This window comes from Magallana gigas, chromosome 1 (assembly GCF_963853765.1).
Source record: "Magallana gigas chromosome 1, xbMagGiga1.1, whole genome shotgun sequence".
NCBI classification, from domain to species: domain Eukaryota; kingdom Metazoa; phylum Mollusca; class Bivalvia; order Ostreida; family Ostreidae; genus Magallana; species Magallana gigas.
The window spans coordinates 10,438,408-10,582,586 of record NC_088853.1 but is presented as its reverse complement, the minus strand read 5'-3'; the positions used below and the strand labels follow the sequence as shown (position 1 = coordinate 10,582,586).

The window sequence follows — 144,179 nt, the reverse complement described above, 5'->3', positions numbered from 1 at the left end:
CAGATAATATAAAACATCAATGACCACATTATGTAAAATTAACCATATGACTAACATGTGCAAACCTCAATAAAAATACACAAAAGTATAAAAACCACATAAAGTACAAATGCTTATAATCCAATGGGGAGATTAACTTAAGTGGAGAAAATTAACTTTAATTGTAGAGAACTTTACTTGGCCATGATAAGGTACACAAATTATGAAGGAGCAGACATAAACATAGGGTCTTATTTGCATAATTTGAAACTACATGTACTCAATTTAAATTCATGGTTTGAATCGAAAGATATGTTTGAATAAAGATGAAATAGATTTTGATTCTGGACTTTCACTTATGAAGTTAAAACAAATAAAAGAATTGAAATCATTAATGCTTAATGAAAACACACACAGCATCACTGTACATGTCTATTGTCACAAAAAACCTCAATCAGAATCATAAAGTATGCAATTACAATAAATCCCTAAATGAACTCATGTAAACAAAGCCGAGACTAAATTTAGAACTGGTCATGTGACACATAAATTTCCGGGAAAGTGTTGCATAAAAATAATAAAAAGAGTAATTCGAATATTCAGATAAATCTACCCAAAGTAATTTTAGATTTTCAAATAAGGTAATTTTTAATCGTTACTAAATTTTGTACATTTATGCATTTCAACGGCATACAATGGGATCTATGTAAATGACTAATCTACATGCAACAAGAACAAAGAAAAATCACATAAAATAAAGTACAAACTTATATTGATGTGTTATAGAAATTAAGTAAAATTGAACACATAAACCTGAGATCATAAAAACGTACAATACAAAAACAATTAAAAAGTAAGTAAAATATTGACTACCTGTAAAATATGACCAAGAGTTCAAATGTGAAGAAAACGTCTTTTATTTAGGAAGCGTCCAGCAAAAGTGACGCGCTGGGCTTTGATACAAAAATTCCTCTTGGTCAAGGTAGGGTACACGATAGGTTTACAATATTAAAGTTAAAAAGAAAACCCAATAATTTCCCTGTCGGGGGCCTCATACCCGAAAGGAGGGATGTAGCGTGGACTAAACAAAAGCAGCGCTAATCCGTAATCCTGACAGTAATTGAGTAAAGGGGACATCAAAAGGCTTTCTTAATTGATTGTCATGTGATTATGTAAAAGTTGTTTGTTAGCAAATTATCCCAAATTCGTCGTGGCATCGAATGGTGTTAATATGTACCTAACTTCTTATCGTGTCTTATTTATTGAACAAAAGATATTTGTTAACGCTTGACACAAGTTAATTATAAACAAAGACTTAGTCGAGCATTGTAATAAAAGGCATTTAACCAAAAAGAACTATTTTTGAATAAGTTTAAAAAATGATATATTACATTAAAATTATATATAATAAAAGTAATATCAGAGGGTCAATGAGACCTGATGATAGTACTATAAAAAAAACTATAGCCAGCAACTATAACAAGTATCCGTTGATATACATGTAAGAGAAGTCGTTAAAAATAAAGTATAATTTTGACAAATGTTATATAAATAAAATATTTGGTGAATTTGCTATAAACTATTAATATGCAAGTGCCATATTTACGCTCTTAAATTACACACACAAATTCTTACAAAATACTCTGTTACTTAACAATGTATAAAGTTTCCAAGAATCTGAGAATTCTTTCTAGTTATACAATAAAGTAGATATTTTATAACCTGCACGTGACGATGAACAAGGATGCAGAAATTAAAAACGGTACACAAATAATCATATAAACGATAGTCAATACAAATGACTAAACCTGAATAATTCAGCCAAAGTAACAATTTACTTCTTATTGTAACTTGCAATTCCTTTTATCATACTTGTCTTGTGTCTTTCCTCAATGATAAGATTGTTTTTTCACTTTTTGGCATTCAAACTTGCAGACAATAAAGGCTGGATCTAATTTAACTCTATTTCGTGGGTTAAGTATGAAACTGGTATCCTTTGATTTGGTCCAAATGATTGGAATGTCCAATTTTCCAAGTGGTGACCTTGCAAATGTAAAATCGTTCCCGGATGACAATTCTCCGAGGTAAACCTTTTATTATTGTACTCCACCAGCGCCATGATAATCTAGGAAAAGTTGAATATGTGTTAATTAATATGTAAGTGCTATTGTTTTTACTTACTGTCTCTGAGTTTTGAGAGAAATATGACAGTAATTTCAGATGCCATCTCTACTATTCCCTATTCAGAGTCACTATGACAGTTTCAAAAATAGAATGTTTTTTTAAAATTCAAAATATTATTTTTTTTAACAATTTGTAATCTGTCTGCTATTAGTCCTTTAGTTGCATCTATGATTTCACTGATGGATATCTGGGTCAAATTGTGCTGTGATTTTAGTTTTAAAAGATACTGAGCTTCTGAGAGTTTTCTTTCAAAATTATTATGAGAAGTTGTAGTTTAATCATTAAGAAAGTCTTCTGTTTCGGGATTGTCAGTTTCATCATCTTCATTGTCAACTGAATTACTCCCAATTTGGCTATGTTTTCTATGACAATGGACATAATATGTGCCTATTTTTTAAAGGAAGCTCCACAGCCAACTGCACTGCAATGCACTATGAAATTTGGTGCATTCTTATGTCTTTTGATTAGGTGTTTAAATAGCTTTTGCCTGTTATTGCTGTAAAATGGGCACATACTACAGTTATATGTTTCATTTTCCATGCCTGCAACACTACTTTTTTCTAATCTAGGCATGCTCAGCAAGCTGAAAAATAGAATTCAATTTTATGAGTATTAATAATATTAGTAGTAAGGGGGACAGTACACAGTCAGTATACAGTCACGATGACGTCATGGGGTTTTCCAGACCCCACCCACATAGGTCATAATTGAGGTCACAGTCAAGGGGTGAGTACACAGTCAATGTGGGTGGGTAACAGTTACACCCACAATGTAATTGAGGTCATAGTCAAGGGGTGAGTACACAGTCAAGGGTGAGTACACAGTCACCGACGTCACAGAAAATATCAATAAATACCGCATACATTTTACTCGTGTTGTTATAAAAAATGGAAACTCAGGAAAAGCAATACAAATGGAAAATTTTAGCCTGGAACGCTTTAAGAAGAAACGAGAGAAAATGGACATTACTAGAAAGTCAATGGTTTGACAAAAAGGAGGATTGCATAGCTGATTTTAAAGAAAAAATGAAAAAGGGGTATTCCATAGCAGACAGTTGGGGATCTGAAGAATACATATTGAAACGCCGTGTTATGCCTAAAAAATACTCTCCACAGTTCAAAACATAATAGAGATGCAAAAAGGGAGCGGCTGCCTTAAATTTAATGACCATGTACAAATAATTGTGATACCTTACGAAGAAAGGAGAGGGATTTGGATGCAACATGCCATAGATAGAGCTCATTTTAAGAGAAGAATTCAACAAACAGAGGATGTCTTATTACCCATGCTTCTTCAAAAATTGAAAACATGTGCACTTAACAGTGAAACCCAGAACCCCACCTACACCAATGCCTCACAATCGAGAGGGCAGTACACAGTCATTGGGGCAGTACACAGTCAAGTGGGAGTATACAGTCATAGACCCACGTGATTAAATCGTATATAAACTTTATCGATTTGAAAGATATTCACCAGTCCTGAGCAAGTCTCAGAGAGGATACAAGTTTATTTTCTTTCTTGCGAGATTCTTGCTGCTGCGAACAGATATGGAGAATAAACATCAAAACCTTATTAAAGCAAACTACTCCACATTGGTGAAGAAGATGATGGCGATTCGAGTAGCAGAACATCTGTACGCATCAAACATAATAACAGATGAAATGAGACAACAGATAGAAGCCGAGAAAACCAGTTATGACCAAAACAGAAAACTGATTTGTATCATTTTACGCCGAGGATCGAGGGCTTTTATGGGTCTCAGAGTGGCATTAATGAAAGCCAATCAAGCTGATTTATCGAGACTCCTAATGAACAATGACGATGAAACGAAGTCTGAATACGAAAAAAAATTAGCCATGGCAAGATCGTTGGTCATCCCTACCAAAGAAATACGGGATTCCAGAAACGAATCAAAGAAAGCTACACACCAACAGTCTCAGGAGCCAAGATGTAGGATAGGTCTGGACGACTTGAATGACCTGTTTCTCACCGTCATGTCTTTCAAGGGAACGCTTTATGTTCACATCCGTCATCTCGCAGAATCTCACGGTCGTCTCATTGCCACCAAGAAAGGAGTTACCTTTACATTGGCTCGTTGGTTAAAATTTGAATCCCTTTTACCAGATATCCAAGACTTCATAGACAACGTTGGAAGAGAGGATGGAGAAGTACAGTGGCATATTGGCGGTGGCGTGTTTGTTTCGTTGTCATCAGGTTACCCTACAGTGGATATAAGGCACTTTTGGAAGCCCGACGATGCCCCAGAACCCATACCGACAAAGAAAGGAGTCACATTGAACAGAAACAAATTAGCCAGACTTAGAGATGCTCTCAACGAGATACATGAATGTGTTCCAGAACTACAAGATACCGAACTCTGCATGTTTAGCGATTCTCATCAGAATCAGATTGGGATGTTAAAACTGTACTGAATGTACCCCGTTCGGTTACGATGACCAAGACAATAGGTCCATGGAATGCAATGTGGGTGATTTACAGGACACCGAATCAATTGAGAGTGATCTTGATTGACATTATGGTCATGCATACTGAATCCAAAATAATTAATGAAAGAATAATTGTATATATCAATTCATGTATTTTTTCATTCTTACAGAAAATTAAAAAAATGAACAAGTTGTCTGTTTTATTGTTTGTTACTTGAATATAAAAGATGTGAATAGAGAACTTAGATTATTAGTGTATCTCAGTATGTCAAACTACACGGATTACTTAAAGGAACTCTACTACACTCCCGGTAAACCGGGAGCATTTGCAGGTCCCGAAAAGTTGTATCAAGCCGTTAAACAAGAAGGTAAATACAAGATTGGCAGGCGGAGAATTAGACAATTTTTAAACAACGAAGACCCTTATAGTCTTTATAAGCCAATTCGTAAGACATTCCCGCGCTCTAAAGTGATAGTGAACACAATCGACTCAATGTGGGATGGTGACTTAGCTGACGTCAGTAATATCTCGTCCCACAATGACGGCTACAAATTCTTATTGGTGTTAATTGATATATTTAGTCGATATTTATATATAATCCCCTTAAGAAATAAACATCATCAAAACATTATCGATGGTCTAAAATCAGTTTTTCAAACTGAACGAAAACCACACACTCTTAGAACAGACAAAGGTAGCGAATTCAAAAATCGTTGGGTAAAGACATATCTGAAAAAAGAAGGAATTAACGTCATATACACGCAAAATGAGACCAAAGCAAACTATGCCGAGAGAGTGATCCGTACTATGAAGAACCTTATGTATCGCTATTTCATGAAAAACAGAACTTACCGATTTGTGAATGTGTTACAAGACTTGGTGGAAAGCTACAACAACAGACCTCACAGATCGTTGGGTGGTAATGCCCCAGCCACTGTCAATCAAAACAAAATCAGACCCGCTAAAAATGAATCTGCTTAAGTCAAAGAAAACAACGAAAAAAAGGGTAAAACCATTTTTCAAGTTAAAAGTTGGAGATACTGTCAGAATATCACAGCTTAAGCACCCTTTTCAAAGAGATTACCAACAGAAATGGACCGAAGAATTTTTCAAAGTGAGTAAAAGATACAAAAGGGGTAAAATACCTGTATACAAAGTAAAAGATTGGGCAGACGATCCTATAGAAGGTACCTTCTACGAATCTGAGCTTCAAAAAGTTGTCAAGTCTGAGGATGTTACCTATAGAGTGGAAAAAATACTGAAAAGGAGGGGTCGTGGAAAAACCAAAGAAGTGTTTGTAAAATGGGAAGGATGGCCGAGGAAATTCAATTCATGGATTCTAGAAAACTCTCTGGAAAAACAAACATAGGTAATCATAGATTACTAAGCTCACCGAGACGGAGCATCACCCTTATGAGACATCACCTTCATAAGACCACCTTTATCATTTTATATGAAAATCATACTCTATGATCTTGGATATTCATGGATTCTGTTTTGACAAAATATCGTATATCATCTGATAAATTTTTTTATGATAATCATATGTTCACATGTTAATCAATACAATGATATAAAATTAAATATTGCATTATGTCATATTTATAATATAAATCATATAATACATTATTATGCCTTCTGTCAGTTTGTCACTATATATTCAATACTCATCTATTTTCGCATAGTATCAAAGGATTTATATAGCGTAAGCATACTATGTCGAAATAGAGCACAGCGAATATTTTCAACGAAAATCTGTCAAGCGCCGACAGCGGGATTCGAACTCACGACGCTAAAATCATTGATTCTGGCATTAAGTCCAACGCGTTACCGCTACGCTAAATTATCTGTTATTATGAACATCGGTAATTAGGTATATAAAACGTAGATATATACGATGAAATCAAGCAATTAAAATTATTCATTTTTCCAAAAAAAAACTTCATTATTGACGGTAATTTTAAAGTCAAAGTTTCCTATAAACTTTTGAACAAATTGATTGAACATTTTTCAAAGAAATTCTACATGAGAATCACAAAAACGCTTTTTTAAATGACGCTTGATAAAGAATGTTCAAGAAAAAAAATTCACTGAGATTTCGTCTGCTAAACATTTCGAGTTTTCTCGGTAAGGCCAAACGTCTCTCTATTTCTTGAAAAGAACATAAACCTTTGTTGACTTTTTATTGTACAACAACTTGTTGATTAAATAAACAATCAAATCAATTGATTACACGTAATTTGAAAAACAACAACAAACGCTTGCTTTTCCGGTGATTATTTTAAGGGACTTGTCAACACTCGAACGTCAGAGCTACTTATAGCAAAGCACGTCAGTATATTTAACAGTCGGCATAATAATAACAATAGTGTTGTGTTGTGCATGTACTATGCCTAAATAGTAGTCAGGGTTTGATACATAGTGCACTCGCCTCCGGCTCGTGCACCATGTATCAAACCCTGACTACTATTTAGGCATAGTACATGCACAACACAACACTATTATATAAATAAAATACTGTTACAGTAATAAACAATAATGAGATATGATATTGTAACATATGATATGACATTGTATTGTGTTATACCTTATTGTATTTGATCACATAATACAATATCATAAAATATAATACAATATAGTATTATATTACAATATCATATTACATAATACATCATAACATTGAAACATGATATTATATTGTATAATATAGTATGATATTGTATTGAATGACACTGAAACATATTTGATACATTATATGATATTATATCATATAATGCAAAATAATTTGATTCTAATATTGTATCTTATCAAATGATACAATATTATGTGATAAAGTAAAATATTATAAAATACATTATTATATTATACATATTGTATCATATGACACAATAATATATATTACAATATCATATAATACAATTTCATGTGATATGATAATACATCATATAAACCAATATCATATCATACAATATCGTATGATACAATATTATATAATATTACAATATCATATAATACAATTTCAGATGATATAATTCTATATTACTGAAACCAATATCATATTATACAATATTGTATGATACAATATTATAGAATATACAATATTGTATCATAGGATACAACATAATATTTTGCAATATCTTATGTAATTGTATCATGTGATAAAATAATAAATTAAAAATACAATATAATATATACTATATTGTATCATAATATACAATACTATACATAACAATATCATGATACAATATCATAACATAAAATATCAAAAAAATTGATACAATATCATATCGTATCGTATTTTTATACTTTTTATAATATAACATATGATATCATATTGTATCATATCAAACAATATTGTTTCATATCATACAATACTATATCATAAAAATCATGTTATATCATTTATCATAAACACATCTATCTATCGAGCTGGTTTGAGTGAGGTAGGAGATTTCTTTAGCATCCTTGATAAAAGAGATCAGGCTCTGCATCTGAAGCAACCTCTGCGTTTAATTTATAATAAAGTTAAATCAACTATGCAAGCTATCATCTATAAAACATGTCACCTGTTCCAAAAAACTAAACCTCATCCAGCATCCGAAACCTATGGCTCAGATTCAGAATTCAAGCCCATCAGGTGCATTGGTATCATAAGACGCATTATCCATGCAAGTTTGGTGAAGTTTGGACCAGTAATAACTAAGATATCATCATCAGAGGGCACTAGCAATTAAAACCTTAACTTCCTCCAGCATCCGCAACCTATGGCTCAGATTCAGCATCCATGCCTGTCAGGTGCATCTGTATCATAAGACACACCATCCATTCAAGTTTGGTGAAGTTAGGACCTGTAATAACTAAGATATATTTTTTAGCATCCTTGATAATGGAGATCAAGCTCTGCATCTGAAGCTACCTCTGCGATTCATTCATATTACAGTTAAATCAACTATACAAGTTTAAAATAGTGCTATCATCTATTAAACATGTGACCTGTTCCAAAAAATTTAACTTTATCCAGCATCCAAAACCTATGGCTCAGACTCAGCATTCAAGCCTGTCAGGTGCATCAGTATCATAAGACGCACCATCCATGAAAGTCTGGTGAAGTAAGGACAAGTAATAACTAAGATATCATCAGAGTGCACCTGTTTCAAAAACTTTATTTAACCAGCTCTTAAAACCTTAACCTCCTCCAGCATCCGAAACCTATGGCTCAGATTCAGCATTCCAGCTTGTCAGGTGCATCAGTATCATAAGACGCACCATCCATACAAGTTTGGTGAAGTTAGGACCAGTAGTAACTAAGATATAATCATCAGAGGGCACCTGCAACAAAAACTTTAACCAGCTCTAAAAACCTTAACCTCTTCCAGCATCCGAAACCTATTGCTAAGATTCAGCATTCAAGCTTGTCAGGTGCATCAGTATCATAAGACGCATCAGCCATACAAGTTTGGTGAAGTTAGGACCAGTAGTAACTTAGATATTGCTATCAATCGGCACCTGCAACAAAAACTTTAACCTGCTCCAAAAACCTTAACCTCCTCCAGCATCCGAAACCTATAGCTCAGATTCAGCACTCAAGCCTGTCTGGTGCATCAGTATCATAAGACACACCATCCATGCAAGTTTGGTGAAGTACGGACCAGCAGTAACTAAGATATTGCTATCAAAGGGCACCTGCAACAAAAACTTTAACCTGGTCCAACAACCTTAACCTCCTCCAGCATCTGAAATTTAGGACCCAGATTCAGCATCCAAGTCTTTCAAGTCCATAAGTAGGTCCAGATGCATCATCCATGCAAGTTTGGTGAAGATAGGACAAGTAATAGCTTAGATACAGGACCTGCAACAAAAACTTTAACCAGGTCCGGACGCCGACGCCGACGCCACCGCCGACGCCGAGGGTATAGCATAAGCTCTCCTTGACTTCGTCTCGGTGAGCTAATAAAATGCCCCTTTTTCTGCAAAAATGTGTTCATTCAAAATGAGCGTTCGGATGGTGTTGACGTCTACAGACAGCTCTGATTATTTTGACAATAAACCAAATAGCTATCGAGTTCAATTGAATAAACAGATTCAATTCGACGGATATTGGACTGTTGCTTTGACAGAATTTTCCTCAGAGAGTTGGATTACGTCCGAGAAGAAGAAATCCGAGTTGTTTGTGTGCTGTGATATTTGTGAAGAAACTCTTATTGGTGCAAAAGAAGCACCCCTCCTAAGACGCATATACCTGGGGCAGAAACCAGGTAATATTACTTACACACTACCGTATTACATTCCAGTAAAAATCGGGCAATTGCAGCAGATTGGCATATATATTACAGACAGAGACGGGAACTTAGTGTCATTCTTAGACGGACCGGTGACCGTAACACTTCATTTTAAGAAGTTTCCTTACGTTCTGTGACCATGAATAGTCAGACTTACGTCAGTGATCCCAGAATATGGGAAGCTTTTTACAAGAACATGGCAGAGAAAAAGTTTAACCCTTATAGATACAAACCTAAACAAATTGGGAGAGGCGTGAAAAGTTACAAGTCTTACGTCATTCCGTTGAGACCTCACTCACAATTTAAATCAGTACAACAAACCAGCACTCAAATGACCCCCGTAGCTGCCGTGGAGGAAAGAGCCAAAGTCGAACATGCCAAGGATGTTAAAGAGGGCGCCCCATTCGTCAAGGAAGTATAAAACGGCCACATTCACAATCTTCTGCCATTCCTTCAAAGAAATCGAAGCTAACAACACCTCAAAATCCAAGGAAGAGAAAAAAGTCATCTAAACCTGTAAAACGACGAAAAGCGTCAGGAGAGACAAAGCAGAAGTCAGTTAAGAAACATCGAGGTGTACCAGGCAAGAAAGCACAATCAAGAACCAAAAAAGAGTTTAAAATTGACAGTTACAGAAGTATCTTTAAACAATAGAAATGGCATTTTTAAGCAGTGATAATAAAGACATAGCTCAACCCATGGAACTGTCTCTTTTTACGTCTCCAACTAATCAGGTAGCGGTCGAAAAAGTGTATTTTACAGAAGCAAGACCGATTTCTAGCATAGGAGTGTCAGATACACCCATTGAAATCGTAGTATCTGGTTCGGGGGCAGAATACGTCGATTTAAAGAGAAGTAAATTGTACGTAAAAGCCCGAATTTTGAAAGCAGATGGAACGGCTCTGACCAGTGATGAAAAAACAGGCATTGTAAATTTGCCCCTTCAGAGTATGTTCTCCCAGATGGATGTCTATTTGAACAACAAACTAGTTTCTTTCAATACGAACAACTATCCGTGGAAGGCTTATTTCAAGACAATTTTGTTCAGTGGGAAAGATGAACTCAATTCACAGAAACAATCAGAATTGTTCTATAAAGAAGAGGGAAATCTCGGTGATGCCAATGCATACAATGGAGGGAATACTGGACTGGTCCTGCGATATGGATACACACAGCAAAGTGCAGTCTTTGAGCTAGAGGGAAACCTGATGGAGGACATATTTGATATAGATAAATATCTGATAAACGGGGTAGACATTTACATCAAACTTTTTAGATCCAGTGCCCCGTTTTTCATCATGTCTGCTGAATCTTCACCGGCTTACAAATTAGAGTTGCTGGACGTCGTGTACAAAGTGGCCAAGGTGCGAGTAGATCCCGGTGTTCTGTTGAACCACAGTAAACAGATAGAAGCAACCTCTGTGAAGTATACCATTATGCGAAATGAATTGAAAATGAATACTATTCCTAAAGGATCCACAGAGTTTTACTGGGACAACATTTTTCCTCAGGCGGTCCCTGATCGCATCGTGGTAGCTTTGGTGGACCAGAAAGCCGTCAATGGGGATTACACGGCCAATCCTTTTAATTTTGAGCATATGGGATTAACTGACGTTGGGGTATACATCAACGGGGAAAGCGTACCAGGTAGACCGCTGAAAACAGACTTTTCAACGGGACTGTATTCATCAGCTTACACCCGTTTGTTTGAAGCCTCTGGAAAATGGAACAATGACGCTGGACTAATAATCACTCGTGATGATTTTGGAAACGGATATTCGCTATTTGTTTTTACCATAGATCCTTGTGGATTTGGAGAAGAGTATTTAAACCTGATTCGTCGGGGAAACACCAGATTGGAGCTGAAATTCAAACAAGCAACAACTAAAGCTACTAACGCCATTGTGTTTGCTACCTTTTCATCTCTACTGGAAGTCGACAAATCACGTGACATCAACTACATTCAGCCATGAATTCAACAAAGCTGCTGAACATGGTGAAAATGGACCCCTGCTTAAGACGCTACGTAAAAGGTGTATTTGCTAGTAATACATTACCTCAAATCGTTACACATTATCCAAGTGCCTTCATCGTCAATACACAACCTTTACCTATGCCTGGAGAACATTGGGTGTCAATAATCATACGCAGCCCATCCCAAGCAGAGTTTTTTGACAGCCTTGGAAAATCACCAGCTGATTACAATCACGATATTCAAAACTTTTTGAAGAAAAACAGTGTAGAATGTAAATTCAAATCTATGCAACTTCAGCCTCGTAATTCTGACTTGTGTGGACTTTACGTTTTGGTATTTTTGATTGCAAGATTGTGTTTTAAGAACTCATTAAATCAAGTGTATGCTTTATTTTCAAAAGACATTCAATCTAATGATGTTTTTGTAAAACGTTTTATACATGAGCATTTTGTGTATCATTAAAATAATCATAAAAACATAAATACAGGAGTTATTTTTTTAAGCGACCATTGAATAAGAATGTTAGTATATATGTCCAAGAAACACTACGCTGAGCGTCAGTGTGAGGAAACTTGGCTACTGAGAAACATGGAAACAGAGAGCGTGAATGATTGGTGGAATACTCAATCCTTACTTCCGTTTTCGACACCAACTACCATTCTGATATGTGGTAGCACTCAAAGCGGTAAAACGCATTTTACGAAAAAACTTTTACAAAACGCCAATGGCATGTTTGCAATGCCTGTTGAGAGAATAATATATGCTTATTCTGAACATCAACCCATGTTCGAGGAAATGGAGAAGACAATACCAAACTTTTCATTACATCAAGGGTTGCCTACGAAAGAAGACATAGAACAGTACACAGAGGGTGTAAATCACACTATAGTGGTGTTGGATGATCTCATGTTACAAGTTGCGCAATCTCAAGATTGTGTGCATTTGTTCACGGTGACATCTCATCATAGAAACGTGACCACCGTGATGCTGTCCCAGAACCTATATCCTCCAGGAAAATACGCGAGGACTATTTCCCTGAATTGTCTTAATGTCATTTTATTTAAGAATTACCGTGATTCTCGACAGATCATTACCTTTGGATCTCAGATCTTACCAGGACAAGTTTCGTTTTTCAAAGCAGCCTATGAATCCGCGACTCGACCTAATTTCGGTTACTTACATGTTTGCCTGGAACCTACACAAAATAGAGAGTACCAGTTAAGAACTCACATTCTCCCTGGTGAAGAGATGATTATTTACCAACCGATATAAATACGCACGAATCGATGTATTCATCTCATTATTTAAAAATGAAGCCAACGGTGAAGAAACAGGTGGCTTTCTTAAATTTTCTCGTCAGTGCAGACAGTGCCCAGCAAAAAGTAATTGTTAAAGCCTTGACCAGTGAACAATTAGATGTACTTGGGGAAATAGCACTTAACATTTACACCGGAACTTATCCCCTGACGAAAAAGTATATAAATCAACTGAAACCTTACGAATCATACATTCGATCCTTAGGATCCAGAGAAGTCAGCAACAAGGCGAAACGTCGCATGCTATTGAAAAACATATCTTTAGTGCCCCTTCTTCTTAAACCTATTGTTAAACATCTAAAAGGGCAATGGCGAAGGAAATGATACTCGTACCAAAAGTGAAATATGAACATTTACTTCAAAAATTGGAACCTGTTGATACTTCATCACGAGAAAACGATCATCAAAGTTCTAGGCAAACTCCAGAAAATCAAGTACAATCAGACAGTGACTTAATAAAAAAAACTAATTTGTTACAAGCTGGAACAGGTTATGTCACCAAGAAGAAGATGAAGGTTGGGAAACCTCCTGGAATTTCCAATAGTCGCCGGAAGAAGAAACATGTTCCTTGGCTTACTTATTGACAATGTAATAACAACAAATACTAGTGTCTTGATCATTTTATTTGTGTGTGTATTCAATAAAACATTGACATATAAAACATTCTGGTTTTTCTTACATTCAGAATCCAAATGGCAACGTGTCTAAATTAGGAAGAATTCGCCGTTTGGTATAAACCATTTTATAATTTTTAGTTTCAACCCTGTTTAACAATTTTCTCTTTCTACTGTCTCGAGATATTTTACAAGGGTTGACAATTTCGATTTGTCGGTCATGTGAGGTACAGATCATCGACTTAATAGCATGAAAATTGATAAGTTTTGAGTTTGCCCAGTTCAGTGTAAAACCCCTAACTTTACATTCCTCTTTACCTGACAATGTACGGTAAGCGTAATTTTTAGGACCCCCCGAAACGAATTCGACAATGTACCCGTCTTCCGGGGAGATTTCATTGGTCAATTCTCCAAGGTAATTACCGATGGGGAGATAATTCAAGTCGTCCGACCTTTTTGTCTTGAAGATGACACTGTCTGTATCGAAATAGAGTACTTTCTCGTTTAATTTGTCGAGAACCCCATACAATTTCAGCCGAGCCCACATGGTCGTAAACGAGGCCAAGAAAATGTTGGTTTTGTTGTCAAATGACGCAAATAAGGGGTTGTTACTCCATTCTAATTGAAGTATGTTCGTCGAAACAATGTGAAAATTGTGAGGCACTTTAGTGGGATCTGAGAGCATTTGAAAAAATTTTTCGGCTTCTGATTCGTGAAAGAACACAGACTGTTGCATGCCCAACCTCTGACCAAATTTCCCCCAAAAACTATTCAAGCAAAGTTTTGCTAAACATCGCTAACCGGGATTTTTTTAAATTTTATCATACTCTAATTGGATGCCCTCTTTTTCTTTGTATTCCCCTATGAATTTTATTTTGCCCTCTTCCGTATCGCATCCTACCGGAAATCCAGAAGCCTCTTGTTTAATTTTTAAAAACATGTTCACATATTGAGCGAACAATCCCCCCTCACACGACTCGACATCGTATTTGGAAGACTCTGCAAAATGATAAACTTCATAGATTTTTAAGATTTTGTATCCTTTGGACGTTGCCATTTGAATTTCGGGAGTACACCACGTGCCCGTGATAGCTCTTTTTTCTAAAGAACATGTACATTCGCTTTGATTTTCACTGTCCGCACATGTGCGACACAGTGGAAACTTTAATTTTCCATTCGAATTGTATGGAAGCACGGGATGATAAAGTTGTCTAGGGGGCAGACTTTTTATTTTAGCAAGTCCAAAATATTGCGACAAACCCTGAAAATCGTCCGTGATGATGGTCGGATGGCCAACGGGATAGCGACAGTATTTGTTGGTCCAGGGATAAAGACTGGTAAAATCGTAATACTGTATGGTTTCGTCTTCTGAGGCTTTGTAATGTAGTTTAATGGCATTGGTTCTGCCACCAAAAAAACTGTCACGTGGGTCGAGTCTGTCTTGAAGATCTAGGGTAGATACGAATTGTTGCAATGCTGCATTCTTCTCCAATTGAAATTTAAATTGATGCTCCCATACAATGACCAATTTGTATCCAAGCTCTTTCAGTTCCTTTTCTCTGTTTATTGTCATATCGTACAATTCTTTCATGGTCTGATTGGTAGATGGGTGTTTGATGGTATTCCTATCGTTCGGGAAACAGGTGGGACAACCGTGGAACACACAACCTGTACCAAAATAAAAACAATATAAATCCTCAACTCATCCGTAATTAAGTTCAGGTGCGCCGCCGCCCCCCCCCCCCCTCCAGTTTAGGGGGAAGGGGCATGTGTTAGATAACAAGCTCTTACCGTAGAATTCATAAATGGTTCCCTTGCCGGTAGGAGTCTTGGCAAATCCGTCACATCTATAATTGGTCCCCGGCACCTGATATTCACCTCCATTGAAAGCGTGGGAAATGGCAATAGAGTTACCCCGCTGACGACTTTTTTCCATCAACCATTCCAGCCATTGGATAGAAATCTTGCTGTAATTGTCACGTTTCGTGTATCCCTGAGATGGTACGACTGCTATGGGGCTCTTGAAATGTCGTTTTCCTATCTGTACACTCTCGTCCTCACGTAAATCGACGAGAGACGTCCAAGAATCATCGAGGCGGATCCCTTCTAAATTGTTCTGAATAAAAATGTCGTACAAGTCGAATTTCCCATCTTTAGTAATTTCTATTTGTTTTTTTTCCTTTCAAAAAGAGAGTCTTGAATATCCCCATGCAGACACTGGCAATGGTGACATAATCAAAGGGGTCGACTCGAATCGAGCTCGTTGTCTTGACGGTTCCGTTCGCTAAGACTGTGCTTTCCTTGATAGTTGTCACATTGATCATCAAATTTCTAAATTCTAAACATCCCCGCCGCAATATATCCACATCTGACCGACAGTATTGTAACATTTCTTCTCGAAAGTTAAAGGTTTCGTCTCGTTTCGTTGCATGCCATTCTGCAAGCTTTTTCCGATCCCCGGCCGACATGAAGTCGTATCCGTAATACTTTAATCCTGGATACGGACCCACGTAGTTTTGGTTGGCTTTGGTATTAAACAAATGGGGAAAGTATCCCTTGCAGAGTTCCTGCAGACCGAAAGCATCGGGTATTTTGGCTAGCTTCATGGGTAGGAAATTGAGGGAATCCACAAAAGTCAAATTTAATTTCTGGGCAATGTGCATATACATGATTTTTGAACCATTGTAAATAATCTTGCTAGGTCGAATGGAGTGACGATCGATGAGCACTTCTAAAACGGGATATAAATCGAAACTTTTTGCATTATGAGCAATTAAGATTGAATCTTTACAGTGTTTGCTGGTGACAAAGTAACAAAAGCGTTCGGCAGCATCATCACCCGAAAACACAACTTCTCTTTTTCCACACGTATCGGGACAGGGAGGGTTCACGTATTCACCTTTATAGGTTCTGGAACATTTAAAACATCGTGTTCCACAGCAACTACAGGTGGCATCGTCCACTAGTTCCTCTTTTTCGCACATGTGACAGGAGGTCTGTAGCACAGCAAAGTTGACTTTATGCTGTTGTAGACCGCAGGACGGATCGCGACAATTCTTACAGAGTCTACAGTCTAGGCATTGGCGTTGTTTTTTGACACATTGCTCACATCTGATACGAGCTGTCGATATCCTTGCTCACACTGAAAGATGTCATCTTGACGCGTCTCAAAATCGTAGAAAATAAATTTCTTGTTTCTCTTTTCTAAATTAGACCCATACGCTTTTTGAAAACAATGATGTTCTCCAATTTGATACTCCAGACAGTTAGGGCACTGCCATTCTTGACAAACGTGTAAGTCTGGAGAGCGTTTGCAGCATTGTAGAACGACCCTGCATTTTTTACATTGATGAAACAAATCACAGGGAGGGGGGTAACTCTGTTTTTTGACGACTCTTTGTTTTCTATGTCTTTCAAAACATGTCTTTGAGCGACAGATCCGTCCACAAGTTCGACAACCGATTTGAAACTCCGTTTCTGGGCAGTGGTCATGCCAACAAATTTCACACGAGGTGGCACACGTGTGTTTGGATTTATCTTTGTAAGGTTTTAAACAAGTATGGCAAAAATACGAGGTCTTAAAAAATCCCTGTATACTGGCAATCCCATGCCAGTGTTTTTCAGTTTCCGTGTCCACGTGATATAAATACAGACGCGGCTTTTCCTGGTCCTCTGTCACCCTGACGAATTTGTTCCCTACTCTAGAGGACACAACGTTAATACAAACATCAAGTAAGGCTTCGAACGGTTCGATATCATTCAAACCTAAGTATCTGTCATTGGGCACGCCAGCTCTTGCACATAGCCACATTGCCAATTCGATTTGCTTTTTTTTTCTCTGTGTTTTTAAGATATTGTCATAGTAAGACTGAGTAACAGTGTGATGTTTGATGACATGGTCCAGCATAGTTCCGGAATCTTCCCTGACTAAATCTTTCCACACATCAGAATCTACTTTCTTGCATGTTTTTAAAAAACAGAGGCCAATGGAAATGGCCATACATAGATTGTTATCATTCTCAACATGAAAAAGTGATTTCTTTCTCTGCAAGCTATTTTTGGGACCGAATAGAGACGTGATAGGTAATTTTCTAGGGTTACCTCCCCCTTTCGGCAAATCGATTGACCCAATGGTGACCAACAGATTTTCGTCCACAGGCAAGCTTTCATTCGAATTGAGTACCTTGGTAATTTCGGACATGACAACATCTGCATTCAGATTTTCCCAGGACTGGAGGGGTACAACGATCGGATTGTTTAAACTTGGATGACTCAGTACCACCCTTCCAAGATCAGCATCGTGACCCCTGGCCTCCGACAACAGGTCGTCGAACATCTCGTGCAATTTAGTTGGTATATCTAACAATTTATCTCCCCTCCACTGATCATTGAACTTGACCTTGAAGGTCGTGTCACGGGCTAGATTTTTCTTGAAGGTCCTGGTATCTCTCTTCCATATAGGTAGCAAGGGACAGTTTCGAATAAAGTACCCGTCAATATTTTTGTAAAATTGAGAGTTGCTGTACTTGAAGGCTTATGAGTGTTGCTAAAATTCATGAAATGATTTTTAATGATTATCATTAGTTAGAGGGATGTCTGTTGTTGAAATTGATATGCAATATGTAGGCCCCTTATGTTAGGTACATAAGAATCAGAAGTAAAATGCGAAACCTGCGGCTATGACTGTTGTGCTGACTTTACACTGTGAAATTGCAAGTTACAGACGGGAGGTAAAATAACACGAAAAGTAGGTGGATGGGACATTGTAAACTATACACCGGTAAGTTTCTGACATGTGATAGTGCAACATGCACGCGGTACGGAAGGTCAACCCTCTGCAGGGAATTAGCTGGGGGAGGTCTAAAAAGCTGAAAAATCATGAAAAATAAGCAAAATATGAAAGGGTCAAAATCTCATAAAAACCAGTATCTAGAGAATTTTACAGGTTTTGACTAATAATTTTCTTCAGAAATTGGTGATTGGCCTTATAAAGAGTGAATTAAATGTATTTGTGCTGAATGGGAACTGAGGAAATTCTAGTTACAGAGTTCCGAAGACATGCATCCCTTGGCTACAATGAATTGTATCAAAAAAACTGTCCCCTGCCACCTTCAAGACTACATGGTATTTTCATACTTCTCCTTTAACAGTAATTTTGAGTGGATTTTGTACCATAAGTAATACATTTTGTGAAAATGGATGATTTTCTTGGCTATATATGTCATTACATGATTTATTAGCTAAAATATTCAAGGGGAGTAACTCCCTCTTAAATGTTTAGAATGACCACCACTAGAGTAAATTGGCTAAGAGAGTAGGTATTTCCTATCCTGATGACAATTAATAGGCTTAAGTTAATTACTGAGATAAGAATAAATACTTTAAAACAGTTTTTATCAATTAAATCATTAAAGTTATGAATTTGCAGCCATTTTGCTGTCTGATTTTATGAAATAACATTAAGCCACCTGACTTATATCCCCCAATTTTTTTAAAACAGCATATTTTTATTTCAAATGAACTTTACATGTAGACAAATGCAGTTATCAAAGTATACAATATGTCAAAAAACTCAAGTTTTTGCTCCTTCCTATCAAAAAATGGTATTTTAAGATGTATTTACAGATTTGAAAAAGCCACCCCCTCTTTCCAATGGACTCCATTACCATTACATGTATGATATGTAAATGTACATTTGACCTTGAAATAACATCTACTATGATAATTACTCTTGAAATGAATAAAAAACAACACATTTTTACCCTTTTATTGTATATATGCATCAAAAATGTAGAAAAAATTGTAAAATTTGAACATTTTTCATGGAATTCTCATCCGTCCCCAGGTACCCGGGTGTGTTTGAATTTCATTTTAATTAAACGCACACATCACACTTGTAGGTCTTATTAATTTAGCAAAGTTAAAAGGAGACTAGAAACCAGAATATGTAAGATATCCACTAAATATGATTATAGGCTTAGTTTTTCATGAAAACAAGAAATCACATGTAGGGCGACATGACTTTTTGTGAATAAAAATGCTACAAATCATCCATTTACCAAAAAAGATCAATTTTAAATATCAGTGATGGTTGTTTTCAAATATGTGTAAGAAATGACTCAAGGAAACTGCCAACAGTTTCATAATATTAGGTTAAAGTGTTCAAACTAATCCTTCTTGTGAAAATCAAAAGTTAGGGGAGGGTATACATGTAGAGGGATTTCTAAGTGATGTGATGCTTTTATCATGATAATATCAAGCAAATGTATGTAGTATTGAATAAGGTTTCTTATTTAAGGGGGTTGAACAACAGTTGACCTCTAAAAGATTAGGTAAAGATGCTTTTTTTTTGGAGAGCCCTATGAATCTGTGTTAAATAGAGGAAAGTGGAAATGGTGGGTTCACTTAAATGGCCATATTTTTCTTAAACCTCAATGGAATTATCAAAATGTGGTGTACTTTTTCTCAGAATAGCATAAGCCTTTTAATTTTAAGACAAGATGACTTTTCAGAGAATGTTAGTGTATGTTAAAGGTAGCAAGGGACAGTTTCGAATAAAGTACCCGTCAATATTTTTGTAAAATTAAGAGTTGCTGTACTTGAAGGCTTATGAGTGTTGCTAAAATTCATGAAATGATTTTTAATGATTATCATTAGTTAGAGGGATGTCTGTTGTTGAAATTGATATGCAATATGTAGGCCCCTTATGTTAGGTACATAAGAATCAGAAGTAAAATGCGAAACCTGCGGCTATGACTGTTGTGCTGACTTTACACTGTGAAATTGCAAGTTACAGACGGGAGGTAAAATAACACGAAAAGTAGGTGGATGGGACATTGTAAACTATACACCGGTAAGTTTCTGACATGTGATAGTGCAACATGCACGCGGTACGGAAGGTCAACCCTCTGCAGGGAATTAGCTGGGGGAGGTCTAAAAAGCTGAAAAATCATGAAAAATAAGCAAAATATGAAAGGGTCAAAATCTCATAAAAACCAGTATCTAGAGAATTTTACAGGTTTTGACTAATAATTTTCTTCAGAAATTGGTGATTGGCCTTATAAAGAGTGAATTAAAGGTATTTGTGCTGAATGGGAACTGAGGAAATTCTAGTTACAGAGTTCCGAAGACATGCATCCCTTGGCTACAATGAATTGTATCAAAAAAACTGTCCCCTGCCACCTTCAATAGTAAGGTTTTGTTAATGTGTTCTTAGAATCGGAACTTTCCCCACCACCCCCCACCTGCCTACTTGTAGAAGGTTGATTGCCATCATTGAGAGAATGACACTTTTTTTAGGAGGAGACTCAATATCAGAGAGAACCTCCTGCCATAAATTGTCAATGTGCTTATCCCATTGGAGTTCCCTTAATCGGTTCTCGACCTCGGCATCACCGACTAAACCATTAGCTGTTGCAAATAACTGCACGGTGTCCGGATCCTCCAATGTGTCAAGGATTTCTTTCAGTAAACTGTCTTGTGCCATACCTTCAAATTACATTTTTAAAAAACATCAATTTCATGTTGTAGAAACCCCATCTTTTTGTCACATCAAAATATATATATTCATAAATAACAACAACAACATTCATAAGAACACTTGTTTTTAATTATAGTATTTAACAGCATGTAAACAAATGACAATGAAAAACTCACACTCTATCTGAGACATTTTCTTTAAAAAAAAATTTTACAGTCAAAAATATATAAAAACACCTTAAAACATTTTTATTTAAAGAAAAATTAACAGCATGTAAGCAAATGACAATGAAAAACTCACAATCTAAGACATTTTCTTTAAAAAAAAAATCAACAAAAAAAATTACAGTCAAAAATGTATTAAAACACCTTAAGACATTTTTATGAAAAAAAATTAACAGCATGTAAGCAAATGACAATGAAAAACTCACAATCTAACTAAGACATTTTCTTTAAAAAAAAAATCAACAAAAAAAAATTAAAGTCAAAAATGTATTAAAACACCTTAAGACATTTTTATGAAAAAAAAATTAACGGCATGTAAGCAAATGACAATGAAAAAACTCACAATCTAACTAAGACATTTTCTTTCAACAAAAAAATTAGTCAAAACTACAAAAATACCTAAAGACATTTTTTGTAAAAAAAAAACACCAAAAACCCAAAAATCCTCAAAAATAGTATCAGACGGTTATTTAAAAACTGAATCTCAATGTTGTAAATAGATGATTACATAATCTCAATGTTGTAAAATGTCAAATATTAAAAACACAACTGAAATTTTAATGAATCAAAGGGTTATTTAAAAAACTGACTTTCAATGTTGTAAAAAGACTATTAAAAACCGAATCTCAATGTAAAAATCAAACATAAAAACCATTATCATTTACATGTAAAGTTTTGCTTTCGTTAACAAGACCTAAAATTTCAGTTGTCGCTTGGACCGTGTGTTTCTAGCTACGCATTCTTCCTCAACATCTGGGGAGGTGGTGACGGAGGACAGAGGTGTGATGAGGGGTCTTCGGCTTTCGTTAACATTCGGGGACGAAGGGGTACTTGTTCTAGGAGGCGGGTTGGTGTCATCATCATCATTAATAATGGTGGTGGGTGAAGCCTGATCATTTTTATCATCATCATGAATGGTAGTGGGGGTGGAGGGAACAACATGAATGGTGGATAGGTTAGGATCATCGGATGTGGAGGGGGAAGAGGGATCATCAACGGATTGGGGGGGTGTAGACACATTATCATCTTTCACGAGGTTCTCGCATTTTTTCTTTAGCCATTTTTTTAATAACAGCATTGCTACTGTAAAGGTAGTTGCTACTGCCCATGCTAAAAACCCTATAAAAAATCAACTGAAGTATAATTATTAATATTCTTATTAATTTTTAAGTAGTCATTACATTATATCCTCTTCTTCATTTTCCAAATCAAACTGGAAAGTTTGCCTATAATTATTTGGCTTATAAATATGATTCACTTTTTTTATTAGACTTCTTACGGTTAAAATGACATTGTTTTCTATTGAATAACAGAATACAAATTAATATCAAAATACAAACACCCAATGTAATACAATTGACCACATTATTACCAAGACTTTTATCTGAAAGGGTTTCGCCAAATACACAACTAATCAACCAGAACAGACAGAATACAGGAAGAAATTTTCAGATTTTGAACCTTTTCCCAATTTTCCTCTTGCACCTTGTTTAAGGGAATGAAAGTATATATGCGACAGGAGTTTGTCATATTAAGTAAGCAGCAGATGTAAAAGATTTGACTCTCAGGTACTCGGAGGAAATATGTGCAGGTTATCGTGGGGACATCAAGTTTTCACCTGTTACATGACAACATTCGTCTCGCAGTTTAATATCCCCAAATGATTTTGTTTGATATACCTTTTCATTTCCTGCATTTTCCTCGCTTGTGATCTTGCAATCTATGAACATAATCTCCTAGCTATTTATCGACTGTAAATATCAGCAGTAAGTATAAATCACAAAGAGTTACCAATTTTGTCGTTGAATTTTGTCAGTGACTGATACTGGCTGGAGAAATTTGTGTTTTTATTTTCCACGGGATACACTGTTTCTCGATTATCATGATCATAACTGTCATTGTAAGAGTTCACACAGCCAGGACCTATATGTATGTTGTTGGATCATAAAAGTGTGGCACTGTTCTAACTGTAAACTGTCACACAACAACTCATAATAATCAGTTGTCTCCTAATTGCACTTAAACATCATTCTTTATCTCCCTTTTTATGAAGAGATGGATAATTATCTCCCTTGGTGTACATGAGCTCATGCTAAAAGAGATAAGGCATTTTGTATTGATGGAGAACACGGAATGTTGACACAACTACAAGATTAGCACTGTGAAGTGTTCTTAGATAAGCAAAACTCTTGCCCCAATCTTTAGAGTTGAAAACTAATCAATTTGGCCGGGGGTTAACACATGTACACACGCCTTTAGCAGAAAAATCAATAAAACCACGTGACGTAGCAAAAGCCACTTGTAAAGTGTTCGGGGTACTGATTTTGAAATAATACTTACTACAATTTTAATATTTGAAATAAAAAATGGTGTACATTTTTTATACACACGCCCAAAAAAGAAGGTTTTTATAGGATGCAACTAGATCATGATCTTTATGTGGCGGATTCACTATTTACTGTTCCCCAAAAAAAAGGAGTCGAAATCTAATTTATATGCTTTTAAATTTTGTGTAGAAATGCATTATTTGTACTTACCGAAAGTGTTCGGGGTTATGATTTTGAAATAATACTTACTACAATTTTAATATTTGATATAAAAAATGGTGTACATTTTTTATACACACGCCCAAAAAAGAAGGTTTTTATAGGATGCAACTAGATCATGATCTTTATGTGGCGGATTCACTATTTACTGTTCCCAAAAAAAAAGGAGGGGGAGGTTGCAGTCGAAATCTAATTTATATGCTTTTAAATTTTGTGTAAAAATGCATAATTTGTACTTACCGCAAATATGACCATGAAGATCCCGTATCTTGATCACGGTCGGGTCACCAAAAACAACCACACGGTTCAGTCTGCATGAAGTAACGAATACTTCCCGAATCTCAGTCACGTTTACACGGACTTCGCGACAGTCGGGCCAGTAGCAAGTTAGCACCTTTCGATCTACAGGTGCATTTTGTACCATAACAAGCCATGACATAATAATTACGAGCATAATTACGAATGTTGTTCTGCCATCCATCTTGCACACTTTGGCCAGGTCATATATGCACGTGATTAAAAAGCGCGCGAGGTACCCCGGTCAACATCTCCCCAGACACATAGAATAACATAATTTATCACTTTAATGAGTTTTATTGTTTTAGTGTCTGTTTAGAAATTGACACATAAAAGATGTATGGTAAACAATTGTCAACAGAAAATGTTTTGTTTATTTGGGGGGAGGGATGAGGGATAAGGTAACGATCCAGTTTGTAACCTTATAGATAACCTTTTTTTGGTACAGGTCAGGGGATCACCTTATCTAAGTCAGGTTTTACAACTTAATTCAGAAAAGGACATTATTTTTTTTAACTAAAAATTTGCTCTGATCCAAAAAAAAAACACCATAAAGTTTTTTCAAGTAATGTGCCAAAATGATGTTGATTCTGTGTATTTATTAATAAAATTAATAGTACGGTCCGTTCTCCTTGGTCAGCTTAATACTCTTACATTTTTGCCTTATCCTTTGCACGTATACATGTATGTTTTATATGTTTATATATTTCATGTACCATTTACATGGATTTGTGTGAATAAATTGAATTGAATTAAATTGTGAGCTTTAAAATAAATTTATAACTTTTTAAAATTTCTTAGCCTTAAGATGAATAATTATAACTAATACTTTATCTGAAACTTAATCCGGTTTAAGAACTCCAGTTACATACAACATCGCTCGATCGTGATATATGGAATTGTCGAGTGATGGATTGTGATATTTGAAGTGGTTGTAGTTTTTCAGCTCTCTTTTTTACATAAATTCTAATTTTGATTGATCTGGAGTTGATTAAAATTTTAGGGACGTGTATGTTAATAATTTTAATTATTAGATTAATAAGGTTTTAGAAGATACGTCGACTCGAAGAAGGATAAATACTACGCAACAGGTGTATTTTTTTTTGGCGCAATTTTCAAGGCTAAACTTGACAAACTTTTTACTGAACTGCCCCGCAACAGACACATGTCAGTTTTGGCCGCAATTAGTTTTTAATCGGAGAAACCTAGCTATGTTGTGCACTGATTTTTACCAATAAATGATTTTTTAACAAATTGTTTATATCGTATAATATAATGTGATTTATTTCTTATTAAAACCTATATCAATATATCTTGTGTTTTGTGTTTTATTTTTTGATATTATTCAGGTGCTTACCGTGAATGGTTCATTGGTTCTGCGACTGTGAATGATGTAAATCCATTAGGACTTGTCATATTTTAAACTGTATCGCACTCAGGGTGTAACCGTTAAGGCCCATAATATAGAACGATATACTGATTGTTATCAGCTAAAATATGGGACGTGATATATATTATGGGTGTAACCGTTAACGCCCATAACTTGTTATCAGCTAAAATATTTTTCTGTGACGTCAGTGACTGTGTAGTCACCCCTTGACTGTGTACTCACCTCTTGACTATGACCTCACCCCATGGTTATCAGCTAAAATATTTTTATGTGACGTCAGTGACTGTGTAGTCACCCCTTGACTATGTACCCTTGACTGTGACCTCAATTATGACCTATGTGGGCGGGGTCTGGAAAACCCCATGACGTCATCGTGACTGTATACTGACTGTGTACTGTCCCCCTTACTACTAATATTGCAATCCAAGCTGTAAAACATATACATATTTATTTACATGCAGGGAATTGATAATAGAGTGCAGAAGGCTAGTATATAGCATTTTTAATTTTAATTAGGACATTCTATAAAATATAAAAACACAAAGAGGAAATTATGTCCGTAAAATACAATACTGCAGCTAAAAAAATATTACCTCTAAAAATGTTGCAGCTCTCTGTACTGACGCCTTTTTTCTGGAGCCACACACAGACATCCTCGACAGAGCTAGCTTTGGTAAGATCATTATGGAAGTTGATGGAACCCTATCTAATACATAAGAAAACGAATAATTGTAACTTTAGGCACATGTTGGAGTACTTTTGTTTACACCATACAATATTTTTTACATCCCGAGCTCGATGATTTTTCACTGGGGAATCTTAATTTAGCTACAGTATTATTTCATGCCTTGGATAATTTTTAAGCCGATGTCAAATATTAATGAACTATTATTTTAAAAAAAAGAAAGGTTCATGGTGTCCGTCTTAGTCATGTTAGTTTAAACACAACATGTATGAACGTTGAATGTATACAATGTAAGACGAAATCTACTGGCCAGTCCTAGTACATTGTATTCTTTTAAGATAGTTCTAATTAATACTGTTTGCTAATTAACTTATTTAAATAAAAACTATTTTTTTCATTGTAACCACCATTTCATCACCTCATGATCACTCGTGAATTCAGTCGAGTTGGGTTTTTTTTTAAATATTTCCGTATATATACTTTAAAATTGATAATTTGTTAACGAGATATTGTATAATTAAACATTAAAAACATAAACAGTAAACTGCTGAGCTCTTGATTTGCTGTGTTTCACAGTTCTTGGAGATCTCGATGATGCCGTGTTTCCTTTGTTTGTTTTCAAATGGCGGGAGGAAAAAGGCGCGCCGGAAAGCGGGGGCATATCTAACAAGTTCTAATTCTAAACATGTTTAGTTTTAATACGCGTCTCTCTAGTAATGTTTAGGTTTATTACATGTTTCTAAATGCGTTTAGTTCTAAATATGTTAATACAGTGTTTATTGCCTAAACACAATTTTTACAGTGTAGGGTGACTCATATTGAAAACCTGCACATTATCCAACTAAATGAAAATAAAATAACTGTTGTCTTGTCTTTTGGAAGGAACGACCAGGCTTCGAGAACAAGCTAAAATAAAATGTTGTGTACAAAACTTGATATTCTTAAATGCCTAAGACAAATGTTTGATAACATCCAAGTCTTCTTGATTGATGTGATATTGTGCAAACAATCTTTCGACAATTCAGAAACCCTTGTTCAGTTTATGTCAGAAAATTTGAAACTTCAACACTTGCCTACCAATGCTACAACTGATTATGGTTCAGTTTTGGACCACTTTTACACCAGTTTTGCTAAGTCTGACATTGAAGGGTGGGGTGCACTAGAATCTCATTATTCGGATCATAAACCTCTGTATATTACATTGAAATGATTTCACTCATGTTAAATATCATTCATTGAGTTTGAAAACCAAATACAAAAAGTAGATATCAAAAAATAAATTTTATGCATCAATATGTGGTAATTGTTTTTAATCAAACATTGATATTCATTATATATTTTCAGATGTTGACGGTAACAAAATTAAGGGAAACAAAGGAGCAAAACCATACTCGCTTCCACTAAAAGTTAAAGTGTGTGCCATTGGTAATACTCAAAAGTACATAACGGATGTAGAGAAATAGGAATACACAGTTGTCGTATTAGCTGACACAACTGATGCCATCAAGGGAATGGTGTATGACTCTTCGAAACTAAACAACAAGCAAGCATCAGCCACGATCATTTTAATGAATTACATATTCAAGAATGAAAATGAAGGAACAGTTGTTATCACAAAGTCCAGAAAACGGCGTAGATGGATGTGCCAGAACCTTTGATGGAGAAAGGGGCAGCCATCGCAAACCCATCCCCTGCAGCAACTCGTGCCCGCAGATATGTAGAAGAGATCCCCTGTCAAGACAGTTGTCTCTGTGAAGGGGAGAATCATTTCGGTAAGCTTGATTATATTTAAATATACTACAGTTATATATTTATGCTCAGTGTTTGCATGATTATGTATTATTCATCAATTTAAAAAAATAGTGTTAATCATTATCAAATATATTCCTTATATATCAGGTATAATTTTCTTTTAACTTCCTTTCTTCCTTGAAAATGTATAATTATATATATGTCATGGTATACAATAAGTAAGTATGTTTTTCGTGTAAATAGCTTTATAGCTTTTTCTAGTTATACCCGCACTTTCTAAAGAAAGTTCGGGTATATTGTTGTTACCCTGTTCCGTCCGTCCGTCTGTCCGTCCGTCTGTCACGTTTTACTTTCTCAAACTGCTCTTACATCCTATAAACCAGCAAACTGAACTCTTGGAGTTAGATTTGGGGTATCATGTTGTTTTGTAAAAAGGTTTCAAAAATTATCTGTTAGTCCTGGGGGTCAAATAATTAGTAAAAAATGACGTTTTTTCACAAAAATCCTTCTTCCTCGAACTCCTCCTACATTTTCAACAGTAGATAAATCATCTTTTGGAATATGTTTAGGGTATCCTATAGATGCGCTATAAGGTTTCGGAATTTTCAATTTTGTCCTGGGGGTCATTTAATGGCTAAAAAATGACGTTTTTTTTTTTTACAAAAAAACTGGTTTCAAAAACGTCATTTTTTTTTGGCAGTAGCCAAATGATCTTCTAGAATATGATTTGGGGTGTCATATTGAGGCGTGATCAGGTTCCAGAATTTTTTTTTATTAAGGGGATCCGTGGGCAACAAAAAATGACGTTTTTTGGCCAAAAAAATATGGTTCCCAGAACTCCTCTTACAACTTTTGGAGTAGCTACGTCATCTCTTGGGATATAATTGTGGCTGTCCTATAGATGTGCAATAAGGTTTTAAAAATTTAAATTTCATCACAAAATGCACCAAATCTCTTGATCACAACTCTACCCCTAAAGTCAGCGACAAAAGGCGCCAAATCTCCTGTACATAATTCTTCCCCTAAAGTCAGCGACAAAAGGCACCAAATCTCTTGTACATAACTCTTTCCCAAAAGTCAGCGACAAAAGGCGCCAAATCTCTTGACCACAACTCTACCCCTAAAGTCAGCGACAAAAGGCGCCAAATCTCCTGTATAAAACTCTTCCCTCAATGTCAGCGACAAAAGGCGCCAAATCTCCTGTACATAACTCTTCCCCTAAAGTCAGCGACAAAAGGCGCCAAATCTCCTGTACATAACTCTTCCCCTAAAGTCAGCGACATAAGGCGCCAAATCTCCTGTACATAACTCTATACCTAAAGTCAGCGACAAAAGGCGCCAAATCTCCTGTACATAACTCTACCCCTAAAGTCAGCGACAAAAGGCGCCAAATCTCGTGACCACAACTCTTCCCTTAAAGTCAGCGACAAAAGGCGCCAAATCTCCTGTACATAACTCTATACCTAAAGTCAGCGACGAAAGGCGCCAAATCTCCTGTACATAACTCTACCCCTTAAGTCAGCGACAAAAGGCGCCAAATCTCTTGACCACAACTCTTCCCCTAAAGTCAGCGACAAAAGGCGCCAAATCTCCTGTACATAACTCTTCCCCCAAAGTCAGCGACAAAAGGCGCCAAATCTCCTGTACATAACTCTTTACCCCTAAAGTCAGCGACAAATGGCGCCAAATCTCCTGTACATAACTCTTCCCCTAAAGTCAGCGACAAAAGGCGCCAAATCTCCTGTACATAACTCTTCCCCTAAAGTCAGTGACAAAAGGCGCCAAATCTCTACCCCTACAGTCAGCAACATATCAATAGCTTCAATGTCATCAAGAATCTCTTTACCTCGGTAATGAACTCCAAACTGACCAGACTTACAAAACTTTTTCAACATTGGCACAGTATGTTTCTCTTGCATTATTTAATTAATCTGCCCTGTCATTATTGTAGTTGTTAAAGAAAACTAAATTTTGACCACTATCAATAAGGTGAATGTAATAAAGATGACAACAAGGTGAGAATATAAAATATTCTTCTTAATATAAATGATTGAGGTCTTAAGTTTGTTTTTGTACTATATTTGATAATCAAACCTTGAAATCAAAAGAATTACAAATTCGCCCCTTTATAGCTAGGTATATTTACTGGAAATCAAAATAACAAAAACTAGAACACATTATTATATATATGTCATGATGCATTTATTCATTTACACCAAAGAAAGCATAAATTAAGCAAAACAATATATAACATTTGACACATTTCACATCTGATGCTATACATTTGAATATTGCAATTCCTCATTTTCACTTTAAATCCCCTTTCAACTGTCATTTGAAGGCAGATGTTTATTTCTCTTAACATGTTCTTTAATCTCCTTGGCATTTGGATGGAGTTCCAACACACGTCTTTCTATGTTAAATGCCTCAGACACAGGCAAATAGAATTGGTGCTGGTAAAATTCAAAAGAAATTCCCAGTTCTTCCAATGCAGACTTGTTCACTGAAGAGGGAATTCCTTGAAAAATATACTGAGAGGTTTTGTCTTACTGACTTTCACTTTCTTCTCAGCTCCTAAATTATTCCTAGTCAGGGTCTCCATGGCATCTGATACCACCGAACTTTTCACAGTTTCTTCCCTTAATCTAGTTCTGCTTGTCTGGCGAATGGGATAGGCACATCCAGCGTCGAGAAGAATTCTTTTTGAAATCTGTTTTCATATCGACGACTGGCTTCAAAACTTCTTGGGCCATGAACATGGAGGATTCATTTGTTGGATAGCTACTCTATGAGAAAAAGGTTTCCATTATTTTCTAATAATTATTTCATGAAATTTTTTTTTCTACAGATTAAATCAATTGGATTATCCATAAATGTTTAAAAACTTACATCTAAAATCACTTCATTCTGCCTCATTAAGTGATCAAGAAGTTGTTTGGCGCTTGTTATGGTGTCCAAAGAAATTTCCACTGGAATGGAAATCTGCCCTTCCATGCGCCCAAGGATCTGCTCCAAGACAGATGAAAATAGGTGTAAAGAGAGAGAGAGCCTACCAAGTTGATCAATGAACTTGGTTCCGATTGGAGATTTGATAGGTTCTCTTTCATCGTCGCTATCCTCATCACCACTTTCTACAATAATAGCTTCTGCAATTTCTGCTACACCCATTCTCACCCTGTCTTCAATGTCATTGAAGAAATCTTGTGCTTCTGGCGAGAATCTATCGACTATGGAGGAGTCCGTGCTATGGGCTCTGTAAATTTCCAGAAACACTGGATTGAGGGAGTGGAGTAGAAAGGAAGTCCTGAATGAATTGTGTGCCTCTCTCATCTTTCTGTGAAATAATGCATGAAATTTCAAATGAGACTACAATTGTATCACAATAAGCATAAAATAATGATTATTAGTTTCTTCAATTTAAAAAAGGTGGAGTCTTTGTTCAAAATGCAGTTAACTGTTTCATTATTAGAGTTAACAGTACATAGAGTTTGGTTGAACAATAATTTATATAATTTACTAAGCAGTGTATAGTCTGTCCCAGATTACTGTTTCCATCACTATAAAGCATGTTAACAAAAACGTACAACTGAATTAAATCTAATGAAAGGAAAAAAATTCAAGATTTCTTCATTCATTTGAGACTTTATATATCTACCGGTATTTCTACCCATAGAAATAAACATGAATGGAAACATTTATTTCAAGGATTAATAATGGGAAATGTTTGGAACATTAAACTTTGAATGGACAAACAATATATATTGAATGGACAAATGATGTAAATTAAATGTTTTGTCCATTCAAAGTTCTCAATACACCTCACACTTCTTCCAATGTATAACTATTATCCAGATACTGGGTACATACTTTCCAGTGTAGATGTAGCCACGTAGCAACCAAAACAAGAAACGGTCAAAAAGACCATCACTGCTTCCTTTCATTTCTTCTATGATCTCGATCATTCTATCAGGTTGAGTGAAACCTCCAATGCAAAGTCCTGACTTCTGAAGCTCAATATGTGCTTTGCTGGCATAGGCTATGTTGTGACCCCTTCCTCCCCACAAGGTTAACAGGAGTTGTCTCTCACCTGAAAAGAATAATTTAAAAAAACAAAATAAAAATGATTGTATCTTAATTGAAATATCCTTTGAAATTATTTGATCCTTTTATGTATTTGGATTTTGATGACCAAAAGTGCCAGTCTCCGAATCATTTCTGTAAATGGCTTTGTTTACCTGATGTGTCTGTCTGTCTCCTTCGCAACATTCCTGTTAGAAACTGGGACACTTCATCTGCACATATTATGCCCCTTCCATCCAAGTCCCTTTGAACTTTGAGGAGTGCAGCTTTACTACATTCTGCCACATGTATGGATTTCCCCTCTTCCATGCTTACAGCATTAAGTGGCATGCCCGTGGCAACATCAAATGCAGAGGACTTCCCACATCCTGGTTCTGCAACACCTATAAACCAAATACATGAAACATGTTAAATATGGAAAGAGAAATTCACATTATTGAAGCTACAGCTCTGTTCTGGCCATAACCTTCGAATACACTCTCCTAGCAATGAGAAGCCAACACACTTACCACTTGGCCATCTACATAATCTAGGCAAGACATAAATTATTGCGAACAAAACCCATAGCGCTATGCACTCTTCATTTTTGGGATTGAAGAGAAATGCAGCAGCTAATTGGCATTCTAATAGTATTGTAGTGATACATATATATCCATTATATTTTCATCAATAATTGAGTATCTCTTATCTTTAATATATTAATTGGATCAGATTTGTGTATTAATTGATAGAACCTTGAACTCCACTTAAGGTATCCGATTCATATTAGGACCTAATTTTTCTAATTTTGAATATCCATCATGTATTAAAAAGTATAATATTAAATCAAAGCATTTAAGAGTAAAAAGACTTTACAAGAGAAATGTTTCAAAATACATGCATTATGAACTAAGCAGTATTTAATTAATGAAGATTGCATTAAGGTCTAAGGAGACAAGCACATTTTTTTCAAAAAAAAAATTACTTTTTAAAGTAATTTCTAAGAATATCAATAAATGCTATGGTGGAAAGATGCATTTAATCATTAGGATCACAAAAACTATTGAAAATATATTCTACATCCTATAGATTTTTTATAATTGATTTTATAGATTAAAAGCAAAGGGGGACAACTCTTCAAGAACAGGAAAAAGGTCATGTATTAGGACACGTCCTGCTCTTACATGTATACTGATACTTAAACATGAAAATTATGTCCAGGTTTACTGAGTATAATTAATCGTACACATACATGTTTGCCACCAAATTCATTGAATCTGGGGCTATTATGGATCGGATACCTTAAAATGAGTCAAGTGGTATATTTAAGTTGTTTGTTTTCTTGATAAATTTAATTGCCAAATAAAGTTGATTAAGGATTACCTTAACTAAAAGAACTAATGAAAGACTTACCAATCATGAAGAGATTTCCGGATATAACATAGTCACTGTATGGTTTTAACTGCAGTCCTGCCTTTGTCCCCATACATGCAGCAGTGGTTGGAAGGGCAGCTGCCATTATCATCTCTGGAGAAGTGTTCCTGGACTTTGCCATTAGTTTTAAAAAGTTAGCCACGGTGGCCGAAAGAAATTCAGAAACCTGATGTATGAATTCAGATGTATGCAGGTACACATGAGAGTAGACCAAGTAGAGCAGGTACAACATGGGTATAATAGAGTTGGAGTAATAAAGACATTTACCTTAGTGTTGTATTTATAGGTTTTACAAATATATTAATTATAGAACACATACATATTAATAGCTCTACCATTTAGTTAATAGCTATCGACATAACAATGAAAAATGTATTAAGTCTAAATGACTTGTTTTAGAATGGGAAGGTTTTTGTGGTGTAATTGTTGAACACCCTTGTTTTAAAACATGTTAGGGAGTTAGTGAAGGTAGAAATGACAGTGAAATATTATGTTTACCTACACTTAATTAACTAAATATCTAGTGAAAATTATAAGCAGGATAATTACATATAAGAACATGAAACACTAGGTACACAATACACCAAATAGCAGCTAATTACTGGTAATGGCCTTGATAAGCATGTTGTGTACAACAGCACCTGGGATTATAACATGTAATACCATCCATACTGGCCAGCAGGGTGAAAAAAAAACTTGAGGAACATTTATATATATAAAGTAATGATAATGTTTGTTTTTTTTAACTATACTGTATAAACTGTTAGTTTTTATGCTTTTGTGAGTATTATTTAAATATTTGGATTTTAAAAATTATTTTTTATTAATCCGGAAAAATATGTTTTTTTTACCGGAAACAGTTTAATTATTACACACACCCTTAAAGAAGCGAGAAAAGAGAAAACAACAACATGAAGTGGTTTTGCCTAGTTTTAGGGCTGTCTGCTGTTTGGGGAGTCGCAAGACCGGCAGAGATCTGCCAAAAGATGTCAGACATACTTAGATGTGCAAGAGTGGATAGCGTTCTACGTCTGGATGATGACAAGGTGAATGAACTGAGGATATCCTATCTGTCGACGGGTGGTCGGGTGATAGCACCCTTTGTTGAACTGGTGGCGATTGACGATACTTCAGACCCTGCTGCAGCCTGTTTAAGCGTAGTGACCTCGGGACGTGTGGTTGTGAAGCGCAGAGAATGTAGTGTAAGTATTTTAAACAATTTTTAATGATTTTTTTGATAATTATAGAAATGACATAGAGCGGGGAAAATACCCGCCATTACAGCGCTACCTAGCGGCCATTTTTTACATTAAGTCTACAGAGACTTTAATTTGTACAACAAAGCGTAGCCAGTAATTATGAATAATTTAATTTGTTGATGGATTTGGTTGTATTGATATAGCCAAGGAAGGCCACCAGCACCACTGACCGGACATCTGACTTTGTTTGGAGGACTTCAACCCAGGCCACAACCCCCTCAATCACATCAAAAGTGACAGTGGAAGCTGCAGTGCTTGGTACTATTTTGGGAGGTACAACAAACTTATTTATTATTATTTATTTTAAAAACTTATAGAAGGAAAATTAGAAGTAAATATTATTAAGGTCTTCCGTTTCCAACGGAAGACCTTATTGTTATTCTTCGGTTTCTTTTTCCCTATTATTAAGGTCTTCCGTTTCCAACGGAAGACCTTATTGTTATTGCTTTGTTTCTTTTTCCCTATTCTTATTAAGGTCTTCCGTTGGAAACGGAAGACCTTATTGTTATTGCTTTGTTTCTTTTTCCCTATTCTTCTTATTAAGGTCTTCCGTTTCCAACGGAAGACCTTATTGTTATTGCTTTGTTTCTTTTTCCCTTTTATTATTTTTTTTTTTTCTTACGCTTTTTTGTACAAGCGATTTCTTGAAAACGGCTTGACCGATTTTCGTGAAAATTTCAGATCTTGTAGATATTGATAAAAACCTTATATATAATTTTTTATTTTAATGACGTCATTTCCGTTCGGGAGATATTGACGTTTAAGTGATTTTTAGAGGGTCATTTTGTCCTGATATCTCCTCCTAAACGAAAAAAGATATTGAATTTAAATTTTCAGGGATTGTAGACAAAAGATTGTAGATGTGTTTAAAGGCATTTATGGTTGTCTGGCTTCAAAGGCGTCGAAGCTCGCCTGGACCCGAAAATCGAGTTTGAAAAAACGACGTACTTTTTAATGGTTTTAGTTCTTTATCTCCTTTCCTGAAAATATTTTACTATAATATATAGAGCAAATAAAATTTATATTTACAAGAGCTTTCGTTTGATAGCAAGAAAAAGGGGCTGGTCCCTCAATTTAGGGGCCAAAAGGGCTCTAAAGTCTTTCTTCCATAGCCCTTAATGGAGAAATATTTTGTAATATGTTAAAGAAGCAAAAATGTTCATCTTTCACTAATAAAACTATACATTATAAAATTTTTATTCTGCGTTACGTAATTAGGGGTTTTAAGGGGCCAGAAGTCCAAAACTTCGATCGAATATATCTCAAAAAGGACAAATATTTTGAAAAGCAATATAGAATAAAAGATGCTTAGAATGATGTTTTAAACAATATTCAATCATAAAAGTTTCGTTATCTGGCCCCAAAAAGGAGATTAGGGGTCGGCCCCAAAAATGTCCTATCCCAGATAGCTCAAAAACGGCAAAGAATTTCTAAACACTTGTTGAACAAAATATGTTTAATATCAAAAGAACTTTCGTATGATGCCAAGAAAAAGGGGCTGGCCCTTCAATTTAGGGACCAAAAGGGCTCTAAATCTTTCTTTCATAGCACTTTACTGAGAAATATTTTGTAATATGTTAAAGAAGCAAAAATGTTCATCTTTCACTAAAAAAACTATACATTATAAAATTTTTATTATGCGTTACGTAATTAGGGGTTTCAAGGGGCCAGAAGTCCAAAACTTTGATCGAATATATCTCAAAAAGGACAAATATTTTGAAAAGCAATATAGAATAAAAGATGCTTAGAATGATGTTTTAAACAATATCCAATCATAAAATGTTTCGTTATCTGGCCCCATTAAGGAGATTAGGGGTCGGCCCCTAAAACGTCCTATCCCAGATAGCTCAAAAACGGCAAAGAATTTCTAACACTTGTTGAACAAAATATGTTTAATATCAAAAGAACTTTCGTATGATGCCAAGAAAAAGGGGCTGGCCCTTCAATTTAGGGGCCAAAAGGGCTCTAAAGTCTTATTTCCATAGAACTTTACTGAGAAATGTTTTGTAATATGTTTAAGAATCAAAAATGTTCATCTTTCACTAATAAAACTATACATTATAAAATGTGTACCATGCGTTACGTAATTAGGGGTTTTAAGGGGCCAGAAGTCCAAAACTTCGATCGAATATATCTCAAAAAGGACAAATATTTTGAAAAACAATATAGAATAAAAGATGCTTAGAATGATGTTTTAAACAATATTCAATCATAAAAGTTTCGTTATCTGGCCCCAATAAGGAGATTAGGGGTCAGTCCCTAAAACGTCCTATCCCAGATAGCTCAAAAACCGCAAAGAATTTCTAAACACTTGTTGAACAAAATATGTTTAATATCAAAAGAACTTTCGTATGATGCCAAGAAAAAGGGGCTGGCCCTTCAATTTAGGGACCAAAAGGGCTCTAAAGTCTTTCTTCCATAGCACTTTACTGAAAAATATTTTGTTATATGTTTAGGAAGCAATATATTCATCTCACATTTATTTAACAATATATTATAATTATTTTATCATGTGCTCCGTATTAAGGGGTTTTTAATGGGTTTTAAGGGGCCAGAAGTACAAAACGTTGATAACATATCTCAAACAGAACAAATATTTTAAAAAGCATCATTTTGAAAATCAATATAGAATAAAATGCTGAGAATGATGTTCCTAACAAAATTCAACCATCAATTTTTTTATTGTTGCCCCGATAAGGAGATAAAGGGTCAAATATCAAAGTCAAGGTCATATAACCTTCAAAAAATCGCACGGAAGACCTCCTCGTTGCTCGCAACGAGATCGTGTCTAGTTATTATTATTTTTTTTCTTCCTATATTTGTGCATGCGATTTCTCAGAAACGGCTCAGCCGATCTCAATGAAAGTTTCAGATACGATAGATATTGGTCTGAACCTGATTAAATTTTTTTTGTGTTGATGACGTCACATCCGTTTTTGAGATATTGAGATTTTTCTAATTTTTATATGGGTATTTTGTCTTCTGTCGTTCTCCTAAAGTATAAGAGATATTAAGCTCAAATTTCTACGGTTGGTAAAGGAAAGATTGAAGTTTTGCATGGTTGTTGTTTTGTAAGTTTAGCACTTCTGGCGCCAAAGCTCGCTAGGGCTCGAAAATTGACATTAAAAAAACGTCGTGAATTTTTGTGCTTTTCTCTCTTTATCTTTTTTCTGGAAAATATTTTAATAAAACATGCAATGTAAAAAAGGCTCATATTAACAAGACCTTTCGGCTGATATCAGGAAAAAGGGACTGGCCCCTAAAATTAGGGACCTAGAAGGCTCTAAAGTCTTTTACCCATAGCTCTTCACCAAGGGATATTTTGTAATAGATTATAGAAGCAAATATGTTTATCTCACAGTTATGTATGCAAGCAATGTAATGATTTTATGATGTGTTACGTAATTAAGGGTTTTTAGGGGCCAAAAGTCCAAAATTTCGATCACCCATATCTCACAAAGGAAAAATATTTTATAATGCAGTACATAAGAAAAGTTGTTCAAAATGATGTACTCAGCAAATTGCAACCGTCAAAATTTCGTTGAACGGCCCCTAAAAGAAGAAAAGGGACCGGCCCATAAAACCTTCTTTCTCATCTATCTCCAAAACGGTAACGAAATTTTAAACACTTGTTGAACAAAATTTGTGTAGAATTAAATGACCTTTTATTTGAAATCAAGAAAAAGGGGCTGGCCCATCAAAGTAGGGGACCAAAGGGCTCTAAAATTTTTAATCTGTAGCCCTTTACGGAGAGATATTTTGTGAAATATTATAGAAGCAAATGTGTTTATCTTATAGTTTTGTATTCAAGCAATGTAATGATTTTATCATATATTACGAAATTAAGGGTTTTTAGGGGCCAAAAGTAAAAAAAATTGATCACCCTTATCTCAGAAAGGAAAAATATTTTGTAATGCAGTATAAAAGAAAAGTTGTTCAAAATGATGTTTTCAACAAATTGCAACAGTCAAAATTTTGTTGAACGGCCCCTTAAAGGAGATAAGGGACCGGCCCCTGAAACCTTCTTTCTCATCTATCTCCAAAACGGTAACGAATTACTAAACATGTGTTGAACAAAATTTGTTTAGAATTTAATGACCTTTCATTCCATATCAAGAAAAAGGGGCTGGCCCCTAATAAAAGGGGACCAATGGGCTCTAAAGTCTTTAATCTGTAGCCCTTTACTGAGAAATATTTTGTGAAATGTTATAGAAGCAAATGTGTTTATCTTATAGTCATATATTCAAGCAATGTAATGATTTTATCATGTGTTACGTAATTAAGGGTTTTTAGCGGCCAAAAGTTTTCTAAACACTTGCTGACAAAATGTGTTCAGAATTAAATGTCCTTTCATTTGAATCCAAGAAAAAGGGACTTGCCCCTAAAATAAGGGGATCAAAGAGCTCTAAAATCTTTTATCTATAGCCCTATAATGAGAGCCATTTTGTGAAAAGGTTATTAAAGCTAGATTAGGTTAAAAAAGCAAGAGAACTTATACAAAAACAATACAATAAAGCATTAGTACTTCACTCCTTTTCCATAACATGTTTGCTGTCGAAAATCAAAGTCGATGATGTCATATTTCATTCTAAAAATCGAACGGAAGACCTCCTCGTTGCTCGCAACGAGATCGTGTCTAGTTATTATTATTTTTTTTCTTCCTATTTTTGTGCACGCGATTTCTCAGAAACGGCTCGGCCGATCTCAATGAAAGTTTCAGATATGATAGATATTGGTCTGAACCTGATTAAATTTTTTTTGTGTTGATGACGTCACATCCGTTTTTGAGATATTGAGATTTTTCTAATTTTTATATGGGTATTTTGTCTTCTGTCGTTCTCCTAAAGTATAAGAGATATTAAGCTCAAATTTCTACGGTTGGTAAAGGAAAGATTGAAGTTTTGCATGGTTGTTGTTTTGTAAGTTTAGCACTTCTGGCGCCAAAGCTCGCTAGGGCTCGAAAATTGACATTAAAAAAGCGTCGTAAATTTTTGTGCTTTTCTCCCCTTATCTTTTTTCTGAAAAATATTTTATTAAGACATGTAATGTAAAAAAGGCTTATATTTACAAGACCTTTCGGCTGATATCAGGAAAAAGGGGCTGGCCCCTAAAATTAGGGACCTAGAAGGCTCTAAAGTCTTTTACCCATAGCTCTTCACCGAGGGATATTTTGTAATAGATTATAGAAGCAAATATGTTTATCTCACAGTTATGTATTCAAGCAATATAATGATTTTATCATGTGTTACGTAATTAAGGGTTTTTAGGGGCCAAAAGTTAAAAAATTTCGATCACCAATATCTCACAAAGGAAAAATATTTTGTAATGCAGTACAGAAGAAAAGTTGTTCAAAATGATATTCTCAACAAAATGCAACCGTCAAAATTTCGTTAAACGGCCCCTAAAAGGAGAAAAGGGACCGGCCCCTAAAACCTTCTTTCTCATATATCTCCAAAACGGTAACGAATTTCTAAACACTTGTTGAACAAGATTTGTGTAGAATTAAATGACCTTTTATTTGAAATCAAGAAAAAGGGGCTGGCCCCTCAAATTAGGGGACCAAAGGACTCTAAAATCTTTAATCTGTAGCTCTTTACTGAGAGATATTTTATGAAATATTATAGAAGCAAATGTGTTTATCTTATAGTTCTGTATTCAAGCAATGTAATGATTTTATCATGTGTTACGTAATTAAGGGTTTTTAGGGGCCAAAAGTTAAAAAATTTGATCACCCATATCTCACAAAGGAAAAATATTTTGTAATGCAGTATGAAAGAAAAGTTGTTCAAAATGATGTTCTCAACAAATTGCAACCGTCAAAATTTCGTTGAACGGCCCCTAAAAGAAGATAAGGGACCGGCCCCTAAAACCTTCTTTCTCATATATCTCCAAAACGGTAACGAATTTCTAAACACTTTTTGAACAAAATTTGTGTAGAATTAAATGACCTTTTATTTGAAAGCAAGAAAAAGGGGCTGGCCCCTCAAATTAGGGGACCAAAGGACTCTAAAATCTTTAATCTGTAGCCCTTTACTGAGAGATATTTTGTGAAATATTATAGAAGCAAATGTGTTTATCTTATAATTCTGTATTCAAACAATGTTATGATTTTATCATGTGTTACATAATTAAGGGTTTTTAGGGGCCAAAAGTCAAAAAATTTGATCACCCTTATCTCAAAAAGAAAAAATATTTTGTAATGCAGTATAAAAGAAAAGATGCTCAAAATAATGTCCCTAATAACATGCAACCTTACAATTTTTTTTCAGCGGCCCCAATAAGGAGATAAGGTCCGGCCCCTAAAATATTCTTTCTGAGATATCCTAAGAACGGTGACGAATTTCTAAACACTTGTTGGACAAAACTCTTACACCTGAAACAAAATAGTATCAGGCACCTAAAATGAAGATCCTCTTTTCCTGTTTTAAATCATGTATAGCTGTTAAATAGCAAAATCAAGATCGATCATAAATCTCAATTTCTAAAATCAGACGGAAGACCTCCTCGTTGCTCGCAACGAGATCGTGTCTAGTTTTTATTCTTTTTTTTTCTTCCCATTTTTGTGCACGCGATTTCTCAGAAACGGCTCAACCAATCTCCATCAAATTTTCAGATGTGATAGATAGTGGTCTGAACCTGATAGCAAATTTTTTGCATTGATGACGTCACATCCGTTTTGGAGATATTGAGATTTTTCTAATTTTTATATGGGTATTTTGTCTGCGGCCGTTCTCCTAAACTATAAGAGATTTTGAGCTCAATTTTCTACGGTTGGTAGAGGAAAGATTGAAGTTTTGCATGATTGTTGTTTTGTATGTTTAGCACGATTGGCGCCAAAGCTCGCTATGGCTCGAAAATTGACAATAAAAAAGCGTCGTTAATTTTTGTGCTTTTCTCTCTTTATCTCTTTTCTGGAAAATATTTTGTTAAAACATGTAATGTAAAAAAAGTTTATATTTACACGATCTTTCAGCTGATATCAAGAAAAAGGGGCTGGCCCCTCAAATTAGGGACCTAAAGGGCTCTAAAATCTTTTACCCGTAACTCTTTACGAAGGGATATTTTGTAATAGATTATAGAAGCAAATATGTTTATCTCAATGTTATGTATTCAGGCAATGTAATGATTTTATTATGTGTTACGTAATTAAGGGTTTTTAGGGGCCAAAACTCCAAAGTTTTGATCACCCATATCTCAGAAAGGAAAAATATTTTGTAATGCAGTACAGAAGAAAAGTTGTTCCAAATGATGTTCTTAACAAAATGCAATCGTCAAAATTTCGTTTAACGGCCCCTAAAAGGAGATAAGGGAACGGCCCCTAAAACCTTCTTTCTCATATATCTCCAGAACGGTAACGAATTTCTAAACACTTGTTTAACAAATTTTGTGTAGAAATAAATGACCTTTTATTTGATATCAAGAAAAAGGGGCTGGCCCCTCAAATTAGGGGACCAAAGGGCTCTAAAGTCTTTAATCTGTAGCCCTTTACTGAGAGATATTTTGTGAAATGTTATAGAAGCAAATGTGTTTATCTCAATGTTATGTATTCAAGCAATGTAATGATTTTATCATGTGTTACGTAATTACGGGTTTTTAGGGGCAAGAAGTCCAAAATTTTGATCACCCATATCTCAGAAACGAAAAATATTTTGTAATGCAATACAGAAGAAAAGTTGTTCAAAATGATGTTCTCAACAAAATGCAACCGTCAAAATTTCGTTAAACGGCCCCTAAAAGGAGATAAGGGACCGGCCCCTAAAACCTACTTTTTCATATATCTCCAAAGCGGTAACGAATTTCTAAACACTTGTCGAACAAAATGTGTTCAGAATTAAATGACCTTTTATTTGATATCAAGAAAAAGGGGCTGGCCCCTCAAATTAGGGAACCAAAGGGCTCTAAAGTCTTTAATCTGTAGCCCTTTAATGAGAGATATTTTGTGAAATGTTATGAAGCAAATATGTTTATCTCACAGTTATGTATCCAAGCATTGTAATGATTTTGTTATGTGTTACGTAATTAAGGGTTTTTAGGGGCCACAAGTCCAAAATTTCGATCACCCATATCTCAGTAAGGAAAAATATTTTGAAATGCAGTACAAAAGAAAAGTTGTTCAAAATGATGTTCTTAACAAACTTCAACCGTCAAAATTTCGTTAAACGGCCCCTATGATGAGATAAGGGATCGGCCCCTAAAACCTTCTTTCTCAGATATCTCTAGAACGGTAACGAATTTCTTGTTGACAAAATGTGTCCAGAATTCAATGTCCTTTCATTTGAATTCAAGAAAAAGGGACTGACCCCTTAAATTAGGGGATCAAAGAGCTCTAAAATCGTTTATCTATAGCCCTTTAGTAAGATCCATTTTGTGAAAGGTTATTAAAGCTAGATTAGCTTAATTGAAAGAAATGCAAGTATTTAAAAAAGCAAGAGAACTTATAAAGATCGATACAATAAAACATTAGTACTTCACTCCTTTTTCCATAACATGTTTTGTTGTCGAAAATCAAAGTCGATGATGTCTTATTTCATTCTAAAAATCGAACGGAAGACCTCCTCGTTGCTCGCAACGAGATCGTGTCTAGTTTTTTTTATTATTGAATAGGTGTTACAGGTATTTTGGTAATGGGGTTTGCCATAGTCTGCCTCTGCTACAACAGACATAAGCGAACACCATCATCATCTGCTGCTGATATAGATGTGATCAGCTTGAATAGTTTGGAGTCTACTGTTATTTTTGACCGACATGATAAATTAGCATAATGTTTTTGGCTGCGATTATTGTGTTTATGATGTGGGGAATTAAAGAAATTCAACAACCAATAGTCCCTCCCCAACCAGAAATTGCAAATCCACAACCCATTAGAAATCCAGAACCAATAAGATCAACGAGAAATCGCAGACCAGTGAATCGCCTTATGCTGTAACTGTTTATGTTAAAATTGGTTTTTGAATTTGGTTTTAACTGTGTAATTATTATGGTGCTTAGATTTAAATGAGTGCAAAACATTTGGGTAGATACTGGTGTTAAAGAATACTGCATTATTTATTTTTTTTTAAATAAAGAAAACTACAAGGTGTTTCATGATGTTCATTATAAATAGATGTTAAATGTGAACTAGTCCAAAGAATTTTTTTTTTTTAATGTTTTGATTTTATATATATATATATATATATATATATATATATATATATATATATATTTATATATATATTTATATATATACTATATTGTAATGCTATTCTCATTCCAATTTGGTTTTACATTACTATATTGTAATGCTAGTCTCATTCCAATTTGGTTTTACATTCCAGCCATCTGGAAATTGTCTGAATTTGTACCGAATATGTGAAAGTGTTTAACTTGAACTAGTTTTAATTTAAATGTTATCGGTCAATGTAAACTAGGCCTAAGAAAAATTGTTTAATGTGCTTTTATTTTTTTTATTGTTTGTCAATATACTTTATTGTAATGCTAGTTTCATTACATTTCAGTCAGCTGTATTTGGAAATTGTTTGAACTGAATGGAAATATGTGAAATTGGTTTACTTATACTAGTTTTGATTTAAATGTTATCCATTTATAATGTAAAATTTTTTAATTGTATTTTTTTTTTATATTATGTGAACAATTTGTTTACTACCTCAGAAATGACAGCTTATGCTAATGGAGTGTTTACTGGAGAGTGCCAATGCTGTACATACAGTACCCGCAACGTTATTTTTTACAAGATAAACGATATGATAGCATTAACGCACGATAGAATAGCATTAACGCACGATAGAACAGTATACACGCACGATATGATAGGATTGATACACGATAGGAAAGGATAAACGATGTTCATGATAAACGTATGGTTCGGGGTTTACGGTGACAAATACATTACCCCCCAGGTGCCACTTCTTCATCTCCAGTTCAGGGTCATCTGCCCAGAGCTTCGTAGCGGCCTGGTCTATTTCATCGATGAGATGGGTGAAATGCTTCCACCTGGCAAGAGTAAAGGTGATCCCTTTCTTTGTGCGGTGAGAAGGGACCACCCAATCTCTAAGGTCCACTCTCAGGTCATTCACTGTCAAGAACCGGTTGGTTCCCGCCTTAAACGAGAGTTCGACGTTGTTTACTGCATCAAAGTCCGTCATGTTTAAATTCAAAAAAATGAATGTAGGCTATAGTTTGAATGCGGGAGTTTATATAGGTGTCTTAGTACCGCCCACCCTTAATAATCGGTTGTCAAAACATCAGGAAGACTAGCTGATTATCTCTTTTTTTTTCAGGTTGCTATACATACTGGAGTGACCCCTTACGATATCCTACCACGTGTGTTACAAACTCCGCTCATCAATATGTGTTAACTAGGGTGTAGCCTCAAACACTCGGGTTACAATTAAGCGCACACTTCGTTTGCAAGGTGTAAACTATGTATGTAATTGTAGGTTACTTGTCACACCAATCTAAATTAGGGATTTAATTATGTGCCAAATGTAATGCAATTAATGGTACTCATACACATAACCCCCACAGGCCACAATCAAACATCATCCTAATTAATTTTTGAAATCATATATATAAATCTTTAAAGAACCAATCAAATTGCTACTCTCAAGTTCCCATAGCTACCATGAATTGTAAGTGCATTTACGGGGATCTTCTAGCCCTCACTAGTGTTGATGTCATAGTTCACCAGTGCAGAGGCGGATCTAGCAATTTGGAAAAGGGGGGGGTTCCATTTGATGAAAACCAATATGTGCAAAATTCATCATTTGTCAATAAACAAGGACTTATTGAGCGTTTTCCGCGCGCATACAACTGTATTTATATACAATTGTATATACAATTGTAATTTTCTTTTTATGTCTTTGATTTTTTTAAATTCTGAACTATTTATCGATTTTGATTTCTATTGATTGTCCTCTTAAATAAAGGTCTAAATGATAGGATAAGACAAAAGAATGGAAATAATTTATCTGCTGAATAGATGGTACGTGTGCAATGGTAAAAGCAGTTAAAATTGTTGTCCCAGGGAACTTGATGTGACCTCTGTAATGGGTGCGCTACATCATCCGGCACTAGTACAGATGCGATCATATTTAGAAAAGTTTTGAAAAGTTGAGCATTTTCATAACGGTTTACATATAAACCTTTTACACGGTATTTTTGTAACAGAATTTCCGATTCTTGGAAGCAAAACAAAAAAAGGCTTTCTTTTGTGTTTCATGTAGGTATGAAGGTAGCTAGCATTCCAGAAAAATAGCATAACCCGCATAAGCGGGTCATGTACATATAATTTTCTTTGTATTTTTCGTATGAAACGAAGTAAAACTCATCTATTATAATTACTTTAGTTAATGAAAAAAACAATACATTTGAAAGCGGCTTTTAATGTAAAACGAATGCGTGTACTCGTACTTGAACATCGTTTTACTCGATGGCTTGTCAGTTCAAAACTGTATGAACTATAATCAATTTTTTTTAAAGAAATAGAGTAGAAAATACATTGTAGATGTTAGTATAAATCTGTGTTTTTAGCGATACTGTTTAATTTTATGTATTTTTTCTTTAATTTTCCACATGCTTACTCAGTGTAATAAACGGAGTACAATGTAGTTTATTTCGATAAAAAATCGATAGGGTTTTTTTCTTATAAGAACAAAATCATGGGACGCAGTACGAAATTCTTTAAATAAGCGTTTTTAAAAGCATTTATTTGAGATAATTACAGTATTTCTATTATAAATGGGGGAAAATTGCCTTAAAATAGGCATTAAACGTTTTCTAAAAAAATTCATATGTCCCAGAGAAAGGGGGGGGGGGGGTTCCAACCCCCGGAACCCCCCCCCCCCCCCCTCTCGATCCGCCAATGCAGTGTACGTGTGTGACAGTTAAACCTCGAGGTCTCAGTCTGGCCATTGGTAAAGCATTTCCATGGGGCGATATAAACGTGCAAAGAAAAGCAGTAAAGGGTAGAAATTTAGCAGTGCAAACAAGCAGAGATTTACCGGGGATTATAAAAGTGTTTAAGGCTCCAGAACAGGGGACCCCTGATGTAGCCTGTCTGTTTGCCCAGTGGGACTTTGGTACAAATGTGTGCAGAGTGGAGCCTTACAAGCATTCGGACACCAAGGAAAACAGGGAGTTGTGGTTCAAGCAATGTTTATCGGAGCTGGGAAAAACACCCTATTCTACCTTTGGTTTTCCGTTTAGGATAGGTTGTGACTCGGCAGGGGGCGATTGGAGAGTCTAATGGAAATTGATAAAGGAGTTTTCAAATACGTATAGTAAAAACAGTGTTTGTAGTTGTAGAATCGCCTGTCAAACCTGTCCTGGACCTCACAAATTCCTCTGACGATGATATACCGGCGCCCAAAAAAAGAGCTATCGACAGTTCTTCAGACAGCGATCAGAAGGAATCTCTTCTCCTTCTGACGATTCCAGTATTAGTTCGCTGTCTGATTTTTCTTATTCTGATAGCTCCTCCTCTGATTCCAGTGATTCTGAGCAAGACAATTCTTTCATTTGTATTGACTTACTGTATCTTTTCCATGTAGGTAAAAATGCTACTTATTTTATTAATATAATAAATAAATCGTTGTTTATCTACAAAAGCAGTTTTTTGGGACTATTTATTCAGAAACTTGTAAACCAGGTCTCATTAATTTTATATGTTATTTCAACTAGTAGCTAAAGGTAGCTAATACCTAAAAGGCTTTACAAACCTGCTATTTATACTATCCATGAATTAGATAGGGGGTCATACAAATAATCCACTAAAGCAATGATCTTATTTAATCAGTCTACCCTCAACTGGTCGCACACTTCAGCAATGATCTTAATTAATTGGTCTAACCTCAGGTGAACCACTCTCTACTCAGGTGTTTACCTGTCTACCCCTCAGGTGTTTACCTGTCTACCCCTCAGGTGCACCTGCATACATCGGTGTTTTACCTGTCTACCCCTCGGGTGCACCTGCACACATCAGTTTTATATAATTTTTAGGGCCAACACCCAAAACACCATAGGAACCATAGTACTACTAATGTTATTTATACAACAAGAGTTATTATTATAGATGTCCACTAGACGGCCATCTAAACGGAGAAGGCTGGCATTAACGAGCCAGGCTGAGACCATTCAGTCTCCTACATCAGTACAAGCGGAGACAGTGCAACCAGATGCAATGGACCAATGACACTGTTCAGTCAATCTGTGCAGCAGTGACCGCTCAGGTATTTGAAAACTTAAAGGGGGCAGGTTTGTTACCAAAACCAACAGATGCTAGCAACAATGCGGCCACAACATCCGCAGCAGGTGCTCCAACCTCCCAAAATGAGGGTATGCATGATCAAAATAACGACTCAAGTTCAATTCATATTCCTGCTCAGGATATTGTCTCTACGTTTGAAAATTAACACATGTACAATTACAAGCCTCTAGGAAGACCTTTGTACTCCAAAATAAATGCAAAGCTACAAGACAAAATTAGAAGTAGGGAGTTTATTGACATGTCTGATGTTTTGGTTGATCATCAGCCAGCAGAACTTGATTCGCATTTAGCAGTAAAGAATCAAAAAATTGGTCTTACCTCTAGGGAAAAAAAGTTTTAACAATTGAAACTTGGACAAATGCTTTTTTAATTTGTTCATCTGTCATTAGGAAAGCTAATCCCACCAATCCTTCAATATCTGAAGATTTAGCCATATATGTGGACCTTATTCGACAGATTCAAAAGGATGGAGGGGATTGGTTTTACTATGATGTCAATTTTCGCCAGGCCATGAGTAGTATAAGGCCTCTAGATAGGGGGGTCAACTGAGGTCAAATCCAAAATGGCGTCTAAATTATTGAGGTCAAATCCAAAATGGCGTCGAAATAAAGGTAAACAAAGGCAGTATAGAGTGAAAACGAATTTATTGAATGAAAACATGCAATTAGAACAAGACAATAATGATAAACCGTTAAAGTTAAAGTTATTAAACGTATTTACATTGAAGAAATAATCCTTTTCTTTCACGGATTTCGGTTTTAAATCGAGGTCGGGTTCCTCAATGAACATGTTTTGATTGTTGATTCTCTTCATTCGCCCCGGTATTTTTTGTTCGATTTTCATTTCCTCATCCCAGTCTTCTTTTTTAGGTTTTTTGTTTGGTTTTTTTCTCTCTTTTTTGATTTTTTTGGGCGTTTCAGTATCTTCAATATCCGAAGTTTGAATGACTTCTTCGATTTTTGTGCAGTCCTTGGTCCAATGGCCTGTTTCTCCGCAAGTATAGCAAGCACTTCTTTTTTGTGCTGCTGTTTTCTTTTTCTGTTTTTCGTGTGGGTATTTATTAGCCCAGTGTCCTTCTTCCCCGCAATAGAAGCATTCGTTGGTTTTAGTTGGTGCTGGTTTTACGTTCTCTTTTTAAGGGCAGTTGGTAGAATAATGTCCCGGTTCTCTGCAAGTGAAGCAGGTAAATTTTGGTTTGATTTCTTCGGCGCTGTTAGTTTTTTTTTTCTTTTGGTATTCTTCTTTGTGAGGGCATTTCGGTGAAAAGTGACCTTCCTCTCCGCAGGTATAGCATTTATAAACGGTAGTCATTCCTCCTTTTTTTTGCTGTATTTCTTGAATTTTTTTCAAGATGATGTCGGTATGATTAGTAATTTCACTGCTCATGACTTCGAGGGTATCCAGAATTCCTTTTTTGATTTTTTTTCAAGATGATGTCGGTATGATTAGCAATTTCATTGCTCATGACTTGCATGGTATTCAGAATTCCTTCTTGAGTGGTAGTTATAATTCCGAAGTCTTCCTTGCTCATGTATGAGGGATCCTCGTGATCGAATGCAGCCATTTCTAAGGCTACGGTGTCCTGCGACTGGGTCAAGAGAGATGGATCATAGTTCATGATTTTCAGAGAATGATTTTATTTAATAAAAAGTCCTGTCTTATATACCCTCGCTGTTTACATGACTGAAGTTGTTATTGTTAAAATCGCTGCAGCTGTTTGACCTAAAAAAACATCTGTGAGTTTGACGTAAACACCTGCAGCTGTGTAGTGGCCTTGAGAAAGTTCGTAAACATGTTTGTCTGAGGGTATATAATAGAGGGTTTTTTTATCATTTTAAAAATCAGAGAATGATACTAGAGCAATTATGATGTCTGATATTGCTTCATTTTCCTTTGAAGGGTATTTGTTGGTGACGAAATGGAACGCGATGGCGACCGGGGAGAAACGACAGAAGTTAGTACAGATCGTGGAGATGAGCAAACAAATCGACAACCCGAGATGGCTTCAGAAAGTACTGATATTGATCGCGGAAAACCCGAATCCCGGGAGATTGCCGACGATTTATTGGACAGCCGAGGGAGCCAAACCAGGATTGTTGCAGAAATTAACCGGGGTGACTTTAAAAGAATATCAGAGTTGGAATTGTATGAAGAAAATGTTTACCCAAAAAGGAAGAGAATGTACTCACATAATTCGGCAGGTCGATCAAATGAAAATTGCGGCTCTGGAGTTTGCGTACATGAAACTAAAGAGAAATCTGAATATGCCTCAATGTTTGATTGTAGAGGACGACAGCGAGAACGCTCGACCCGTGGACGAAGAAGGCGTTGTCCCGGACGTGGATGTGTTAAAACAAGAGAGCCAATAAAAAAAGTAAGATTTGATCCTGAATTGAAAATTTACGAAGTTCCTAACGAGGATCGGACGAGCGAATGGATGACCGCTGCAGCAGACCGGAGTCGATTTGAACGGCGTATTGAAGAGATGAGCCATCTCCTTGATCCGATTTTAAAAAAACGCTATCAATTGTATGAATGGTTTTGGCGTACACCGGAATATGGCTACGAACTTTCTTGTGTTATAAAAAGACGCATAAAATTGCCTGAACGTTTGATTAACAAATTGAAGTTGATTTAATATGTTTGAATTCTGAGTTAAATGTGTTTGTATTATTTTTTGAGTTATTGTGTTGGTATTAATAAAAAAATGATTTACCAAAAAAAATGTTTTTTCTATGGTGTATCTTGAGTACAAAAGAGTTAAAACCAATGATATGACGTCACAGCGCGTGCTGAAACTGTCGATTTCAAGGTACTTGAACTATTGAACTCAGATTTCCTAGACAACTGTCATTTAGCTTGATTGAAACTCCGCCCCTTTTGTTAAGCTCCACCTTCTTATTGTAAATATCGGCGTTCTCTATCCCCGCACTTCACTAGTTACCTAGTATTTGCAAGAAACCACAACCATGAGTACTTCAGTGCCAGTGAGCCATAGTTATCCTCGCTTGTTCACGAGACAAGTAATCGAACTTTGGGATTATCAGTGGAATCCTGTCCACCAGAGATATGACCGGGTCTGTTTTAGGCCATTGCACTTGTTTGAAGATGAGGCCAATCCTCAGGACCCCTCTGATGGAGAATTTTATAGGCGGAACCCCATCATGGTGAAAGAGTTAGAGGAAACTGTACAGCGATGGATGGTGCCCCCTACCAGACCGCCGCCGCCCATGCTTGGTGCCAGGAGCCCGAGACCAGGAGCTATTATCGCCATTCCAGTGAGCAGCCCAGCGGTGCTTGAGTCCCCGGCCAGTCCCGATCCTGAGGAAGCTTACTCGCCGACAGATACTCCGACGAAGAGGGTCACACCGTCACCGCCGCCATACTCGCCAAACCGGACGCATTGTGACCGCTCGTACTTTGTAGCGAGGCAGGACCATTCATTTGCCTTACCATTGGACTGCCCGGACAATCGGCGAGCTAGACCAGCGGGACCGTTTTCGCCAGCCAATCCGCCTCTCCAGCCCCCTCCTCAGCCTCGACGAACTCCAATCCGGAGGAGAGCACCATCTCCGCCCCCCGACTTGTAGGACGTGGAAGAGGAGGCCCTTATCCCGTAGGACGAGGGAGATCGAGACCCCATATCCCGTCAACCATTCCATCCCAGAGCTCCCCCTTTGTCCGACCATTCCAGCGGGCTAGGAATTTATTCGCGGATTTCGTACCTAGCAGTTCGCCCTCTCCTCCTCCCATGGTACGGACATTTCCTGGACCTCCGCCGCCGCTGCCTCAGCCTCCCAGGACTCGATCTCCTCCTCAGCCTCCCAGGACTCCGTCACCAGCTCCCAGGGCCCCGTCTCCGCCTCTTGTCCAGATGCCGCCGTCCAGGACCCCGTCTCCGGACATTTTCCTGGAGCTTTATCAACACGGCCGGCACCTCATTGACGACCGGAGCCACCTAACTATAATACCAAGTTGGGCCATAAAGCCAGAAAAAGAGATAAGTGGAGAGTGCGTCATTTGCTACGGGGAGAAGGAGCATCTCCAGAATTTGAAATCATAACATTGAAGTACTGTACTTATCAAAATAAATGACAGTTGTTCATTTATGTGTTTTATCAGTTAGTATGTTTAATTAATTGAATTTAACTTATTTGATCACGTGTTTATATATATGTGGTTTAAATGAATCTCAAGAACACTTTTAACGATCCTGACTATTTCATCATTATATCTACAGAAAGAAGAGACCTCAAAAGTACGCTGCGTTGGAGAAAAGGTGCAGGAGGTCAAATAATAAGCAAGAAAGACCCTTGCTGGGAGAAGAACTCTCCGCTCTTCAACAACTCATAGATTGTATGGTCAAAGACCTGGCCCAGTCAGCAATCTTAGTAAATTATATTACAGATTTTATTAAAAAAAAAACTGTAAAAGAAGAGTGGAATTTAAAACTCTGTGACATTACAGATTCATTGGTCATTATAAAAAGACTTAATTGTGACTGTTTAAAAAAGATAGATTTTATATACCATATAGACAGGATTATTTAAAAAGACTTCATTGTGACTGTTTTAAAAAAGATCGATTGTATACACCATGTAGACAAATTTAGCTCAATCTTAAATTTTTGTAAATTTTTTATCAGACTTCATCAATAAAAACTGTATTTGTTCTTAAACTACTGTTTTTTTTTAATCATTTAATTGATAAGTTTTTTACTTACTGGCTTGACTGCAGATAGTAACCATGGATTCTGTAGAAAATTACTCAGCCATGATCCCCTTTTATAGTTCATTATGACCTTCAAGTTGTGACCTTTTTACCTATATGTTATTAAGTTGACCCAATACGTGTTCTAATTATCAAGGAGACATCAACTTGATCAAGGTCATTTCACAAAGGTCATTTTAAACTCACTTGACCTTGGTGGGACTTTACTCATCACTTAACCTCGGTGTGACCCATAAAGTCATCCTGACTGTCAAGTGACTTCCTGATTAGGTTCCAAGGTCACCTTTGGTAACTTATTTGACCTTGGTGTGACCTTACTCATCACTTGACCTTGGTGTGACCCTATGACATCATCCTGACTGTAAGTGACTGTTCCCTGTCCTACATACTACTGACTTTCAGGTCAGTATTTGTGACTCTTTAACTCGATCCAACATCCAGGCATGTGTTTACCTCTTTTACCAAGATGGCGGGAACACCGAGGGCGAATTGTCGAGACCCCCTGCGTGTAACTTTGGTGGGTCATTCCTTTATACGTCGCCTCAGAGATTTAATGAACAATAGTCCTGAGGACAACAATCTACGTTTGAATCGGGAACAATACTATGTAACTTTTGTGGCAAGAGGAGGTTTGACAATTTCTAGACTTTGTGCACTACGTGAGTTTACCTAGTTTGTTGCGCGACCCAACATTGTGTTCATTCAATTTGGAGAAAATGACATGTGCTGCAGCTCCCCTAATATACCCATATTGGCGCAAGAAATTCTTTCGTATGCGCAATATTTGTTGCACGGTTGTAACGTGCAACATGTAGTGATTGGACAAATTCCCAGGCGTAATTCCCAACGCGTGTCAGCAACATTCAACTCGGAGGTGATTTCTCTGAACCTTCAACTCGCTTCGCCATGTGCATTACATGATAACATTTCTTTTAGGAATCACTGAGGTTTTTGGGCGTCCCTTGATTTCCCTCTCTTCCGATGGAGTGCATATCCGAGAAGACATGAATGGGAAATACTCCAGAAAGTATCTACAAAGCATTAAATCTGCTATTCTGCATGTTACCCAATACCTTTAGGTGGGGTTTTTAGTTCTCAATTATAGCAGACAGCTACATGTATCTACTTGGAATATTTCAAAGAGAATGCATGTATGTTCTTGTAATTTGTTAACTTATTTTATGTGTAATGTTTTGTCGCATTACTCCCTAAGTTAACATTAAGTCTACAATATTTATATCACTTACTTGATTCACTTGATTAAGGTCTATTTGCCCTATGACTTTGGTCAATTATTATGAATTTGTGCTTTAAATTTCAAGTGTGTGCCCGTTATTTGAAATTCAAGTCTGCTGCACTTTGGTTTTGTTTTCCCATTCTTACCGAGTTGGTGAGATAAACAACTTAGCTTTTTTAATCACCAAAAGTTACTTAAACAACTTGGCTATTTTAATCACCAAAATTTACTGAGTATGAGCTCAGTTTGTTTATTTGCACAGAGTTCGAGCTCTTTTATCAATTACCATAACCCTAAGAACTATTGTGTTCTATTATTTATCTGCACAGAGTTTGAGCTCTAATTTAAAGTGTCATTGCGTTTAGGTACATTTTTGTTGTATATATTGTCTTGAAGCAGTATCACTTGTTGCCAAATGTTTTGCAATTTAAAAAAATGATTTGGAATACTAGATTTCTCTGGGTATGAGCTCAGTTTGTGTATTGGTGCAAAGTAACAGCTCTTCTAATTAATTGTTACTCTCTGTTTCCTCAGACAGTGCCTCACAAAAAAAGTTGACGTCATGTTTTATCAACAACACAATCTTCTGAGATTGATCAACCCTCTTAACGACAGAAGAAGGGAAGTCAAAGTTTAACAATTGACTATGATCTGCTCGCCGACGCGATCCTGAAGAAACAAAAGCAATTCAATCTAAACCCATTAACCATTGTACATCACAGTGTGCCACCACCAGACACTGAACAAATCGGCACATCCTCAGTAGTGCCAAGCGGAAATGCATGCCAACAAAATCAACCATCTGCAGTATTAAGCCAAATAGACACCATCCCAGCAAGTCAAACTGTGTCACTACATGTATCACCGGATCCTAACCAACAACCCTGCCCTTAACCCTCCCTGGAGTCAGACACACTATCGGTCCCTGCAGTGCTAAATATTTGGAGGTGAGTCAGCAACCAACCATGATCCCCAGCCCTTAAATACAAGAATTTCTACTGATAGACCTGTAAATTTCCCAAGATGTCAGTTTTAATGGATTTCAGCGGTTCCGAGGAAGAACAAGAAAGTCAACAGTTTGCATTTAGAGTTAGAAGACACGGAAATTGATTCATAGGAGTGTAACGATATTGACAGTTTATCTACCCCGACGAAAAATAAGAAGAGCGCACGTTTATTACGGCCGTTGTCTTCAAATAATGACGCTGGATCGGATTCAGACTCAATCTTGGTAAGAAATCTGTAATGTCTCTACATTTATTAGACTAAATTTCACTGCCAGGCCCCCTATATAAGTATAGTGCATCTCTCTCTCTCTCTCCCTCTCTCTCATGTACAAACACAGTTTGAGTTGTAAAATTGCAAGTTAATTTCATATCTCTCTTACACGTTGGCCTTTCTCTCTCTCAAGAAAGCACCATTACATTTAATATTGTTTTTGTAAAGTAACATTTGCAATTAGTTATTAATATAGTAGCTGCAGAACTTCTCTCAGACTTAAAAAAGTGAAATATGATTGCTGGTATTTCATGTCGGGATCAAGAGTTGCCATTCTTACACCGTTTTGCTTTATGGGGCTGGTTAGGTCGTTTAAAAGATATTAAGATACTAGTAAAGTAATGACATCAGAAGTTAAATAATTATAGTTTTTTGAATCATTTGTTTTTATCATAATTTGCTTTAGGATTTGTATTCTTCTAATTGGAGTCGGATCAACCTGTGATTTTTGTTAACCTACTCAATTAGGAATGTTCTGATGTTGTATTACAGTGCTTATTGCTTCAACGGAACCAATCGGACAGCTTTAAATTCAGGGTTCATGTGGTTCCACGAAAAATTATGTACAGTTTTGTTTGGACAAAAATATTTTGGAAATTGTCATGCTAAATGCAGATTCACCAGCCCTAGATTGTTCAGGTAATCAATTAAGCACATATTCCCTCAAAGGGGGTAGAAGAGATATACTTCACTTATTATCATCATTGACAGATCCAGAAAAAAGGAGGGTACATGATCGCACTGCCTCAGATAAATTCTTCCTGTTTATCTATCTTTTCTTTCTTACTATATACATAAGAGGTACCGTCTTGTGGAGAAAACTCCGCCTCCTGTAAGTTTTAAACATTTTCAACCACTCGCTACCTTGTAAAATACTGCAGATCACAAAGGAATGTTTGTGCAACTTGTGCTCTATAATTAGGTCTTTCCACCTTTCAGGTGAAAGACCTTTTGTATTTCTTATGTTTTTTATTATTATTATTCTTATTTTTTTTCTTCTCTTTTTTTCCAGGGACAGCTTTTTTATTTCAAGAGATATTGAAACAATTTTTTCTTTATGTTATTGGCCATTAAAAGTTATGTTACCAAATGACCCTTTGCTTGATAACTCCCAGAACTTACAAAGTTATTGCCCTTGTGTACGAAAAGCCTGTTATCGCTACTCCTCTGAAACCATAAGAAATAGAGACTTGAAACTTTTACCAATGTCTTCAGTAGACTTAGAGGGTTCTTCAATCTACTAATACCGAAAGGATCCGAGACCCCCTTCTATCAGTTATTACCCCTGAAAGTATTTGAATTTCCATAAAATCACTTCCAACTTTTTTATTATTTATCATAGAGACTACGGACCACTTGGTATGGAAGCGTCTACCTTGGCCGAACAAAATGACATAAAGGTCAAAGGTCAAGGTCATCTGAAAATCTCTTAATTAATGAGTTTTTAGATCTCTTTTGTTTAGGGTGGTAGATAAAAACTTTTTCATGGATGTAGTAGGACATCTTAAGACATTTCAAAATATAACCCTTTGACCCTTACCATGTAACAATTATACAGTTATTGCCCCTATTGTACAAAATGCTTGTTATCGCTACTCCTCATTAACCGTTAGAGATAGAGACTTGAAACTTTTACTAATGTATTCAGTATACTTAGACGCTCCTTCAATCTATTCATACCGAAAAGGTCCAAAGTCCCTTTCTAGCAGTTATTGCCCTTTAAAGTTTCAAACATTCAATAAAAACACAAATAACTTTTGAATCAATAATCATAGATACATCGGACCACTTGGTATTGAAGCGTCTACCTTGTTAGATCAAAATGACATAAAGGTCAAAGGTCAAGGTCAAGAATAAAGAATTGCAAACTTAATCGTTTGACACTTTTTAATGAAGTAACGCATAAAAATACTTTATTTTATGGAAGCAATCTTATTTCAATCATAAGAAACAATGAGGTGGAAAGACCTCTAATTGTTCGAGAACAATTAGTCTACTAGTTTTATATCAAAGCTTGTTTTGTCGCTTCATAGACGAGAGGCCAGTGTGTCCACCAGTTACATTATGGTTGCAACATTATGGTCATTATTATCCCATTGTGCAACTTGTTGCGACGGGGATATAACATCGCTGTTGTGCGCGTGTGTGTATGTGTGTACGTGTTTTCAGCTTGGAAGCAAGTTTAATAGAAAACCCTTACACGGATATTTTTCAAACTTCTTACACTTATTTGGCATAGTAAAATGACAAACCATATTAATTTTTAAGTCAATAAGTTGAAAGATTTATATCGTTTACATAACACAATTTTAAACCAACTTTAAAAAGGACTTGACGATAACTACTTTCGCTTTTCTGGTTTTAAACAAAAGTGAAAGTTAGCAGTTCAAATCAACAACTAGATATTGTTTGGATTTAGATCAAATACAGGTAAAAAAAAAAGAGTAGGTTTTGAGTAACGGATGGTTCGTAGAATGTGGTTTCCTCATTCTCCTAAAAAATACATCCTCCACAAAATAATTCATGTCGCGACGGGATGCTCCGCTTAGTGGTGCCCTTTTTAAAAATTTTAATATTCATGATTTATTTCTTCATTCAATAACTTCACAACTAACAACAATGAACCCAGCGACGTCGGACGAATGTACATGTAAGTCAGTGTTTTTTTTTATTAGCTTGGTCTGTATTGACTTTTATTCTTAATTCGTTATGGAGTTTTTTTCTTGGTCTATTTCAAGTCCGTAGAGTGACTGTGGTGGTTAGTGTTTTTTACGAAATCACTTTCCAAATTGCGGCCCATCATAAACGTCTTTTGATTTTGATTCTTCAGGTAAGCTCAAATTTATTTCTAATACTTTCTATTAATATTTTTTGTAGGAGATCTTATTATAAGATTAATTTTTTTTTAAATTATTCTTTACTTGTCAAGAATTTGAAAACTATATAAGAATAATTGTTAAATTATCAAATCTATAACTCTGTTCAACTTAAATTAATTTTGTTCTTGAATCATAACGTCAGTTATTCGTTCCCTTTAATATATCAATTAGTTTCACGAAATTTTCATATTTGAAATCAATTTGTAAACTTTAAATTTTACCGTGCTAAATTAAAAGAACTCTTCTGGAGATAAACAAGTTAACGTATGCAGAGTGAAAGTATATATTTTTATCCGCTACATTCTAAAACATGTTCATGTCGTAGATAACTATTTTATCAGTTCGATAATTCATTTTTGATCCATTTTATTATATAGGAACCATTTAATAGGAAAGCCTCGGGCTTGATCTTGTTTTGATTTCTTTCCATGTGTACTGTACAGTTTTTTTCACTCGTGTTTTCATGTGTTTTTTTACGTCACCATGTGTGTTTTCGATTATAATTCTAACCGCTTAAATTTTACAACTATATATTTTTATAGTGTGATTTGTAATCACTTTTCAGCTTGCGGCTCATCATAATAAAGGTTTATTGTTCAACTTTTACGAATTTAAATTTTGATTCTTTAGTTATTGTGAACGTGATCTCACATAGCCACAAATCAGACGAGCAATTCAGCAAACATCACAACGGAGAAAACCATAGTGTGATATACATATATATATTAACCTTCAAGATTGTTTAACCTTTGAATTCTACGTAATTTGATATTCTTTTTTAAGTACACGTTCTAAGTAATCTGGTAGACCGACCGCGTTATACCTAAAAATCCTTAGAGAAAACCTCAAAGACTTGGAGTCAGCAATTCAGGTAGCTATAAGAGGGTCAAGTGTAACAACATACTGACTGTTTCGAGGTTTGACAGTGTCACGCCTTTACTAAATGAAAGATTGGTTAACTTTTCCCCGACAGACAATAGACAGGAAAAACCCATGGAGGTTGACCACACGAGGAACAAAGGGTGTTTTAAGTGTAAGAAAATGGGTCATATGGTCAGATTCTGTCCACTAGATAAACCCCAGGTTAGGCCCCGACCTCAATTAAATAAACGACTCCATAATACCCTTTCTGTACATTATGTTGACCAAAGCCCCCGCCCACCAATTGAGTGTTGGAATTGTGGTAGGTTAGGACATTTGTGTGCAGATTGCTGGAACACACGGAGGTTTCCATGAACACAGCAAAATAGAGAGATGGCAGAAGGCCCAATATCACATAGAGAACCATTCAGTGGCGAGGATATATATCCAGACCTACCCCCACCCGTTTTATACAAAATAAAGAAGTACCATCGCTTTGCAAACGCAGCCATAGAGCCGAAGCGTGCAGTGATTAGCGAGTTGAAGAGGGTTAATAGTTACGCGGATACTTTCGTTAGAAAGTTAGGTGCTTTCGAAACGCTTAGCCCGAGTTTTGTCGCGAATTTGACTACGATGGGCAAGATCGAAAATAAATACATGGAGATTTGCCGACTTCTGGCTAGAATTGGCCACGATGAGGCCGAATATTTAAGATACGTGTTAGATACCGACGTAGTTCCCCAAACCTTCAAATTGGGTAAGGAAGGGGTGGTGATGAAAGTTAGGCCGTTAAGCGGGGATGTACTTCATGATGCGAACGGTGAGTCATTTAGGTTGGGATAATTAGCGTAATAGTTTATTCTAAATATTAAAATATTTACCTTTTTTCAGATGTCTGAACCACGACCACGTTCTCTTACCTCTTTCTCGCAATCAAAGAAATTGTCAGAAAAACCTAAACCTAAAGCGAAACCAGAAAAAGAATAATCAAAACACTAAACGTTACCTTAACAAGAAATAAAAGAGTATTCTGAATCATTACACCCCAATTTAGGAATGCTACAGCACGGTCTTCGAAAGAAAACGCCGCCTTAAACTCACGAAATTTCACACATTCGAGTAGAAATTCCTCAAGCCCCAATTCCAATGACCTCTGACGATAAAGACATACCGTTGAACACAATCTGCGAAATGACTGGTACCTTACCAATGACAGACTATTATTGTGTCCTAAGCTGGAATAGGAAATTGGTCACTTCCTTCGACCTCTTAACATAGATGTTCTGACCAGTGTGTCACCAGGAAGTTCATCTGACCTAGAAGATTTCTCACACCGGGCACCTGGCGAAAGAAATCTCCCTTGGGGACATTTCTTTTGTTAGTGGGACGTATGTTACCAGATAGCCGTAAATATATGAAATATAATTTTATGATGGTATTCTGCTTTACGTTAATTAGTCATTAGCTTGTTGTGCACTCCATAGGCGTCGGAACCGGGGAACTTTTTTTGCAAATGTAGACCTAACCATTGGGCACATAGCATCATAGAGGGTTTAGCCCCCCCCCCCCCCTTTTTTTTATAGCCGGAAATATAGTTGTTCCTAAATTGACCTTGAAAGATTGAGAAAGTTAGAGTAATTGGCCTAAGTGTAAGCTTAATTCGCCCTACACTTCCTGTCGATTTAAAATACACCGTTAGAAAATCCAAGCTACGCCACTGAAGTTCAGCACATTATGTAGACATCAAAATCCCATACGTGTTTAACAAAGCATTTCTCTATATTGCAGCAAGCAATCCTATTTTAAGTAGGTACCTGGATTTTCAATTTAGTATATCGCACAATAAGAGGGTTGTTCCGAAATCTATGGTACGAATTACTAATTTAAACTGGCTAGATTTTTTTGTTAACTCATGCATAGTTTGTTCGTTTATACCATGTTCAATTAACTAAACAAAATTTTATTGCAGACTTTTTAGTCGTCCTAAAGGTACTGTGGAGATTCTTATCATTAAGAATGTCTAACCCAACAAAGAGTCAAGGCAATTCATGCAATCTGTTCTAATAATTGTTTTATATCCGTGGTAGGGACAAGAACTTGGCAGACTTTTGTCACATTACGTTACACTGGAACATTGGCTCAAGCTGTCTAAGTCGCATCAACTAAGAAACCTTTTATTTAATCCCAGGCATATAGTTTTTACAAGTTGTGTTTTTCAAGCGCAAGTTGTTGATCGGACATGCAGACACAGAATGAGTTATTTTACAGATACAAGGGCAGTCATAGTGGGCGATGCCTTTTAATATGTAAAGGTCCGTCAGCGATATAATCCAGCAAAGACAGATAATTTTCATTTGATTGTAAATCAAATCAAAGGATTAACTAGTTATAAACTGTATGCCTTTTAGCGTAATAGTGTGCATCTTCATGGTACGAGTTAACTAATGTTGTTTGACCATAGCGTTGTTAAGTAATACGATGTATATTCGAGTTATTTAGTCACAATATTAACTATTCCGCAGTTTATATAAACAAGTCATTGAACTTGAGATTAAATTGGTCAACAGTTAAGCTGAATTCTATTTCAAACCAATGTCTAAATCATTCAAGCACTATACGAAGTGAATACTGCATTATTGTCGTGCAACCTAGGTAATGAAAAACAAGTGTAGCGTTTTTATTTTCTCAACGTTTTTCCGAGCATGTCATTCCATTTTCAAATCCTCATTTCTTTGTCCTTTTTAAAGAATAAGTTTGCGTTGAGCTCACAATTTTAATAAAGGTAATAATCCAAGAAACAAATTTATAAACAGTAATTAAATACATCCAATTCCTTTAATACGTGTGCAATTCGACTTTGAGTTGCTTACCTACACTGTAAAAATCAGTGTTAATGATTTAACACAATTATTAACACTTTTCTGGAAACACTTTATTCACGCGTTAAAGTGTTAATACAATAACATGAGTGTTAATCTTTTAAAACGCGTTAAAGTGTTAATACAATAACACGGGTGTTTATCTATTAACGTGTAGAAATGTTTTAAATGCTTAACACCTAACACGTTAAAATCCGTGGAAACACTTAATGCACGCGATAACACGTTAATTCTGAAATAAGTGTTAACAATTTAACACATTGCTATCTTTCTTTCTACATGGCAGCCCTGTGAAGAAAAAATAACTAACAATTAAAATATTTTACACAATAATTTTATTTTCTGACATGGGCCCTGTACTTTTGTACTGTATGGGCACTTTTTTCGCCAGATTGTAAAGCCAACTTAAGCGATGGAGAAAGGTCAGGAACGCTGATCTTGTCGGGTGGAGGAAGTCCATTAGGAAGGACAGTTCTACAGGCCAAGTTTGCAACTGTTTCAACTGAAACAATATTATATAAAATATATAAATATGCAATGATGTACATGTATACGTTTAATCCTGAATTTTATTTATAGAATTGTTTTTACATTTGTATTCAAAACGGTTATATACCTTTTGTTGGTAGAGACATCTCATTATCATTCTCATTCTCAGCTATTAACTCTGGTTCCTGGATAGCTTGCAGACTTGGTAAGGTTGGCAAAGTTGGTATCTCTTCTATAATTATTTGGTCGGGTAGAGTTCTTTCCTCTCCATCAGCAAGGGCCATAAAAGTTTTTTCTTTTAACTCCTCGAGAACGTCATCGTCTTCCACTTCAGTGCCGTCTTCTTCTTATACAATTGTCTTTGGAATGATGTCCAGTTTACTTGTGACTAAGATACAAGAAAAACGTCAATGTGATGTATATATTAAACAGTATAATCAAATAGTACAAATCTATGTAGATTTATTGAGTTTGAAAATTCTTATTTTGAATACCTTTTTCCTTTAGTATGGCAATGGAGAACTCCGAAACTATAACTAGTTTCTTCTTGTCCCGTTTGATATTCCAAACAGCCATTATCTATCAAAATAATGTAATTACGGTAGATAAATTTTTTAGCATTTACATTACTAAATCTAAACATTTGATGAGTTACTAGCAAACAAATCATTGTATACGGCGTTTTGGGCTGAATTATAATGTTTTAATTGATATCTACCGAAATGTGCGCAAATTTGTTAAAAATTGTTGCATTTCCATTTTGTAGGACAATGTCAAGAGGAAACTTTACAAATAAATCTGAGTAAGTGATCAGTCTAAAAGACTGATCAAAATCTACATGGTAACATAAGGAATTTTCTAAAAAAAATCAATAATTTTTAAATCTTGCACAATGAAGTGTTTCTCTTGGTCTTTTATAAATAGTTTCACTATTTGCACAAAATGTGGGGGTGATTAGGAGAATATATCAAAACTGCCCCTTCATTATACCTGCATCCATGTATTTTGACTCGAGGAGTTATTTATATTTCAGTAACTGTTGGAAATTTGTTAATAACAAGATTTCTTTGAAGATCTGGTAAGTCAGTAAGGGTGACAGAAACACCTTCTGCAACTTCATCCCCTTGGTACAAAAAAGTTTCAGAAAAAGTGCCGTCTGAAGCCATCATTTGTCCACATAACCATTTCTGATGAAAATTTGCCATGCTAAGAGGCAAGTTTTTGAAACACTTCCATTTTTTGTTTTTTAAAAATGCATGTTTAGCCTCAAATCGCATGCAACGCTGATGCCTTCCAGGCCCAAAATTCTGCATTTGCTTTACCATATGTAACAAAAAATGCATTTTTGGAGGAAATGTGGCTTTAGGGGAGTCCATTCGAAATGATTGCAAATGGGTCTCTATCAGATTGCGCAAATCTATAACAGTTTCACAGTCACAAAAATATATCCCACGATATGGCATGCCTTAACAAACACTTTGTAAAAATTTCAAGCATCTGCAATAAATAGTTGTTGAGATAAATGCGACAGAAATTTTTGTTACGGACGGACAGACAGACACACAAGGGTAAAACAGTATACCCCCTCTCCTTCGGTATAATAATTTCAAAATATCTTTTTGAATTTCAAATAGCAATAGGTCACTCTAGTTACTCGGGTATCCAATAAAAAATTGTAGTTTTGAACAAAAATGTCACTATTATACCATACGAATGTCCAAATAGACCAGGGTTAAAATTGACACTGTCAAACTCTTTTCACTATGAAGGATTTAAAAGTCTCTTTCCAAGGGTTTGGCATGGAATATACATGTCCACAGCTCATGAAGCATTTGTCTTCATTTTTTACAATACAGAAACCACATATTTCTGAAGTGATATTTCTTTCATGCTGTTTATCTTAATTTTTAAGTATCAGTTTCGAATAATTTATTCTATGAATGACTGAAATTTTGAATTAATTCTAAAACTGCTTCATGACCCTGCCATTGGGCTTTGGGAAACGGAGACTTGGTAACTTCCTCAATGATATAATCTTGTATCTTGGTTGTATAACACACTATACCTAATATTTTTCCTACTGCTTCATACCTTGAAGGTGTCCACTCCTTCACAGGGTTGAAGTACATCTCCTTTATTTCCCTGAGCACAAGAGCAAAAAACTCTTTCCTTGGTCCACCGAGATCTACGGCAGACTGTTGAATAAATGAAATATGAATCAATTAAATGATAATCATTTATGCATTACCAATTATTATTATTAGGCCATTCCATGTTTTATATGATTTAATTTAATATAATTGTTTTACCCATTGGCCTTTGTGTTTGACCTAATTTTTAAAAATTGTAGCTTTGGTGATTACTTTGGCTGATTTACATTTGATAGGGTGTTCATATTTGATATCCCATCTACTAAGACACCTAAATCTGAATTTATTTGTTTAAAGCAATAATCTCAAAACCAATCCAATGCCATTGCTAAACATAAAAAAAATCTACAAATGGACTTATTGCAATTTAAATTTCTTTGTGAGACATTCTGATTTTTTCTACATTCCTAAGAAAGTCTATAAATGCTTTAAGACACCTAAACAAAGGTAGCATAAAAGCTTTACCTCTCCATAAAACTGCACTTCCAAACATGGTCTCAAATCTTCTAAAGATTGAATTTCATCTACAGCTGTTTTTAAAATGTTATGTCTATCAACCATTATTAAATTTGTCAAGCCCTCTATAGTCTCTGAATCACTCACTAAATCTAGTTTTCTCCCTGTGACAATATGTTTTTGAAAAATTTTCAAGATGTCGACAGGGTCCACAATATTTTTTTCTTCACAATAATTTTTAACCATTCCTACAACATCAGACACTGTTGTTAAGAGTTGTTGAAAGTTATTATCTTCAACCTGACTAGGTGCATCTTCTTTCTCTGACATTCTGTATTCTGCCAAACTAATAGTATCTTCTGTACTAGTCAACCTCTGCTCAGGTTCAATTAATCTTTCATGTCTGCTTTCAGGAAAATTGTTTAATGAGTTGTTGGGATACTGTGTTGTCTCCATCATTGGTAACCTATGTTCTGTAATGTCTGACTGCTGCACAGGAACAGAGGCATTTGGTTGAACTGTGTGTTCTGTAATGTCTGATGGCTGCACAGGAACAGAGGCATTTGGTGGTACATGTATCCAGTTACTTCTGTCTGATGGCTGCACAGGAACAGAGGCATTTGGTGGTACATGTACCGGTACATGTATCCAGTTACTTCTGTCTGATGGCTGCACTGGAACAGAGGCAGCTGGTGGTACATGTATCCAGTTACTTCTGTATGATGACTGCACTGGAACAAAGGCATCTGGTAGAACCATGTGTTCTGTATAAATGTCGGATGGCTGCACAGAAACAGAGGCATTTGGTGGTACATGTATCGAGTTACTTCTGTCCGATGGCTGCACAGGAACAGAGGCAGCTGGTGGTAACCAGTTACTTCTGTGTTCGGTAACCTGCGACAGCTGCATTTCAGATGCAGCATCAAGTGGAGTTTGTAGACTTTCATTCATCTGAATGTTATATAGGTTTGTAATATTTTCTTCTCCAAATGGGTCTGAAAGTTCATATTGTTCCTCATCAGACTCGGGGAATTCTTTAGATAGGAAGCAGTATTTCACATGGTTCCTCAGATCATTGATGGGATATTCTTTTTTACACCCCTTGCACTTCTCCTTCCTGGTCGTTTCTTTTTGGGGTTGTGTTTGTTTCAAAGACAAACTTCTCTGAATGGGACGAATATAAATTTTTGCTTGGCTCCCAACAGCAGCTTTTAGGTCACTGACAGTCCATGGGCAGTCAATTGCACAGAGTTCTCTGCAGTTGGATTTACATCGTAACAATTCAAATCCACCAATATTTTTGAGTTGGTAGAAGTTGTTTTCATTAGTGAGCTTTTCCATCATGTCATCTTCTTTGTCTTCTTCACATAACTGAATTTTTTTGTAACCCAAACCAGCCTTGAACAAAACTTCTCTTTCCATGGATGTTGGCACTTTCATTTAGTTTCGGTCAGCAAGACAAATGAAAGTTGCTGTCCAGGTTCTTGGTTTCTTGTTTTTTGTCTTTGAGTATACTGATGTTCTAGTTTTACCAGAAGTAAAGAGGCGTGACCTTTCAATCTGAATGCTTCTTATGTTGCTCCCAGGCTCTGGGTCTAAAAATACAATTTAATTTCTAAAATTAAATTGCATTTAAAATTCTAAAGAAAATATGTGAACCCAGATATAGACGTGACATGCCAAGAAAGCTTTCTAAAATATTCATGTATCGGTATTAAAAATACAATTTTTTTATTGAGGCCCCATCGTAGTTAGTTTGGCCAAGGCTTGAACAAGGCCAAGTGTGTAAACACAGGCGAACAGCTCCAATTTCAATACCAATAACACGTCTGTATATTCATCGCAGAAATTTTTATTTTTGACAATATCTATATATACATGTATATTATGATATACAGAGTATGAATTTTTTTGAAACAACATCTATAATAACTTTCATGTCTTAGGACTTGTGTATATTTTAACAATACATGGGTAAATAAAAATTGTAAATTGTCAATAATAAATTTTCTCATGTGCCTGAATGATCTACAATGGTAGATTTACAGTGAAGTATTACCCCAACCGAGTCATACGTAATTGACTTTATCAAATGGTCCATCATACTGAAACTCAAAAGTGAACTTGAACTCAAATATTGAATATGAGATTATGAGTTGACTAGTGCAAGTATAAAGACTTATGAAAACTTTACATACCTTGAATTTTAAATTTCTAAATATCATAAAATAAAATATTGTGTAAAAAGGGGATTACAAGGATGATAACTGGACAAGGTTATCTTCATTGACACATTTTCATTTTTCACTCTAAAGGAACAAAAACAAATTTCTTACAGAAATAGATATGGGAAATGTTTACATCTTTTCTCCATTCAGAATTACTTGGAATACCTCGCACAATTTTTTAGCTTTATCATCCGCGCTTATTAATGGCAGATGCAATGCTAAATCTCCGTAGACTTTCTATTTTAGGTTGTGTATTGAAACCTTAAACGGTAGAGGGGGTGTTTCAAAACAGATAATCTGGACATTTTTCATATAAGTGGATGAACATAGTTTGAGTACAAAGGTATATATGATGATCGAAATATCAAGTGAAAAGTGGTCGAAGTAAAACTTGGGCCAGAGTATTGTAAAATGGAAATGCTTATAGGAAGAATATTTTACAGTTAATTGATTCTTAGTTTATTCTATTGTCTCTTGGTTAAAATGAAAATTGTGCTACAGCTTCCTCTACAACAAACAAGATGTAAGCAAAAAAATGAACAATGTCAAAATAAGGACCCTGTCGAATTTAGAGGGTCACCTCATAATGTGCTAACTTGTAAAATGTGTGCAATAATTATTCAGTGGGACTGTATATAATTATAAATTGTAACATGATTTATCAAACATATATCTCTTTGAAACTGATAACACATTGACTTATACAATATAATTTTGACCATTTAATTACCATGATCGACTCGGTTTGGGTACGACTTCATTTGATTGGTACACGCTTTTCTTCGAGGAAATGCGAACTGAAACTGTTTACAGTAAAATATTTTTTTCAATGGGTGCAATCATTGTATTAATTTCAGCAATGACGTATAACAAGTGTTTTATAACTTACCTTGGTGTTTTGATGCCACAACTGCAACGTCTCTCAACGCATTTCTTAATTTATGCCTCTCTCCAATGGTCGCTACACCAAGACTAGATAGCTGACCATCGGAGAGATTCTGGGCAATTTCAAAGTCAATGTTTTCCTTCAAAAATTTTGAGTGAAGAGTTTGTAGATTCGCTTTAAACAATGCCTCCTTTAGCATATCGTCCTCGTTTCCCGCCATCGTTTTAATATTTTTAGAGAGATTCCGAAAATAAACTTCCGAAAGATCATCATCATAAAGACGAAAGCACAGCATATAATACTTTGTCTACAATACAACGAAATGCAAAATCTACCGCACGTAAGGCTAACAGGACCGGACATAATATTTAACGCTCATCACCATCATAATAACAGAAATACCACATATAAAAATGAATATACTGTATGTAATGGGAGAAGTACATCTTATAATGTTAAGTTCACCGCATGTAATGTTAGAAGCACCTCATATAATGTGAGAAGCACCTCATATAATGTTGGAAGCACCTCATATAATGAGAAATGTACATAATATAGTGATATAACTACATGATATAATGAAAGAGGTACTGTATATAATGCAAAATGCACACGATATAATGTAAAAAAGACTTTATATAATGAAAATAGTACCAAATATAATGAGGAGAACACTGCGTATAATGTTAAATCCTCATATAAGACAGTCCCGGCGTTCCATATTAAACAACAAAACGTAATAGTGCATAGTGTGTATATTTATATTACACGAGGAAAAAACACATGATAAAAATGTTCCTGTTTTCCTTTTCTGTCACTGCAAATTATGTTTGTCACCGTCACCCTGCGTGGTAGCAATTGATTTAAAGGGCTCATAAAAATGTGTTAAGTCATAGACGGTTCATTTAGCAGCCATGGTTGTGTCTGTTATTCCTAGAATCAAATATTTCTTTTTTTTATCCATCTGCAATTGCATATTCCTTTTGTCGTCAAATGGCACAGATCTTCACACTTTTCTGTGGAACGAATAGACCATCACTCTTCATGTTAAATAACGCCTGTAATGTTGGTATCTGAAATTAATTTAAAAAAAATTGTATTAGTCTGCGTGCACAAATTTGAGCGTTGAAAAAGTTTGAAATGTAAAAGGCATTTTGTAATAGTTGTGCAGGATAATCGTTTCCAACACAATAAAATCATCAACGTACAAATGATGAAAATTAGACAATAAAAGGATTTTATAATGAAGATTTATTTGCAGCCAGTGTAGGGACACACATTAGGGTTTGTGTCTTAGTAATCAGCATTGATTCAGCGCTGACAACAAAGATCAGATAAATCTAGAACATTGCAAACTGTTTACGCATGCGTTTTCTATACTCAGGGAGATTTTGTCCAAAAGTTGTTGAAAGAGATTTTCATTTTGAAAGTTGTTTGTGATCACATCTGTTACTAGTATTTTATTATCCTGGCAAGATTTCCTCTTCTTTGCATTGTTTGAAGAGTCCTCTATAAATATATTATAATACATAAATATATTATTCACCTTTCTTGACAAATCTTGCAGCGAGATATATTTGGAATGACGAGAGGTTGCTAATCTTGCGAAAATATCTTGCATGCTAAAAAAAGATGGTTTTCAGTATGCAGTGGTTGACAGATATCATGTGATAATACACCTGTTAGTTCTTAAAAATGGCAGCAATAGATTTTTATAATGATTGGATAAAGATGTTTTGAATACATATTTTTGATTAAAATTAATAATGTTTGAAAATGAATATGATTAATATACTTGGATTGATGTTTTTACAGGAATTGGGTTAATTAGTTGTAAATTACGCTTAATTGATGACACCTGGATGAGAACAACTTTGGCAGCCTCTGAACAATAGCACATTTGTTGTGTGTTATTTTGGGCATATCTAACTTATGATTTCAACACATTCACTGTGGCTTTTCTGCAGTATTGTAGTTTTATGTTCCATGTATAATTTAAGAATGAAATTGCAATTAAAACTAATATGCAATTCTGTTTATGTATACGTAAGCAAGGGGGAGTGGGATAGGGAGTGTCAACAATTGAAGCTGGTGATGACCATGCCTTGGTCTGAATTTAATATTTTAAAATCCATTTTTGAAAGGTGTAATATTAATTTTGAATATGATAATTATTATTAGAAAATATTGCAGTATTAGTATGCAAAGCTTAGAAAATATTATTGTGAAATCATTAATGGTGACATCAGGTTAATGGAGTAAATGGACATTTTAGATATTTCATTTTTGAAACTAATAATAATTATAGAATATAATGTCTTTGGAGGTTTTGCTAATTGGTGGAATTTGTGAAATTAATTTATTTTTAATAGTAAAAATTGAGAATATCATTTTTGTTTCATTATATTTTGTATTGTTTTTTTTATCTTCTTGTTTAATTTCATATTCGTAGTTTGATAAAAAAAAATTTATCTTTCAACATGAATCTGATGGTTTTTGTAATCTTTTGACATGTAGGCAGATGGGCTCAGCAAAGCAATATATATTGTTTTTTTTTTAAAAATGGAGTATAATTAATTATGTAATTTTACCTCGATTGTGGTTGATGGTGTTGAGTTTAAAGAATATCTATTGTTGTAGATATCGGCACCCAATCCTTTCAAGGTTACAGTTGCTCCTTGTTCTTTAATCAAATCGATTTTATTTCCCCAGAGCTTAATTTCAATTTCACCAGAGTTGTCTTCCAGATTCACAATCTTTCGTTTTGAAGAAGCAGTCTCAGTGACTGCAGATGTCTTTTGAAAATGGAAGATTATAGCATTAAAAAATGAAACGCAGATGAATAATAATTAACATTAAAATTAGATTTGTAGAGTAGCCACCCAAATTAATTTAGCTATTTTAAAAAGTGCATTAATTTAAAATAACTTTTTTTTCACATTATGGTACAGTTAATTTTTTTGGGGAAGTAGTATTATAATTATCTGTGAGTTTTTTTGGTTTAAATAAAGACCATTCATTGTTACTGTAATAGTTTATATCTTATAAATTTATAATGGAATTTACAGTTAAAGATAAGAGGAATAAAAGTAAAACTGGCATGACTTTATTTACAAATTTTTGACTGGAGTATCTGCTATAACCTTGTTCTACTGTAGGAGCATTTATACAAACACCCACTCCTGCCCATCTTTGAGAGTGGGTTTTGGTCTTTCAGAGGGGTTATTGCCCTTGACTCTTTTTATTTTCTGTCTTCGAGAGCGACTTGACTGAGTCTTCTCGAACTTGGAGTCCAGCTCTGCAATGATCCCGCTGAACTCCTCAGATCTCCATGGCAGAGCTTTGACAGTAAAGAAAGAGTCCTCATCACTATTTCCCATTTTCTTCCGAGGACATGTACGTAATGTCCATGGCATCACGGACACACCTCTTTTTCTTTTCATCCCAGCCAGTTTTTCTTCTCGATCATGGATGTTCTCCACTGCAATTTCTACAAAGAACAATATAAATGCAATAGGAGGAAAAAATCTACACCACATGCAAATAATATGAAGAATTCGTTCTCTTCACTATAAAAATACAACTAGATGCTGTCATTAGACAGTAATGCCCGCACCAAGCGTTTGCCCCTAAATAACACTGTTTTGTACCAGTTTAATTAAAAATGAAGGCCACATGCAAGCTCCGGTAATACATTTAAAAAATTTAATGTCCTGCACCACCTTAAAGCTGTTCTTTACCTAATAAAATAGTGAAAGTGGATTTGAAGAAGTGGTCATAAAAATGCATGCATGTTACAAATAACTGATCTTTGTCTGAAGTACAGGTCTGCAGGTCTCATTAGCGGGTACTACAGTTTTACCCAGCTCTTCGATTGGATGGGTTCACGTGTATACATACACCCATAGCAAAAGAAAATGGCATTTTTCTATTTTATTTCCATTCAGACAGCATTTTCTGTCCATTTTTCATTTTTAAAACATTTTTAAAACATTTCTCTAGATTATGATTCTCTAAAACCATTTCCTCACAACCATGTAGAAACCATTTTTCCCCAGAAATTATTTTTAAATGGTAAATTCACACCATTTATTTTCCATTCACTTGAGCAAATGGGGAGAATATGCTATTTTGATCATCCTCTTAGTTCAGGTTTGCCATTTCCCTCCCATTTCTTTTCCGAAACATTTTTAATAGAAAAAATGGTTAGCTGTATATACTGCACACCTAAACTTTTGGTTTTCAGCTATCATTTCTTTATACAACAATGATTCTATATACTCTTCAGAACAAATGATAAAATAAATACATGATTGTAAAAATTTATTCAACATTTCTGGTCATTACTGTACAATTCTTTATCTATAGTACAGTACATATGTTATATTAATCTCTGTCATCTCGGTTTAGACATTTATAATATTATTTACATTCATAATACATGATATGGGAATCATGTCCAGTTGATCTTGGCATTCTACTTGCCACACACACCCAACAGACTGTATCTTCTTAAAGTAATTCACTAAAGCTAAGTTAATAGGTTCCTTATTTCTTCTAAAGCATTGGTAGAATGATATCACTGAACAAAATTCAATTTCTCCTCCTAAAGAACAAGTTATAACATTTTGCTGCCTTTTTTGTAATCTTTCATATTTTTTGCTATAATACATAAACACCTTTTCTATACATATCAATTATATTAAAAACATTTACTTCCTTTTCTGTATTTCCAAATTTGCATGCAATGGTTTGCTCTGTTGGAGTCAGCACTTTCACATATGCACTCCCAATTGGCATTATCCCATCCTCTATATCATGCTCATACCTGTGCCGTCCTGTGACACTGTCAGTTAATTCATTGTACAATGAGACAACTTATTCATCTGCACTTTCTTTCAAAAAAATATTGTACCTAATTGGAGGTACCCTTAACATATTTATAATATTAAACAGTTGTGTATCAACCCCTTGCGTACCATGAATATGTTTGATAATAAAACCATTGAGATCTTCAAATATAAAACAATTATTTACAAACAGTGGCCCTGTGTCTCGTACACAATCAACAAGATGAACTAACTGATGCTGGTTTAAAGTTAGATATTGTTCTCCATACAAGTGTTGATACTGCTCTACAAAAAGGAGCAGTGCTTGTTCAACTGATTCTAACTCTTGATTGCTAATTCCCACTTTTGAAAGAATAAATATTGATCTAGCCAATAAACAAAAATGGACAAAGTAATGTCTAGAAAGTATTCCCTCAAGAATTGGAATGCCCCAATACAGCAAAAAGTTTCTGTATTCTGAGGATTTCCAGTGAGCTACAGTCTCGGGTCATAAGTATTCGTAAAAAAAAACAAAATGGCGGCGATGTAAACAAATCTAGGTCGCCTTAGTTTCATCAACTTTTTAACTTAATTAAATTTGCACCACCCTTAATATTTCGTAAGACAGCCTTTAGACTTGATTACTGCTTGAATTCTTCTTGGAATCGACTGGTAAAGCCTCTGAATAAATTGAAGCGGGATGTCTTCCCAGGCAGTAGTAGGGGGGTGGTGATACTAGCACACATCAACTCCACCCACTGTACTATATAATACACATCAACTCCACCCACTGTACTATATAATACTACAGTGGGTGGAGTTGATGTGTCGAAGGCTCTGCATAATAATAATTATGCAGAGCCTTCGAGCCTTTTGATTTACATTAGTACTATATACTATATAATACTACAGTGGGTGGAGTTGATGTGTCGAAGGCTCTGCAGGCTCTGCATAATAATGTAAAATTATGTCAAAAGGCTCGAAGCTCTGCATAATTGCAACTCCACCCAATGTACTATATAATATCTACTATATATGTAAAATTATGAGTCAAAAGAATTTATATGTTTGAAAGACAGCACACATCAACTCCACCCACTGTAGAGCCTTCGACACATCAACTCCTTCCACTGTAGTATTATATAGTACAGTACTTTATAATAGCAAGCAAATATGTAAATTATGTCAAAGGCTGGAAGGCTCTCAAATATGTAAATTAAATCAAAGGGCGCAGACGGAAGGCTCTACATAATTGTCAAATGATGGAAGGCTAATCCCACCCACAATACAACATAATCTCTACCAAATATGTAAATTAAGTCGATGATTGGTTCACCGAAATAATCACATACAGTCAATTGAAGCCTTAATCATCAAAGTAACTATATACATGTAAGAAGGTCAGAAGGTTCACAGACATGTGATATACAATGAACTGCGAGCTAAATCTTAAGTTACACCCATTCTATTTGTTAACGTCTATCAAATACATGTATTTAGATTAAGTCACACGTTTATTTGCTTTTAATATCAATTTTTTTATTTATAATATTTCCCCCCCCCCCAAATCATCACTATATAAATAGAGCAAAAAATCATTTTATTTGATCATTTCACCTTTAGATACCACGGGGAGTACTCTCTTCTATAAAAATTGAAACTGTCAGCGTCGTTTCTAATTTATTGGAAGCAAATTGTGATGATGAATTCAAAAAAACATTTCAGAAACAAAAACTTAAATTTGTTTTACTCTATATAATTTCAACCGTTGTTATAATACGTTTATGTGTAAACACAATACTTCTGAAAGAAAACCAAACTGAAGAGCAGTTGAATATAAGCGATTGTATTCAGTGGAAGTGTTGGAATTCTACAGCATCTCCCCCAAGATGTCCATATGTAGATAGCTATCCACTCGGTGATGAGATTTACGTAAGAATATGTCAGTTGGAGGGTAGCATTACATTAGATATTCGACTATTCAGAGATGAAAAATGGACTGGTGATGGAATTCAACTTAACAAAATGCAGTGGCAGTATTTAAAGAACTCAGTGGATCATATCGATTCTTCACTGTTGAAGAAATCCATGTGAAGAAATTCCATTTGCTTTCGATGATTATAATAAAAAGAATCACTCATCTGGAATATCAATACAATGTGAAACAAGTATATAACACATCGTATTACACATCTGACAGAATAAACTGTTTCAACGATGGAAGTAGAGCATGAATATTACGATTTGTTTTTTTCTCTTTGTGTCAACGCTATTTGGGATGATATATATAGTATATCTAAGGAAAGATGTAATGGTTGTGAAATAGATCATCCGTCTCAAACGGAACATCCATGTCTGATGGATTCGACACACATTAAACTAATTACGAGTTTTGAGCTTGCCTATATGAAACTGAACATTCAAGATATTTTTCATACTATGCTGAGAGATCATGACTGTGATCGTGCAGAGATACAAGATTTGGCTGATATCATGAAAATGTATTGCCTAACTGATATTTGGAGGGATAAACTATATTCAGAAATGGAAAGGGATGCTATATCATGCAATTATTGACACATTATGAGTGAAAAGGAAAAGACGCAGTATCTTGAAACTTATTATTATACCATCCGTAATCCTGCGGCATTTACAACGCCTGAAAAACTTTATCAAGCACTAAAATCAAACAAAGACTTTAAATTCAGTAAACATTTTATTTCAAAATGGCTGAGAAAACAGGATGCGTATACATTACAGCGACAGATCCGTCGACCTTTGAAGATTCCTAATATTCGTGTCAGTGGCATCAATGCTCAGTGGAGTATGGATCTTATGGACGTTCAAAACCTATCAAAAGAAAATGACGGTATCAGATTTCTTCTAATATTGATAGACACACTTTCTAAATATTTACGAATTGTAGTTCTTAAACAAAAATCTGCTCGAGATGTTTTAAATGCTATTAAGCAGGTCTTTGAATCTGGTGTGAAATGTCAGACATTACGAAGTGATCGTGGAGGGGAATTTAAGAATCGACAACTACTAAACTATTTAAAAAATGAAGGAGTCAGAATTTTCTTTGCCAATCAAAATTCAAAGGCATCTATTGCAGAAAGAGTTATACGTACAATTCGCGGTAGACTGTATCGATACTTTCAAAAAGAAAGAACGCATAGATATGTAGATGTCTTATCAGATGTAGTAGAAAATTATAATTCAACACCACATAGAAGTCTTCACGGTTTATCACCAAATGAAGTTACAAAGGAAAACGAGGCTGATGTGTGGGCCAGACTTTACTTAAAAAAAATTAAAAGAAGTGGAAAACAGAACACAAAGAAAAAAAAACAAAGAACCGTTCGATATCGATATAAAATTAACGATTTAGTCAGACTTTCACATTTAAAACATATCTTTCGACGGGGATATAATCAACAATTTACGGGAGAAATTTTCAAAGTATCCAAAAGATTTCATCTACAAGGAATACCAATGTACAAAGTCAGAGATTTTAACGAGGAATTAATTGAAGGAGACTTTTACGAAAACGATCTACAAAAAGTTGACAAAAGCGAAGATTCCTTATGGCTTATTGAGAAAGTAATCAAGAAGCGTGTACGGAAAGGACAGAAAGAATTGTTCATTAAATTTGAATCTTGGCCAGAGAAGTTTAACCAGTGGGTTAAGTAATCTGACATCGTCAATCTAAGTTCAAAGTAATGGAAAAGTATATATTTGTCAAGTCTGACGAATGCAGGGACTATTATCCTGAAAATAAACCATACGATTTTAAAATTCACCTTGACAACGCTCTGGATCTACAAGGCTTTTGGAAAATTGGTATAACCGAGTTTTTTACTCTGTCTTCAACGAAAAAGACAGTCATTGACGCATTAACTTCAAAACCCATAACGACATTTCAGCATAAATCATTATTTGTTTATTCAAATGTGTGTGATTTTTCAAGCGTCAATGGCCATCAACAACCTCTGCTTCGAATCATCCAAGCGGATCCATCTTACGGTTGGAATGACAAATTTTATCCTGCGTACTACATTCCCCTTAGGGTCACTCACCTTTCTGACCTACATTTGTATTTAAGGGATGACAGTCATTTACCCGCCACATTCATTAATTCAGACGTTTGGATTACACTTCATTTAATACGATATCCATTTTAAGAATGGATGTCAATAAAACTCTGTATGTACCCGACACTAAAAAATGGACAATGTTTTACATGCGGGTAGGTAATGGTGATGTAAATCCTTATACCAATCATACGATGAAAGGATATCAACGAGGTGGTGGATTACGAAACAAAACCTCACCATATATGATATCCATAGACAACGACACAAGAGGGGCTACTGATCGAGATGTAAAGCAAAAAATAAATGTTACCTCACCAGCTGAGCAGGTGGTGGAGCAGGCAAAAAGTGAAATTAAGAGGGAGAAAACTATTGAAAAGGGGAAGCGAGTCATGAAGCGTACCAGTCAGAAGTCGAGCAAGAAAGAGAGCGGACCTACAACCAAAAGAAATAAGATTGTAAAACTAAAATCAGACGTTTTTGGATTATATTGAAACATGTCGATTTTATCCAGTGAAAGTTTTAAAGAAGCTATGCCTAGTCAGCTTTCTTTATTTGATTTACCACCCACCCAGACTGCAGTAGAAAACATTTACTTCCAAGATGTTCGCCCGATATCACAAATCTCAGATAGTTCACCAATAGAATTTCAACTATCCGCACAAAATGGAATGGACTACATCGATCTTAAAAGAAGTAGACTTTATGTTAAGCTAAAAGTCATGAATGGAGACACAGTGCTTGAAGATGGTGACGTAATTGGCCCAGTGAACTTGCTTTTATCATCACTTTTCAGTCAGGTGGATGTATCGATGCAGAACAAGCCAATCAATAGCTCAGGAGCGCATTATCCATACCTTAGTATGCCGAATACTCTCATAAATTATGGGGGTGATGCAAAATCTTCTCAGCTGACTTCACAATTATGGGAGAGTGATAACTCGGGTGAATTTGATGACGTCAATGCCAAATCAGGAAAAAATGGAGGATTGTTAAAACGAGCCCTGCTTATCAAGGGAAGCAAGACCCTCGACCTGGAAGGACCAATCATGCATGAACTATTTCAGATGGATAGATATATTTTAAATCAAGTTGGTATCTCCCTCAAATTCTACCGCACGAGACCTGAATTTTGTCTTCTTTCGAATAGCGCTGACGGGAAAAATTACATTATTAAGTTAGTGGAAGTTATTTTACGAGTTTGTAAATGCAAAATTAATCCAGCTGTGATACTTAGTCATGCCAAGATGTTGGAAACCACCACAGCCAAATATCCATTCAAAAAAAGCACAGTGAAAATGTATAGTCTTGCGAAGGGGCTGCTGAACATCTCCATCGAAAATATGTTTTCAGGTACCAGACCAGACAGACTCTATGTTGCTTTTGTATCCTCACAAGCAGTGGCAGGAGATTTTACAAAAAATCCATTCAATTTTCAACACTACAACATAAACCAAATCGCTTTGTATAGCGATGGAATTCCAGTAGGTAATACACCCATAAAGCTTACATTTGACAGCGTCAATGGAGATAGCATAGTCTCAGCCTTCGTGAATTTATTTGACAATGCGGGAAAATGGCTCTTTGATGGAGGAAATGCTATAAATAGAAAACAATTTGCAGAGGGTGGTAATGTAATATTCTGTTTTGATTTAGAGCCTACGTTCGAACAAGGAGAGTATTTAACATTACTTAAACAGGGTAATGTACGTCTAGAAGCACAGTTTGGAGTAGCTCTACCAGAGACAGTAACGGCTATTGTGTGGGGGCAATACACCGCTCTTTTCGAAATTAACCAAGCCAGAGATATAATAACCTCGTGAAGTGATGTCGGCTCTCAGCAGTGTGCAACTAAAATGTATGATAGCATGTGATCCACTGATGAAAGACACGATAATTGGTGTTTATTCAGCAGATAAAATACAGAAGTTAGAAGCACAAAGAGGATTAATAGTAAATACAAAGCCATCCGGTCATGAGGGAGAACATTGGTTAGCTGTTTACAATGATGGGAATAATGTGGAAATATTTGACAGTCTAGGAAACCTGAGTGATAAAAGTCTTATTGAATTTCATAAAATACTAGTAAATGACAAAATATACGTTAATCATATCGACATTCAATGTTCCAATTCTTTAGTATGTGGACATTATTCTATTTTGTATCTTTTCCTTAGAGTTCGAGATGTTTCATTTCAAGAGTTTTTGAATTTCTTATCACCTGTTTGTGAAATCAATGATGCATTTGTACTTAAATTTATTACTCGCACATTTTCATTATGCTTAACAAATCATGTATGATATATACATATACACACTTTTTAATAAATAAATACAGAGCATTTTCCTTCTTCGTATTCATTTCATTACTGGATTTCTTTGAAGGATGGCTGATAATGAACATGAAATCGTGACTAAATTTAAAGCTAACAGCAACATAATTGTGACAGGGCAATCGCATGCAGGAAAATCCACATTTGTATTTTCTCTGCTGAAACACCTGGAACTATTTGAATCGGATATTAAGCATATACTATATGTTTTCGGAATTTGGCAGCCATTATTTGAGCAAATGGAGACAGTAGTTAATTCCATTACCTTTCACCAGGGAATTCCAGATAAAAATATTTTAGAAAGATTTTCCAATGAACATGGAAGCATATTACTGGTATTGGACGATGTCATGGGTCAAGGAACAAATAATGTAGAGTTAATGAACTTGTTTACAACTTATTAACATCACATGGGTATAACTGTGATATTCCTACTGCAAAATATTTTTCCTCCCGGAAAGTATATGAGAACCATATCTTTAAATGCGCATTATATAATACTATTTAAGAATCCACGTGATGAGCGACAAGTCAGAACTTTAGGTAGTCAGATTTTTCCTAACCAATCAAAGTATTTCATGGATGCTTATAAGAAGGCGACCGAACTTCCATATTCTTACTTATGTGTGACACTCTATCCTGGCACATCAGAGAGATACCGACTGTCTTCTAACATTTTTCCAGAACAGGTAACAATATTATACTTACCAATGTAGAATTATGTCCTCATTTCTGAAAGACCATTTGGATTTTCTAAGATTGCTAGCATCAACACATAGGAGTCAGCGACTACAATTACTTCACACCATTGACAACGGACAATTTGACATTTTGATAGAAGTCGTATACAACATTCTTCAGGGTGTTTGTTCTCTAACTAAAGACGAGGAAGAAAAACTGAAAAAACACAAACTACTGTTACGAAAATTAATAGAAAGAAAAAAAGCCAAACGTGTTAAAAAACAGATCTTGATACGTATTCAAGCTCTTATACCAACTTTAATATCAGCAGTGAATAGGTATCTATTAAACAATGGCAAAAGAGGTCGTTCTAGTTCCGAAAGAAAAATATCAGAAATTACTGGAGGATCGCATGATCATGAATAATCGGTGCAAGACAAACCCTTCTAAAATAGATGGAGATTTTGAAGAGAAGAAAAGCATCAGTGACCCGAACAACATTAACTTAGAAACAGATTTATACAACAAAGAAAAGTCACAACCTGATACGGAATGTGGAGATAAAAGTGTTGACCAAAATTTCAATAAAAGAGCGTATAATAACTTGCAAAATGCTGACACAGAGGAAGTTTTAGAGTCGGTACACCATGACACTCTTAATCGGAAAGCAGGAGTTAATCAAAGTGAAGCGTTACAAACTACTGAAGCATACAGAGATAAATCCGATGACAGCGTCATAAAATTAGCAGTACGTAGCACGCCGACAAGCATCGTCAATCGTCGGAAGGTATCTGCAAGCAGAAGAAAAACATACAGAAAAAAATGGTTAAAATATAAATGAATAGGCATGGAGCAAAGTGATAAGAGATTCCACTGCACGGATTGCAAAAAAAGTTACAAACGCAAGTCAGATTTAAACAGACATTATAGGTCAAAGCAGCAAAAAATCGTTTGTCCTATTTGCGATCATCATTTCAACAGAAAGGATAATTTTAAAACTCACTATCGTCTTTATCATGAGACTGCATCCAATGTCCAAATTGGAGGTAGCCATCATTCCTCATCATCAACGAGAACCAGTACGTCAACGAATGTATCTTCATCAGAAAAAACAAGTGAAGCTGGAACTTCTGAGGAATTACGGGAAGAAGAGTCCGAGGACCGTGAACATGAAATCACGCAATCAATCAATGATCAAGTAACTTCTATCAAGATTAAACCACGACAAATGGAAAAATTTGATCTTCTTGTGTTTTATTCTAATATTAAAGATAAAATCAAAGAATTAATTGTTTCACACTCGCCTACAAAAAAAGGATTAAAGTGGTATCTTGTAACGAGAGTGGAATTTACCAGGGAAAGGGAAGGTCAGGTGGAAAAGGCCTTACCTCATTTTCGCACTATCGTTTATAGACATTTAACCTCAGAAGAATTTAACTTTCACAATATCAATGAATCTTTCCAAAAGATGTTTACATCTAAAGAAGAATTCATCATGAAAGGCTCAGACTGGATTTTTTCCAAAGTAATTTACGTGGAATTATGCTACGTTGTTTACTCGCCATTAAAGGGTGGAACTTATATAAGAGAGCCAAACGAACTGCGAAGCAGCAAATCGTTGGTAAACATAAGAAATACAGATCAAAAATGTTTCCTGTACTCAGTTTTAGCAAAACTTTATCCTGCTAAGCGAAACCCGTCGAGAGTCAGTCATTACTATGCATATACTCATAAAGTAAACATGCGTGGAATCCAATATCCAGTTCGGGTACAGCAGATAACAAAATTTGAAAATCAAAATGATATTTCCGTAAATGTATTTGGATATGAAGATAAGGAAATATTTCCAATGCGTATTACCAAATCAAAAAAAAAATTTCATGTCGATTTGCTTTATCTAAGGAATAAAGACATTTTCCATTACTGCTTAATCAAAAATCTCAATCGATTTCTCTTCCGAACAGAAGGTGGGAATTCACGCCATTCACATCACTATTGTCCTTATTGTTTGCATGGATTTGTGAGGAGAGAAATTTTGAATAAACATGTTGACTTTTGCATGTCACTCGGTTTACAGAAAATAGAGATGCCAACGCCTGGAGAAAATGACGTATTAAAATTTACTGATATTGCGAAACAACTTCGTGTGCCATTTGTCATTTACGCTGATTTCGAAACATATGTCAAACCCATTCAATCATGTGACCTAGATCCAAACTCTTCACACACCAGTAATATTTCTGAATTCAAACCTTGTGGCTTTGCTTATCATATAGTTTCTACTGATAAGAGATATACTAAACCGCCTACTGTATATCGAGGGGAGGACATCGTAGAGACGTTCATGGTTCGATTACTCGAAGAAGAGGAAAGAATTCTCAATTTGTTACATATTATAGAACCTATGCAAATCAACGGTAATATAGAAAATTTATTTCAAAGAGCAACACATTGTCATCTGTGTGGGTTGGAATTTATTAAGAAGCATGACAAAGTAAGAAATCATGATCATATTACAGGTGATTTTTTTGGTGCTGCGCATCGGAATTGTAATTTACAATTTAAGCAGGTAGAGTTTATACCTGTTATTTTACACAATCTTAGAGGATTTGACGCTCATCTTATCATGCAACGACTTGGAAAATTCAAGAAAAAACGTATTAATGTCATCGCCAATACTAATGAACGATACGTCTCTTTTACAATTTCAAAATTAAGGTTTATAGACTCTTTTCAATTTCTTACAACATCTTTGGATGTGTTGGTGAAGAATTTGAAATCTAGCGGTGTACAACATTTTCAACAATTCAATGAACATTTACCCTCCGATTCTTGTAAAAATCTTTTATTAAGAAAGGGAATTTATCCATACTCATTCATTACAGACAGTTCAAAGTTTTTAGTCAATAAATTACCCCCCAAACATGAATTCTACAATACTATACGCAAATGTCACATATCAGATGAAGAGTATGAGCATGCGAAAGAAGTTTGGAGAGAGATGAATATCCAAACAATGAGGGAATATCATGATCTATATATACTTTGTGATGTATTACTTTTAGCGGATGTTTTTGAAAGATTCAGAGATATTTCCATGAAAAGTTTTGATTTAGATCCTGCACAGTATTACACCCTCGCTGGTATGTGCTGGAGTGCATGTTTAAAAATGACTGGTGTGGAGTTAGAATTACTTACTGACATAGAGCAATATCTGATGATTGAAAAGGGTGTGCGTGGTGGTGTGGCAATGATAACATCACGTTTCGCTGAAGCTAACAACCCCTATATTGAGCAGAATTATAATCCAAGCAAACCAAATGTTTACCTTGGATATTTTGATATGAACAACTTATATGGTGGAGCTATGATTGAGTCCCTCCCTGTTAGGGATTTTAAATGGCTGAGTGCGAATGAAATATCAGAGCTTGACATTATGAATGTAGATAAAAATGCGAAAAATGGATATATCTTAGAGGTCACACTTGAATATCCAAGTCATTTGCATGATGTACATAATGATCTACCATTAGCACCGGAATCGTTATCTATCAAAATTGAAGATCTATCTCCTTACTGCCAAGAACTGTATAAGATTTTTCATAAACAGAAAATCGAGGGTGAGATCTCGAGAAAACTTGTTCCTACACTTCGAACAAAGCACAAATACGTTGTTCACTACAGAAACTTACAATTCTATCTTCAACAAGGACTTATTCTGAAAGATATGCATAGAGTAATAAGCTTTGAACAGGAAAACTGGTTAAAACCCTACATAGAATACAACACGAAGATGAGGCAGCAAGCTCAGAATGAATTTGAAGTCTCTCTTTACAAGTCTTACAACAATATAGTTTTTGGGTAAGCATTTTCAAAATTATCTATGTACAGATTGTCATATGATCATAGTTTTCTGACACTATACAGTAAGATATGTTTATTTTCGTTTATCATTACAGAAAAACCATGGAAAATATCAGAAATAGATTGAACTTTAACTTAGTTCATACAAAAAAAGGGACTGCAGAGATTGGTTAGTAAACCAAGTTTTGAGAGTTTTACCATCTTCAATAGCGATCTTGTGGGAGTGAAAAACAAAAAGGTCAAGCTTTTACTGAACAAACCAATCTACACTGGGATGAGCATATTGGATCTTTCCAAGCTTTTCATGTATGAATTCCATTATGGCTTTGTCAAAAAACAGTATAGAGAAAATGCAAAGTTACTGATGACGGACACTGACTCTCTATTTTATAGGTAGGTATAGTTATTTCTTGTGATAAAGTCTGTTAACTAATTCAGACGATCATTGTTCTTCACCTTATTTAATTTTGTAGATTTGAAGTTGAAGACATGTACGAGGAGATAAACAAGCATATGGATTTGTTTGACACGTCAAACTATCCGAGAGATCATCCTCTGTTCAGTGAAAAACACAAGAAAGTTGTTGGAAAGATGAAAGATGAAACGGCATCTCATCCAATTCTTGGATTTGTTGGTTTACGACCAAAAATGTATTCATTCATTGTTTACGATGAGAAAAAAACGCAAGTGAAGAAAGCTAAAGGAATTTCCAAATCGGTAGTCAAAAAAGAATTAACTTATCAAAACTACGTAAACTGTCTAATGGACAGTAAATTGAATAGACATTCAATGAACTCTATTCGAAGTGAAAATCATAACCTGTATTTAAAGAACATCAACAAAATTTCTCTGTCACCGTTTGACGATAAACGATGGTGGTTGGAGCCTAACGGCATTGAGGGATATTCATATGGACACTATGCGACCAAAACTCAAATCGATGAATAAACTGTACAATATGTATTTTGATTAAATTTATTAGCATATGAATGTAAACATGTAATTAAGATAGAGACGTTTGATACAAATCAGTGTTCTGTATTTGAAATAAACATAAAACCTTCGTTCCAACAATTTATTTTACTTTGATTTACAATAAATAGTTAAGCAAAATCGCTTAATTGGAAATAAATAATTAAGGATACAACTAACAATTCCGTATCTGGGAAAGTAACAATCAAAGTCAATATTCTTAATATGCAGAAAGTTGTTTAATTGGATTAAATGAGTAATGGAATAAAGCATGATATTGTTTACAATAGCTCTCCAATTATCACGTTTTTCGTTGCAGAGTCATTAACGTTTACTAAATGAAAACAGTAGGCAATATATAAAGTATAAAATGGAAGAGTTTTTATCAAGAGAGTATACACGTATAATAATTTGCCTAAGATTTATCAATACTGTGTTAACATATCTTAATATTTTGACTTTGCTATCGTGAAAGGATTAAATATGTTGGCAATTAGTTTTCCATAATTTAAAATCAAAATAATACACAAATTAATTGATAAATCTTAATACAGTATACAATTATATGAGCACATAAAATGGGTAAAGTAATGAATACTCGATCAAGTCGGAAGTACGCTACAAAACATTAGGTCAAAAATTAAAAAAAATTGTTTGCAATTGTCAACCTGTAATTTTTAGAATGAATGGATAGTTTTTCAATTTTATAACAATATTACTTTACTGCTTCCTATTGAATCACAAATAATAGGTTAAAAGGTTTGTCGCATATATTTTAATGGGTAGGATAGTCAACTGCAAACAAACATTTTAATTTTGACCTTACCTTAAGGTGATCATTTCATGACACATAGACAGTGATAAATGTCAACCATACGATTTGTTATTATTTCTAATTGTTGTTTATCTGCATTAAGTTCTTTCTTTTTTCTATCGATTCCTTCCAGAAGAACATCTGCTGACGACGTAAGTTTAACTGTCTCATTAAGTAATTCCACCACGGAGGAAGGTCGCAATGAGTGGATGGAACAAATGTCGGCCATACGATTTTTGATTATTTCTAATTGTTGTTCGCCTACTTCAACTTCAATTATTTTTTTGTCAATTCCTTCTAGAAGAACATCTGCTGATGACTTAAGTTTGACCGCCACATTCTGTAATTCCACCACGCAGGAATGCCGCAAAGATTGGATCTTGTTAAAATAATTAAAAATAGGGTAACTTCTTCCGCTTCTTGGATCGAGTATTAATATTCTTGATTAACACATTTCCTGAATAAATGATTTCTATCTACAGCCAAGATGGTCATGAATCTTAAAAAGCTCCCCCATCTTCGTTATCGTCTGATTCAACAATTGTTACCTTCCTTTTTTTGGGAAGGGTGATTCTGAGCTATATTAAAAAAATAATAATAACACTTGTGGAATTTTACCTATCCGACATTCATGTATATCAGCTGTATGAATTATTTAAACGGTTATATACATGTATCTCATCGTCTAAACATAAAGACAAATTTCAAGAAAACTTACCATTGGTGGACTCGGGGGTTGTAGACTTTTTACAAAGTCTCGCACTGCTGTAATCTCTTCCCCCAAACCTGCCATTGCTAGCATGACCTCCTCGGGGATGGAAGTCGATGTTCCTTTTGCATTGTCTGTCAGGAAGAAACAGAAAAGAAAAATGTTAAAATTTTACATTAAAGTATCATCAGGAACGTAAAATCACTTTAATCTAATCTTAATTTAATAATGGATATATTAATGATATAACAGGTAAACGTAAAAGTTTTACATGGTAACATATCAATACTTTAAAAAATTATAACAAAAATAATAAATAAATAAATAAAAACAAAGAGTAGTATCAAAAATACCAAATAATTTAAAAATCATGAATATTTTAGTTTACGTTTTCTGGATAAATTACCATATAAAACAGAGGTTTATTTAATAAGGTTTATAACTTACTTTGAATGTGGAAGTAAACTTTCCGGTTATAATAGCTCATCTTGATAGAGTACTGTCCTTTTCTAATTCTTAGAGAATCATTTTTCTCTATGACAAACATAGGTGTTTCACCATCATCATCAATTTGCTGTGAGAAGACCGCTCTTGCATTCGAAGCCATGACTGCTTTTAGATGCGTCGTCAGTGTTTGAACTTTTTCATATATATATACACTCTCTAATAACCCTTTCAATAATAAATTTCGGTTGAAAAGTTCAAAATATAGCAAACAACTATTTCTTGTAAAGAAGTAAACAGCTTTAGTCTTGCAAATTTTGTGACTCTTGATTTTGATTACTCAGCATATGATATATAAATTATAGTTGAAAAGTTCAAAATATAGCAAACAACTATTGTCTTGTAAAGAAGTAAACAGCTTTAGTCTTGCAAATTTTATGACTCTTGATTTTGATTACTCAGCATATGATATATAAATTATAGTTGAAAAGTTCAAAATATAGCAAACAACTATTTCTTGTAAAGAAGTAAACAGCTTTAGTCTTGCAAATTTTATGACTCTTGATTTTGATTACTCAACGTATGTAAGGATGTGTATTGCCAATTACCCTGTTGTTCGTAACCTTTGCCTTTTTTTTTTCTTTTTTTTTTAAAGATTATGTAAACGTAAACCATTTTCTTATTTTGCTTGGACTTACCAAGGTGGAGTTCATAGGTTGGTGAAATATTATGGTAATGTCAGACTTCGAACTTTTTATATATACAACTGATGAAAATTTGATATGATAGATATTTTTACACAATAAAGTTTTAATGTATATAATAACTTCTCGACCATTGACTCGTCCTTGAAAACAGTACTGTCTGATAAACAATATTTCAGCATTAAATTTTTAATTAAAGCTAAATATAAGATTGAAAGATTGCAAATTAAGAACTTATTAATAAAGAAGTAAACAAAACATATCAAGTTATTAAGTTCAAAATATATATAAAATCGTAAAATTAAATGGAATTGAACACAAACAGACTGTTTTATATAAATAAATATATATATATCCCATTATATCTCATTTAAATTGAAACAATAAAATCGGGCTCGAAATTCATTAAATGCGAAGGAACACGCCGAAGTGAAAAGAAAATGGCAAACATGAACATGTGTACCGTTTCTTTCATTCTTATCATCATGCTGTTTGCTCGCATGCATGGCAAGCCTTTGGACTCTATTTGTGATAGTGCTGGAAAATGCATGTGGAATGGTGGAGGATGGTACAGGGGCTGTATTGATGACATCCCCATCCTTTACTTTGATCGCTTCGACGGCGATGGACTCTTGGATCTCCGACACTGTTCAGTACAAGTTGTGGCGATTGAAATTACACCATTAAGGTGTAAGGACCTGAATCAGCATGTTGTTACAGATAGTGGAGTGACATTTTATTTGGGAGAGGCAAAAACCGAATGTGTAAGCATTTGAGTATTTTCTTAAACGGGGGGGGGGGGGTCATGTTTCTCATGTTTTGGTAACTAATACATAAAGACATTATAGAGTTAGATAAATATCTGCATAACAATTTTGCAGCATGTTTCTCCCTCCACCGAGGTCCCTCATCAGACTACTCTTCAAAGCATCGACAACAGTGAGGTAAACAAAATGAAAATATAATCCATTTCTCTGCTTAAAAAATAAAAATGATATAGTAAAGTTAGACTAATTTCTAAATTACATTTTTACAGCATGCCTCTGACACTTTCCCTCCCACTACAACTGGAAGCGCAAGGAATAGTAAGGTAAAAATGAAAATAGAATACATGTTGATTTCTTTGAGTGACTAATAGTCATGCTAAAGTTAGACTAATTTATGAATTACTATTTTACAGCATCCCTCTACCTCCCCAGCCATTGCCAGCCATGCCATCACCTTTGAGAGCACACAGATTAGGGAGGTAAAGAAAATATTTATTGTTGTTTCTTTGGGTAGACAATAAACATGGTAAAAATAGACTAATTTATAAATAACAATTTTGTAGCATGTTTCTTCTTCCTCCTCTATAATTCTCCATCCGACCACCCTGCAGAGCATAAGCAGCAGTGAGGTAAACAAAAGGAATATAATCCATTTTTCTGTTTAACAAATAACCATGGTAAAGTTATACTAATTGATAAATTACAAAGTTAAAGTAAATAACTTATATGCCTTTTACAAAAGACAAAAGGATGTATTTCCAATCAGAATAATACAATTTAATCAAGAATGGATTATAAATATCATCATAATTATATATTTATTTACTTTGTAGAGTGAAAATGGGAACGACTTCACTAATGGAAGGACCTTCACCATCATTATAAGTAAATATTTGGGTTAAATGTTTTTTATTTACCTTTATACAATTAGGTAATCAAGTAACTACATAAGAAAGTCTTCATTATATTTCAGCAGTGTGTATTTACCAATCAGGTTTGGCATTTTTATCCTGCCTGAGTTTAGCTGTGTATGCTTTATACAGACGCTTAACTTACAATAGCATGTGGAGGGGGATAACTGGTTAAATGTTTTTTATTTAACTTTATACAATTAGGTAAACAAATAGCTACATAAGAAAGTCTTCATTATATTTCAGCTGTGTCTATTTGCCTGTCAGCTTTGGCATTTTTATCCTGCCTGAGTTTAGCCGCGTATGCTTTATACAGACGCTTTACTTACAATAGCATGTGGAGGGAGATAACTGCAAATCTTCATACTGAAGAAATACTTGATGAAAATCTGTGAACTTTATTTTAAATACACAGCTTTATATGTGCTGTTTTTTTGCTTGTAGGTGTGGCTGGCTTCCTAACATTTATTTGCAATCAAATCATTATTATTAAGAGGAAAGTAACAGAGATATATGATATTTTCAAACACATTTATATTCAACTGAAGATTTTTGTGAAAAAAGTATTTGAAGTTAAGCAGTCAAGTAAAAAGAAATTGAAAAATAAGTCTACTCAGCCAATAAATCAGAAAATATTACCCCCAAGAACTAGAAAAAGAACACAACGTTTTGGCATCGACTATAGTGTGTACTAATGGAAATCTGTCAAGTACTTAAGGAGATTCTACACATTAGATTTTATATGAATAATTTGATCATGGAAAAAGAACTGAACTTGATCTAGGAATGGATATAAATTCAAAATGCATCAAATTTATAGCCAAATATTATTTTTGTTAAGTAAGTACATTTTATCTAAATGTCATTTCATCTGAAATTCTCCCTGCATTCAATTACAATAATTGTATATTTCAATTTTCAAACATCACATTTTAACAATTTATCATATTAAACCATGATGTATAGAGTCACCTTAATGTATGGCTAAGTGTACCTCTTGTGGTTGAGGAAACATGAAATGATTGCTGATATTATTTGATAGAAAAAACCTTTACAAATCTATTCCACTGTTTTTTTCAGCAAGTTTAATAACATCCATCATTTGCATCTTCATCTTTTGTATCGTTCATCATTGTAAACGTCATATACGGCGACAGCATAATTTACAAGCAGACATTTTGGCTCACTATATTGATGATGACGATGAACTAGAAATATACAGATACGGAAATAGATTAGGGTTCGGAGAAATTGATTCAACTTCTGAATCATTGTAGTTTGTTTGTTCAAAAATGTACTTTCTTTACTTTAATTACATTCTCAACAATTTAAATTTATATATCATTCTTTATACTATTATTGTGGGTGCATAATTTTAAGACTATTTTAAATGTTTAAGCAAAATTAAATTTTCTGTTGACACATTAGTAGGTTTATATGGAAATGTGAATATATGTGAGATAAGTAAACAATGATGAAGGATGACATTGCTTGTTTACTCATACGTTTGTGTCTATATTTTCCGCTTCATGCTTAATAGTTATAGCTCATTGCTCTTGCAAGATTTGTTCTTCAATCTTTTATACTTGTATGCTTTATATCTTATAAAGCAAAAAGACCTAAACTTGGTCAGTTGTATCACAATTATTATTTTTTTTTTACATCCTTATATTCACTAACTACTATATTCAAATGCTTAATCTGCTCATTTTTCCAAAGTGTTCTTATAACTTCATATCTTTCCATATATACACAATCATCTAGTATGCTTAATTAATGTTTTGATAAATACTTCTTTTCGTAGTTTATTAATTGTATGAATTCTTATCAAAATTATATTTAAGTTCCGCTAATACATGTATTTTAGTTTTGCTTATTTTCATTTTTGTTTCAATGTTGCAAACAATCATTTTATGTAATATTGTAAAATTTTGTTGAATTTTTCATTTTCATTTCAGTATTATAAATAATCATTTGATGTACATTTGTGATTGATAGTGATTTTATGTATTTTTATTTTTTTACATACATGAGGCATGGAAACTTTTTTTTTTTTTTGTTTATGATACAGTTGATAGTGAGTTTATGTTTTTATTCCAGCATTATAAATAATCATTTGATATACATTTGTGATTAATAGTGATTAATGCTCTTATTTTATTTTTTGTTGTTATTTTATATACATGAGGCATGTTGCAATAGACATTTTTATGATGCAATTATACAATCATTTTATGTACATTTGTAATTGTTGTTAATTATATATATTTTTGGTTGTTTTTTTTTTTTTTTTTTTTTTTTAGTTTTTTTTTAGTTTTATATATACAAACGATGTACTGATATTAATGTTCTTTAGTATTGCGCTAATAAATGTTAAATGATTCCTGTTAGCTGGAGTTCTGTTTTATGGTAGATCTGTAAGAACATATAGTAAAGTCTAAGCCTTTTGCATATTATCATATGGGGTGGAGTTAGATCTTGAGCCTTTTGACCTTATTTACATTTTTCGTAGATGTTATATATTACAATAGGCGAGGTTGATTATGCAGAGCAATCAAGCCTTTGACTTAATTTACATACTTCGTAGACATTATATAGTACAGTATGCTAATCGACACTTCAAGCCTTTTGACTTAATTTACATATTTCGTAGGTATTATATAGTACAGTAGGCGGATGACATTTCAAGCCTTTTAGTTAATTTACATATTGCATAGGTATTATATAGTACAGTAGGCGGATGACATTTCAAGCCTTTTGAGTTAATTTACATATTGCATAGGTATTATTTTACATAATTATGCAGAGCCTACAGTGGGTGGAGTTGATGTGTGCTAGTATCACCACCCCCCTACTACTCCAGGCCTGTCGAACGGCAGCTGCCAGGTCATCGTTGGTCCTCAGATTATGAACATTTCTATTAATTTCGTGTTTCATTTTTTTCCAGCAATGTTCAATAATATTTAAGTCAGGACTTTGGGCTGGCCATTCAAGTGTTGTTGTTATTCCCTCTCTAGTCACGAAATCTTTCAGTACTCTCGCTCTATGCACAGGCGCATTGTCGTCTTGAAATATATACTGATTGTTAGGAAAACGCATGGCTACAACAGGCCATAAGTTGCTAGCAATAATTAGGGCCCCGCAAGGATTTGCGGGTGCCCTATAGTAATCACTCTGTCCGTCTGTCCTTCTGTCCGTCCGTCTGTCACTCTTCCGTCCACAAATTTCCTGTTTTTTTCTAATAACTTTTTTTATGGTTGCCCAATCAAGTTCAAATTTGGTATGGTAGTTCAGTAGGCAGAAATACATATTTTGATGCTAAGTTTAGTTCTCTATGTCTTCTGGTTTGGAGCTGGGGTGGTGGGGTAGATTCCTAACTATGCATAAGAATGAATGGGCAAAGAGAGATAACTGCTGAGAATGTTACCATTGTATACATGGAAGTTAAGGTCAATTTTGAATGATGTGTAGTATTGTGTACATTCTTTGAAATATGGATTTAAAATATAATATTCATATTTTTTTTTGGTTAAAATACCGTACACAATGATTAATGATAATTTTATTGAATTCAAAAATCAGGATAAGATATCCTTTTTCACTATTTTATTTTTTAATTATTTATTTTATTTTTTTTTCTGCCTTAATGCTGTTAATTTTAACAGGTAATCAGATAATAAGCCCATTCTGTCATTTCTGAAAAAAAAAAATCTTATTGTAAAGGACTATATATGGTTTGAGCCTAAAATGGCCCCCTAAAATGAACATTGTCATTTTACTCTAATTCTTCGTTTTATTTGTACAAAGATACATTTGAAGTTTTTTCATAATTTTCATTTTGATTTTAGTATCCACAATTTAAAAATATGACATCATAAAGTTTAACTTTTCCCGCCATTTTCTCATTTTTAGCATAAAACGGCTTGTTTTTAGGTAGTTTTTCTTTAAGGAAACATTGAGCGACTGCTTGAACAAACAAAATATTTTCGCCAAAGATATATCTATCCAATACTCATAAGTGACAAAAAGTTCATTCTTGTTCAAAGAGTCGCTCAATATTCCCCATTCGAAAAAACATAAGAAAAATATCAATTTTTGATTGATTTTGATTAAATTATAAAAATAGCGTCACTTATGACGTCATATACTGCCATTGAGTGCATATAAATCAAATAAATAGGTGAAAAACATATTTCATGTCAACTCTTTTATAAAATAACACAACAAATTAATGTACCTGAATCATTTTAAAAATAGGGAATTTTGGGGGCCAAATTTGACTAATATCATATATAGTTCTTTAGAAGAAAAGGATGAGAGAGCAGAACAATTAATCCCCTGGGATTAATTATCTTGCCTGCTGCAGAAAATTTAGAGGCTTATATCTATCTGTCATATGAAGATTAATGAACATCTTTGTCTGCACTGATGTTTGTTTTGAAGCAAATTAAACTCTCATTCCATGAGCTGCACCCTAATATTTTTACCCCTCAGTTTAAAGGATGGTATTTGATAAAGAATATATTTCATTCTAGTCCAAATACTTATATTCTGTAAAATAAAAAAAAAATATGAATTACAATAAATTAAAAAAAAAAAATTATTAGATATACCGGTAAGTTTTTTTCTTTCTTTTTTTTTTTTTTTTAATGGATGTTTTGGTGTTGTTGTTGTTTTTGGTTGCTATGTTTATATTAAAGGAAACTTAAGAATAGTACCTGAAAATGTTCCTTCTGTAAGCCCTGATTAAATTCAATAAATGAATGAGAGCAGGATAATTAATCCCCTGAGATTAATTATCTTGCCTGTTTCAGAAAATCTAAGGTCTGCATGTCTTTATCTGTTATATGTACCGATATTACTGTACACATGTGTCTGCAAGTGATGTTTGTTGCATCATTGGTATCATTGCATTGGTATCAATTCTTTGTTTTTTTAACAAATTTTATTTCATCCCATGTTAACCCCCTTTATCCCGTGGATATGACTCATTGGATATTTTTTTGATATCCCACAGTTGTGACTTTACAATGGGATTTGCATAGGCATAATAAAGTAAAATAATGTGGAGTTTTTTAAACAGTGTAAACATTGATTGTGGTGTATAAAACATGGGATTAATAGATTCTCATATGATTTGTAGTACAATATGATTTTTATCCAACTTGTGTGTTTTATCCCCTCACTAAGGCTCAAGAAAAAAACACTTTAATTGTTGGATGAAAATCATATCCAACTACAAATCATGAGATCCTATATATTCCAGTTCTTTACATCTTCTGCCGGGCATTTATTTTTCATCATTGTTAATATAAAGAGGATGGAATTCAAAGTTTTTTTCACTTCTCTATATTAATTGTCATAGCGGGGCCCTTCCTGACTGGTCAGTTTTCTAGTTTCAATATATTTTTCGGCATTTATGTTACCGTCGACAATACATAAAGTACCTACACCGTGAGCTGTTATACATCCCCACAACATCAAATCAAGGCGCCGTCCAGGAGGGGTGCAACACAAGGGGGTCCCACTCTTCACCATCCTGTCGCCATACATACATGCGTTGTTCTTCATCAATCATCACCTTACATTCATCACTGAATATTATATTATTCCAAAAATCATCGACAGTTTTGTGTCTGTATTGTTTACACCAATTAACTCGCTTTTTCTTGTTCACTTCACGAATCCGGAGTTTTTTCTTTACAAGCCTTCTCCGATATCCCCCTTTTCTCAAAATTCTTTTTACCGTACTTTCCGACAGTCTACTAGCTCCATTCTCATTGGAAACATTCGTGAATTCAGTCAAAGTCCTTCGACGATTATTTTTCACTAGTCGAATAAGTTGCCTTTCCCCTTGGACACTACACTTACGCGGCCTGCCACTTCGATTCTTGTTTTCTGTAATTCCACGTCTTTCCTGTCGCTTTAAAAAAACTGTATATTGTAGATATTGGTCTTCCTGTTATTTCTGATATTTCTTTTAACTTTATATTACCTCAGTAAACTCAGAACACACATAGCTGAACTAACTACATTTTTAAGCATGAGACATGATATAATTATTAATTAATTAATTATTAATTAGAAATGCTTATAAAGCAGATATTAGGATAGAAAAATGATTTTGCTACACATTTGAATTACATTCTCTGATAAACAAATCTAATACATACTTTGCCTCGTATTTCCACAAGATCTTGAGTTTTGAGAAGCATTTTCTCAAAATCTGTTAAGTGACTCCGCAGGGCCATGTTTGCTTCATCCACTGACATTGATCTGTTTTTGTAAGCTTCAATACTACAAAGGAAATATTATGAATAGTATTTTAAATTATTCAATATTTACTAAGCATTGGATTTCTAAAATCCAAGTTTAAAATAATCTTCACATAAGGCGTTAAACAATATGCATGATTCAAAATTTGTACTTAGGAAATAGATTTACCGATGACCTAAATTAAACAATTAAGTCAAGATTCATTTTTAATTATCATACTATTGCTTAAAAGGTTTTACCTAAGGCATTCTAACTCTCCTGGTCTCCTTCTGTTGTACAAAAGTAACCTTGCCTCAGCAAGTACAACTGCTTCTCGAAATACAATTTCATTGCTGTTGTTTGGTGTGAGGTCTAAGTTCTTTATTTCCCTTACAAGATAAGCTGCTATTTTCTCTATATCAGATGGATCGGGGAGCTCTTTTCTCTTGTTGAAATGCCTCACATCCAATGTAATTCTTGCCAGCTTTGTCACTTTCACGTTCCATTCCATTCTTAGCAATTGTAAAAATTCACTGGCCTCTGTTTTTGCTTTGTCATTACCCTCCTTGATTCCGATTCCTAATTTTGCATTTGCTAATCTACTTAAATTGTAGCCTAGCTTAATTGCAGTGCTGGGATTTTTCAAGTCAGCATTTTCATCTTCTTCACAAGCTTTTACTGCACAAGACACAACTCTATCAAACTGTTTTGGGGCTTTAAAATAGTGCATGGAAGCAGAGGGGATTTGCGAATCTTCTCTAAGAAGGGAAAGCAGCTTTGCCGCCAATCTCATTCTAAAACTTGTAAAGTTTTTTCTTCTAAGTTTGTTTCCAGCATTTTTCAGAAGCCATATGTTACCTAAAACTGTGATAAGATGGTCTCCTTGAGCTATTTCAGTTGTCTTGTCTCTTATCATAGATGGGAAAACTTCTGTTTTTAACTTGGTTGACGCTGAGGAAGAAATTTTACCTGCCATAATCTTGGACTGAATAATAGCCGCGCCCTTTGAATCAATATTCTCTTGGATAGGACATGCGACCATGTGTTTTGTGATGTTTTCCAGGACAATCCATTCTTGACAATTCGGACATGGTCCGTAATCTTTGACATTGAATTGATTCGACTTTCTGCGTCTGGTCAGCAATATTTCCCCTTCTTCTTCTGCAAGAACTCTTTGATTATGATTGTTGTTTCCTTTGTTTCTAATCAGAGTTTGTAAGTTCTTTAAACGCTTCTTTAAGTTTGACCTATATTCATTTTCTTTTACTTTGTCTATCTGTTCTTTTAAGTCCAAGATCTCCTTCACCTCCTTTTCATTTCTATGCTTATGTTGAAGATGAGTTTGTATATTCGTCACCAATTTATAACAAAACATGCAAGAATGCACCGTATCATAAAGTCTACCATGTTTTGAATTGCTTGAATTCTGTTCATATTTCTTCGAATAAATCTTTGTATTTGTCTCATCCAAAATACATTTGTTTGGCAATATATTGCGTTTGAATGGAACACTTGATGTTAACAAATCTGGATTTTCACAATTGTCAGGAGCATGTTTGTATGGAGCATGTTCTTCAGGAGCATGTTTGTCTGGAGCATGTTCTTCAGGAGCATGTTTGTCTGGAGCATGTTTGTCTGGAGCATGTTTGTCAGGAGCAGGAGTATCTTTTGGAAATTCCCATTCATCCGACACATCAGTAGTGGTATATATGGTGCTCTACAACACACTTTATAGTTATATAGTAAGAACCGCCCAATTTACTCTATATTCTTACCAATTATGCTAATAAGATGAAAGGCTTTCTCTATATATTAATACCAAAGGCTCACAATAGTCCCACCCACTCAGAAAGGCTTACACTATATATTTATACCTAAGGCTTATAGGAGACTCCACCCTCTCGGAAGGCTCACCCTAGGCTTACTCTTAATACCAAAGGCTCACAATAGTCCCGCCCACTCAGAAAGGCTTACACTATATATTTATACCAAAGGCTTACAGGAGACTCCGCCCTCTTGGAAGGCTCTCCCACGTCACCCACAATTTATAGTTATGCGTCTTTAGACTCCGCCCTCTCGGAAGATTCACCCTAGGTTTACTCTATATAGGTATACTAAAGGCTCACGATAGTCTCCGCCCACTCAGAAGAATATTCTATTTATTTATATAAAAGGCTTATAATAGTGTCACCCTTTAGAAAACATTCATAAATAGATACTATATGTCAATTTATCATTTAAAATCATGGAACCAGAGAGTGACGACATGCGTAAATTAGCTCCTGGGACCATTCAATATAAATGGCAAGTGATAATCTACTCTTCTGTAAACCAAGATGATAAATGTTCTGTGTTGTTGGAATCTGAATGGTTTAACAAGAAATCTGATTGTATGTTAAACTTTGAAGAAAACATGAAGAAAGGATATGATATCGTCGATTGTTTTTCTTCAAAAGAAGTAATTGTCAGGAGAAAAATTTTGACCTAAATACATATTTTTAAGCTAATGAAACTTAGTCAACCATGTCGCTTACACATACAGTATTAATGTTTAGATTTTTTTTGTGATGATTCATTATGCTGACATTTCACAAGATGGATAAAGAAAACAGGTATTTTAAATTATTTAACCAGCTTTGCATTGAACAATTATGGCAAAATATAAGCGAGCTATCTTCAGAGAGATGTAATGGATGTGAAATTGACCACCCATCTCAAACTGAACATTCATGTTTAATGGACTCTAAATATATCAAACTTATACTTTGAATTGGCTTTCACCAAGCTGGACCCAGAGAAAATTTATAGTGATTTGCTGGAAAAATATAAATGTGATCAACAAGAACTCATAATTTTTTGGAATAACATGAATGTCTACGTTAGTACGGACATATGGAAGCAGTTTTTGTTCACAAATTTGGAAAACGACGCTAAAGACTACAGTTTTTAAAAATGACTGAGAAAGAGAAGTTTTTAGAACAGTACTATTATGATATTTCTAATCCAGCAGCTTACACCACACCATCCAAACTTTATGACGCTTTGAAATCAAACAAAGAGTTTAAATTTAGTAAATATTTTATTAAAAAATGGTTACAAAAACAAGACGCCTATACATTACAGCGACAAGTTCGACGACCGACTAGAGTTCCAAACATTAGAGTTAGTGGACGGAATGTACAATGGAGCATGGATCTTATGGATGTGCAGAACCTGTCAAAAGAAAATGATGATATTAAGTACTTACTAATTTTGATTGACACTCTTTCTAAATATTTACGTGTGGTGGCGTTACGTCAAAAAAGTGCAAAAGATGTATTAAACGCCATAAAATTGGTATTTGAATCTGGAGTAAAAAGTAATTCTATTAGAAGTGATCGTGGAGGAGAATTCAAAAACCGTTTACTACAAAAGTTTTTAAAAGAAAAAGGAGTACGACTTTTTTTTGCCAATCAAAATTCAAAGGCGTCAATAGCAGAACGAGTTATACGAACAATACGGGGACGGTTGTTTAGATATTTTCAAAAAAACAGAACTTACCGATATATAGATGTCCTTCCAGATATTGTTGAAAATTATAATTCAACCCCACACAGGAGTCTTGGAGGATTAGCACCTAAGGAAGTCACTTCTGACAACGAAGCAGATGTTTGGGCTCAACTCTATTTAAAAAAGAAAAATCAAAACAAAAGTGTTAACCCAGTAAAAAAAGAAAGAAACAGGAAAAACATTAAGTTTAAGGTTTAAAGTAAACGACCTGGTGAGATTATCCCATTTGAAGCATATTTTTCGTAGAGGTTACAACCAACAATTTACAGGAGAAATTTTTAAAATTGCAAAACGATTTCACATGCAGGGTATACCACTGTACAAAGTAAAAGACTTTAATGATGAAATAATCGAAGGTGATTTTTATGAAAATGATTTGCAAAAAGTGCACAAAGAAGAAGACAGTTTATGGCTAGTGGAGAAGTTAATCAAAACTAGAGGTACTGTGAGCAAGCTCACAATTGATACCCCCCGCTAAGAAAAAATTATAACTCATGTTTTTTTTTCTATTATAGAAAATATTGGATGAATCTATTTCATCGTCCATTTTCTATAAATAACAACTGCTCTATTTTTTAAAACTGTTAATGCTTATATGAGTACACAAACCAATTTCTATTCTTTAAATTCCATTTTAGTTCAAGTTAACTGTTAATGCATGATAACATTTGCATCCTTATGTTAACAAACATGACTCGAATCAAACGAAATTCCACATGTCAAGCAGCCACTTAATATAAACATTTTGAATTATTGGTATACTGAGCCTGATTTTTTTTTAAACAATGACCTTGAACTTCCTCAATTGACCTTTGGTCAAGGTCATGACACACTCTTAGGTTATAAGCATTCTAGATGTGAATTAAGAACTTCCAATATTTGTCCATTAGAAAGATATGGACTGCACACGAGTTTTACACTTTTCTGCAAATGACCTTTTGCCTTGCCCAAATGACCTTTGGTCAAGGTCATGACAAGCCCTTAGCTCATAAGCAATCTTTGTGTGAACTGAGAACTTCCAATGTTTCTCCATAAGAAAGATATGGACCGAACAAGAATTTTGCACTTTTTTCTGCCATTGACCTTGTCCAAATGACCTTGGGTCAAGGTCATGACACACCCTTAGGTCATAAGCAATCTTTGTGTGAAGTAAGAACTTCCAATGTTTCTCCATCAAAAAGATATGGACCGGACACGAATTTTGCACTTTTTTTTGTCAGTGACCTTGACCTTGCACAAATGACCTTGGGTCAAGGTCATGACATACCCTTAGGTCATAAGCAATCTTTGTGTGAAGTAAAAACGTCCAATGTTTCTCCATAAGAAAGATATGGACCGGACACTAATTTTGCACTTTTTCTGTTGGTGACCTTGACCTTGCCCGAATGACCTTGGTTCAAAGTCATGACACACCCTTAGGTCATAAGCAATCTTAGTGTGAAGTAAGAACTTCTAATGTTTCTCCATAAGAAAGATATGGACCGGACACGAATTTTGCACTTTTTCTGTTGGTGACCTTGACCTTGCCCGAATGACCTTGGTTCAAGGTCATGACACACCCTTAGGTCATAAGCAATCTTTGTGTGAAGTAAGAACTTCTAGTGTTTTTCCATAAGTAAGATATGGACCGGACACGAATCGAACAGACAGACGGACGGACGGACGGACAGACGGACGGACGGACAAGGTGATTCCTATATACCCCCCCAAACTTCGTTTGCGGGGGGTATAAAAAGGAAAAGAAAAGGAGAAACTGAATGGTTTGTGAAATTCCAGTCTTGGCCTGATAAATTTAATCAGTGGGTGAAGGAGTCTGACATCGTAGACGTAAGCAAAAAATAATGGAGAAGTTCATATTTGCAAAATCTTCTGATTCTAGCGAATATTTTCCAGACAACAAGTACTATGATTTTAAGATACATCTTGATAGATCAATAAATTTACAAGGCTATTGGAAAGTTGGAATAACTGAATTTTTTACAACGGCAAGTCCGACAAAGACAAGCATGGACAAAAATTCAAAACCCATTACCACATTTAACAGAAAACCAGTTTATGTGTACACAAACATTTGCAGCTTTTCGAGTGTTCACGGACAAGAACAACCTTTATTGCGAATCATTCATGCGGATGCTTCGTACGGATGGAATGATAAATTTGATTCGGTTTATTATTTTCCTGTAAGAGTTCCAGAGATATCCGATATACATATATATTTAAAGGATGACACTGGATCACCAGCGACATTTATTGACTCAGACGTTTGGGTTACACTGCATATGCATAGATATCCTTTCTGAATATGGATTCTACTGGAAAATTATATGTACCAGACGCACAAAAGTGGACAAATTTTTACACACAGATAAACAAGGGGAACGTGAATCCTTACACAGATTATACCATGAAAGGTTACCAACGTGGAGGTGGTTTAAGAAACAATACATCTCCATATATGGTGTCCATTGACAAATACGCTAAACAGTCACTTGAAGGAGAGGTAAAACCTAAAATACAGATGACATCACCTTCAGAACAGGTGGTTGAACAAGCTAAAAGTGAAATAATTAGAGAAACGACCAAAAAGCGTAAACATCAGAAGAAACATTCCAGTGAGAAATCGACACGCAAAGGAGGAGAACGCCCTGAGAAGAAGAAAAAAAATGTTAAGCTTAATTCAGACGTTTTTGGAGTTTATTAAAACAAAATGTCAGTGTTATCAGCGGAAACGTTCAGGGAAGCAATGCAAAGTCAACTTTCTCTTTTTGATATGCCACCCACACAAACAGCAGTGGAAAACATTTACTTTCAAGATGTACGACCTATATCTCAGATTTCAGACAGTTCGCCAATTGAATTTCAATTATCAGCTCAAAATGGGATGGACTACATTGACCTTAAGAGAACTCGGATTTACATCAAACTAAAGGTCATGAATGGAGATAGTGCATTACAAGCTGCAGATATAGTTGGTCCAGTAAACTTGTTACTGCAGTCATTGTTCAGTCAAGTTGATGTTTCTATGCAAAACAAACCAACAACCAGTTCCGGTGCGCATTATCCATACTTGAGCATGCTAAATTCTCTAATTCACTATGGGACTGATGCCAAAAACTCGCAATTAACCTCACAATTGTGGGAAAGCGATCATCCAGGGGAATTTGATGATGTCGATGCAAAGTCTGGTCGAAATAGTGGTCTTTTAAAACGTGCTGCTTTCATCAAGAGTAGTAAAAGTATTGATCTAGAGGGACCTATAATGCATGAATTGTTCCAGATGGATAGATATATTTTAAATCAAGTAGGTATATCTCTAAAATTCTATCAATCTCGACCGGAATTTTGCCTCTTATCGACAACTGCAGCAGGCAAAAATTACAAAATCAAGTTAGAAGATGTCATATTGCGTGTATGCAAATGCAAGATCAATCCAGCAGTTATACTAAGTCATGCAAAAATGCTGGAAAAGACAACTGCCAAATAAATATCCCTACAAAAAAAGCATTGTGAAGATGTACAATCTTGCCCAAGGTCTTCACAACATATCTTTAGAAAACCTATTTTCTGGGACAAGGCCGGATCGACTTTACATCGCTTTTGTATCTTCAAAAGCAGTAGCTGGAGACTTTACTAAAAATCCATTTAATTTTCAACATTTCGACATCAGACAAATTGGCCTCTATAACGATGGAAACCCGGTGGGTAATAGTCCAGTGAAGCTCAAATTTGATACAGCAAATGGTGATAGCATTGCATCTGCTTTCGTCATGATGTTTGATAACAGCGGGAAATGGCTGTATGATGGAGGAAATGCGATATCTAGAAAGCAATTTGCTGAGGGAGGGAATGTAATCTTTTGTTTTGATCTAGAGCCAACATTTGAACAAGGTGAATACCTCACATTACTTAAACAGGGAAACGTTCGTCTTGAAGTGCAGTTCGGGAAAGCACTGACCGAGACAGTGACGGCCATAGTTTGGGGGCAATACTCTGGTCTCTTTGAAATTAACCAAGCAAGAGACATAATAATGAACTGAGCAATGACAGCACTTACAAGTCCTCAGTTGGAGTGTATGATCACTTGTGATCTATTGATGAAATCTGACATTGTTGGCGTTTTTCCGTCTGATCGGATCACTAGACTCCAAGCTAATCAAGGATTAATTGTTAATACAGATCCTCATAACCGTGAAGGCCATCATTGGATAGCTGTGTACAACGTGAATAATGAACGCATTGAAATCTTTGATAGTCTTAATAACAAGATGCTGCAAAAACATATAAATTTCAAACATTTAGCTGATCATGTTCCTATAATCATAAACAACAGAGACATTCAATGTACAGATTCATATCTATGCGGCTATTATTGTATTTGCTTTCTATTTTTCAAAGTTAGACATATGTCTTTTGAAGTGTTTTTGAGTTTGTTTTCCAACACATGTAAAGTGAATGATGCCATTGTACTTGAATTTGTGAAGCGTGAATATTCTTTATGTTTGACTAACCATATGTAACGTCTTTATTTAATCGTATCAAAATAAAATAGATTATATTATAAATTAGTGTTTTTATTCTGAGTATTTAGTTGTTGTGAATCCTTTGACGATGGCAAGTTCTGAAATGGAAAATATAGCTAAGTTTAAAGCTAACAGTAACATCATTGCAAGTGGGCAATCTCATGCTGGAAAAACTACATTTGTTTTCTCTCTAATGAAGAATCTTGCTGTGTTTGAATCCAACATTCAGCACATTCTTTATGCGTATGGAATGTGGCAGCCATTGTTTGAACAAATGGAAATGGGATTAAAAAACATTACATTTTTTCACGGTATTCCAGACAAAAACGTTTTAGAGAGTTTCTCAAAGGACTATTCTAACATTCTGTTGGTGCTTGATGATGTTATGAGTCAAGGAACAAGCAGTCCAGAGGTGATGAATTTATTTACTACGTACTCACATCACATGGGAATAACTGTATTATTTCTCTTGCAAAACATTTTCCCGCCTGGAAAATGCATGCGAACTATATCGTTAAATGCTCACTACATAATTCTTTTTAAAAATAATAGAGACGAACAGCAAGTCAGAACATTAGGAAGACAAATATTTCCCAGCCAATCGAATTACTTTATGGATGCCTATAAGAAGGCAACGGGAAGAGCACATTCTTATTTGTGCATTACACTTTATCCTGGTACTGACGATAAACACAGGTTATCTACTAATATTCTTCCAAACGAAGAGACTGTATATTACCTTCCTATGTAGAGGGATGACTACCCAAGTTAAAAAGCATTTAGACTATTTAAAACTTTTAACTTCAACTCACATCAAGCAAAGGAGACAGTTAATCAATACTATTTCAGACGAGCAGTTATCTGTGCTATCGGAAGCCATATTTAACGTGTTAAAAGGAGTGTCTCCACTGTCTAACGTTAACAAGAACAAACTTAGTAAAAATAAAACGATTTTACGGAAATTAGTTGATCCAAAACTTAACAGGAAATTTAAAAAATCAATCCTTAAAAAGGTTCAAAACTTAATTCCAGAGCTGCTTAGACCAGTTATTCAATATTTTGCACATAATGGCAAAGGAAGTGGTAATGGTCCCACGAGAAAAGTACACAAAATTGATGGAAATTTACGAGAAAAGGGTGCAAAATCAAAGTGAGGAGGATCATATTCAGAGCAAAGGAACCATTAACCTAAATATTACTGACAAAAAAGATGAAACTCCAATTGAGGCGAATAATACCGCTATTGAAGAGGAAAATTCTTTAAAGGACAATGACCTAAATCTTTTATCCAACACAACGGGATCGAAAGAAACGCGATCCAACCCAGATGTCATATCACCCTCAAGTGACGCGAAAGACGATGTAATCTTAGTAAGCAATCAAACGCAATAAAACAACTCACCTGACGTCAGTCCAGATTTCGCTGTATATAAATCCATTTCAAAGATTACTAAGGCTCGCAAACGATCTGAGAAGAGAAGAAAAATTACTCTAAAAACCTGGTTAAAACTTTGATAACTTCAGATATGGAAGAGGAAGAAAAAACTCACAGATGTCTTGAATGTCGTAAAAGTTATAAAAGAAAATCGGATCTAAACAGGCACATTAGATCAAAAAGAGCAAAATACACATGTCCGGTATGTAACCATGTATTCAACAGGAAGGACAATTTTGTTACTCACCAGCGACGGTTTCACAATAATATGCCATCCCGTCCTGATAGAAGGAATTTCAACGTATCGCCATCAACATCACATCAAATAGGTGGAGGTTCTGAATTGACTGAAACAGACTCTCAAAAACAATTAAGGAATGAGGATCAAGCTGAAAACAATCATGAAATTGTACGTGCTTTGAATGGTTCTGTTAATTCCATTAAAATATACCCAAGAGATGTGGAAAAATTTGACATGCTTGTATTTTATGGTAATATTAAGGAGAAAGTTCAGGACATACTTGTATCATCAACCCCACTCAGTAAAGGAATTAAATGGTATTTAATGACTCGAGTAGAATTTTCTCGTGAAAAAGAAGGTGTGTATGAATCTGCCAAGCCTCATTTTCGAAGCCTTACTTATGCTCACTTGTTTGCGGAAGATTTTAATATACACCATTTAAACGAAGCGTTTCAAAAAATGTTTACTTCTAAAGAAGAATTCATTATGAAAGGTTCAGATTGGGTTTTATCCAAAGTTCTCTACGTTGAAGTATGTTTTGTCCATTACTTACCTCTAAAAGGCGGAAGTTACATTGCAGCACCACCCAGATTGCAACATAGCAAATCTTTAGTTAACATTAAAAATCGAGATCAGAAATGTTTTCTTTACTCGATTTTGGCAAAACTTTACCCTGCAAGACATAACCCGTCAAGAGTAAGCAATTATCATCAATACGCTGAAAGACTTAACATGAAAGGGATACATTATCCAGTTAAATTGTCGCAGATAGAAAAATTTGAAAACCAAAATCAAGTGTCGGTTAATGTTTTTGGATACGAGGATCGAGAGATATTCCCAATGCGAATAACAAAAAAGAAAAAAACATCACACGTAGATCTTCTTTATTTAAAAAACAAGGATCAGGTTCACTACTGTTTGATAAAAAATCTCAACCGATTTTTGTATCGAACGTCTGGAGAGATTTATTGCCATTCAAAACATTATTGTCCATATTGTTTACATGGATTCGTTAAACGACACACGTTAAACAAACACGTTGACTTTTGTATGGCTCTCGGAGAACAAAAAATTGAGATGCCTGTACCAGGAGAAAATGATGTTTTACAGTTCACCGAAATTGCAAAGCAGTGAAAAGTTCCATTTACAATATATGCCGATTTCGAAACATACGTGAAACCCATTCAGACCTGTGATCTCGATCCAAATTCATCACATACTATCAATTTGTCAGAATTCGAACCTTGTAGTTTTGCATATCAAGTGATATCCAGTGACATTAGATATACCAAAAAACCAGTCTTATATCGCGGAGAAAATGTAGTAGAAACATTTTTGAACATGATTTTAAAAGAAGAGGAAGAAATACTTAAGTTACTAAAACGAATAGAGCCCATGGAAATAAGCGATGCAATAGAAAAACAATTTGAAGAGGCTACAAGTTGTCACATATGTGGTTTAGCATTTAGTAGAAATTCAACCAAAGTAAGAAACCATGATCACGTGAGTGGAAAAGTGTTTGGAATTGCACATCGTGACTGTAACTTACAATTTAAACAGGTAGAATTTATCCCAATTATTCTGCATAACTTGAGAGGCTTCGATGGACATTTAATCATGCAGAAATTAGGTCTATTCAAGAATAAAAAGCTTAGTGTCATTGCCAATTCAAACGAGAGATATGTGACTTTTAGCTTAGGTAGCTTGCGGTTTATTGATTCATTCCAATTTCTATCATCTTCCTTGGATACATTAGTACAAAACCTCAAATCAAGTGGAGACATACATTTTAAATACTTTAGCAGACATTTCAAAACCCAAAAAGAAAAGCTTTTAAGGAAAGGTGTTTACCCATACTCTTTTGTTACCGATGCATCAAAATTTATGACAAAACAATTGCCTCCAAAATCATCATTTTACAATTCTCTAAGCAAAACTGACGTATCCGATGAAGAATACAAACATGCACAGCTAGTATGGAATGAAATGAGAATGACAACAATGGGCGACTATCATGATTTGTACCTATTATGCGATGTCCTTTTATTAGCTGATGTTTTTGAAAGGTTTAGAGAAGTATCAATAGAGAGCTTTAATCTAGATCCGGCACAATATTTTACATTGGCGGGAATGTGTTGGAGTGCCTGTTTAAAAATGACAAAGGTAGAATTGGAACTACTGACAGATATTGATCAATACCAAATGATTGAAAAAGGTATACGAGGAGGTGTAGCCATGATGACAACTCGACATGCCGAGGCTAACAATCCATACATACCAGAAACTTTTGATGAAAATAAGCCAAGAGAGTATTTAGGCTACTTTGACATGAACAATCTTTACGGGGGTGCTATGCTAGAACCGTTACCTGTTGGAGACTTTGGTTGGTTGACTGACAATGAAATATCCCAACTCGACGTAATGAATATTCACAAAAATAGTGACATTGGGTATATTCTAGAAGTCACTTTAAGCTATCCAGAAAATCTGCATGATCTTCATTCAGACTTACCATTAGCGCCGGAATCTATAACAGTGGACGTTGACGACTTATCTCCATATTGTCGAGAGGAGTTTCAAAAAATAAACAATAAAACAAAAGGAGTTGTTTCAAAAAAATTAATACCAACTCTTCGCAAAAAAGAGAAGTATGTGCTCCACTATCGCAATCTACAATTTTACCTTAAAGAAGGACTTGTGCTAGATCAAATTCATAGAGTCATTCGCTTCAAACAAAATGCATGGCTCAAACCCTACATTGAATATAACACCAACAAAAGACGACAAGCCAAGAGTGATTTCGAAGTGAAATTGTACAAAGACTACAACAACATAGTGTTCGGGTAAATAAATTTTAAATACAAAAACAATTTCGTTTAAATTTAATAAAATAATTAATCATTCTTCTAATAATTTGTTTTCTCCTTTCTTTTTAGGAAAACAATGGAAAATATACGAAATAGGATGAACTTCAAATTAGTGAATACCAAAAAGGGCTTACTAAAAATGGTAGCTAAACCAAGCTTTGAAAATTTTACAATTTTTAACAAACATTTGGTTGGTGTAAAAAACAAGAAGGTTAAACTGCTACTTAACAAACCAATCTACACAGGAATGACTGTTTTAGACCTCTCCAAACTATTCATGTATCAATTTCATTATGGATATGTCAAAAAACAGTATGGTGACAGGGCAACTTTGCTGATGACTGATACTGACTCCTTGTTTTACAAGTTTCAAACGGAAGATTTGTATCAAGACATGGTTCAAAATAAAGAGTTATTTGATACGGTGGTGTGTATTAATTTTATTCACGTGGAATGATGATTGTTCTTATCTTCATTACAAGAATTGTCTTTTTGAACAACAACGATGTCGACATAAGATGCAGAACATTCGTAGTGACAATCATATCTTATATCTAAAATCTATCAATAAAATATCATTGTCGCCTTTCGATGATAAACGATGGTGGTTAGCTCCATTTGGAGTCGACAGCTTCTCCTATGGACATTATAAAATTTACAAATGATGAAACAAACGAAATGTCTAGTTGAGTTCTACTTTAATTTGAAATGCGTGGACACTGTATTATATAATTATAATTGACTAATTTGTATATACTTATATATGCTTATTTATAAAGAAAGAATGATATATAGTTTACAGAACATATATATAATTCATTATGTCAAATGCTTTTTTTTAATTTAATATTAAATGACTGAGATTTTCAAGAAAAATCATTCTTTCTTTTAAAAACCATAAACGTTACATTGCTTACTTATTAAAATTATTAAACTAAATAGTGTTGAATTTCATAAATGAGTTTAACGCTGATGGTTTTTTTTCAAATTTCAAAATTCAGTAATATAACAAATTGACAATGTCATAAAAACGTTGGAAGTATACCTAAAATGCTTATGCATGGAGACAATGTTTCACCGTTATACTTTTTACATAGTTTTGCATGCTTTCACATTGCTCTTTTAATTTCATGAACTCGTTAAAATTAAAAAGTTCGGTGGTGTGAAAGAGAATTTTTTCAAAGTCTGGAAATTCTGTCAATGACATCTTTACTTTCCCGCAACTGTTACAGTTCTACAATTTAACAAAATTGACAACGATAAAAAATTGATATTTGAAGACAATTTTCGATAAAATATTTACATTCAAACTGTCTAATAATCTCTTTCTTACTAGTAGTAGTACAGTTCAATATTATATAGAGTATAAATAAATCGTTTTACACAATTAATGAAACTTTTCTATATAGAGAAAGACTGTTTGAAAGGTGGATGTTTAAATTTCCCTGTGTTATTCATACCAGTAACAAATTATTAACGCGTGCAATAATTCTGATAGAAAAGTTTCATTTTACAGATTACATATGAATAATATATATTATCTAAAAAAAAACAATGCCCCGGATTTCTTTTTTCTTTATCTCTTTAGAACTCATCATCTCCGTCTAAATCCACCACTCGCTTCTTTTTGCGTGGTGTCATCACAAGCTATTGATTGAAGAAAACACTCCCCAATGTACCCCGATATATCCTAATAGGAAAATTAATTGAATGTAAGGTCTGTGACACTGAATTAAATAACTTACCAGTTCCGGGCTAGGTGGTCCTTGATTGGACTTCTTGATTTCATCCACCGCTTTATTTATTGTGAAGTATTGATTGTTCATAGTTTCAAAAACGTCGTCTGGGAGTGACACCTGTTTACCGTTGTTGTTGTCTAGAACGTTAAACGAACGACAACTCAGCTATGTTAAGGAAGGTCTAAGAATTCTACCACGTGTGATTTAGTAAAATTTGCATAAGCCCCGCCCCTTATTCATGAGATTTTACGAGATATGGGTATTTCGGTAATTAACAAACATCTACCAAAATGAATATGATTAATTATTGGGTTTGAATGGTTCAAGAAAGGTGTACTGAAATAAAATCATAAACTATTCTTTATATCTGGCGAAATCATGAAATTCCTAAGTCGTCTGATGACGTGTCGAGGCTGACTACGTCACATCGGCGCTTGCAGCTGTGATCAGAATAAACATGTGGACTTCAGTGTTATATCTCGGAATTTAACTCGTTTACAACCAGCGTGGACAGAAATCGGCATAGGATTCAACTGAACAAGGTAGGATTTATCTGTACTTCCCCCAGATATTGTTTTATATTACCTAATATTGTTGGATGGAACGGAAACGAAGTGAAATTCCTCGGCTTCGATTTTGTTTACTTGTTTACATTTGTTTTTTATGTAATATTGTGTTCAAACATCAGTTTGGTGACTCAGTCAGGCAAAGAAATTGTTCTGTGTTTCGCTAGTTTTGATCATAAAGAGCGTTGAGGCTCATTGTAGCTTTTTACTGGTCTCATATTGCGATAATATTAGATCGCATTTCCTCCATGTTCAAAGTACACAATAAAAAGGCCATGGCCAAACACTGTATGTGCTAGCACTACAAAGATTACTGTGAGGATCTGGAATGATTATAGACAAGATTGTAATGTTTAAGTAAATCGAAATGTGTTATTTTATTCAGCCTTCTTTTATGAAGATCTAATTAATTTTATTTAAGATAAAATTAAAGTGTGTTCAAACTGAATTTCCACACATTTTAAAAAATAAACATTTGATTATGCCTGTTGTAATATCACTGAAATTGAAACCGCCATTAATATGCCCAATAATAGAGTAATGTTTCATTTTCATGTTATCTTTAACACAATAGCTTGCTAATTATGACACATTATTCATTTTCAGGGTTACTTAGGCAGTAGATGGTCCACTGAAAACACTTCTTGGGATGTTGATAAAAAGTAGGTACTACAAATGTATATAAATATTTCTTTTACTCACTAACTTCAACTTCATGCATAGTTTGTTGTTTTTTAATATCATATTGATAATGATACTAATGTAACCTATTATAATAATTTGCATTGATATCTATTGAAATGAAATTTAAAATTGATATATATTCATCATTTCAGGTATTGGTTTTCTTATCAACTGGACTACCTCCTAATATCAAAAAGTCAGAAGAGAAGAACATGTAGTGTGCAAGAAGAATTGTCAATTTCCATAAATTACACATTATGACTGAAAAATACTAAAAATCAGAAAACACTAGTCTTGTTGAACAGTTTGTCACAGAAAAGCAATCTCTATAGTATTTGTAAAGTTGATTATCAAAATAAATTCTTGATAATATTGATATATTGTTTCTTCTTGCTTTCTTTAATTAGTACTAAAATATCAATTATGATTACAAGTAAACCTGATTATACATTAAAAGAATTTATTCACCAGCATAGTAACATAACGTTAAATTATTATGAAACATAAATGTGTAAATTACAAATTCAACACTTACACACCCCCCCCCCCCCAATAAAGGCAACTGATGAAATTATTTTTTTTCCAATTTCAACAATTTTATAATGATGATTGGTATAAACAGACACAACATTTTAACATTATTTTAGTGAAATTCACAGCGTTAAATTATTTTAAGAATGAAAATTAAAATCATGATCTTAGTCAGTGTTGCGTTTGAATTTCACGCAAATGACGCTGAAAGTAAAGTGGGTCAGATAAAATGCAGTAGTGCAAGGGCATACACTTGATCAAATATATTGAAAATTTCCATGTCTTACCATTGTATCCCTATTATATCATAAAGTGATGGGAGCTGTATGAAGTCGCTATGCATTTCATATAAATAAGCGTTAATTGCGGGAAATCCCAGTAAATTGCTGTTCATACACTGTTTACATTGAATTTAATAATTGTTCTTACTTGAATATTTTAAGCTCCCAGCACTTTTCGAAATTTTGAGGGTTCATTTTACAAGTTAGAAACAGAAATAACTATATTTGTTTTTGTTATGCCCTTGCACTTTGCATTTTTTCGTATTATTCCTGGTTCATCTATTTTTAGCAGTATCACGTGACAGGGTATTCCCAAGAGACTCAAAAATTGCTCATCCGATAACAAATTATTTAATTTGTATAATCGATAAAATATCACTTTGTTTAACAAATGTTTGGAGTAGAATACCAAGATTGTTCAAAGGCTAACATTTTATGTGATAAATATCGCTATTTTTGTATGGACGCCCTTAACATAGCTGAGAACTCTTTAATATATAGATCCAGCATTGCCGTTGTAAATTTACGTTATTTAATTCAAAATATCACTTACCCTGCAAATGCAAATACACCTTCCCTTTGTAGTAGGACAGTTGGATGGCATACTGTCCTCTGGCATATCTTGTAGACTCTTTCAGCACAAACTGTACATTCCCGTTGCTCTTTTCTTCTTTTTCAAATGACTGCATCTTAGTGTGAGTAAATTAATCGCAATAACACTGCAAGATGAAAATTGTGAAAATGTACCCTCTTTATATAAGTATATGAACATGAACTGTCCCTGAACTTTTTTTTGTGTGTTTACTAAAAATTTTGGAAAACAGTAGTGAAACCATTGCATGAACTATCACCCCACCAGCAAACTTTATTTCCCACCCTCTAAAAGAGGAAATTATAAGTTGTTCACCTTTAGTTTAAAAAAAGGCATAGTGTTACAAGATGCTTACTTGGTCATTTTGTGAAGTAAACAACATTTTTGAAGTAAACAATATAATTATAGTTCGATCACGACTTCAGATCATCACCGAGGGCAACCTTACCTATGAATTTAAGTACATTCTGAAAAATAAATGAATTCAAAACAATTGTTACTAATATTTCACTTTTTAAAAATACTTTGTACTTTATATTCTAAATTAAAATGAATAATGCATATTAATTAAAGCATATATGCCAATCCTTTCCTTTATTATTTTATTTATTACCATTTATTTTATTTTACTGGTGTATCGGTAGAACATATAACTCTGTTAATAAATCCACGCCTTATCGTCTTTAAAAAATAGAAGATAAGAATTTATATCGGGATCGATATACCGAAAAATCGTACACAACGTGATCAAAATACCGCCAAGAAGTCGGAATCATGGTGATGGTACGGTTACCTGTTTTGCTGTGCATTTCTTTCTGCTTTGCAATAGGTGTATCTATCATGTCTATGCAGTTGGGATTGTTGTGCAACGATGACGGTTTATGTCAATGGAAACGAAATACTTTATACAATGGATGCTTGTCCGAGGATGTAACTGTTCTGAAGTTTGTGTACTTTGATGCTAGCAGTCATGCAGTGTTGTCCTGCACCTCGGTACAAGTGGTTTATATTGAATATACGGAGATGACATGCAACGAAATTTCTGCTGTTTTTACAACGCTGCGACCCCTTTCAGTACAAATCAGCGACACGTCGTGCGTGAGTATTGACTATAAATCATAAATGATTTAGGGTCACATGAAAGGGGGGGGGTGTCTCTTTCATTTTTTTTTTTTTTTTTTGCATGTATTACAAGCATGTTGTGAATGTTTTATTGTTCATTTTCACAGGACATTTCCCCCTATCTTACTACAGATATGCATAGAGGATCTACCAAGGGAGTGGAGGTAAATATTTTTTATCATTGTTTTTTTTCAATTTATTATTAATTTTACATCATGTACATAATGTAATTTAATTGTGTTTTAGATTACTCACTACCATACCACATATCATAAGATTACATCACAAGAAGCTGAAGATAAGGTAGAAAATATTCATCAATTGCGTGTTATAATTTTAACTAATTTAACTATCATATTTAAGAAATGTAAACTATTCTTTCAGTTTTCTACACTCCCCTGGCCCACCACTCAAAGCCCGCAATCCTCTAGCACACAAGCATCTACAGTTAGAGTGAAGGTTTGTGTACATTTATTCTATCATTTATAATTTTATAAATCCATTAACAAAACTGTGCACATAAATAATGTAAATTATCATGTTTGTTTCTTTAAGTCTACCTCTCACCCTACCACAGTCACCACAGAGAAGTCCGCCAAGACTACAGATGAACATGAGGAAGGAATATCGTCAACAGTGACCATCCTAATAAGTAAATATTTATCTATTTCTTCTTTTTGTATGTCACTTATAACAATATTTTTAATGTTAACTATTTTCAGATTGTTGTATATCAAAATAAAACAAAGTCAGTCTCTAAGAAGTCCAATATATACTGGATCAAGTCTTTCACTAGACTCTTTTGATTCAGAAGGTTATTTAAGACCACACACTGATGAATTATATGAGGATGTTCTTTAATTTTTTTCAGCTGTCTGTGCAGTTTTAACAACTACTTTTATACTTACATTAACTGTGATAATTATTTCTTGGTTAAAAAAGAAAAGACACCGTAATCTGTTGTATCCAAAATTTCATGATCAATACCAGTTGGAAATAAGAGATGATCAGTAATAAATCACTTTAGGTGCATATCAAATTTAACCACTGCACTATGTAAAGATAAATAATCCAACAATATTTAATAACAATGTTTTTGACATTTCTTTCCTGCAATGAAGTACAACTATGCATTATAAATTTACTTTCAGTTATTTCTCTGTGCTTGTCGGCTATAGTGCTCTGTGGCTGCTTGTGTTTGGTGTTAGTGCGACATATTATAAGAAAAAGAATACAGAGAGAACATATCGAAAACATTGAGAGTGCTCTATCTAGCTATTCTGTGGTAGACAGTGAAAGTGAACTGTAGATTTGGATTGTGCTTATCAGTTGGTGTCTACTTAGTGCTATAGTGATGCTGATGCTTATGTTTATTTATCTTCCTAATGCATCATAATTATTTGTCAAATGTGCATCTGTTGCACTAAAATACCGTTTAAGATTTATACAATGTTCTGCACAACTACAATGAAAATAGAGATCTGTAATATTTTATTTTTGTAGGTTTAATTGGACTCCTGGGTGTTGTTGGGAATCAACTTTTAGAAATTAGAAGATCTTTGATTGAAATTTTTAGACATCTGCAAACTATCTTTTTCAATATTAAACACTTTGTGTTAAAAGTTAAGCATATTTTAAAGCATGAAAAAAATAATCAAAATCAGATATCTTTACAAGAACAAAATGTAGACAATGGTCGCCGCTACCCCCTTAGAAATAGAAAGAAGACAGATTTTTATGGAATTAACTGACTGCTTCAAAGTTATAACAAAACCCAACTTCACATTTTCAATGATAAATAATATGTGTCATTAATTTTTTTTAATTTTCAGTAGCATTTTGATCATCAGCATCATCATTCTTGTGTATCGTTATCAAAAATATAAACAACAACAATTCATGCATTAAAACTTTTCAAGATAGATATATTGCATTATATCGCATAAAGTCATGCTTTCTTATTTTCTTTTTTTCATTTCAGTAACCATTATTTTGTTTATTGTTTTCATCATTATCATTATCCTGTATTGCCGTCATCAAAAATATAAACGTCAGCTAATGAATATGCGATTTGATTACTTGTCTAACTATATTGAGGATCCCATAGAATTGCGTCACTACAGAGAAAGAAATAATTTAAGTTTTGAGGAAGAAATCAATACATGTACTACTGATTCATAAAAAAACATATTATTACACAGTAGATATCATATCATAATGAATATCACAATAGATACAACATTGTTTTATTTATGTCCCTCATCTTAATTAACAAAAACAAATGGACAATTTTTTAAATGCAGAGAATTTTAAACCTATCATTATTGTTTAGAATGAAAAAGCTATATTTCACTGTGTAATGTTCAGTTTTGCTTTATTTAGGCATACGCTTTTCTTGTTAAATGCATTTCACTGTGTAATGTTTAGCTTTGCTTTATTTAGGCATATGCTTTTCTTGTTAAATGCATTTCACTGTGTAATGTTTAGCTTTGCTTTATTTAGGCATATGCTTTTCTTGTTTAATGCATTTCACTGTGTAATGTTTAGCTTTGCTTTATTTAGGCATATGCTTTCTTGTTTAATGCATTTCACTGTGTAATGTTTAGCTTTGTTTTATTTAGACATTTGCTTTTCTTCCTTAATGCTTTTTTCCTAATAGTCAGTTATCATTTATAATGTACAGATTTGAACTTATATCAATGTAACATGTTGAGTGTACTACTGGTACTCTTAAGTAACAAAAACTCTGTCAGTATTTTTTAAAATGGAAAATATATATTTCTTTATTTAGGCATATACCTTTTTCCTTATTAATGATTTATCGTTATTTTTGTTCAAATTTGTGAAATTCTTCATGTAAAATAATGAAAAAGTGTTTTGAGAATTATTGATTTTTGCTTCCTATAATTTTTGTCATACTAATGTTTAATAATATACTTTTTTATGTGATTGTGTTCAAACTTAACTTTTATCTTATATACAATCCTTTGATGTACTTAATTGATTATAGGTCAATTTTTTCATATGCTGTTACAGTTTTTGTTTTACAATTTTTTTGTCTTACTAATGATTAATGTGATACTTTTTTATGTGATTGTGTTCAAACTTAACTTTTATCTAATATACAATCATTTAATGTACATTATTGATTATAGGTGATTTTTTATCAGCTGTTACAATTTTCCTTTTACATACAATTTAAATATTCTGTGATTTATATTATTTTCATTTACTCTTTTTACAAAGAAATGTGCCAAAACACCTCAATCATGTTTTAATATTGTGTATATACTGTGATTTTTATTGATTTTATTGATTTTTTAACTGACATGGTATGTCAACAAGATTTGATTTTGAATAAATGTTTAAATGATATACATGTATTCTGTATTTTTTAAATTTATACTTGGAGAAAAAAATATTTGAAGGAGGTCTTTGTGTAAGAACGTTTGATCGGGTATTGACTATCTGATAAAAAAAGGGCTAATAAGGGTATTTGTGTATCTAACATGTGTGTTATAACCAACACAGTTCTGGACATGATGCTTTCTGGTCTTGAATGGTCATTGACTGATAAGACATTGTCATTATTGAAAATATATATGTAAACATTTTAATTTTATTTTCCAAAATTTCTAAAAATTCATCCTATAAGCATTAGAATCTTTCTGTCCTTGAATGGTCATTGACTGAAAAGACATTGTCAATATTGGAAATATAGAAGTAAACATCTTAATTTTATTTTTCCAAAATTTCTTAAATTTCATCCTATAAGCATTAGAATCTTTCTGGTCTTGAATGGTCATTGACTGAAAAGACATTGTCATTATTGAAAATATATAAGTAAACATTTTAATTTTATTTTTCCAAAAGTTCTTAAATTTCATCTTATAAGCATTAGAACCTTTCTAGCCTTGAATGGTCATTGACTGAAAAGACTGATAAAAAAGGCTTAATGGGGGCATTTGATACACTGACGTATGAAGACGTGCAACCAACTCAAATCTTCACATGAGAAAATCTGTAGGATCTGGACTAGTGTCCTACCTCCCACAGAGTTGTAATGGAGTTTCGTCTCGGAGTGTGAGGGGTGAGACAATTATTTAAGAGGTCTTTAGGAAAGTTTGACCAGGTATTGACTATCTGATAAAAAAAAAGGCTTATAGGAATAAAGAAATTATTTGTGAGAAACAACAAATAGGTAACATATAAAACTTGGTGAGGAAATTATTTAATAAAAGTCTTCGGAAAAAATATGACTGAGGTATTGACTATCTGATAAAAAAGTAAGGTAATTAGGGTATTGAATATTTTTTACCTATAAAGGTGTACAATGGTCAACAAGGTTCTTGACATCATATTAGCTGTCATTGACTGACAAAGAAATTATTATATTGAAAAACAATAAATAGGTAACATATAATACTTGGTGAGGAAATTATTTAATAAAGGTCTTTGGGGTAAAAAAAAACATAACTGGGGTAATGACCATCTGGTTTAAAAAGTAAGGTAATTAGGGTATTGAATATTTTTACCTATAAAGGTGTACAATGACCAACAAGGTTCTTAACATCATATTAGCTGTCCTTGACTGGTCATTGACTGACAAATGGATGTGGATATGTGAGAATAAAGTTTTTCATTCAAAATACATTTTCATTGTTGAAAGTATATAAAAGTAAACATTTTCAACAAGTTGTTGAATTTCCAAAATTCTTCCCATAAGCATTAAAGTCGTAATTAGGAGTCTATGATTGCATTTATATATACTAAGAGAATATGGATTATTACAGAAATTCTGCCGATGAAGAAGTCATTTGTCCGTATGACAAAACTCATGTCATTAGAAAAGGAAGACTGTCACGTCATCTACTTAAATGTGCAAAAAATAACAAAGCTCTTCTAAAAAACTTTACATCTTGTGAATTTAACCACAGTCACAAAATTAAAAGAGGTGATGGTAGTGACCATTACAAATATTGTAAAGAAAAACAGATTCATGAAGGTTGGCTCGAGCGGGATAATATGTGTACCAAAAAAGGTGATACCTCTCTCCCAAAATACAAGGATATTCAGATAGATGGTGAGAATTGGGATGAGGAATTGGAACCTTTACCTGGAGAAAAGTACTATGGTTTCATTGCGGACATAAAGAAGCAAAATTAAAACATTATGTCTATTTGAATTATGTTCATACTACTTGTGTATATAGTGAATATATATTTAGTATTTGTGGATGGAATTTATTTTGTGCAGAGTTATCTCTCTTTGATCAGAGTTACATTTATATACGAACTCGTATAGCTTGAACTTCACAAGGATAGAATGATTTCGAATTTTTCGTGGTGAGAAGTACTACGGACCAATTCCAGAATAAAGTGCCTTTAATTTGATCATTTTCTTCTTGGTGATATGTGTAGCTACATGTATATGTAATATATATTTCGTTTATATTGCTACTTTTATTTTTATTTTTTTTAACTGATGATTGAAATCATCAAGGTTGACGGAGTTAACTGATCTTGGAAATTTGCTAAGAGTTATCATTCTTTGTAAGTGTCTTCGAGATAGGGTGGAGTTTCTTCTAAAGAGTGTATCCTTTTTTTTATAAATAAATAGAATATCCTTCTGAGTGGGCGGAGACTATTGTGAGCCTTTAGTATAACTATATAGAGTAAGCCTAGGGTGAGCCCTCCGAGAGGGCGGAGTCTCCTATAAACCTTTGGTATAAATATATAGTGTACGCCTTTCTGAGTGGGTGGGACTATTGTGAGCCTTTGGTATTAATATATAGAAAAAAGTAGTATAACTATATAGAGTAAGCCTAGGGTGAGCCTTCCGAGAGGGTGGAGTCTCCTATAAGCCTTAGGTATAAATATATAGTGTAAGCCTTTCTGAGTGGGTGGGACTATTGTGAGCCTTTGGTATTAATATATAGAGAAAGCCTTTCATCTTATTAGCATAATTGGTAAGAATATAGAGTAAATTGGGCGGGTCTTACTATATAACTATAAAGTGTGTTGTAGAGCACCATATATACCACTACTCACATCACTGTCGTCATCAACGCTTTCACAGTCAAAGTCTGGAATATACACTGATTCTCTATCACTGTCTGTTTCTCCAAATTCCTCCTCATCATCAGAAAAATTCATGTCAGCCAGCAGCAGTTTTTGACCCTTGGGTTTCAAAGATGTACACTGTCTGTACCAGGTTTCCCTGATAGGATTTACAGATTGATCATCAGATGCTGGCAAATCTGCTTCGAATGTAGCACTGAAAATCTGTGGTTGACAGTTAATACTTTGACAATGGTTTATTTCTGTACTTAAGATGCTGTCATCTGACCGAGCCTAATTGTCATGATTTTCAGTGGGTGCGTAAAGCCCTGTATTAATAGTGTTTCTGTAAATCTGTGTATGGGTATCAAAACATTGATCAAATGCAGGCAGTTTGACTTTAAGGGCCTTGCAAGGTTTAGGTAACAGAGACTTCTGTGGCATTTCACCAATGACCAGTTGTGTATGAAGAGTGTCAGAATTAATTTGACTGTTTTCACTGACTACAGACGTTAAATAAGCTGACAACTCAGACATTGTGGAAGTTGTACAAGCTCCTGAGGGGATGAAAGTGTCAGATGATCGCTCCGCTGAGCTTCCAATGGTGATTTCACACGACGTACTTTCAACAGGAATAGCTGGACTGCTTGTTCTTTCAGTTGAATCAATTTCTGGAGTTGTCCAAATGGTTGGCGACATCTCCTCTGACAATGTGGCACCACGAATGCTAGAGGAAGTTTCTGTTGACACAGTTGCTGAGCTTATCATTCCAGGAGTCTTTTGTACAGTACTTGAATGCGGCACAGTTGCATCCTAAGACATCACCCCCATTTTTTTCATGCTTGCAACAGAGGACTGGACTGTCATACTTTCTTCACTGACTAAAGAGGTTGAATCTCCTGAGGGGATGAAAGTGTCAGATGATCGCTCCGCTGAGCTTCCAAAGGTGATTTCACACAACGTACTTTCAACCGGAATAGCTGGACTGCTTGTTCTTTCAGTTGAATCAATTTCTGGAGTCGCCCAAATGGTTGGAGACATCTCTTTTGAAAATGTGGCACCACAAATGCTAGAGGAAGTTTTTGTTGACACAGTTGCTGAGCACATCATTCCAGAAGTTTCTTCTGCAGTACTTGTACAGGGCACAGTTGCATCCATGCTTGCAACTGAGGACTGGACTGTCATACTTTCTTCACTGACTAAAGAGTTTGAATCTCCTGAGGGGATGAAAGTGTCAAATGATAGCTCCTCTGAACTTCCAAAGGTGATTTCACACGACGTACTTTTAATAGGAATAGTTGAATTGCTTCTTGTTTCAGTTGAATCAATTTCTGGAGTTGTCCAAATGGTTGGCGACATCTCCTCTGACAATGTGGCACCAAGAATGCTAGAGGAAGTTTCTGTTGACACAGTTGTTGAGCTTATTATTTCAGGAGTCTTTTGTACAGTACTTGAATGCGGCACAGTTGCATCCTTAGACATCACCCCCATTTTTTTCATGCTTGCAACAGAGGACTGGACTGTCATACTTTCTTCACTGACTAAAGAGGTTGAATCTCCTGAGGGGATGAAAGTGTCAGATGATCGCTCCGCTGAGCTTCCAAAGGTGATTTCACACAACGTACTTTCAACCGGAATAGCTGGACTGCTTGTTCTTTCAGTTGAATCAATTTCTGGAGTCGCCCAAATGGTTGGCGTCATCTCCTCTGACAATGTGGCACCACGAATGCTAGAGGAAGTTTCTGTTGACACAGTTGCTGAGCACACCATTCCAGAAGTTTCTTCTGCAGTTCTTTTACAGGGCACAGTTGCGTCCATGCTTGCAACAGAGGACTGGACTGTCATACTTTCTTCACTGACTAAAGAGTTTGAATCTCCTGAGGGGATGGAAGTGTCAGATGATAGCTCCGCTGAGCTTGCAAAGCATAGGTCATCCTTGTATTTTTTAATCAAGCTGTGGCGTTTCTTTTTTTCTAATTTTTCTGAAATTAAAGATTATTCCATTGTTAAGGAACACATTCACTGCATAAATGTTGAATTTATACAAGTTATGAACATTCCGTGTATATTAAAGTTAATAAAAAGAAAATGCCATTGTAATTTTCACTGAAAATATTGCAATAAATATTGCAATACAGTTAAAAATATTCAAATATATCGCAATATAAAATCTCTGGCCAATACCCAGCCCTACTAATTTGATTGAAAATACATTCGAAGACATTGCCTACAATGTTCCCACACAGTGGATAAAGCAATCCTTTTGATCAGACATGAAAAGTACAACCGTAAATAAATTATCCTTATTTTAAAGAAAATTCGAAAATTACAATTTAAAAAATACCTCCCTCAATATTTTATTGCGAATAAAACGCCTCCTTCCTGCTTCAGTTTTGTAGAAAATTGGCCTTATCAGAATCAGAAATTAAATTAAGATTTAGTCTTAAATACAAGTGGCATTTCTACTGTTTCTTAATTCTATTCCTCTCAGACCTTTCCCTCCTTTATCCCTTAATGATGACTTTTGACGCCTAGACCCCAACCCTTAATGATGACTTTTGATGCATATGATTTCATTGTTGATGTGACTTGAAATTACTGCTTGTTTACAAGTTATCAGAACACAGGTGGCCATCTGCAGATTAACACTAGATGATAACATCAAACTCCAGTAAGAAATCATGTGATTTACCTGTGTAAACAAACAAAAGAATCTTGGAAAGTTCCACCAAAATTCAAGGGAGACTGTTACACACAATGTTTTTTTAGCATGAAATTCAAGCTATAAACTACCTATGTTTTGAAAGGTTTTGCAGTGGCAGGTTTGAAAATTATCATGATCTTTATGTGTAATTAGGGTTATATACTCCAACATAAAGTACAAAAACTTTTTTTAAGTTCGGTACAGTGCAGTGCAGATTTCATTACCTTTTTCTGAGAAATTCAGAAGAAATTTGATCTTATCCTTTGGCTTTGCTAATTTTTAGAGTAAACATTATTTTCAGTAGAAATGCCACCTCTATTAGTACCAACAAAGCAACATTTAGAATAAAAGAAATACACAGTAAAACATACTTATATAACAAAATGCTAGGAATGCTTGCAATAATCTATCTTTGCTTTCATTTTACACTTTAACAATTTATGGAAAAGAGTCATACAATATTTTCACACTCTATATGTCAATCTGCATGATTTGTGTTATTTTATTCATATTTTATTCATATCTTAAGGTCAATTACTTTAAATTCTAGCTGATTGAAATCATTGAATCCAAAGACTTTGTTAACATTTGAATCTTGAGGAAAGCCATGCAAGCAGCAACAACTAAATTTTTTAGGAATTATTTACTTTTTGATTCACTTTGACCAACATTTTTACTTCCAACATTTGGTTTCCATCATCGGATTTTATTTTTCACTACAATCCTATGGAAATTCCATGGGAGTATCCATCATGCACAGCAATCTGAAAGTATGCATTCACAAAATATTATACCAAGGCCATACAATTATATAGTTGCTGATATTTAGATAACTCCTCTCAATACGCTCCACCTGTACATTACAGTATAAGCCTGTGTTATACAATTAACAAATATTTTAGATGTGTATAAATAGTTGAATATATATTAATATACAAGCCAGTAACAACATTCATGCTTATGTATGTGCAACAAATTATCAAATGTATGTATGCTATGTCGCAGCAATATTACATTCAAACATGCCCCAAAAAAATCAATAAGGTATACAGAACATCATGAGTTTTAGGAGTGAAAATCAGGTGTACAACAAAAATGAACAGCTTTATCACCCAATTTTTTCATTTATTTTAGCCAAAGCTTTGTAAAATGTTTTGTTCAGATGAAGCCTACTGTTTTAATTCCTGTTTATTGTCAGAGAATGTACCACATAACCCACTAATTATTAGCCCTCCCCCAACAAGATTTCAGCAAAACCTAATTAAAAAAACATTTTAACAAAAAGCTACAATAGATTAATAATCATTGAAAAAAAAATCTGCATCTTTAATTCAGTCATGAATATTTTTAGGGCTGGGACGATACTTTACTTGGCAGATTTGGTACATAACACGATACATGAGATGCAATATGATACATATCACGATACATTGCAACTTAATGAAAACATGAATAATGGCTTAAAATTTATTGAATCTGTCTATGTATTGCCACATGTCCAAAGTGATTTCATTATATTTGAAATGAACGTTGAACAATTTACAAATTACTTAAGTCTTGTATTCACTACTTTTTCAGAGACAAGTAATTCGAAAGTTTTCCACACTCCAGATTTAGCTTCGATTTGACAACTTTACGAGGTTTTCCGCCATCTTTGTACTTTCATATTAGGTGCGCGGACTAAAAATAGCGAATATATGAAGCTCAGATATTTTTGGAAAATAAAAAAAAAGTTTGCTAAGGTATTGTTGTATTAATGGTAAATGTATCGATCCAAATATCGTCAAAATATATACAGTGATGCACTGGTGAATCGGTGGATTGTCTCATCCCTATATTTTGTTGTGTTTATATGTTAAATATAGCAAATCAGACCAATATTTTATTGACATCAAATATATGTAGCGTTTCCGAGTTTTATATATTAATCCACTTTAATAATTTCCTTATGTTTGGTAGCGTAATGTAAATCTTTGTATAATATTCCGTAGTAATTAATTTCTTCTCATAAGATAAACGCAATTCAAAAAGATACAAATGTTTATTTAAAATCCAAAAGTAGAATAAAATATAATCCAAATGAAAATCACATAATAAATCCAAAATACGTGTAAATGAATGAAAGGCACTAAAATCCAATTAAACAATCAAAACATTTCTCATCTCACTTCTCTCACCCTCTCTAATTATTCCGGCTATATATACCCAATTACTCCTCTCACTCCTCCTTTGCACACCGTTCGAAACAGAAAAATGCAAATTAAAAAAAAATATACGCTTGAATAAAATATGCCTTTCAAACATAAAATCAATATACAAAAATATGTAAAAATCAAAAGCAAAAATAATACATTTATAAAAAAAGCAAGAATAAAAGAAAAAAAATCTAACAATGCTACGAAAACATTATAAGAACAAATATTTACAGTTAATAATTTTGGTTTTCTTCACATTATGTTTACAGTTTATTTACAGAAGTCACTCCATGGTAAGTCATCAGGATAATCAAGTTAAAAAAAAAACTGTTACGGAAATAGTTTATCCGGTCAGAAATCACAATTGGCTCGTTTTAGGATTCATCCAAAAAATCGTTTAAAAAGTTCGAAAATACTTTATATGGAGAAACTTCCCTCATTTCTTCAGTGTATGAAAAGTTAATTTCTTTCATAACTTCAGTTCTTCCGTCTTCATATGACACTGTTTTCTTAATTAATTGAATCGTCATCGAATTTTTCTTTTCGGATGTTTGAATTTCTGGTGTTGGACTTTCGGATGTTGGAATTTCTGGTGTTGGACTTTCGAATGTTGGAATCTCTAATGTTGGACTTTCGGGTGTTGGAATCTCTTTAGTTGGAATGTTGGATGTTTCCTCACACTCGGAAACAAATTCTTCAGCGTTGTTTTTGTTCAGAAATAAATCTTCCTCAAATGATTCTTCATCAGACGAAATGTCCTCATAAATTGCACTGTGGATGGTATAGTCCATGGTTGAATTTACAACTTATCCTGTTTCAATGGGACAATTTTCTAAATCGTCTAAAATTTCTGTTTAACTATGTTGATTAAAGAAATGTCTTTTAAGATTAGAATTCCTGGTGAAAATTCTTCCACAAATACTGTGGTTTCATCAATATTCGTTGAATACCAATTTACGTGGATTTCGTTGTTTAGTTGATCCACGAAATTAAATGTTCCTTGAAAGGTAATTATTATTAATATTTTGTATTGATAGGGTCATTGGCCACGAATTTACGTATCCTTGAAACTGTGTTTTTCACTTAATCCACGAAAATTGATACCCTTGAATATTGATGAAACCACAGTATCACATTTGAAAATTTCCTTTGTCGAAAAATGACGTTCTTCTAAATGTCTCTGTAAATTCCTTTTGTATTTATAAGTTATGTTACAGTCAAAACATTGGAACATCTCTATAGGTACATATCCAAATGTTTATGTTCTGAATCGGGTTGGGGTTTTTATAATCCTGCCATGTCTTGTCTTCTTTTGTTCCATCTGTTTTGGGGGTGACAAATGTCCATCATTCTCCTCCCTGCTCCTCTCTAACGGTAATTTTTGCATCTTATCTGTATCTGGCAAGGTGGTTTTGCTCTCAGAATTTTCACTAATGTCTGAATGGTCTTCATTGTTCTCTCCTGCCACTTCATCACTAGGATATAAATTTGGAATAATGACATCGGAATCACCTTCCGGACACTGGCGAATTATTCGCTGAAGTTTCAAATACACAGTTTTATTCACTTGCAATGGTTTCAGGTTGTCCGCATGAATCACAACAGGTTTAGAATAAATAGAATGTTGAATCCTGTATAACACCTCAGCTATGTTAAGGAAGGTCTAAGAATTCTACCACGTGTGATTTAGTAAAATTTGCATAAGCCCCGCCCCTTATTCATGAGATTTTACGAGATATGGGTATTTCGGTAATTAACAAACATCTACCAAAATGAATATGATTAATTATTGGGTTTGAATGGTTCAAGAAAGGTGTACTGAAATAAAATCATAAACTATTCTTTAAATCTCGCGAAATCATGAAATTCCTAAGTCGTCTGATGACGTGTCGAGGCTGACTACGTCACATCGGCGCTTGCAGCTGTGATCAGAATAAACATGTGGACTTCAGTGATATAACTCGGAATTTAACTCGTTTACAACCAGCGTGGAAAGAAATCAGCATAGGATTCAACTGAACAAGGTAGGATTTATCTGTACTTCCCCTAGATGTTGTTTTATATTATTTAATATTGTTGGATGGAACGGAAACGAAGTGAAATTCCTCGGCTTCGATTTTGTTTACTTGTTTACATTTGTTTTTTATGTAATATTGTGTTCAAACATCAGTTTGGTGACTCAGTCAGGCAAAGAAATTGTTCTGTGTTTCGCTAGTTTTGATCATAAAGAGCGTTGAGGCTCATTGCAGCTTTTTACTAGTCTCATATCGCGATAATATTAGATCGCATTTCCTCCATGTTCAAAGTACACAATAAAAAGGCCATGGCCAAACACTGTATGTGCTAGCACTACAAAGATTACTGTGAGGATCTGGAATGATTATAGACAAGATTGTAATGTTGTTTAAGTAAATCGAAATGTGTTATTTTATTCAGCCTTCTTTTATGAAGATCTATTTAATTTTATTTAAGACAAAATTAAAGTGTGTTCAAACTGAATTTCCACACATTTTAAAAAATTAACATTTGATTATGCCTGTTGTAATATCACTGAAATTGAAACCGCCATTAATATGCCCAATAATAGAGTAATGTTTCATTTTCATGTTATCTTTAACACAATAGCTTGCTAATTATGACACATTATTCATTTTCAGGGTTACTTAGGCAGTAGATGATCCACTGAAAACACTTGTTGGGATGTTGATAAAAAGTAGGTACTACAAATGTATATAAATATTTCTTTTACTCACTAACTTCAACTTCATGCATAGTTTGTTGTTTTTTAATATCATATTGATAATGATACTAATGTAACCTATTATAATAATTTGCATTGATATCTATTGAAATGAAATTTGAAATTGATATATATTCATCATTTCAGGTATTGGTTTTCTTATCAACTGGACTACCTCCTAATATCAAAAAGACAGAAGAGAAGAACATGTAGTGTGCAAGAAGAATTGTCAATTTCCATAAATTACACATTATGACTGAAAAATACTAAAAATCAGAAAACACTAGTCTTGTTGAACAGTTTGTCACAGAAAAGCAATCTCTATAGTATTTGTAAAGTTGATTATCAAAATAAATTCTTGATAATATTGATATATTGTTTCTTCTTGCTTTCTTTAATTAGTACTAAAATATCAATTATGATTACAAGTAAACCTGAATATACATTAAAAGAATTTATTTACCAGCATAGTAACATAAATTATTATGAAACATAAATGTGTAAATTACAAATTCAACACTTCCCCCCCCCCCCCCCCCATAAAGGCAACTGATGAAATTATTTTTTTCCAATTTCAACAATTTTATAATGATGATTGGTATGAACAGAAACAACATTTTAACATTATTTTAGTGAAATTCACAGCGTTAAATTATTTTAAGAATGAAAATTAAAATCATGATCTTAGTCAGTGTTGCGTTTGAATTTCACGCAAATGACGCTGAAGGTAAAGTGGGTCAGATAAAATGCAGTAGTGCAAGGGCATACACTTGATCAAATATATTGAAAATTTACATGTCTTACCATTGTATCCCTGTTATATCAAAAAGTGCTGGGAGCTGTATGAAGTCGCTACGCATTTCATATAAATAAGCGTTAATTGCGGGAAAAGCAGCATATACAGTGATATAGAGGTGGAGGTATAGGCGATGACGTAATTATTAGGGTCACCTAGAGGGTATTTTTAGAAAAGGTAGCAATATAGAGGTCGTGTTCTCATTGGTGGACTGGATATAGAGGTGATGACGTAGTTACTATTGAGGCCCTATAGAGGGGGACTTTTTAGAACAGTAAATTTATAGAGGTCGTGTTCTCATTGGTTGCTTTTAGAAAGGGAGGTTGAGTAAATTTATAGAGGTCGTGTTCTCATTGGAGGATTGAATATAGAGGTGATGGCGTAGCTATTTATAGAAAAGGTTCTGTACAGAGCTTGTTCGTCACCATTATATTTAGAAAGGTATCATTATAGAGTTCGCATAGAAACATATTCATTATAGAGTTAATTACTATACCAGATAATGAGCATGCGCAAAAAAAAATGATTTTTAGTTATTCATTTATGTAAAAACAATCATTTCATTATGGATTGTCGAGGAGTACAGTACAAATGGAAAATTATAGCTTGGAGTGCATTGAAAAAAGATGAGAAAAATCCCAAAACGTGGACATTGAATGAGAGTCGTTGGTTTGACAATAAGACAGCTTGTATAAAAGATTTTAGAGAAGTGACCCGAAACGGTTACGATTTTGCAGACAGCTGGGGAACTAAAGAAATTTTATTAAAACGTAGAGTTATGCCCCAGTGAGCGCCTGATATGAAACACGATGAATGCAAGACAGACAAAGTTATCAATGAAAAAAGTTCAGTTTAACGATAACGTTCACACTCTGTTAGTTCCATACGAAGATAGGAAAGGTGAATGGATGAATTATGCCATTGATAGAGCCCATTTTAGGAGAAGAATTCAACAGACAGAGATAATTTTGTTGCCTATATTGAATAAGAAAATAAAATTATTGGAGTGTAACCAAGCATAACCCAGGTGAAAAAAATTGCAAAGGTAGAGGATTTTTAAGTAAAAAGTTTAAAGTGCTGATATTGCACAACATGTTGAAAACCATGGAGAAAGTAGATATTGCACAACGATGGTGAAAGAATATATTAAAAAAATGATTTTGCAGAAAAACAGTATGTAAGGAGGGCTAAATTTAGTATATGATATAATGAGGTTTTTTTAAGTAAAAAGTTTAAAGTGCTGATATTGCACAACATGTTGAAAACCATGGAGAAAGTAGATATTGCACAACGATGGTGAAAGAATGTATTAAAAAAAATGATTTTGCAGAAAAACAGTATGTAAGGGGGGGCTAAATTTAGTTTATGATATAATTTTTAACAAAAGAAAAAAATGTTATATTACAGTGCGTTATGAAATGTTTTACGGTAAATAAAAAAGTAAAAATAGATGATGATGTAAAGTACATAGTATAAATACTGAGGATGAATTAAGAGCTACATTACTATTGCATCTACATTTCCCTGCAGCAGACACAATTTAGAAGATATGGCTACTAAACCGACAACCTACTGGAAATGCCAAGACGTGGAGACTTCTGGGGAACCGAAACGGATTAGGAAAAGATTATTCATCGACTTAGACCGAACTGAAGACCAGACTCCTATGGCTAAACATCCCAAGATGGACAAAGAACAGACAGAGAAGACCCCAATTCTGAAGGAGGACATAGGACGAAACATGTTCCTCGTGGTGTCAAAGTTTCATAGTGACACTAAAGTACACTTAAGAGTGTATGAAGAAAAAGAAGACGGATCCAACTACCCAACTAGGAAAGGGATTGCACTCGATTTAGAAAAATGGAAAAAGATTACCTATTACAAGGATGATGTAGATAGCGCTATTGATCAGCATGATGCTGAGATGCAGGTAGCTTATAATCAGCACTTGGGGGAGAATTACTACATGACGATTGACAACGACTACCCTGAAGTAAATATCAGGAAGTGGTGGATGCCGCCTGGGAATGATGAAATAGTTCCGACGAAGAAAGGAGCTGCCATTACATTTGATCAGTGGGAAACTCTTAAGGAACTGATGCCTGAAGTCGAAAAGAAAATTGGTGACCAGTTAAAGGAGATCGAGTTTTGCGAGAATTCCGAAAGTCACCAGAATCAGATGGGCTTTTTGCAATGTCCACGTTGCAATCCAAATGACTGTAATAACTATTAGATTGTGAAAAAAACCCATTTCAGTGTGTTCAAAGTACCATTTGTGTTCAGTGATATATTTATGTAATTATATTTGTTACTTATGTATGTAATATGCTTAAAAGTTTTTTAAATACATGTAAAGATAATGAAAGAAATATTTTATTAGATCATGTACAAAACCTTTTTTTTTGTATTATCATGATAGTATTGCTATTTTAATCATTTATGTTGTACTATAATAAAAAAATATTATTTTTATAATTTTTTAAAATCTTGTCTAAATTTAAAAAGAGATGTTAAACAGTGTTTGGTTCATAAATCAAAATGGTGTTGACTGATGAACAACGACGGTACTTGGAAAACATATGGACTGATGTGAAACATGCTGCCTCTTTTGCAGGCCCTTACAAATTGTATCAAATTGTAAAAAAAGAAGGGAAACAAAAAATTGGTTTAAAGGGTATAAGAGACTTTTTGTCAAATTTAGAACCGTATTCACTTCAAAAGAGAGTTCAGAGAAAGTTTCCCAGACGTCACATTTTAACCGATTCTATAGACACCATATGGGATGGTGATTTACAAGACGTGCGAAACATATCCAAGGAAAATGAAGGCATACAGTATATTATGGTTTTGCAAGACATATTTTCAAGATATGTATTTACAGCTCCTTTGAAACAAAAAACGGCGTCGTATGTAATAGAAGCTTTAAAAGGGATTTTTGCTAATGGAAGAAAACCCAAAGTATTCAGAACCGATAAAGGAAGTGAATTTAAAAATCGTTGGGTGTCCTCTTTTTTGGAAAAAGAAGGCGTACACCAAACTTTTACGGAAAATGAAACAAAAAGTAATTTTGCAGAAAGGAGTATTCAAAACTTGGAAAACAGATTGCAACGCATGTTTACTCAAAATCAGTCTTACGAATTTTTGAGTAAGCTACAAGCAGTTACTGATAACATTAATAACACTCCTTCCCGTCCTTTAGGGGGAATAACTCCTGCATCTGTGACTAAAGAGAACGAAGAGGAGGTTCGTTATAGAGCTTATTTACAAAGGAACAAAAGACCAGGTGTTGTATCCAGAAAAAGTAAAAACTCTAAAATAGCAGAAAAAAAGAAACCTTATAAATTCAAAGTAGGTGATAAAGTTAGAATATCTCATTTGCGGCGGACATTTCAGAGAGAATACGACCAAAAATGGACGGGAGAAATTTTTAAGGTTTGTCGAAGATACCGTAGTCAGGGTTTGCCTGTCTACAAATTAAAAGACTTTGCTGAGGAATCTATAACTGGAACTTTTTATTCACAGGAACTTCAGAAAGTAAGCACAAGTGACAATTTTATCTGGAAGATCGATAAAATTCTAAAAGAACGAAAAAGAAAAGGAACAATAGAGATCCTGGTGTCCTGGCACCAATGGCCTGCTAAATTTAACTCTTGGATAAAAAAATCCGACATGCAAAACGTATAAATAGGACTGATCACTTTTATGACATTCATTATTTTCAAACATGAGCATCAGATTGGTTCTAAGATCTACTGATAGTCAACAGATTTATAGTGGTAATACGTCTTACGACTTTGTAGTTCATCTACCCAAGCCATTGTATCTACAAGGACATTGGACCGTTTCTCTGTTGGAGTTTAATTTGTCTACGGCATCCACTCAACCAGAATTATACGTCTGTAGCAATTTATGCCAAGATACTGTAGTGGGGGAGCGAGAATTACCTCTCTTGCGACTGGTAAATTATAAAAAAGCGGAAAATATCATTTATAATTTTCCTTACGAAATACCTTTGCGATTGGGGGAATTTCAAGACGTGAGGGTGTATATAAGGGACTCAAATAATCAACCCGCTTCATATTTGAAAGGTACGACCACTATTACACTACTGCTGAAAAAACGTTTATTTGAAATACAGTAATGGGTTCTACGTATGTGTCAGACCCTAGGGTGTGGAAAACATTTTATCAAAATATGTTCGAAGGAGGATTTAAACCTAGTAAATACAGAGGTCGGCAGACAGGTGGTGGAATAGGGGGTATGTTTTCCAAGAAACCGTACATGATTCCAGTCAACCCACATCTATCCCGGAAGGAACCGGCAGATCAAGTTGTGGGAAAACACGTGACGCCTATGGCAGCCGTAGAAGAGAGAGCCAAAGAAGAAATGAAAGAAGCCATCAAAGAGAAGATTCCTCACGTGTCGGAGAAGGCTATAAAAGCACAAAAAAGGCAACCTGTTATCAAACCTAAGCCAACACTCAAAAAGAAAACACCTCAGAAAGGACTGAAGAGAAAACGAGACACAGGAGACAGTATTTTTAGCGGAGCCAAGAAAAAAGTCAAGCATCAATAAGAATGGCCTTTTTAAGCGACAAAATTACAGACATTGGACTTCCGGCAGAATTGGCTTTATTTACCGTTCCACCCAATCAAGTAGCGGTGGATAAAATTTATTTCAGTGAATGCAGACCTGTAAGTTCCTTCGATACGGAGGACGCTCCGATCGAGATATCGGTGCCTGGCCAGGGTAACGAGTACATAGACGAGTACATAGACACAGCCTTGGCATCACAGGAAAAAACGGGGATCATTAATTTGCCACTGCAAACCATGTGGTCTCAGATAGACACTTATATGAACGGAAAGCTTGTGTCCCTCAATACTAGCTACTATGCTTGGAAAGCCTACCTAAAACTTCTCCTTTCGAGTGGCAGTGGGGTAGATTTACACTTGAAACTGTTTAGAAACCCCGCTGCCTTTGTCTTGATGAGCAAAGAAGCCTCCCCTAGCTACAAGTTGCAGTTACTAGACGTGTCCTTTAAAGCATGCATGATTACGGTGGACAGTGGAATTTTGATCAACCATGCTGAAATCTTGATAGAGAAGACGGCCAAATACCCCCTGACTAGAACCGAAGTAAAAATGAGCACCTGTCCTAAAGGTTCTGGATCGTTTATTTGGCAGAACGTTTGGTTCAACACCTTACCAGCCAAAGCTGCATTCTGTTTCATTTCTCAGAAAGCCGTTAATGGAAATTATGAGAAGAACCCATTCAACTTTCAGAACTTGGCAGAAGAAATTGCACTTTACGTAAACGGGGAAAGCATGCCAGCCCGACCCATGAAAATTGACGTAGGGACCAATCAAAATTACGTGACACTTTTTGTCAATTTATTTGAAGCGGCTGAGAAATGGAACAAAGATGCCGGCTTGGAAGTCACAAGAAGCCAGTTTGGCAAAGGATATGCCATATATGCCTTTAATTTGGCACCAAGTGACCTGGGTGAAGAGTATTTAAACCTGGTGAGACAAGGAAACGTTAGACTCGAAGTCAAATTTGCTGCCGATACAACGGAAACCTTGAACTGTCTGGCTTACGCAGAATTTCCGGCCCTTTTGGAAGTGGACCAATCACGGGACATCAAATACACTAAAGTATGAATTCATCAGACATTGTGTGCATTGCCAAAGGACACGAGTTGCTTAGCAAATTTTTCAGAGGCGTATTTTCACCGGATACCTTACCAGAAAGAGTCCAAGCCTACCCTTCGGCCTACGTTTGTAATACAGATCCCTCTCATTTACCAGGGTCCCACTGGATAGTCATGTGGATAGACGGCTTCCGAACAGCGGAATTTTTTGACAGTTTTGGTCGACTTCCTGAACATTACGATATACGAATCAAAAACTTTTTAAATCATAATTCGAAAAAAATAAATTGTAATGAAATTCCAATTCAGAAAAAAAATGCCTTGACTTGTGGTTATCATGTACTATTTTATTTAATGATGAAATGTCAAAATTATACAATGAATGACATTGTACATATTCTTAAAATGCAGGATGATCCTGATGTTTTTGTGTATCAAACTATATCTCAACAAACGGAGTGCATTTAACCTTTGTATTTACCATAAATATGCATACGTTTTGTGAATAAAAAAATGATGTAATCTATTTTTTTTATTCTATAAAAATAGTATGTATTGTAAAAATAAAATCAGTCTTAACTGAGGAATCAATGAACATGGAAGCTTGGTGGAAAGAGAGATCACTATTACCCTTTAATTCTCCCGCCACAGCTATGATCGTGGGACCCACTATGAGTGGTAAAACTTCTCTTATTTACGAAATATTAAAACATGCCGATGGTATGTTTCAAACGCCACCCGAGCGAATAGTAATTGCATATACCGAATATCAGCCTTTGTTTGAAGAAATGGAAAAAAACATCGATAGATTGATTTTGCATCAAGGGTTACCCTCTAAAGACCAGATCGATGAATGGAGCGAGGGTGTACAGCACACTGTCTTGGTGTTAGATGACATGATGATGCAAGTCGCCAAGAGCGAGGAATCTCTTAATTTATTTTGCGTGACGGCACACCATTGTCGAGTCAGTGTGTTCATGTTAGCTCAGAATCTATACATGCCTGGAAAGTTTGCCAGAACTATTTCTTTAAATTGTCATTATGTCATTCTCTTTCGTAATGTACGCGATTCTAGGCAGATCTTTACTTTTGGATCTCAGGTTTTTCCTTTAAGGTTGAAATATTTTAAAGAGGCTTACGACAAGGCCACATCTATACCCTTTGGATATTTGATAGTAGACATGAGTCCTAGGACTGAGGACAAGTACAGATTGCGCACGCGCATCTTACCTAACGAAGATACCATTGTTTATCTGCCTAAATAAATTAATTGTCTTTTTTGATTTTTTATCATTATTTCACAATGAACCGAACAGTAAAAACGCATTTATCATTTCTAGAATTGTTAAACGCTACGAACACGAAACAGCGACGAGCACTGTTGTCGACCAAGACACCCTCTCAAATGCAGACTTTGTGTGAGGTGATGTTTAATGTTTACAAGGGGACCATTCCGGTCTCTAAGCAGTACATAAAAACTCTGTATCCGTACAAAAATGTCATAAGTACCCTTGTGAGCAGAACAGTAAACAAGGCTCAACGTAAAAAGTTTTTGTTAAGGCATCAGAGCATCATACCTCGTCTGATCAAACCTGCGCTACATCTTTTTCAAAATGGCTCAAGAACTAGTTCTCGTTCCAAAAGAAAAATACCAAAAACTGACGCAAACAGAGAATCATCCCCCGAAGAGCATGGAGACAATCTTGGAGCCGACGAAGGACCCACCCACTGACAAAGATATTCCCACTCAGATGCACGTTCTCGAAATCTTGGAACATGTTATTCCAAATAAATTTCATAATAAAGCCAAAGGATTGCTTAAATTCTTATCTCAGTATGGCGGTGACGTACTCTCTTGGAAAGATAATGGAAATTTGATTTACAAAGACAATGTCATTGAAGGCTCGCATATTACAGATTTGATCAAACATGCACTAACTCATAATTCAAGAGGAACTCCTACCGGATATCGACAATTTTATGAAGCCTTAAAGGTCATTCAAACCCCTACTTCATTCATCCACAATAAAGAAATGATGAAGCACTCTGGAGAACAGACTGGCAGTGGCTTAGTGGTTAAAAAACATACGAACGGAGCACCTCCTAAATACAATCCTCCAAAGAGAAAGAGACTGACCAAGACAAAAATAAAGTGGTTAAAATTTTAATGAAACAATGCATCAATAAAAAATTACAAATGTACATTTGATAATATATTGTTGTAAAGACAACTGTATGTTTTTTAATAAACGTTTATAAAAAAATCGTTTTTAGAGATTTCTTTAAAAAAACAAATTGAATAATATCAATTCATTCAAATTACAATTTTTTTCAATATGATGGGAAAAAAAATCAATTTTAAACACTATAATTATAGTGTTCACATGATTTTGTTCACTACTACAATAACAATCAATATCCGTAGGGTAAGGTGTCCCAAGTGTTACGTTGAATCACTCTTTTGTCATACACAATTTTGTATTTTTTTTCTTCATTTCGATTGTAAATAATTTGCTGTTGCTTATGTCGCATAATTCTGTGTGGGTTAACAATCGTTGTACATGAACCTGTTGAATCGGAATGTTGACCCTGATCCGGCCTGAGTACCAAATCCAGCATGGAAGCAAAATTAAGTTTTAAACTGTTAACATAGTTTAGGGTAAATCCTTTGATTTTGCATACTTCTTTTCCTTCTGAAGTCCTGTAGGCGTAATTTTTAGGTCCTCCCGAAACAAATTCTGTAATGTATTCTTTGGGTTGTAACTCACTGGTAAGTTGACCAAGAAATGACCCGACTTTTGGTTCCTGATTTCCAGGTCTGCTGACGAAAATGACTGAATCCGTATCGAAATATAAGACTCTTCTATCCAGCATCTGTAACACTTCATACAGTTTAAGGCGGGCCCAGCAAGTTGTAAAAGTAGCAATAAATACGTTTGTTTGGTAATCTTCTTTAGTAAAATTTTCTTTTTGCTGCCACGAAACTTGAATAATTTCTTTACTGACAATGTGAAAATTCGAGACTTCTTTGGAAGGATCCGATAATAGCTGAAAAAATTGGTCAGCCTCTCTTTCGTGAAAAAATGTCGTCTGCTGCATGTTGAGTCGTTGGCCAAACTTTCCCCAAAACGAATTCAGCAGTAGTTTAGCAATCGATCTCAGAGCAGGGTTTTTGGTAATGTTCTCTCGTTCGAGTTGAATACCTTCTCGAAGAGCGTATTCTTCCATGTACTTCACTGCGTCTTCCTCGGTATGCACCCACTCAGGCCAGCCGCTGGCTTCTTGTTTGATCTTTAAAAATAGGTTGATATATTCGCCAAACAGACCATTGCTTTCCGTCTCTGCATTGTACTGTGAAGTTTCATCCCAATGATAGACCTCGTATATCTGTAGAATTTGGTAACCGCATTCTATGGCTTTTTCAATTTCTGGTGTACAAAATACTCCTGTAATTGCCCGGTCTTCGTCTCTGCACTGACATGGATTTTGTTGTTGTTGCTCCGAGCAGGTACGACACAGTGCAAAAGTTAATTTTCCGTTAATTTTTTGAGGCAACACGGGGTGATACAATTGTCTAGGAGGTAAAATTTTGACTTTGGCCAACCCAAAATAGTCTGTAATTTCCGTAAAATTGCTTGTAATGATTTTTGGTTCTTTTACGGGATATCTGCCATACTTGTTGACCGAGGGGTAAAGAGAGCAAAAATCAAGATAGTGGATTTTTTCACCTTCCTTGACCTGGTAGTACATTTTAACAGCATTTGTTCTTCCTCCAAAAAAAGATTTTCGAGGGTCTAACCTTTCTTGCAGGTTTAGGGAATGAACATAATCAGATGCGCCTTGGTTCTGCTTCAGTAAGTTTTCAAAATCATGCTCCCAAATGTAGACATATTTCATACCCAGAGACTGAATGTAGTCTCTCTTTTTTAAGGTCATGGTCAGTAACTCGTTCATGGAGTGTTTGGTTCTTATATGTTTAAGTTGCTGACGCTGAGTAGGAAAACATATGGGACATCCGTGCCAGTAACACCCGTGAAATTCGTATGCAGTGTTGGTTTCAGGACAGTATCCATCTAATAAGTAATTGGTACCCGGCAGTCGAAATTCACCCTCATTTAAAGGTCATATGAAACGATATCCTGACCATATTGAGTTATATACGGGAATGAGTTTATAAGTGCCTATTTAATAAGACTGACTTTGTTTTTTTGATATTTTATGTAAAATGTGAGCGCCACAGTCGATCAAAATTACTTAATCGGGAAAAGGAACATTGACTTACGCGGCTTACCTCCCTTGCTTATGACGTCAGTAAGACCCAATCGCCTTATAAAGCTATGATGTGAATACAAATATCCATGTCATTTTGCAGCATTTTAAAAGAAAAAAATACTATTTTATATAAAAACTTGTATAATTATACAATAATCAACCACGTCAGTATTTTTTTCTCTCAAGAAATGAAATCGTGTGCGTTTTTATTTACATGTAATAGCGTGTACATAATGATATTCAGTTTCGAGACTGCAGGGAGAATAAATGATTTTCTTCATAGATCCACATGCAAGTATAATATAATTTAAATATAAGCATATTTATATGTTTTATTTTGATCTTTTTAATGAAATTGACAAATTCAAAAATAAGTCTGATCGTTTTTTCCCATTTGCACGTTCATGCAATTCATTAAGATTTTTTTTCTAAACAACTTGTAGGCCTCATTGTGCCTCATTCGCTTCACGATTATATTGTTTGTTTCACTTTCAAATTCACAAATATGTTACCATTTAATTATTTTTAGTCTAAGAGAAATTTCTTCAAATGTTTTGTTTTTGAAACGTGTACTTGAATGTGCGGTGTTTTGATTTTAAAACGTGTATGTGCGGTGTTTACTTACAGATCCCTTTTATCTCACTTTCTTCCGCAATGTTTTCTTTCGTTTTTTTATCATTATTGATGCTTGTTCTTAATAAAATCTGTTGATTATCTTCACATTCGTTCACAACTATTTTTATCAAACAACCGATTTATTTTACCGATACATTTCTAAATCCTTAAATGCCATATTTCCGCGATCTAATTTAATAAAACGTTAATACACGTGTACACAAAGTATTTTCTAAAGATATTGCTACATGTATATCAATAAGTCAGAAATTTATATTATTTCGAAATTAAATTTAAGAATAATTTTGCGGCATTTTATAGCAGCTCTTAAATACAAACTATGTACACAATGCCTCAAACATTTTCATTGGCCTGCCTTATACACTTTTTTATGTGACAAAATAAATCAAATCAATTAACATGCTTTAATTCCCTTTAAATGTAGCTCAATCATCATACGTACCGAAGAAGAAAATGATGTTTCTATTTCAAAAGGATAAGGATAATTCAGTAATCAGCTGTAAATGTTGGAGCATTTCTTTCGTTAAATTTCCACTCCAGTACGGGATCTTCATCATGATTTTACTCTTGTGAGAAGCTGATATTAGATTTAGTCATTAACGACCAATTAAAACTAAGTCATCTGTAGGCTACTACGAAATCAAATGATCTCATTTGAAAAGAAAGACACGTTCATATATGCAAAAATTACTAAAATTTAATCGATAAACTACTGTAAAATTACGCTAGTTTTAATGCATTGTTTACATCGGTGGGTCTTTGTGACGTCATAAATCCACAAAATCAAGAACGATAAGCGGGCAAGAATTTTTTCAGGTGCTCAGTTTTCACGGTTATTTCTCAGTAATGCAAAGGCAAAAAAATCTTACATCATGTATTTTAACATTTGTTTATACCAAGCTTTATATTCATGAAAGAAAATCATAGTGTTAAAAATCGTTTCATATGACCTTTAAGGCATGCTGTATGTAGAGGCGGTGCCCTGTCTTTTTGAAATGATCTTCTTGTATCCATGAGAGCCACTGTATCGATACGCAACTATATTGTCCGAGAAAAGGGGCATAACCCGTGGAAGGGATTTGTGAAATAGGTGAACTAACAAATTCAGATTCTTCTATTACGTATTCTTGATTCTGTAACTCTTCACCCGTAACCCAATGTTCCTTGAATAAAATGGAAAAGTCCCCTTGCAGTCGGCGGGCCTGTAGCCAATCACTTATTCCATCATTGCCTCTAACTTTGACACGCCATTCTTCTTGAAGAAATTTGCTTTTAAACACTTCCATGCAAACCCCAGCAATGGTCGTGCATTGAAAAGGATCCACGCCTCCCATTAATTTTTTCTCTGGCATTTCATCCTCAAATACCACTTCTTCTTTTCCTGTGATTTTCATAAGAATTTCTCTGAATTTCAAACAAGCTTGTCTGAGTATGTCCACATCACTACGGCAGTAATCTAAAATTTCTCGATCAAAGTCAAAGATCATGTTTTTCTCCAGTTTTTCCTGATGCCAGATTAGAAAGTCTTTGCGTTCTTTAGCATTCATCATGTCACTTCCGTAAAAATGAGCTGCAGGGTAGGATCCAACATAGTAGGCATTTTCTTTAGTGTTAAAGAAATGAGGGAAGTACCCTTTCTTTAGCTCTCGTAAACCGAATGCCTTGGGTAGTTCAGCCAATCTCATGGGAAGAAAATTGAGGGAATCTAATATTTTTATATTAAGCCCTCTTTGAACATGTAAGTACATGATTTTTGATCCAGCATAGATAATTTTTGGAATGATGGAATTGACTAATAGATACTCTAGTAAAAAATATCCATCATAGCCCTTCATGTTGTGAGCAATAGCTGTAAAGTCTTTGTGAGTTTCAGTGAACAACCACAAACCAAAGGCATTTGCAGTTTGATCTCCTCGAAATACTATTTCTCGAAATCCGCATGTATTTTTACATGGTGGGTTAATAAAAGTCTGTTTGTTTTTCTTATTACATTTTTTGCACCTAGTTCTTGACCGAAGCATTCCTCACACACTGTTTGAGCCACTACCAAGTTGGGTTTGTGCTGAGATTTTCCACACCAAGACTGATGACAGTTTACACATTTACAGCATTCCATGCAGGGTTCGGGGCTGTTACTGCATTGAACACATTCATCATTTCTTTTCATTGAGTATCCATCTTTACAATGCAAAAGATCTTCTTGTATACATTCAAAGTCAAAAAAGATATATCTGGGTTTTTTCTCTTTACATTCTCTGGACCTAATGTAGCACAAATGAGGCCCTGTTACAAATCGTTTACATGCTTCACACTGCCATTCTCCGCAAATATGATCCTCTGGTTTTCTTTTGCATCTATCTAAAGTTTTTTTACAAACCACACATTTCCACCATCGATCACACTGAGATGATTTTGACTTCCCACTTTTTATCTTATGAGAATTAAAACAATCCAGAGATCTACAAACCATGTGACAATTTCGACAACTTAATTCGTGTTTTACAAAACAAGATTTTTTTCTTTTACACACAATGCAGCTTGATTGACACTGATGCAGTTTTTGATAGGGTTTCAAACATTCATGGCAAAATTTGGATTGAATAAAGAACCCACAGACATTAACAATAGTATCAAAATGTGCATTTCCATTTTGCTCAGAATGATATAAAAAAATACGATCTTTTTTCGGAATTTCTAACCCTTGCTCATCTTCACTTACATCTTTTGGAACAGTTCGTATGAATTTGTTACCAGTAGTGGCACTGACAACTAGAATATCAACATTCAATACGTTCTCAAAAGCATAAATGTCTTGAATGGACAGACGTCTCTCACTGCTTACATTGGCTTTCTGGCATAACAAAATGGCTAATTTTTTTTGACGTTCATTATTCGTTTTGTTGTGCTTCATTAATTCTTTGTAGAACCAAATAGGACATTTCCGCAATTCCATTACTTTTTCTTCTATTGTTCCTTTGTCACTTTGGTGTGCTAATTTCTGCCATTCAGATGTTGGAATTTGATGTAATTTGAAAAACCCCATGCAAATGCTTCGAGCAAGGCATAATTCATCTGTGTTTTGAATTTTGATACATGATCTTTTGATTCTGAGAGAATCATTGCCGTCAGCAACTTTGTTAATATTTTTGCCTGCTATACCGCCCTTTGGAACTTTAATAAACCCCACATTTAAATAAAAACTTTTATCTAGAGAAAGATTTTCATGGCTGTTTAAGACATTTTGTAAGTTCTCCATCACACTTTTTCCAGTAAGATCTTTCAAGGGCCTTAGTGGTACATACACAGGATTGTACAATCCCATGTGATGAATGATGACTCGTCCAAGATCCAAAAAAGGGTCAAGTCCTCGAGCTGTTTCATTGAGAATGTTGTCAAACATATCTTCTAATTCACGAAGCAGATCAGTCAGCCTCATTCCTTGTTCAGGGTTTTCTGCATTAAACCGAATATTGTAGTTTACATCGATAGCATTATTTTTCATTATAGTTCGTTCTCCTACTTTTTGAATGGTATATGGTATTTTTTTCACACCGCCAAAACCAATTTGAGATGAGTTGGTTCTAGTAGAGGTTGATGCTTCATCGGATTCCATGGATTCAGGAGCCATTTCTTGATCTGCAACATGGTCCTCTTCCATAGGTTCACATGTTGAATTGGGAATCAATGGGGACCATGGACCTTCACCGCTGTATTCCATTTGATCCAAATCATGAGCTAATTCGTGAAACATCAGGTCCTGTTCATTGCTCATTACTTTATCACAGTGGTGGCAATGATGTTCTTGATCCTACAAAACACGGTTTAAAATTTTTATAATAAAATGTTTTTTTTTGTGAAATTGTTCTTGCCTTTATGCGTAATGTATTAATCTGTATTACAAAGAATATAGGGTGAGTTCACCATGCATCACACAAACTTAAACAGTAGAGGCTTAAAAAAAATTCTTATTTTCATGCAAAAATGTAGAAGTTCAGAAAAATAAATTCATTATATTACTGTTTTTGATTTGTTTTAAGTTTACAGTCTGGAATTTAGACCAGTGCCTTTGTAATGAATATTTTGTCAATGAGGGAATCTTTTATCGTGCCAACACCTACAGGAATTTTGGATTTAAAAAATGTTCTATCTTCAAACATATAAAACTTGGTCAACAAAAAAAAGTGGTTGTATCAATTATTTTTTAAAAGTCATTGTACTACACATTTTGAGGTATATTGCATGGAATGTGTACCTTGTTAACTATAAGAGAAAAAAACATGCACTGAAATCTCTTCAATGCATGGCTAATTTGTGCCCAATTACTTGATAAACCCACCTGCAATTCTTTTTATAGTGTGACTCATTTATAAACAAGGTTGAGTGTATTTGCTTTGAAATATGCAATGTAATAATATTCCATTTTTCTTCAGTGTTGCAGGTTATCAATAAAAAAAAAGCAAGTAAAAAATAATAACTGTTTTTGAATGGAATGTTGCCCCCTTTTCACCGTCATGATGAAGATCGTGTTCACTCTCGTGTCTTTGACCTTCGTTGTCATCGTCAAACAATAATCCGCAGTATCCGCATAAGAAGAAGGTGTTCATCTAGTTTAAAAATATTCATGTGTACTCATAAAATGAATATGCAATTTAATCTCAATAGTGTAATGGTCTTTTTTTTATGATTTTACTACTTACTTTTACTTTCTTGATTAATCCGGAAACAATAATTCAATTATAATATTAAAATTGAAAACGTTTAAGGATGTGATATTTCCGTAATTCATAGTAAGATGAAATCGTTGATTTTTACTATTAATATTCTAAAACTGAGTAAAAATGTATGATTATGTAATTAAGATTAGTTACTGGTAACAATTATATATCATTACTGGGTCATCATCATCATTATTCGATAGCATTGGGCGGTTATGTCCATCTTCATGCATTTGACCTTCAAGGTGATTCTTAAATATCAAGCCGCAGTACTTGCATAGGAAATCTGACATCTATATAAAAAAAAGATGAACATATTCTGATTCTTTTTTTTTTGCTTTTCAAATATTTATTTCTTTTTTCTTAAAGTCATCATTGTCTGTTGTTTCCCCCCCCCCCCCCCCTTTTTTAATCACTGCAAAAAGAACGATAACTCTACTGCCTGGTTTTTCAAATTATCTTTCCCTTCTCCATAGAACAACAGAAAAAAAGATAGTTTTTTTTACGAAATTTATTAAATGGATGACCATGCATCGTATAACTACAATATAAAATATACACATGATATTATACTACAATAAACAGCAAAAATGGTATCTTAAGAAATTAATTACATAATATAAAATTACACCAAATATTTTGAAAA

At 34.6% G+C, this 144,179-nt stretch overlaps 9 protein-coding genes and 3 long non-coding RNA genes across 14 annotated transcripts; 6 read left to right on the top strand and 6 right to left on the bottom strand.

The window, feature by feature from the left end:
• The first annotated feature begins 3,673 nt into the window (after positions 1-3,673).
• Positions 3,674-4,595, top strand: LOC136275548 (uncharacterized). Its single transcript, XM_066085079.1, has one exon. The coding sequence runs from the start codon at positions 3,711-3,713 to the stop codon at positions 4,593-4,595; it is 885 nt and encodes a 294-aa protein (XP_065941151.1). The 5' UTR covers positions 3,674-3,710.
• A 5,951-nt stretch (positions 4,596-10,546) lies between these two features.
• Positions 10,547-11,863, top strand: LOC136275547 (uncharacterized protein F54H12.2-like). The gene has a single exon (XM_066085075.1). The coding sequence runs from the start codon at positions 10,547-10,549 to the stop codon at positions 11,861-11,863; it is 1,317 nt and encodes a 438-aa protein (XP_065941147.1).
• An 18,612-nt stretch (positions 11,864-30,475) lies between these two features.
• On the bottom strand, positions 30,476-35,236 carry LOC105344035 (uncharacterized). 2 transcript variants are annotated; one of them, XR_010713292.1, is made up of 4 exons: positions 33,642-35,236; positions 32,405-32,632; positions 31,059-32,256; positions 30,476-30,955 (listed from the first exon to the last, which is right to left on the bottom strand). XR_010713292.1 is itself a non-coding variant. In XM_066082604.1 (3 exons), the coding sequence occupies exons 1-3, from the start codon at positions 33,892-33,894 to the stop codon at positions 31,979-31,981; spliced, it is 759 nt and encodes a 252-aa protein (XP_065938676.1). In that variant the 5' UTR covers positions 33,895-35,236; the 3' UTR covers positions 30,476-31,978. The 2 variants fall into 2 exon arrangements, 1 of the variants encoding a protein (XP_065938676.1); XM_066082604.1 differs by having other exon boundaries at positions 30,476-32,256.
• A 27,192-nt stretch (positions 35,237-62,428) lies between these two features.
• Positions 62,429-68,975, bottom strand: LOC105329498 (uncharacterized). 2 transcript variants are annotated; one of them, XR_010713288.1, is made up of 5 exons: positions 68,263-68,975; positions 65,155-66,740; positions 63,034-64,734; positions 62,667-62,927; positions 62,429-62,552 (listed from the first exon to the last, which is right to left on the bottom strand). XR_010713288.1 is itself a non-coding variant. In XM_034463463.2 (3 exons), the coding sequence occupies exons 2-3, from the start codon at positions 66,583-66,585 to the stop codon at positions 64,474-64,476; spliced, it is 1,692 nt and encodes a 563-aa protein (XP_034319354.2). In that variant the 5' UTR covers positions 66,586-66,740; positions 68,263-68,975; the 3' UTR covers positions 62,939-64,473. The 2 variants fall into 2 exon arrangements, 1 of the variants encoding a protein (XP_034319354.2); XM_034463463.2 differs by lacking the exons at positions 62,429-62,552; positions 62,667-62,927 and having other exon boundaries at positions 62,939-64,734.
• Positions 68,976-87,635: 18,660 nt separating this feature from the next.
• LOC117685520 (uncharacterized) lies at positions 87,636-91,687 on the top strand. The gene is made up of 6 exons (XM_034459952.2): positions 87,636-88,467; positions 88,585-88,647; positions 88,740-88,793; positions 88,884-88,949; positions 89,034-89,099; positions 89,304-91,687. Exons 1-6 carry the CDS (start codon positions 88,144-88,146, stop codon positions 89,370-89,372), a joined length of 642 nt encoding a protein of 213 aa, XP_034315843.2. The 5' UTR covers positions 87,636-88,143; the 3' UTR covers positions 89,373-91,687.
• Positions 91,688-98,722: 7,035 nt separating this feature from the next.
• Positions 98,723-105,621, bottom strand: LOC117687095 (uncharacterized). Its single transcript, XR_010713287.1, has 4 exons — positions 105,388-105,621; positions 105,108-105,173; positions 99,177-99,298; positions 98,723-98,849 (listed from the first exon to the last, which is right to left on the bottom strand). It is a non-coding gene; the product is annotated as an uncharacterized lncRNA (long non-coding RNA).
• Positions 105,622-107,256: 1,635 nt separating this feature from the next.
• On the top strand, positions 107,257-108,705 carry LOC117685094 (uncharacterized). The gene is made up of 2 exons (XM_034459359.2): positions 107,257-108,224; positions 108,318-108,705. Exons 1-2 carry the CDS (start codon positions 107,266-107,268, stop codon positions 108,703-108,705), a joined length of 1,347 nt encoding a protein of 448 aa, XP_034315250.2. The 5' UTR covers positions 107,257-107,265.
• A 745-nt stretch (positions 108,706-109,450) lies between these two features.
• LOC105321442 (uncharacterized) lies at positions 109,451-113,073 on the bottom strand. The gene is made up of 3 exons (XM_066082577.1): positions 112,603-113,073; positions 109,994-110,124; positions 109,451-109,895 (listed from the first exon to the last, which is right to left on the bottom strand). The coding sequence occupies exons 1-3, from the start codon at positions 112,736-112,738 to the stop codon at positions 109,833-109,835; spliced, it is 330 nt and encodes a 109-aa protein (XP_065938649.1). The 5' UTR covers positions 112,739-113,073; the 3' UTR covers positions 109,451-109,832.
• Positions 110,145-111,681, top strand: LOC105319363 (uncharacterized). Its single transcript, XR_010713283.1, has 3 exons — positions 110,145-110,529; positions 111,160-111,215; positions 111,390-111,681. It is a non-coding gene; the product is annotated as an uncharacterized lncRNA (long non-coding RNA).
• A 6,698-nt stretch (positions 113,074-119,771) lies between the features above and the next one.
• On the bottom strand, positions 119,772-125,512 carry LOC136275546 (uncharacterized). Its single transcript, XM_066085068.1, has 4 exons — positions 125,293-125,512; positions 120,692-121,804; positions 120,327-120,562; positions 119,772-120,047 (listed from the first exon to the last, which is right to left on the bottom strand). Exons 1-4 carry the CDS (start codon positions 125,510-125,512, stop codon positions 119,772-119,774), a joined length of 1,845 nt encoding a protein of 614 aa, XP_065941140.1.
• A 1,268-nt stretch (positions 125,513-126,780) lies between these two features.
• Positions 126,781-127,832, top strand: LOC136274856 (uncharacterized). The gene is made up of 2 exons (XR_010713285.1): positions 126,781-127,434; positions 127,609-127,832. It is a non-coding gene; the product is annotated as an uncharacterized lncRNA (long non-coding RNA).
• Positions 127,833-136,564: 8,732 nt separating this feature from the next.
• LOC136275545 (uncharacterized) lies at positions 136,565-140,503 on the bottom strand. Its single transcript, XM_066085059.1, has 3 exons — positions 139,940-140,503; positions 137,114-137,900; positions 136,565-136,728 (listed from the first exon to the last, which is right to left on the bottom strand). The coding sequence occupies exons 1-3, from the start codon at positions 140,501-140,503 to the stop codon at positions 136,565-136,567; spliced, it is 1,515 nt and encodes a 504-aa protein (XP_065941131.1).
• Positions 140,504-144,179: the final 3,676 nt, after the last annotated feature.

What these genes read in the sequence shown, in the direction of transcription:
- LOC136275548 (XM_066085079.1), top strand. Translation starts at nt 3,711, where the DNA reads ATGGAGAATAAACATCAAAACCTTATTAAAGCAAACTACTCCACATTG.
- LOC136275547 (XM_066085075.1), top strand. Translation starts at nt 10,547, where the DNA reads ATGGCATTTTTAAGCAGTGATAATAAAGACATAGCTCAACCCATGGAA.
- LOC105344035 (XM_066082604.1), bottom strand. Translation starts at nt 33,894, where the DNA reads ATGTTGTACCTGCTCTACTTGGTCTACTCTCATGTGTACCTGCATACA. An exon ending in CGGAAATCTCTTCATGATTG is followed by an intron (nt 32,633 to 33,641) that starts GTAAGTCTTTCA and finishes TTTGGTTTATAG; the next exon opens with GTGTTGCAGAACCAGGATGT. An exon ending in GAGACAGACAGACACATCAG is followed by an intron (nt 32,257 to 32,404) that starts GTAAACAAAGCC and finishes TATTCTTTTCAG; the next exon opens with GTGAGAGACAACTCCTGTTA.
- LOC105329498 (XM_034463463.2), bottom strand. Translation starts at nt 66,585, where the DNA reads ATGAAAGTGCCAACATCCATGGAAAGAGAAGTTTTGTTCAAGGCTGGT. An exon ending in AAGTGCAGTTTTATGGAGAG is followed by an intron (nt 64,735 to 65,154) that starts GTAAAGCTTTTA and finishes TTTATTCAACAG; the next exon opens with TCTGCCGTAGATCTCGGTGG.
- LOC117685520 (XM_034459952.2), top strand. Translation starts at nt 88,144, where the DNA reads ATGGCAAACATGAACATGTGTACCGTTTCTTTCATTCTTATCATCATG. An exon ending in AAAGCATCGACAACAGTGAG is followed by an intron (nt 88,648 to 88,739) that starts GTAAACAAAATG and finishes ACATTTTTACAG; the next exon opens with CATGCCTCTGACACTTTCCC. An exon ending in GAAGCGCAAGGAATAGTAAG is followed by an intron (nt 88,794 to 88,883) that starts GTAAAAATGAAA and finishes ACTATTTTACAG; the next exon opens with CATCCCTCTACCTCCCCAGC.
- LOC117685094 (XM_034459359.2), top strand. Translation starts at nt 107,266, where the DNA reads ATGACAAAACAATTGCCTCCAAAATCATCATTTTACAATTCTCTAAGC. An exon ending in TACAACAACATAGTGTTCGG is followed by an intron (nt 108,225 to 108,317) that starts GTAAATAAATTT and finishes CTTTCTTTTTAG; the next exon opens with GAAAACAATGGAAAATATAC.
- LOC105321442 (XM_066082577.1), bottom strand. Translation starts at nt 112,738, where the DNA reads ATGCAGTCATTTGAAAAAGAAGAAAAGAGCAACGGGAATGTACAGTTT. An exon ending in GGTGTATTTGCATTTGCAGG is followed by an intron (nt 110,125 to 112,602) that starts GTAAGTGATATT and finishes TTAACGTTCTAG; the next exon opens with ACAACAACAACGGTAAACAG. An exon ending in GACCACCTAGCCCGGAACTG is followed by an intron (nt 109,896 to 109,993) that starts GTAAGTTATTTA and finishes TTCAATCAATAG; the next exon opens with CTTGTGATGACACCACGCAA.
- LOC136275546 (XM_066085068.1), bottom strand. Translation starts at nt 125,512, where the DNA reads ATGGACTATACCATCCACAGTGCAATTTATGAGGACATTTCGTCTGAT. An exon ending in CTCTTTAGTCAGTGAAGAAA is followed by an intron (nt 120,563 to 120,691) that starts GTATGACAGTCC and finishes CTGTGTCAACAG; the next exon opens with AAACTTCCTCTAGCATTCGT. An exon ending in CAGCTTATTTAACGTCTGTA is followed by an intron (nt 120,048 to 120,326) that starts GTCAGTGAAAAC and finishes TGTCAACCACAG; the next exon opens with ATTTTCAGTGCTACATTCGA.
- LOC136275545 (XM_066085059.1), bottom strand. Translation starts at nt 140,503, where the DNA reads ATGAGATTGGCTGAACTACCCAAGGCATTCGGTTTACGAGAGCTAAAG. An exon ending in AGTTACAGAATCAAGAATAC is followed by an intron (nt 137,901 to 139,939) that starts GTAATAGAAGAA and finishes TTTCCTACTCAG; the next exon opens with CGTCAGCAACTTAAACATAT. An exon ending in AGAATACGCTCTTCGAGAAG is followed by an intron (nt 136,729 to 137,113) that starts GTATTCAACTCG and finishes TTTCGTCAGCAG; the next exon opens with ACCTGGAAATCAGGAACCAA.